The 144,179-nt window shown below is 41.6% G+C and overlaps 4 long non-coding RNA genes across 5 annotated transcripts; 1 reads left to right on the top strand and 3 right to left on the bottom strand.

The window, feature by feature from the left end:
- Window positions 1-42,504: 42,504 nt before the first annotated feature.
- LOC147340903 (uncharacterized) lies at window positions 42,505-46,318 on the bottom strand. The gene is made up of 2 exons (XR_015159031.1): window positions 46,211-46,318; window positions 42,505-43,424 (listed from the first exon to the last, which is right to left on the bottom strand). It is a non-coding gene; the product is annotated as an uncharacterized LOC147340903 (long non-coding RNA).
- A 1,236-nt stretch (window positions 46,319-47,554) lies between these two features.
- On the bottom strand, window positions 47,555-50,460 carry LOC147340902 (uncharacterized). The gene is made up of 2 exons (XR_015159030.1): window positions 50,267-50,460; window positions 47,555-47,820 (listed from the first exon to the last, which is right to left on the bottom strand). It is a non-coding gene; the product is annotated as an uncharacterized LOC147340902 (long non-coding RNA).
- An 8,691-nt stretch (window positions 50,461-59,151) lies between these two features.
- On the top strand, window positions 59,152-75,557 carry LOC147340901 (uncharacterized). Its single transcript, XR_015159027.1, has 4 exons — window positions 59,152-59,371; window positions 59,616-59,672; window positions 66,487-66,780; window positions 72,598-75,557. It is a non-coding gene; the product is annotated as an uncharacterized LOC147340901 (long non-coding RNA).
- LOC147340900 (uncharacterized) lies at window positions 61,774-117,555 on the bottom strand. 2 transcript variants are annotated; one of them, XR_015159029.1, is made up of 3 exons: window positions 117,157-117,555; window positions 74,691-74,805; window positions 61,774-62,924 (listed from the first exon to the last, which is right to left on the bottom strand). It is a non-coding gene; the product is annotated as an uncharacterized LOC147340900 (long non-coding RNA). The 2 variants fall into 2 exon arrangements; XR_015159028.1 differs by lacking the exon at window positions 117,157-117,555 and having other exon boundaries at window positions 74,691-74,913.
- Window positions 117,556-144,179: the final 26,624 nt, after the last annotated feature.

The following is a 144,179-nucleotide window of genomic DNA, read 5'->3' as shown; positions in this document are numbered from 1 at the left end:
AATACTTTGGCTACCAGATGCAAAGAGCCAACTCACTGGAAAAGACCCTGATCCTGGGAAAGACTGAGAGCAGCAGAAGAAGGTGATGACAGAGGATGAGATGTTTGGATGGTATCACCAATTCAATGGCCATGAGTTTGAGCAAACTCCAGGAAATGGTGAAGGACAGGGAAGCCTGGTGTGCCTCAGTTCATTGGGATCCCAAACAGTCAGACATGATTTAGCAACTGAACAACAGCAATACTCACAGTGGAGCGGGCACCCTACTGAGTCTACCAATTCAAATGCTAATTTCATCCAGAAACACCCTCAGACACACCCAGAATCATTTTTAATCTGGGCACCCCATGGCCAGTCAAGCTGACATGTAAAATTAACCATCACAATAAGCAATATTTAGGCCAGATGGAAGGAAGTGGTCTTCCATAGTAGAGAAACAAGGAATGTGAAGGCAACAAAAGAGCAGGAGAAAGAACTGTGTGATATGATCCAACTGCCATGGAAGGAGAGCCACTGGAAGTCTGTAGGAAGAGGCCATGGAGAAGAGTAGGAACCAAAATCCTGAAATTTGGGTAAACCAAGTTGATATTTTGTATCATATCAGATCAGATCAGTCGCTCAGTCATGTCCGACTCTTTGCGACCCCATGAATCGCAGCACGCCAGGCCTCCCTGTCCATCACCAACTCCCGGAGTTCACTCAGACTCACGTCCATCGAGTCAGTGATGCCATCCAGCCATCTCATTCTCTGTCGTCCCCTTCTCCTCCTGCCCCCAATCCCTCCCAGCATCACAGTCTTTTCCAATGAGTCAACTCTTCGCATGAGGTGGCCAAAGTGCTGGAGTTTCAGCTTTAGCATCATTCCTTCCAAAGAAATCCCAGGGCTGATCTCCTTCAGAATGGACTGGTTGGATCTCCTTGCAGTCCAAGGGACTCTCAAGAGTCTTCTCCAACACCACAGCTCAAAAGCATCAATTCTTTGGCACTCAGCCTTCTTCACAGTCCAACTCTCACATCCATACATGACCACAGGAAAAACCACAGCCTTGACTAGACGAACCTTTGTTGGCAAAGTAATGTCTCTGTTTTTGAATATGCTATCTAAGTTGGTCATAACTTTCCTTCCAAGGAGTAAGTGTCTTTTAATTTCATGGCTGCAGTCACCATCTGTAGTGATTTTGGAGCCCAGAAAAATAAAGTCTGACACTGTTTCCACTGTTTCCCCATCTATTTCCCATGAAGTGGTGGGACCGGATGCCATGATCTTCGTTTTCTGAATGTTGAGCTTTAAGCCAACCTTTTCATACTACACTTTCACTTTCATCAAGAGGCTTTTGAGTTCCTCTTCACTTTCTGCCATAAGGGTGGTGTCATCTGCATATCTGAGGTTATTGATATTTCTCCCGGCAATCTTGATTCCAGCTTGTGTTTCTTCCAGTCCAGCGTTTCCCATGATGTACTCTGCATATAAGTTAAATAAACAGGGTTACAATATACAGCCTTGACGAACTCCTTTTCCTATTTGGAACCAGTCTGTTGTTCCATGGCCAGTTCTAATTGTTGCTTCCTGACCTGCATACAGATTTCTCAAGAGGCAGATCAGGTGGTCTGGTATTCCCATCTCTTTCAGAATTTTCCACAGTTGATTGTGATCCACACAGTCAAAGGCTTTGGCATAGTCAATAAAGCAGAAATAGATGCTTTTCTGGAACTCTCTTGCTTTTTCTATGATCCAGCAGATGTTGGCAATTTGATCTCTGCTTCCTCTGCCTTTTCTAAAACCAGCTTGAACATCAGGAAGGTCACGGTTCACATATTGCTGAAGCCTGGCTTGGAGAATTTTGAGCATTACTTTACTAGCGTGTGAGATGAGTGCAATTGTGTGGTAGTTTGAGCATTCTTTGGCATTGCCTTTCTTTGGGATTGGAATGAAAACTGACCTTTTCCAGTCCTGTAGCCACTGCTGAGTTTTCCAAATTTGCTGGCATACTGAGTGCAGCACTTTCACAGCATCATCTTTCAGGGTTTGGAATAGCTCAACTGGAATTCCATCACCTCCACTAGCTTTGTTCGTAGTGATGCTTTCTAAGGCCCACTTGACTTCACATTCCAGGATGTCTGGCTCTAGGTCAGTGATCACACCATCGTGATTATCTGGGTCGTGAAGATCTTTTTTGTACAGTTCTCCTGTGTATTCTTGCCATCTCTTCTTAATATCTTCTGCTTCTGTTAGGTCCATACCATTTCTGTCTTTTATCGAGCTCATCTTTGCATGAAATGTTCCTTTGGTATCTCTGATTTTCTTGAAGAGATCCCTAGTCTTTCCCATTCTGTTGTTTTCCTCTATTTCTTTGCATTGATCACTGAAGAAGGCTTTCTTATCTTTTCTTGCTATTCTTTGGAACTCTGCATTCAGATGTTTATATCTTTCCTTTTCTCCTTTGCTTTTCGCTTCTCTTCTTTTCACAGCTATTTGTAAGGCCTCCCCAGACAGAGGTATTAATAGTTCCAGTAAGGAATCTGTACTCCTGAAGATTGTCCACTTCTCTGTCTTTGCCCTCTCACACCAAATTTTCTATTAAAAGTTCCTTTTGAAAAGGTCCAAACATGTTTCTGCTTAACTAAGGTAGAAGGCATTTTCTCCTAATTGTAGAAGATAGATAGGTAATGCTGATACTCTGTTTCAAAGTACAAAGCCATGGCCTTGTTCAGAGATCAGGAAACAATAAGTTTATTGTTCAACATTGGCAGATGGGCCACATCCTACATATATTCTGAAGCCTTCCTGCTCAAATGCTAGGTAAACATTGATCCCAAACTGATGATTAATGACTTGTGGCACCAAGCACCCCCCAACTCTCACTCTCAATATGTTTCTCTCAGCAGATGGTCTATTTCTTGGCCCAGAGAAAATAAAAACCACTAAGTATAAACTCCCCAACTCCCTGGACCCCTCCCTACGTACTTTTCTATATATGTACCTGCCTACCTGCTTGTCTCTTATAGAGAGAACGGGTTTTCCTCCTAACTCAGACCAAACCTCCAGCTGGGTTCTGAATCCCATCCCCTGTCTCCTTATGAATCATACTTCAGTGACTAGCCTTTTAAGTTTAATTTTTTTAATTATTAAAGTATGAAAACACATTTACTGGAGACTTGGAAAATATAGAACAAGGTCACATATAGTTCCACTACATATTACAATTATTTTCTTAAGTAGATAAATTAAGATTTTAGTTGAATTTCAATATTAAGCATTCAAAAATTAACAGAATGAATATACAGAGGTAGAAAGATATAGAAGATCTGAACAGCACTGTAAACCAATTGAACATAATTAGGATTTATATAATTTTCATATGACAGTAGCATACAAACTCTATTCAAGTTCCCATAGACTGTAAACTAGGAGACACTGGAACATATACCCAGGGACATACAACAAGGTACAAAAATTTCATGGTCTAAAAGGTATTGGAAACTTATAGAGTCTGTTCTCTTATCACTGTGGAATTACGCTAGAAATCAGTATCAAAAGATATTTGAAAATAACTCACATAGTTTCAAGTGCGATGTGACATTCATCAAGAGAAATCTTCAACTTAGCCATCAAAATCCTCAATAAACTTATACTGAAAAAAACACAGAGGATGATTGCAGAGAAGAATGCATTTAAATAAGAAATTAGTATCAAAATGAGACATTAATATGAATGATAAACAAAATCCCATGTATTTGGACATTAAATGTCCACTTTTAAATGATGGGTGTATCTAAGAACCTATAACAAGAAAAATTAGAAAATATTTGTAATAAAATAAAAATGAAAAGAGAATTCACCAGAATTTGTTGCATGCAGCTGAAGCTGCCCAATGCAATTAAATACAACAGAGAGTCTTGAATAAGATATGAAAACAAATAATGGACACTAGCATAAAATTTTGTGAAATTTGAACAAAAACTGTACTTTAGTTTATTCTGTATCACTTGTTAATTTCCTGTTAGGTTTTTTATGGATTAGAAATTTCAAGCTTCATTCAAATTTTTTTAAAAGCACTAAGATAATAAGTTTTCTAGACTTTTAGCAGTAATATTAGATGCCAAAATACATGGAATTATATCAAAGTTTTGAGTGAATATAAATTAGAAATCTAGCATGCTATTCATACTAAGTCAAACAAGTTGAATGAAAATGTCATAAATTTTTTTAGGTAGGCAGAAATTCATAAATTTTCTAAAATATACTATACATACTATATATATGTGTACAAAAGCTTTTCTACTATGCTTGATAAAGGCTTGAGAAAGAACAACAAAAAAAAGAGGAGGAGAAATAGGAAAACTCAATAAAATGGGAGCACTGAATATGAAATAGAAAACGTGAAGCAAACTACATAAAAGTAAAAGATCATCATATAGTCCAATTGTTTTTAAACATTGCTCATTAGAACCACAACTGGAGCTTTGGAGGAAAAAAAAAAAAAACTCTGATTCAAATTCTAGCTCTGACATTTATAAACACAAGCAAACAATTTGACTACTTAATGTCTCAGTTTCCTCCACCTGTAAAATAGGGATGATAATGGCACCTATCTGTGGGAAGTATCTCACCTGTGAGATATTGAACATGTTCATCACAGAAACTGACACAGAATAAGCATTCGGTAAATTCTTATAGTTGTTTTACTTACTATTATTACAGCCAACTCAATATAGCCAAAAATGAAAATATAATTTCCACTTATACATCTTGTTTCCTATTCCAAATTCCTTAAAATATGGTATATTTTACCATGGTATTACCATCCTCCCAATCCAAATGTAGGGACCCAAGAGTCACCCTAGTCTTTCTTTTCCTCTCCTTCTCTTCCTTTCCTTCCTCCTTTCCCTTTCCCTACTCTTTCTCCTTCTGCTTGTCCCCGACCCTCAATGGTCCTGAGACTTCCCTGGAGGTCTAGTGGTTAAGATTCCATGCTTCCAGTGCAGGTGGCGCAGGTTCAACCCCTGGTCAAGGAATTAAGATCTCACATGCCGTGTGGCCAAAACGTAAAAATTCTTTTTAAAAAGTCACCAAGTCCTGGTGTTCCTGACTCTTGACTGTCACTCACCTCTGCCCTCTCTTGTATATCCTCCTACCTGCTCCTACTTCTTAGGAACTCTATTCTTCATTTCTTGCTCACACTTTGCCAATGACTTCCTGATTGGTCTGCCTCTTCCTGTATCGCCTACTGCCAATCTGCCCTCTACTATGCTTCTAGAGTAATCTGTGCAAATCACAGATCTGATCATTTTACTTCCCTGCTCAAGACCCTTCAGTGAGATTTCATCAGCTACAGCATAAAATCTAAACTCGTGTGTGGTGTATTTACTAGACCCTTCAGCATCTGGTTCTTGCCTAATTGGCCCTTGACAAATCTCCCACCGCTTTTCACCTCTCCCATCTCACCCTCTTACTATATACTCTATCAGTTTTGTGTCATCAGTTTTTTGTTCTTAGAACATCCCCCTTTCTCACATACCCAATTGACAAACTCCTTTAAATCTTAAAGGTTTATTGCAAATACTTCTTCCTGCCATCATGGATCATAAAATCATGTGAAGGAGATAGGCACAAAGCAACAAAATAGATAAATGAGTTAATTTAAAACATGATGAGTCAAAACTAATACAATATTGTAAAGTTTAAAAATAAAATAAAATTAAAAAAAAAACATGATGAGTGACATGAAGAAAATAAAACATGGTGATGAGAAAGAGTAATTGACCAATACAGTAGCTAGAGTAGATTTCTTAAGAGGTAGAGCGTGAGCTGACATCTATATGACTTGAAGGAGCCAGGCATGAAAATACCTAAAAGAAGAGCAATACAAGATCCTGAAAGAGAAAACATTTCTGTTTATCAAAATAGCCAGTGAAGACAGAACAAAATAAGCAAGGTAGATCATGTTGAACATAGGCCAAATCTTGGAGGGTCCTTTAGTAAAGAGTTACTTTATTAGTAAAATTATTTTGTACATTTATTTATCATAAAAACTTTAAAAATTGTTTTTAATATAGATTTTTTAATATATGACAAAAAGACCTCTAGAAGAGAGACAAAAATATGATTTACATTTTTAAAAGATTACTCCAGAGGATGAATCATAAGAGAAAAGTGTGGAAGCAGGGGGATCAGTCCGGAAGTTATTGCAGTGGTCCAGGTGAGAGATGATGGATGGATGGACTAGGGTAATGGCAGTCAAGGTGGAAAAGTGATAGAGTTCATGACATATATTTAACATAGACAAGACTGTCATGTTTTGGAGGGTGAGAGACAGAAATCAAGGTTGGTGAGTTTTCTGCCTTGAGCAAGTAGGTGGATGGTGATGCCTTTTACTTAAGATGGAGACTACTGAGGAAGGAATAAATTTGGGATGAGAGGGTCAGAATCAAGGTATTTACACCTCTCTAGGTGATCTATCCAAATTATTTTAGACTTTGGAATTCCAGTCTATATCACACTTTCAGCCAAGCTTCTCTTCTACATTCAGTGTCAAAACCCATTTATCCACAAGTCTGTACAGTGGGGGAAAGAGAAAGAGGCAAATTGAGAGAGTAGTTTTGAAACATATACATTATCATGTGTAAAATAGATAGCCAGTGGGAATTTGCTGTAAGATGCAGGAAGCTCAAATCCAATGCTCTGCAACAACCTAGAGGGGTGGGATGGGGTGGGAAGTGGGAGGCAGGTTCAAGAGGGAGGGGGCATATGTATATCTATGGCTGATTCATGTTGAAACCAACATATGGCAGAAACCAACACAATATTGTAAAGCAATTATCCTCCAATTAAAAATAAATTTATTAATTTTTTAAAAACCCATTGTCTTCAGCACACTATCTTCAGGCCTTCTAAATGCTTCAGAAATGGAATGGCTTCTTTGGTGCTACTTTGTTCACCACTAAGATAGAGTGATTTTGTGTGCTGTATGCTTAGTTGCTCAGTCGTATCTGACTCTTTGTGACCCCATGGACTGTAGCCTGCCAGGCTCCTCTGTCTATGGAATTCTCTAGGCAAGAATACTAGAGTGGGTTGCCATTTCCTTCTCCAGGGGATCTTCCTGACCCAGGGATCGAACCCAGGTCTCCCGCATTGCAGGTGGACTCTTTACCATCTGAGCCACCAGGGAACTTCTATTACTGAACTTTGTGCCTCTTACTGATGTCGTAGATGCAGGTTAAAACCATAAGGGTCAGAGAAGATTCTAGAGCAACCGTCTTCAAGAATGTTTTCAAATTAGATGGGTTCAAGAGGGAGGAGACATATGTATATGGCTGATTCATGTTGATGTTTGGCAGAAACCAACACAATTCTGTAAAGCAATTATCCTTCAATTAAAAAATAAACTTAATTTTAAAAACTAGATGGATTATTCACTTGAATGCCTCAATAATTTCCAATCATTCATGGCATTGCTTATCCATTTTATAGGCCCCTGCTCAGTGCATAGTCTCTCAGTCATGTCTGACCCTTTGTGACCCTATGGATTGTAGCCCACCAGGCTCCTCAGTCCATGGTATTCTCCAGACTATTCTTGTCTGGATACTAGAGTGGGTTGTTATGCCCTCCTCCAGGGGATCTTCCCAACCCAGGGATCAAACCCACATCTCTTATGTCTCCTGCATTGACAGGTGTGTTCTTTACCACTAGTCCCACCTAGCAAGCACAGACCCCTGCTCTAGTGCCAAAACTGTTAGTCTGGTGGATCTACAAATTTCAGATTTACAGAGTACAAGTCTGTCTGGACTCCTGACCACTAAGGCTAAAGAACCTCTCTAATACCTTGTGAACTAGAAAGGGTATGGTGCCAAAACTTCTGTCTGCATCCATATTCTTATTAACAAAGCCTTTACACTGCAAAAAAAGAAAAACAAACCACTGAAGTTGATCCTTCTTCCAAAGCTTTCCTGGATGAAGGAGATGCTGTCCAGGCTTCAAAAGAACTTCTATCAACCTTAAAAGAGTAGCAATGACTTCTGAGTAAGAAGCGAATAGAGAGATACCAGATACAATAATAATAATCATATGGATGAGTAGAGACTATGTGCCAGATATTGTACAATGTGCTCCAACTGTTTTATAGCCTCAAAAAATCCCTATAGGATGAGTGTTATTCTCCTTTTAGCATTGAGGAAACTGAGAGGTTTTATAAAATTAAAGTGACTTAGCCAAGGTCACATAGCCACTAGGACTAGAACTCAGATCTACTGATCCTCAAATCCATGCTCTTAACTATTATATTATGCATAAATAGTTACCAACAGAAATGGTTACCATTTCATGAGCACATACTACTGTCAGTCATCATGTTCTAAGTACTTTACATTATCTCAGTACTCACAACAAACATATGAGATAGGGACATTCCACTTTTATACTATTCTTCAAATAGTCCAGACCCTTTAAGATTGGAAAAGACTTTCCTAACACCCCAGTCATCAGACTCCTCACAAAAATGGCACTTAACTGAGAATGTCCATTGACCCAATTCACCTTTCTAGAGGAAGTTTTTCCTGATGCACCTGACCTCAGTCCAACTCCAGGCTACACATCACAGCCCCTGACCTAAGCCCACATGGTTCTCTGACCTAAAATATCTACTGACACAGACTCACATGCCCTAGACCATTTGGGAGTATTCTCTAGACCCAAGCACTGCAGGCTATTTAAATTTAAATTAATTGAAACTAAACAAAAATTTAAATATAGTTCCTTAGTCACACACTCTTAATTACTAATAGTCACTACAATATGGGCTTCACAAGTGGCTCACATGGTAAAGAATCTGTCTGCAATGCAGGAGACCGGGATTGATCTTTGGGTTGGGAAGCTCCTGGAGAAAGGAATGTCTACCCACTCCAGCATTCTTGTCAGGTGAATCCCATGGACAGAGGAGCCTGGTGGGCTAGATTCCATGGGGTCACAAAGAGTTAGACATGACTGAGTGACTAACTCATTCACTTTCACTACAATATGGTAATAAGCATTTAAATTGGAAGGGAGTATAACAGCTACTGAGAAAGGAAGAAGATTCTACAAGACTGGATGACTGATTACTTAAGTCACAAGGGAGAACAGGAAGAGGCAGATGAAGAAGGAGAAAGAGGAAGAGAAAAAAGAAGAGGATGAATAAGAGAAAGGGAGGAGGGGAAGGAGAGGAAAGGGATGAGGAGAAATAACAATCATAACCATGATGACAACAACAATACCAACATAAGCTCCTTAGGAGACAGCCATAGAAAGCGGTTAAGGAGAAACATGCCTGCAAATAAAAAGGAGATGAAAGAAGAGAGGAAAGCCAGGCCAGTACGATGCCAGCAAAGACAAGGGGTCCAAACACTATGAAAAAATCTAGCTGGATGAGAACTTAAAGAAAGCCACTGGAATGGAAACTTGGTAACAGACAGAAAAGGCATTTTAGTTGAGTATTCATCCATAATTCATTCAACAAATATTTGCTGATGGCCTACCACGGACCAGGGACTGTGTCAAGTCCTGGGTAATATACTTATGAATTGAAATGCGTACTTATTCTCTTCATACCATTCATAGTCAGGTAGGGCAGATAGACAATAAACATAAACAAGCAAATAAATGTGTATCAAATCTAATTATTATGAAAGAACAAAATAGTATGCAGGGGTAGAGAATAATGGAGGGAATCCACTAAATAGTGTGCTCAAAGAAGGCCTCTCTGAGTTGGTGAGCTGCATTAAGTGAAGAAATCAGATTAAAGAGTGAAAGAGTAAGTGTGTTGTAAGGCAACCAAGGCAAACAGAAATGACTGCTATGTTTAAAAGTTGGCAATGAAAAAAGCACAGCGATAAAACAGTATCTTTGAATGACTGAGGGACTTTTGTTTCACCCGAGAGAGAGATTAGTAGAAGGTAATAAAGAGAGAAAGACTGATTATACTAGAGAAAGAGAAGAAATTTATGCTGTAGAGCCCCACATTTGGAAGAAAGGAAAAATTTAAGCTCAAGTGGAAGGATTAGCCTTATGAAGATGAGGAACACTTCTTTCACTGAGGTAGGAGGGGACATCAACAGGAAACTAAAGATACAGAGAAATTCTGAGTAAGTAAAGAAAGTATAAAATAGATATGGAAATCAAGAAATACCTGGTGTTCCACGATCTACAGCCTTTATCTTCTCACAAGGTACCTAAGAGTGTAGGGGAGTAGGCTTGAGAGTTTGTATCCAAAAATATCTGAAACATCCATTGTGGTGAATATAATAGGAAGACAACAAAGATGAATGCAGTAATCACTGATGGAGCAATAATGGTAGAGAGTAAACAAGGTATGAAGGCAAAAGAGCAGATAGCATTGTTCTGTAGGCCACTGAGTCAACAAAATGCCCATGCCTTTCTTCCTCAACTATCAGCATTTGGATGCTGAGAAAGCAGGCAACAGGGATAATCCAAAGTGTGGACAGGTCTTGTGAGCATGTGGTAAAGTCCAAGTATAGATTCAAGGATATTAGTTGCAATTGGCTAAAGTGGAGTAGAGAGGAATTGTATAGTTGGTGACAAAGTGGAGATGCTTACTGACCATCTGCCTAGACAACAGGAAATCAGATTTTTGGGAGACCTGTGCAGTATAGAATTCAGAGAATATATGAAAGGAAGTCAGACATGAATAGACAGAAAAAGCAGAAAAAACTTCTCACAGAGCATCTATTCCTACAGTTCCCAAATATCACCAAAACAATTATCTTTCCAAGCCCAAGGTGTAAAAAGTTATTTCTCATATAACTGATGAGGAAACTGAGGTCTAGAGAGTGTAAATAGAATTTCAAGTTCACAGACCAAAAACTGCGTCAGAAACTGGAACCTGTCACTAAAACATGGAGCTTCATGTGCCTACCAAGTCAGTAGATGTCTTTACACTCCTTTACTATTTTTGCCTACAAAGACCCTGGCCCCTGTGTCCCACCTATCCATTTCTGCCTCTGCTTTGCTGGAAAGGAGGTAAACATGGGTGATTAGGTTTCAGCATGGATGTAAAGACTATTTTCTTCTTGTTTTCTCAGATACTCTGTAGCAACTCTCCCTAGAAAGATAATATAGGAGAGACACAACTTCATACTTATTACTGTATTAAGCATGAATGTCATGAGAAAGAGCAAGTTTACTGGGATTTCTTAGGCTTCTTTAAAGCATTGAAAACATGTTGACACATCTATGCATCTCATACTCTATCTAGTACTTTGTATAAATACAGGTGTCACCAAGACAAAAGAAAGATAAGATGTAATGGAAATCAGAGGGAACTGACAGAAATTTTATAAGCGATAACAAGATCTGTGAAAAGTACATGATTTACAAGTTGACATTGCCTAAGGATAACACAAGCAGAGCCTGAAGACACATCATTCTATTTGTCTGGTAGCACTACTGCTGCTGTGGGAAGAAGAGTTTCTAAATGCCACCCAAATTATATCTGACTTAGTTTTCTTGAGCAACACCAAAGCTGACTACAGGACAGCACATCCTCTCCCACAAAAAAAAAAAAAAAAAAAAGCCGTCATTTCTGCAACACAAATCCTGGAGGGCTCTTAAATTCCTCAGTTTCTTACTTGTTTATTTGCAAATTGGCTCAAGAAATTTAAAAGAGCTACTTGGTTCAATTAAGTTGGGTGTTTGATGTGATGATACAAGATCAAAGATGCTCTAATACCTTTCAGCCAATGACTGGGATGATGATGGTAATTATAATAATGATGCTATCACTGCTGTTGCTGATGTTCACTAACAGGTAGTGGGTATGTATTACATGCTGTGCACTCGCCCTTCATTTTACCTAAACATATTCAACTGCCTAATTGACATCACTGCTTATATGTCTCATAGGTACCTAAACTTTACCATGTCTAAAATAAAACTTTTAAAGACATAAAGGATTTCATGGAGCTTATAATCTAACAGAGGATGAGATGGTTGGATGGCATCATTGACTCAATGAACATGAGTTTGAGCAAACTCCGGGAGATACAGGTACAGGGAAGTCTGGCGTGCTGCAGTCCATGGGGTCACAAAGAGTCAGACACGCTTGATCGACAGAGCAACAACAACAAATAATCTAATAGGGGGAGACAAATGATAAATAAACAAATCAATATGTAATATCAAACAGTGACTACCATTACAAAGAAAATAAATTACACCAATGGATAATGACTATGTATGAGAAGGTAGGTATAGCTACTTTAGACAAGATGATTAAGATCTTTGAGAAAAGATTACATTTAAACTTGAAACTTGAATAATGAGAATGAGCCAGCCATGAGGAAACCTGAGAGAAAGCATTTCAGGCAGAGGGAACAAAAGTACAAAAGTCCAATTACAGAAAGGAGTTTGATGTGCCTAAGGAAAGAGGCCATTCTAAAGGAGATCAGGCCTGGGTGTTCTTTGGAAGGAATGATGCTAAAGCTGAAACTCCAGCACTTTGGCCACCTCATGCGAAGAGTTGACTCATTGGAAAAGACTTTGATGCTGGGAGGGATTGCGGGCAGGAGGAAAAGGGGAGGACAGAGAATGAGATGGCTGGATGGCATCACCGACTTGATGGACATGAGTTTGAGTGAACTCCAGGAGATGGTGATGGACAGGGAGGCCTGGTGTGCTGCGATTCATGGGATCACAAAGAGTTGGACACGACTGAGTGACTGAACTGAACTGAACTGAAGGAAAGAGGCCAGTATAGGTGTCTGGGGTGAAGATGATGTAGTACAAGATGAAAGGATAGCAGTGGGCAGGGTCTAGATTATGCTGGTGATAATGCTGGTGATTAACTGACAGACCATGGTAAGAAATTTGAGGTTATTTCAAGTGTAATAGGAACTTACTGGATTTTAATTTAACATGGTTGTGGGGAGTGGGATATGATCTGATTTCAACCCTACTGTACAGAAAGAAAGAGGGCCAGAATGGAAGTGTGTATGCCAAATAATAAGTTATTGCAATAGTCGAGGCTGAAGATGACAATGACTTGGAGGAGGGTGTTAAAATGCTAGAATTTGTAAGAAGTGTTCAGATTCTGGATTTATTTTGGAGGCAAAAGAGACAGAACTTAGTGGTTGACCAGATGTGAGAGCTGAGAGAAGAAAGTGTAAAAATGATTTCCCATTTCTGGCTTAAATAATTGAGTAAATGGTATTGCAGTTATCTAAGATGGAAAGATTTGGGCAACATACAGGTTTGAAGGCGGCACAGAAGCAATCAAGAACTCCATTTGGGTTAGCTAAGGTTGAAAAACTAGTGAAACAGCCAAGTAGAGATGTCAAGTAGGCAAGTAAAACATATGAATCAAAAACAATCATACAGAAGAAAGATAAATAAGAAAGACAATAAACAGTTGTCAATTACATTTCCCCCAAATAATTAGTTATTTTTTGTCACCCCTGCTAAAATATAAGCTCTATGAGGGCAGCAATATTTTCAGTCTTATTCTCCTTGTCTTTCCTGTAGCAAACATAATGCCTGAGAAAATAGTAGAAACCCAATAAATATTTGTGGATGGAAGGAAGAAAGGGATGGAAAGAAATTTGTCCTCTGATTAGGTAAGGTTTTAAACAAAAAAAGCATTGGACTTCCCTGATGATCCAGTGGTTGAGAATCCATCTTACATCAGGAAACACAGGTTCAATCCCTGGTCAGGGAACTAAGATCCCACCTGCCTCGGGGGAACTAAGCTCGTGCACCACAACTACTGAGTCCATGTGCTCTGGATCCTGTGCATCACAACTAGAGTCCAGCCACTGCAGTGAAGGATCCCACATGACCCAGCTGAGACCCAACACAGCCAAATACATAGTTTTTAATGGAAAGGTATTGAATAGCTACTCTCTGCTCTTCCTCCAGAAGAACTACTGAGCTGGTTGGTCTGATTTAAAGACACTTTGCAGGATACAGGAAGCTTGGGGCTGGTGCACTGGGATGACCCAAAGGGATGGTATGGGGAGGGAGGTGGGAGGGGGGTTCAGGATGGGGAACATATGTACACCCGTGGCAGATGCATGTTGATGTATGGCAAAACCAATACAATATTGTAAAGTAAAAAATAATAATAATAATAAAATTGTAAAAAATAAACTAGGAAACGAGTTGCCAGTCCAGGTTCGATGCACGATGCTGGATGCTTGGGGCTGGTGCACTGGGACGGCCCAGAGGGATGGTATGGGGAGGGAGGAGGGAGGAGGGTTCGGGATGGGGAACACATGTATACCTGTGGTGGATTCATTTTGATATTTGGCAAAACTAATACAATTATGTAAAGTTTAAAAATAAAATAAAATTAGAAAAAAAAAAGAAAGAAAACTAGAAAAAAAATAAAGAAATAAACTACTTGAAAAATAAATAAATAAAGACACTTTGCAGGAGGCAGGGGAGGGGTGGTGTACATTTTGAAGAGGTAGAGCTTTCAAAGAGCCCAAAGACTGATTAAAGTCTCTCCCTCTTCTTCTCACACAGCAGGAATAAGGGCCAAAGTTAGCTTCCATATGGGAAAAGGCCAGCTGCCATCTTTCCTTGAACTAACCTTCCCAGATAGAGTTCTTCAGTCAAGCAAATGCAAGTACTTAGGCTCCTTGGTTAGATATTCCAATTTGCATGCATTATTTTGGGGATCAATAAGCACTTAGGTCAGATTTAGTTCCCACTTGTCTTTCTTAGCCTGAGAGCTAAGAATAGTTTTTACATTTTCAAATGTTGAAGATATCAAAGGAATAATAATATTTCAAAGAACATGAAAATCATATGAAATTCAAATTTCAGTGCCCACCAATAAAGTCTAATTAGAACACATCCATGCTCATTCCTTTTGGAGAAGGAAATGGCAACCCACTCCAGTGTTCTTGCCTGGGAAATTCCATGGAGAGAAGCCTGGTGGGCTACAATCCATGGGGTCACAAAGAGTTGGACACAACTTAGCAAGTGAACATGCTCATTCATTTACATGTCGTCTATGGCTATTTCAGTACTACAACAGCAGAGCTGCATAGTTAACAGACACCAGATGGGCTACAAAGCTGAAAAATTTGCCAACTGGCCCTTTATAGAAAAAGTTTATAGACTCCTGTGCTAGTTTATTTTGCCACAAAAAAATATATATATATAAATTACTTGAATGATACATCCATTTCCATGTTACAGAAGATAAAGGTAAGGCTTACAACATCCAGTAGATAGGAGAGCCTGGATTCGAACTCAAACAACGCAATAATAAAACTGTAACAGTGATATTTATTAATTTCAACTACTATTAACTGAATGTTCACCAAGTGCCAGAGTTAGTACAAAGGAGTTTTCATGATTTAATCCTTTAATCATGTAATCTTCATCACAATCCTATATGAAAGATACTACTATTTTGTGGGCCAAAAGTTTGTATTTGTTCTTATAAGATGTTATGATTTGTTCCATAAGATGTTACAGAAAAACCCAAACGAACATTTTGGTCAATGCAATATTATGATCTCTATTTCATAGATAAGGAAACTGAAACTCAGAGAGGATAAGTGGCTTGGCCAAAGTCTCATTTTAAGAGAACCAGGATTCATATCCAACTCTGAAGAAGCTGGATGTTAGGGGCCAATCTAACCACAAAGCATGAAGTTTCCATCAGGTCAAAGTTGACACAGAAAGGCAATGAAGACTATCTCTCTGATCTTCCACATGCTACAGGGTTGCTGTCCAGGTCTGAGCGTGGTGATCGACCATCTAAATGGCTATGTTGGAGATTTGCATCTGGAATTCAGGTGAGAGGCCCAAACTGAAGAGATTAGATTTGAGAGTCATGAGAGCGGAAGAACTCAGCCACAAAGAATGAAAAGAGAAGAGGATCAAGTATGGGAACTTGAAGAAACATCCACATTAAGACAGAGACCTAGAGAAATGAGTGGCTGCAGAAAGTTGAGGGAAATTGAGAGAATGACTCACAGAGGTCAAGCAAGGATAAATTCTCCAGACAGAAGTAATCCACAGGGACAAACATGGCAAAGGATGTCAAGACTATACAAGCACAGACGAATGCCCATGGAGTTCATCAGTAACCTTGTAAAGTGCCAATGCAGGCAAGTGAGTTGAGGAGGTGAAAGGGAGATAAGGAAGCAGAAGAGCAATGTAGACAATTTCCTTAAGAAGCTAGGCTATGTAAAGGAGAATTATAAGGCATTTGCCAGTAGTGGATCCCAGGTCAAAACTTTTTTAAAGATGGGAGAGATATGACCATGTTTTTATACAAGAAGGTAATAGTCTATAGCAAGGAAGAAATAATCCTAAATTCTACACAATTCTAAATCACTAAATCCAAATCTAGCTGAAAACTAATTCCATACCTTTCCTGTGGTGTAAATTGTACAATGTGGTGACTATTACTTTCCTCAATGTGCTGAGGTCTTTCTCACTTTTAGTCACAACTATTTCAGGTAACTCTGGTTTCTGGAAGCCTGACTGACTGCCATGCCATGTAAATGTGGTGCTGCCCACTTGCCTTGAGGTCAGTCTTCTATCAACTGAGGGATTTTTGGTTTCTTTCTTTTTTTTTAATTTTTAAAAAACTGAATCTACTGCAGACAATAACTACTGAAGAATGGGTGATGACAAAAGTAGCCCCAAAATTTCAATACTAAGATTATAGGCATCGCTAAGTAAAAGAAAAGTTCCCTGTTTAGTAGTATCAGTAGTAGTGTTAGTTGATCAATAGTGTCTGACTCTCTGCAACCCAGATGGACTGTAGCACACTAGGCTCCTCTGTCTATGGGATTCTCCAGGCAAGAATACTGGAGTGGATTGCCATTCCCTTTTCCAGAGGAGCTTCCTGACCCAGGGATTGAACCCAGGTCTCCTGCATTGCAGGCAGATTCTTTATCATCTGAGCTATAGGGATTATACAGTATAATTACTGTATAATCCATGTATTATTTGTTTAGCAATGACTTGGAAAAATCAAGTGATATGAAAACTTAATAATGACTTGGAAAAAAGCAAGTAATGACTTGGAAAAAGTAAGTGATATGAAAACTTAGAATAGAGAAGTAACAAGGAAAAAAGACAGAAAAAATAAAAAGAAACAGACCAAAGTTACAAAGATGAAAAGAAAAAAAGAAGGAAAAAGTGAGTCAAAGAAGGGCGGTGTACCTATGCAGCAAGAGCAGTGTAGTGCAGGATGGGTGGTGCACTGTGTAGTGATATTAACATATGCTTATGTACCTTCTTCCTGTGCTCATGTGCAGGAGTTGCTCTAGAGTATTTCCCTAGGAGTCAAATTCCTGGATCAAAGAGTATATGGAAGTTCTACTTTAACTTCACCCCATGTTTCAGCTTTAGTAACCATAAGTTTTATTTATAGATCTGTGAGTCTGTTTCCATTCTGTAAAAATGTTCATTTGTGTAATTTTTATTAGATTCCACCTATAAGTCAAATTATACAATATTTGTCTCTCTGACTTACTTCATTTAGTATGGTAAGCTCTAGACCATTCATGTTGCTGCAAATGACATTATTTCAGTTTTTTCTATGGCTGATTAATATTCCATTGTATATTACCACATCTTCTTTACCCATAAATCTGTCAATGGACATTTAGGTTGCTTCCATGTCTTAGCTGTTTTAATAGTGCTACAGTGAACATCGGGACACATGTATCTTTTTCATGTATGGTTTTCTCCAGATATATACCCTGGAGTGAGATTGCTGTATCATATGGTAACTCTATATTTAGTTTTTAAAGGAATCTCAACACTGTTCTCCATAATGGTTGTATCAGTTTACATTTCCACCAACCGTGTAAGAGGGTTCCCTTTTCTCCACACCCTCTCCAGCATTTATTGTTTGTAGATTATTTTTATGATGACCATTCTATTTGAGGTGATATCTCATTACAGTTTTGACTTGTATTTCTCTGATAATTAGTGACATTGAGAATCTCGGCCATCTGTCTGTCTTCTTTGGGAGAAATGTCTATTTAGATCTTCCCATTTTTTGATTGGGTTCTTTGGGTTTTTTGATATTCAGCTGCATGAGCTCCCTTTTCAGTTTTTAGTCTATTTTCTTTTTATTGAAGTATATTCGACATACAATATTTTATTAGTTTCATGGGTACAAAATAGTATTTTGGCATTTATGTACACTGCAAAATGAACACCACGATAAGTATACCATATGTCACCATACAAAGTTAATACAATATTATTGACTGTAATCCCCATGTTGTACATTACATCCCTATGGTTTATCTACTTTATAACTAGAAGTTTATACCTCTTGATTTACTTCATCCATTTTGCCCCACCAATCTCCCTTCCCTCTGGCAATGAACAATCTCTTCTCTCTATCAAGTGAGTCTGGATTTTATTTGTTCAGTTGTTTTGTTTCTTAGATTCTACATATAAGTGAAATCATGTCTTTCTCCATCTGACTTATTTCACTTAAAATAATACCCTCATGGTCCATCCATGCTATTGCAAAAGGCAAGATTTAATTCTTTTTAATGGATGAGTAGTGTTCCATTAGGGCTTCGCTGGTGGCTCAATGGTAAAGAATCTGCCTGCCAACATACAAAATGCAGGTTTGATCCCTGAATCAGGAAGATCCCCTGGAGAAGGGAATGTCTACCCACCCCAGTTTTCTTGCCTGGAGAATTCCATGGACAGAGGAGCCTGGTGGGCTATGGTCCAAGGGGTCACAAAAAGTCAGACACGACTGAGACAAAGAGTAGGACACAACTGAGCAATTAACACTTTCACTTTTCATAGGATTTGTACAGATTCCCTGTATCAGGTTACAGAAGTTTCTTTTTGTTTCTAGCTTGCAAAGCTTTTGTTTTTTTTTTAAAGCAATGGATTTTTGGATTTTGCCTGATGCTTTTTCACATTTATTGAGATCATCATATATTATTTTCTGTTAATGCAGTAAATTATATTAATTGATTTTCTAATGTTAAATTGACCTCGTATTTCTAGGATAACTCTTGCTTAGCTCTGAAGTATTATTTTTCTTCTACTTTGTTGGATATAAGTTTGTGATATTTTAAAAAGTTTACATCTGTGTTCATGAGTCAATTTGTCCTGTAATTGTACTTTCTTTAATCATCCTTATCAAATTTTGTTATTGAGGTTTGTACTGGCTCCATAGGGAAGAGAAATGAGGTGTTGTCCTTGTTTTACTTTCTCTAGAATAATTTGTATAAAATTTAATTTACCTCTTCATTAAGTGTTTGGCTACACACTAGATAATCTAAGCCTGATGTTTTCATTATGGGGCAATTTTAAGGTACTGATATTATTTCTTTAATAGTCATAGGATTAGTTAGTTAGCATTCACCATCACATTGAGGGTGTGTTCTTTAGATTCCTTGCTTTATGCAGGGATTTCCTGTAACAACCATCTGTTTGGTCTCAGAGTTTCATCTCCCACTCCCCACTTCTAATGCAACTTTTAAGGGGGTCCCCCAGGGTCTCTAGACATCAAGAGAAGCCCTGAGGGGAAAAACTAGTTTACAGACTACTTTACCTCTTGGGGTTCCTCCTGTTTTCAACTACTTTTTGGCCTCTGTAGAATCCCTCTTTTTATGCCAATTCAACAAAGTCTGCCTTATGCTGGAAGTGGAGGTTTCTGCAGATTTCTCAAAGACTAGAAACATACATTCTGTGAAATCTCAAAGTAGGGCTTTATTATAGAGTTTCCTAAATTTATTTGACCACAGAAACCTTTTCTCTCAGAGAACCTTGAGGAATAAATGCCCCATAGATCACAACTTAGGAAACCCTGTGATCAATGATACGTAAGTCCTCTTCCACCTCTATCATGCTATATTTCTGTTCTTTTGTACCCTTTGAGAAAAATCACAGGCTTACATGAGAGTAAATTTATTCAGTTATTCACTTTGAGGTAGTTGAGTTAATGTTATTCAAGACAGTTCTGAAGTTTTAAGCACCCAGGGGGGCCAAAACTCCTACAAGAGACATTCTTAAGCCTCTGACAGAAAACACACCAGGCAAATGGAAGCAACCATTTTTATACAGAGGTAATTCTTAAAATCAAATGTTCAAACTTCTGACTAAACATGGTTAACAAAACATATTTATCTCCATTTTCTCCTGAATCCCCACTAAAATGACAATAAATGAAAAGATATAAACCCATAAGTGCAAATAGAATGGGAGGGGAAAAAACAGCAAACAAGAGAAGTAACTACCTTAGAAAAATGGAAAGCCAATGGCTAAGTAGTAGCTGACTTAGCAGGTCAGGTAAAGTTGGAATATAAACCTGCAGTAAGAGTAGTCATCAAGAAGCGAGTGTATCTAGGCCTTAAAATTCTGGAAAGCCTCAAGAATTAGAGATATAAGACACTATTGAAACAAGGGGTATAGAATGGGACTGATAACACCCAGATCAATCTCTACTCCACCCAGATCAATATCTAGTAAGATTAAACCAGACAGGATCTGAATGTAGGGACACCAGGAACAGCCAAAGACACAAATGAAGGATCTTATTGAAGTGAAAGGCATTCAATGAATGTCCATATGCTAAATAGTAAAACCCTCAGCTCTTTTCCTTCATGCATCTCCCACAATGGACATGATCGTATTGCTCAGGCAGGAAGTTGAAGAGTACCTCAAAAGCGGTACTGAACAGCCCATGAGAAAAGGTCTACATATATTAATAGGGGATCCCCAATTAAAAAGTTGTGTCCTCACATAATTATCCATTGGGATTTTTACTAGTTGCTAAGTCCTGCCCATAGATACATTTACATTCATGTCCTTTCATATTTAATAATGTTTCATGCTTAAACATAAAAGGACAGCCAGGAATCACCAAACATTGTAAGAAAACCACTAACAGAAAAGAGTTTTAAAAAAAGGCAACAGACACAATACTGGGAGTAGAACACAAGGACTATGATTAATATCCCCAGAGAGATAAAAGATATTACATCCATGAAACAAGAACAGTATGCTACAAAAAGAAATAACCAGAGAATAAGAAGAGCTCTTAGAAATTAAATTAAAAATATGAAATAAAATATACAAGAGAGGATTTTAAAGGTAAAATGGAGGAAATCTCTCAAAAAGTATAAAAAAATGACAGAGCTATAAAATATGAAGCATAACAAGACTGACAATAAGAAAAAGTGAATAAAAGGCATATGAGAACTCTATGAAAAACTGAAGTTATTTCAAAGTAAAATGTCTTAAAACTAGTTATTTTTCTTAAATGCCTCAAAAGCTCTCCATCATCTATAACTGTGTTGTCCAATATGGTAGCCACTAGGTCATGTGGCTATTTAGCCATTCAAATGTGACTAGTCTAAAGCAAAATATGCTGCAAGTGTAAAATACACAATGGATTTTTCAACACATAATAAGAGAAACAAGAATATAAAATATATCACTTTTATATTAACTTCATGTTACAATGGTAATATTTTAGAGATATTGAGTTAAATATAATATATTATTAAAATTGAAAAAAAATGGACTCCCTTGGCAGTCCAGTGGTTGGGATTCTGTGCTTCCACTGCAGGGGGAACAGGTTCCATCCCTGGTTAGAGAACTAAGGTCCCACATGGTACAACCAAATTAAAAAAAGAAAAAACTAAGTGTTCACATAATGAGCTCTGCCAGTGCTGACCTGAAGCTGCCACTACTCATAGAAACCCATCCACACATAACTAGTCATCATCAGTCAGTAGCAAGTTTCCAATTAGGGGTTGGGATTGAGCCAGAGCACAGCTATGCTGTCCTGGGCACATGCTATCCTTGGCTACATTCTCTATGTCTCATTTTCATATTGCTTCCTCTGATGTATTTTCATACATGAACAAAAACCTTTACAATATATATTGAAAAGGCCCAACTTTTGGGTACTGTGTTCATGGGGAGCAAGCTTTCCCCATGCTCTTCTCACCTCAACCCAGCTCTACTTCTGACAGTATGGAGTCCAGTGGCTTACAGTGAATGGAATGGGGATCTGACCTCATTTTGTACATCATCAGAGGAAGACTTCTTAATAGATTCAAATTCTGAAGATGAGTACACCAGGCTAAAAGGCCAACAACCCAACACACAAAAAAATGGTCAAAGAATGAAACAGTTCACAAAAAAAATACATTATATGACTCTTAAACATGAAAATATGTGCAACCACATGAGTAATAAAATGATTGCAAAACAAAACAACTCAAATATACTTTTTAATCTATCAGATTGGCAAAAATAAAATATCTGATAACTTGCTATAGGGAAAGGTATGAGTATAATTGCTACACTTCTGTGGAGGGCAATTTGACAACATATATAACAAATTTATTACAAATGCATTTACCCTTTGATCAGCTATTCCATTTTAAGTAATTTATCCTACAGATATTTACAAACACAAGATGGCAAAGGATTAGAAAAATGCAATTCCACCAGTAGGGATTTAGTCAGGAAAAGAAGTAGGACATACTAATAGAATATTATACAGCTGTTAAAAAAAAATGGTGAAGTCCTCTCTATATTTACATGGAAATATTTCCAAGATATCCTGTTAAGTGAAAAAATTAAGTGCAGAATAATGTGTATACTATACTACTATCTGTGTAAAAAAAGGTATAGATAATCATATATTTATATTTGTTTTATATAATTTATATTTTGTATATGCAAAAAAAAAGTATAGAATGATACTTAAGAAACTAATAACAGTATATTGTAATATCCTTATAAAAATTCTTTCCCTTCCACTCAGGAACTCATGCTTTCCTATTAAATCCAGTCTCTTCCTAATTATCTTCATCCACCTACCTTTCAGAGAAAGTCAGCTACTCCATCACTCTACGACCCCTCTAACCACCTGCCTTCCCCTTCAGCATCCTATTCATCTCCCAAGCTTGTGTTAATAAACTATTTTGAGTTTACAAAAATATATTTATTTTTTCAGATCGGATCAGTCGCTCAGTCGTATCCAACACTTTGCGACCCCATGAATCGCAGCATGCCAGGCCTCCCTGTCCATCACCAACTCCCAGAGTTCACTCAGACTCACGTCCATCGAGTCAGTGATGCCATCCAGCCATCTCATCCTCTGTCGTCCCCTTCTCCTCTTGCCCCCAATCCCTCCCAGCATCACAGTCTTTTCCAATGAGTCAACTCTTCGCATGAGGTGGCCAAAGTACTGGAGTTTCAGCTTTAGCATCATTCCTTCCAAAGAAATCCCAGGGCTGATCTCCTTCAGAATGGACTGGTTGGATCTCCTTGCAGTCCAAGGGACTCTCAAGAGTCTTCTCCAACACCATAGTTCAAAAGCATCAATTCTGTGGCAGATTAATTTTGATATTTGGCAAAACTAATACAATTATGTAAAGTTTAAAAATAAAATTTAAAAAAATAAAATAGAAAAAAAAAAGGCATCAATTCTTCAGCACTCAGCCTTCTTCACAGTCCAACTCTCACATCCATACATAACCACAGGAAAAACCATAGCCTTGACTAGAGGAACCTTTGTTGACAAAGTAATGTCTCTGCTTTTGAATATGCTATCTAGGTTGGTCATAACTTTCCTTCCAAGGAGTAAGTGTCTTTTAATTTCATGGCTGCAATCACCATCTGCAGTGATTTTGGAGCCCAGAAAAATAAAGTCTGACACTGTTTCCACTGTTTCCCCATCTATTTCCCATGAAATGATGTGACCGGATGCCATGATCTTCGTTTTCTGAATGTTGGGCCTTACGCCAACTTTTTCACTCTCCACTTTCACTTTCATCAAGAGGCTTTTGAGTTCCTCTTCACTTTCTGCCATAAGGGTGGTGTCATCTGCATATCTGAGGTTATTGATATTTCTCCCGGCAATCTTGATTCCAGCTTGTGTTTCTTCCAGTCCAGCGTTTCTCATGATGTACTCTGCATAGAAGTTAAATAAACAGGGTGACAATATACAGCCTTGACGTACTCCTTTTCCTATTTGGAACCAGTCTGTTGTTCCATGGCCAGTTCTAATTGTTGCTTCCTGACCTGCATACAAATTTCTCAAGAGGCAGATCAGGTGGTCTGGTATTCCCATCTCTTTCAGAATTTTCCATAGTTTATTGTGATCCACACAGTCAAAGGCTTTGGCATAGTAAATAAAGCAGAAATAGATGTTTTTCTGGAACTCTCTTGCTTTTTCCATGATCCAGCGGAAGTTGGCAATTTGATCTCTGGTTCCGCTGTCTTTTCTAAAACCAGCTTGAACATCAGGAAGTTCATGGTTCACATATTGCTGAAGCCTGGCTTGGAGAATTTTGAGCATTACTTTAGTAGCGTGTGAGATGAGTGCAATTGTCTGGTAGTTTGAGCATTCTTTGGCACTGCCTTTCTTTGGGAAAGATTTATTTTTTGTTCAATGTATATTTTGAGTCCCATTTTGAGTCTGCCAGCCTAGGCAAAGTGGGAATCTAACACGTTGGAATATGTTTACTTCTTTCTCAGCAAAGGCTATCAAATGCTGCGGTGATTGTTTGTTTGTTTGTTTGTTTTGAAAGGGGGTGAAGAATAAAGATTATTTATTAAAAAAAACTGGAGCTCTGAAGGAGAAAAATATCTGCTAACAAACATGAAAACATACAAGTTCACAGACTTTCAATCATTCTCAGCACCTCCTATACATCCATCATGAGCCACGTTTCTTTTTTTTTTTTTTTTTAATCTCTGGGGACAAATGGCTGTCACCATATTTCCTCTGCAAGTTAGCTACCTCTCCAACCAATGTCATCCAGAAACACAAATCTCATATATGGTACACATATTAAATTGCTAGGCAACCAACACTTTTACCTCCCCCTCTGCTACCTGGCTTAGCCATTTCTACCTTTAAGACTTTGTATTTTCACATCAAATGTGATATGTGAACCATTGTTCTTAGCAAAGCATCACAATAGTTTGGCTAGTGCCCATCTAGGAATGTGCTTCCCAATCCTGAACTTGATAACATCTCACAGTATCTCTCATATCTCAAGATGATCTTACAAGTCTCAAGAGAAAATCTACCCTAAATTTTTGGAGAATTATAGCATCCTTGGGGCAACTGGACACGTGGTAAAAACTTCAACTAAAATATCAGTTTGCAGGCTCAAAAAAAAGCACCACAGCTACCAAAATATTGGGAAGCACATTGCTTATTCTTTCATTGTGTGTGCTCAGTTGCTCAGTCATGTCCAACTCTTTGTGACCCTGCCAGGCTCATCTGTCCATGGAATTTTCCAAGCAAGAATACTGGAGTGGGTTGCCATTTCCTCATCCAGGGTATCTTCCTGACCCATGGATCAAACTCCATCTCCTGCATTGGCAGGTGGATCTTTACAATTGAGTCATAAGAGAAGCCCAAATACTATTTCATTAGGACTTTGCCAACAAAGGTCCATCTAATCAAAGCTATGGTTTTTCCAGTAGTCATGTATGGATGTGAGAGCTGGACTATAAAGAAACTCGAGCGTCAAAGAATTGATAGTTTTGAACAGTGGTGTTGGAGAAGACTCTTGAGAGTCCCTTGGACTGCAGGGAGATGAAACCAGTCAATCCTAAAGGAAATCAGTCCTGAATGTTCATTGGAAGGATTCATGCTGAGGCAGAAGCTCTAATACTTTGGCCACTTGATGCAAAGAACAGACTCATTGGAAAAGACCCTGATGCTGGGAAAGATTGAAGCCAGGAAGAGAAGGGGACGACAGAGGATGAGATGGTTGGATGGCATCACTGACTTGATGGACATGAGTTTGAGTAAGGTCTGGGAGTTGGTGATGGACAGGGAAGCCTGGTGTGCTGCAGTCCATAGGGTTCACAAAAAGTCAGACACGACTGAGTGACTGAACTGACTGAAGAATACATATATTAGGCTCTTGCTGTCTAGCAAGTACACTGCCAAGTGCAGAATACACAAAATCAAATGCAGTCCTTGCCCTCAAGGAGATTAAAGCCTGGCAAAAGGAGATAAATATGTAAATGGATGAATACAATAGAGTGCAATGATGGCTGTATGCACAGGGTACAGTGGGGACTGAGGAAGCAGGAGGTGACCTTTAAGGAATAAATAGGTATTAACCAACCAGAGGTACAGTGAGGAGACATGAGTAGTAGGGTATATTTCAAGTAGAGAGAACAACACAAGCAAGGGCACAGAAACATGAAACAGCCTGACACATCCAAGGGAGAAGAATCAAGTCTATATGGCTAAGGAAGAAGCTTTAACAAATGAAGCATGAAATGTTATTAGGAAGCATGGTAGACTGTCTTAGTACTGGCTCTGAATTTGTCCACAGATCTGAGATGCACACTCCTCTGTAATTTTCCCACTCCTATCATCAAAAGGTAGACATTTTCTCCCTGCCTTTGATTCTGGGCTCAGCCACATAACTTCTTTTAGGCAATGTGACAATATCAGTTGTGAGACTTGAAAAGTGCTGGTGTATTGAGGCTGCCCTTTTTTTGCTGTTAGTGATCCTGCAACTACCACCATGTGAACAAGGAGTGGAACAGATATCCATGAATATTCTAAGTTAACCAGAAAATGCAACTCAGAAAACCCATTTTGTTATGATTATGGGTAATTGAAAATGGGTTCTTTATATAAGCAAGCTGTATTTCATGTAAGTAAACTGGTAAGCCCTGCTTGTTTCAGGAAAAGTCACCTCCCCATGGAAACAAGCAGCATGGCTTTGTGATTAAAGATGCAGGCTCCAGAATCTGACTGACCTGGCCTCCTACCTTGACTCATCACTTATACAGTGTGTGAATTGGGACAAGTTATCAAATTTCCCTAAGCCATGGTTTCCTCATCTGTCTAATGGACATAATAATGATATGTCCTGGGTTGTTTGAGAGCTAAGTGAGTTTTGTCATTATTTAGCTTTCTCCCTCTGAGACACCACAAGCAGCATTTACTATAAGCAAGGAATTCAGCTGTAACTCTTTTGGCTCGAATTTCACATTTCTCTAAACAGCTTTAATAAAGGAGACTAGTGCCCCACTCAACACACATGTGTTATGAACAGATCGCTGGGTAGTTAAAGACCCAGTGGCAATAGGAAGTCACCAGACAAGCTAGGTAAGGGACTGAGGGACACTTGCACTGTTTCTTCTTCCATTTAGCCACCTGGTCTCCCTGAAGTGAGAGAAGGAGAATGACTATTCAATTCCTCCAAGGCATTCAACTGCTTAAAGGAATCTATTACCAGAGTGTGTCACCTCAACTGAAATATTCCCAGCAGCATTTACAAATGTCATACTCATCTCCTTCCACTGAGAGCAAATTCAATCCCTGGGCTTAAATTTGACATCAACTTCTAGAATCTCTTTCTCTTTTCCCTACTGCCATGTCTTACCAAATCTGCTTTACTGTCATGCAGAGCACCTCTTCGATCTTCCCAAGGATTGATTTCCCTTCAAACAACTCTGAAGAACTTTCTGCTTTGATGCAATTCACTGGAGGAATGCCTTCAAGACATTCTAAGCAGCCAAGATCTCATCATCAAAACGGCCATATAATATTGCAAAACTGTCATACCACATCTCAGGAACAGTACTTCTTAATCAGTCAAGAAGACTAACAGGTTTCTACAATCTGGTGAAAATGATTAACATGTCTATAACTTCTCAAAAATTCCAAAATTCCTTACTAATTTTATCCCAACAAAGATGAAAAAGGGCAGCATAGATTGTACACTGCATAACTTTTATAGCCTAGAGGTCAACCATCCCATAAGCACCATGAGTGAGGTGAAAGTGATTTATAAAATATGTGTGACCAACAGGCTTCTTGCCTCCAGTTGCAAAGCTCCAAGACTCCACCTGCCTCCTGTTTCCTGATCAGCTGAATTATGATCCTTCATGGCCAAGGTTCCAAGCTACCACTGTCTCTGGTAACACTCAATCAATCCACCAGTTATGCTTCTTCTTCCAAGACTAAAGTTTAATTGGCTTCAATATTCCTTCTCGCTTTTTACTAAACCTCAGTGGAGCCATCCTAAAGAACCTCATTAAGTTAATTGGCAAAAAAGAAAGCATTACATTGGCTTCAGAGAAGTGCTCAAGGACAAGCATTCAGCAGTGATCCAATTCCCCCAGACCACCTATCAGAATCTGACCAAGTAAGCAGTTATAGCTAGAAAGCCATGTGGGTAGATCAGATGACTGCAAGAATGGATAAGATGGCTAAATACTTTTTATCCCTAGGAGAGGCAAAGGGATGACCAAAAGAAGAGGACTGATTTCTCCACTGGTGCACGTGTGAAAATATGGTTCTAAGTCAACTCTCAGCTCAGTAATCACAACTTTTTCACTCCATTTTATGAAAATTCTGACCTTATTTCAGTGGTAAGGGGAAAGGAAGACACATGACACATGCTACATTGTTCCATCTGATGAGAAAATTAGCTAGAAAGACCAGAACTTTGTGTAAGATAACCATAGGTATCTTTGCCCCACATGTCATATAAAGGCAAACTCACCTATAGATCCTTGTCTCCATCTAGTTGAAATCACCGCCTGATGGTCCCCCCTTCAGGTTATCCAATCCAGAAAGCAGAATGAAAACAAGATTAAATAAAAGACACTTATTCCAGGGAGTATTGGGTACCAGCTCTACATGTGTGTTGTTTCTGCTGACTTTCACTTCCTGGGTCTCTGATCCCAATTGCCTACTTAAATACACTGTAATAACTTTTCATTTCTCTTCAGTAACTGGTCACTTGGAATCTGGCCTCTTCCTTGATGGCCTGTAAAGTTACTATGTGTAAATTACTGAATTAAGTGTTTTAAAGATACCTCACGTAATTATCAGAACTCTGATTTTGATGTTACTACTCATATTCAAAAGCAGAGACATTACTTTGCCAACAAAGGTTCATCTAGTCAAGGCTATGGTTTTTCCTGTGGTCACGTATGGATGTGAGAGTTGGACTGTGAAGAAAGCTGTGTGCTGAAGAATTGATGCTTTTGAACTATGGTGTTGGAGAAGACTCTTGAGAGTCCCTTGGACTGCAAGGAGATCCAACCAGTCCATTCTGAAGGAGATCAGCCCTGGGATTTCTTTGGAAGGAATGATGCTAAAGCTGAAACTCCAGTACTTTGGCCACCTCATGCGAAGAGTTGACTCATTGGAAAAGACTGTGATGCTGGGAGGGATTGGGGGCAGGAGGAGAAGGGGACGACAGAGGATGAGATGGCTGGATGGCATCATTGACTCGATGGATGTGAGTCTGAGTGAACTCCGGGAGTTGTTAATGGACAGGGAGGCCTGGCGTGCTGCAATTCATGGGGTCGCAAAGAGTCGGACATGACTGAGCGACTGAACTGCACTGAACTCTCATTTTTTATAGATGAAGAAATTAAGGTCCACAATAGTTAGATACTTGCTCAAGACCTATGGTATCAGCTCATTCACCCTTGCTCTGCTAAACTCTTATTCTGTATTTTCTTTTGGGGGGAAAAAAATGCTTTATTGCTATTTAATTCACATGCCATTCACCCAACATGCACATACAGTAAAAACAACTGAATTGTACAAGCTGTGAAACTATCACCACAGTAAGTTTAGAAAATTTTCATCACCCCAAAAAGGAAATCCTACACATAGGGAATCACTCCTCACTTGCCCCCATTCCTGCCCTAAACATAGGCAACTAATTATTAGAGCAAATCTGAGGTAATTAAGGGCTTCTCTGGTGGCTCAGTAGTGAAGAATCTGCCTATAAATTCAAGAGACATAGATTTGATCCTTGGGTTGGGAAGATCCCCTAGATGAGGAAATGGCAACCATTCCAGTATCCTTGCCTAGAGAATCCCCATAGACAGAGGAGCCTGGTGGGCTACAGTCTGTGCGGTCACAAAGAGTAGGGCACAACTGAGCTACTAAGCATGCACAAAGTAAGTAATAGTCTACTCTTTGTCCCTGTAGATTTTCGTATCCTGGGTATTTCATAGAAATGAAATACAGCATATGGTCTATGACTCAACAGAGTGTTTTCAAGGTTCATCCAAATTTGTGGAGGTCCTTACATCACCACTGCAGAAGTTTTATCACTCTGTCCCTGTCCTTCATAGTCAGTATTATCAATCTTATCCAATTTTTTGCAACCCCATGGACTGTAGCATGCCAGGCTCCTCTGTCTATGGAATTTTCCAGGCAAGAATACTGGAGTGGGTTGCCATTTTCTACTCCTTATGGACACCTATACAATGGCATTATGGAGATCAAACAAGAATATTGATACTTAATTTGCATAGGATGAAATCTATTATAAAACCTACCTTAGAGATTAACCCTGTCTCATCAGGCTATTTCTACACAGAATCTGACATGAGCTTAATTATGTCCCTCCAAATATATCCAAATCCATCTGCTCTATTCTTTGAAGTAACCATTAATATTTCCCTCACTACTGCTGTTTACTTCAGAATATGGGTTTTCTCACTTTCAACTTATCTCCAAAGGCTATAAGCTCAATAATCTTCATATTTTCCTAACTGAATATGGAAACTATTTAAGGTCTCTAATCTTCAAAAAAGATGAAGTGATATAATAATGCAAGTTACATTTTTCTACTGAAAAATATTCCTACTTCAACAACTCAGAAAGTAAATTGTGTGTGTGTGTGTGTGTGTGTGTCTAATACTGAGTGGGAGTGTCTAGGAATGCTGACCACCAAGTTAGAGAATCTTACCATCCAAGAGTTTCCTGGGTACATTTTGTGCTTTAAAATTAGGTCTCTGCTTGAATGCTAAGCCCTTCCCTGGCTCTTTTTAGTTGTAAGGTCTCTTCTAATCAGTGAAGTGCTGACATACTGCTATTCACAAGGGAAACTCCAGGTTCTCCTGCAGCAGTGATAAAACTCAAGCAGGGTGCCTTTGTCAGGATAAATGTCCAGAGTGACCTAGGAGAATATGTGCAACTGAACAGCTGAAGAACACTGGGGGCTAAATGTTGAAAGGGCTTTATCAAATTTTCATGCCCTTTTCTTAACTTGTGCTTGTAGTTGTCAAATTGCCCCATCAGGTCAGATCATGAACCAACTAATATTCAACATGAAGATGCAAGTTTTACATGCAAGCTGCCTACTTTTGTCTACAAGGCATTTTCAAAATTGAATTCTAAAGACATACATTGTTTAAAAATTCAAATACATGGAGAACCATATAACATAACTGGGTGGTAAGTCCAAATATTATAAAGATATCAATTCCTCTATGATCTATGCTGCTGCTAAGTCGCTTCAGTCGTGTCTGACTCTGTGAGACCCCATAGACGGCAGCCCACGAGGCTCCCTCGTCCCTGGGATTCTCCAGGCAAGAACACTGGAGTGGGTTGCCATTGCCTTCTCCAATGCAGGAAAGTGAAAAGTGAAAGTGAAGTCGCTGAGTCTTGTCCGACTCTTAGCGACCCCATGGACTGCGGCCCACCAGGCTCCTCCATCCATGGGATTTTCCAGGCAAGAGTGCTGGAGTGGGGTGCCATTGCCTTCTCTGCTCTATGATCTATAAAATGTAACAATTCCAATTAAAATCACAATCGGATTTTTCTTTGGTAAAGATAATATTTTTTTTATTATTAAAAATTTTTTAAATAAGATTTTTGTACAGTCCTTATTAAACATATAAAAAACTAAAATAATTATAAAGGGCACTGGTGCCAGAATAGAGAGTTCAGAGCAAGAGTATAACAAGTCCAGAAAGAGATATGAGGGACTTCCCTGGTGGTCCAGTGGTTAAGAATCTAACTTCCAATGCAGGGGATGCGGGTTTGACCCCTGGATAGGGAACTAAGATCCCACATGCCGCAGGGCAACTCAGCCCAAGGAGCTGGCTCATTCTAGAGCCTATGTTCCACAATGAGAGAAGCCCTCATACTACAAGAGAAGTCCACAACTAGAGAAAGCCCACGTACCATAAAAAAAGACCTACACAGCCAAAATAAAAAAAGAGAGAGATGGATTTAAATGAATTTTCAATATATAATAAAGATGCTATGTCAGTATGGGGGATGAACATATCAATTATTCAATAAATAATGATGGACTAATTGGCTTACTGTTTAGAAAAAACAATCAGACCCCTTTCTCAAAATGTATATCAACTAAATTCCAAGGGAGTAGATAGTTAAATATTTTTCAAAAAAAAGAAAAGCATTATGGATGAATATTTGAACAAAGAGTGGGGAAATATTTTTATTCTAAGAATAAAAGTAAAAAGAAACCATAATGAAATGTTACAGATTTGACTATATGTGTGTGTGTGTGTGTGTGTGTGTGTGTGTGTATTCCATGAAAAAAAAGAGGAAAATAACTAGGGAAAATGTAATGTAAGAGACAGGTAAATGGAAATATATTGTTAGTATATAAACACTTTTAAAAACTGATAATAAGGAACAGAACAGCAATAAAAAATTCAGAAAGAACACACATAGGAAATTCATTAAAAAGATATGTATGACTTATAGGCATGTGAAAAGATGGTAAAGTTCACTAGTGATCAAATAAATTAGAGAAAATCAGAAACCACTTTTCCCTGTAAAATTTGCAGAAATATGGAGAAACAGCAGCATTTTATAAACAATTATAAGAAGTGGAAATAAAAATGGAGTAACACTTCTACAGAATAATTTAGCAAGGTCCATTAAAGTTTTTAAAAATATGCAGTCCCTTTTTTATAGCACAACCACCTCTAAGAATTCATCCAACAGAAAACAATAAGTACATAAATATTTATGTAGAAGCATGAGTATTATAATATAATAGTGAAATAGTATAATAGTGAAAAATGAATGTCTAATAATAGAGGAGAGTAAATAGCATTGTGTATATAAGTTGAATGAAATACTTATACGGCTATTAAAATTGTTTGTAGAAGAATAGTTTATAACCTGGAAAATGTTCACCATAGAAGGTAAAGTAAAAAAAAAAAAAAAAAAGCAGCTTACAAAACAATGTATTGAATATGATCCCAACTTTGTAAAATGCATACATATGTGTGAGTGTGAGTGTATATGTGTGTGTGTTGAAAAGATTTAGAGAAAAGGCTTCAAATATTAATAATACATTTTCTGAATATCAGGATTCTTGGTAATTTAAATGCTCTTTGCGTTTTTCTGTTTAAACTACATTTTAAAAGTGAACATGTGTTACTTTGAATCAGAGAAAAACACATAATAAAAGTTACTTTAAAATTGAGCTCTCTGGATTTTGACTCTTGCTTTTTTTAATTTTCATAATAAAAAAAAAAATACTTCACATGCCCATACAAACAGAAGCCTCAGGATGTACATGTTAGCTTTGGAAAATATAAAGAAAAAAAGAGCCATTTCAAGATAAAGTGTTGTTCAGCCCATCTCATCCTTCCAAACCTCAAAGAAAATAAATTACTCTTTTATAAAGGCTTCTATCCCTCATCACTCCATCCTACCTCATCTTCACCCCAAGTACAAATTCAAGGTGAAAGACTGCACTCCACACAGCAGTAGGGAAGTAGGCATTCCATAACCTGGCCCCAAGTCTTCCTCAAACTTTATCTCCCATCACATCTCACCTCACTCAAAATCCATAGTAACCCTGAAATCCTGATTAGGACATGTTTATTCACACCTCCCTGCCTGAGCTCACATACGTTCTCTCTTCCAGGAATGCCCTTAGCTTACCTCCTCACTCAAATAACTCCTATCCTTCATCCCAGACTTAACTCTAGGTATCATATCTTTGAGGATCTCTACCCCAAGGCTGGTTTGGGTGCCTCTACTGCGATTCAGAATTACCCAGGGTATATCTCAAAAACTGTACCACCACACTTTTTAAAACTTTAAGTACAAGTCTCTGCTGTAAGACTACAAATTCTCCAAGACTTAGGATGATGTCTTACACATCATTGTGTTCCAAGAACATAACACCATGCTCAGCATACAGTAGGTGCTCCAAACCTGTTTGTAAAATCAAAAGGAGTGTGTACCTACCACTCATTCAGGGGGTGGTCCCTTTGGACACAATCCCACAACATCAATCTCAGAAAGTTAGGTGGAGTATTGCTACTCTGAGAATTTTCTCTAAGATAAGCAAGATCCACAAAGTTATTGTCCAGCTGTGTGTAACATCAGTCAGTTCCTCTTAGAGAAGCCCAACCAGCCCGAGTTTCTGCACTGAAAGGAAAACTGGAGAGATACAGAAAAGTTATGGAAATGATCCATGAAGTTAAAAAAAAGTACCCTAAGGAAATATTAGAAAATTATAAAAGATATGGGGTCTTTAACTTGTAATCAATTGGCCAATCTCCCTTCCTATTAGAGAAGGAGGAAATCACAAGGTGTGCACATAAAATGACCTTGGGTAGAACACAGATGAATATGAAGTCTTGCCATTTGAAGAGTTGTTGGAGAAAGGTTTGTCCCTCTTGCTACTGTCATATATGGCCATAAACTCTCAGCATACAAAAAGCAAAAGTGCAATAGGAAAGGAGAGGAATTAAGAAATGAGTTGGAATTAGAAAATAAACCTGGTAAACACTGCAAGGTGCAAAATGTTGTCTTATAATTATTACAACAAATACTTGTAAAAACACTTTAACTTAATGTAAAGATTTTCTTCTTTGGAAAGAAAACAGCATGAAGTTAACACCTGGGTCTCATTAATATGCATGACAACCTGTTTCCAAGATGAACAACAGCATTTATGTAAACCATTTAATATAAAAGCCATCACACAGAGACATAAGCCATCTGATTCATGCTGAGTTTTTCAATTTAAATTTAGTCCATAATTTGGCTATTTAAACTAAGCATCAAAAAATTAAATATTTCAGTTTACATTAATTTTGGCTGCACCTTATGGAACTGTAAATAACATTCAGTTGTGAAATCGGGAAATGGCCTAAGTTTAGGGGTAGGGAAAAGCTTATGTCCTTAGCTAACGCCTAGTAGCCCAACTCAGAAACATAACATGTTGAACCTCAGAGTTCAAATATCCAGCCAATCTTTTGTGAGTTGGTAATATCATGACTAATGTAAATGGTGTTGAACATGACAAAATTTGGCTCTGATTCATCATTTAGCACATTTTCCCTTATGTAACAAACTGCCTTTAGCTGGTTAGCTCTGCCTTGTGTTAGTGAAGGCAATAATAGCAATAATATTTCTTGTTGATTAAGCAGCATGCCATTCCTCATTCTTCCCAGTTTCTGCTCTGAATCAAAGGGCCAGGAGCAACCTCAGTAGGCTGCTTTTCCCAGGTTCCCACGTGATCTGGTTTCCGGCTAGGTTTAGCCAATGGTAAATATTGGAGGGACACTGTTACACACTAGGCAAGGAGAAACCAGGGTTTCTCTCCCTCCCTCCCTACCTACGGTGGCATCTCCTATAGCAGCTGAATCTTCCCTATAGATTCAGCTCCTGACAGGCTCATTAAGTTTCAAGCTTACCTCAGATGACCAAGCCTCTGGGTTCTGTTAACACCATCTTTTCCCACTGTTCCTCCAAGCCCCAGGTTTCAGTTGTTAATCTATGGATTAATTTAGCATCCCCTGTTTGGCTTCTCAGCTGCTCCATCCACTTTATTACCAATTCTGCACATTAATTTCCTTTTATTGTCAATCCTTGAAGTGATCTCTATTTCTAAAATTTGACTGATGCAAAACTATCATTTCTTACACACTATACTAAATGTTTCACATGTATAATGTTATTGAATCCTCACAATTCACTCTATATTCAGATCAGATCAGTCACTCAGTCGTGTCCGACTCTTTGCTACCCCATGAATTGCAGCACTCCAGGCCTCCCTGTCCATCACCAACTCCCGGAGTTCACCCAGACTCACGTCCATCGAGTCAGTGATGCCATCCAGCCATCTCATCCTCTGTCGTCCCCTTCTCCTCCTGCCCCCAATCCCTCCCAGCATCACAGTCTTTTCCAATGAGTCAACTCTTCGAATGAGGTGGCCAAAGTACTGGAGTTTCAGCTTTAGCATCATTCCTTCCAAAGAAATCCCAGGGCTGATCTCCTTCAGAATGGACTGGCTGGATCTCCTTGCAGTCCAAGGGACTCTCAAGAGTCTTCTCCAACACCACAGCTCAAAAGCATCAATTCTTTGGCACTCAGCCTTCTTCACAGTCCAATTCTCACATCCATACATGACCACAGGAAAAACCATAGCCTTGACTAGATGAACCTTTGTTGGCAAAGTAATGTCTCTGCTTTTGAATATGCTATCTAGGTTAGTCATAACTTTCCTTCCAAGGAGTAAGTGTCTTTCAATTTCATGGCTGCAGTCACCATCTGTAGTGATTTTGGAGCCCCCAAAAATAAAGTCTGACACTGTTTCCACTGTTTCCCCATCTATTTCCCATGAAGTGGTGGGACGGATGCCATGATCTTCATTTTCTGAATGTTGAGCCTTAAGCCAACTTCTTCACTCTCCACTTTCACTTTCATCAAGAGGCTTTTGAGTTCCTCTTCACTTTCTGCCATAAGGGTGGTGTCATCTACATATCTGAGGTTATTGATATTTCTCCTGGCAATCTTGATTCCAGCTTGTGTTTCTTCCAGTCCAGCGTTTCTCATGATGTACTCTGCATATAAGTTAAATAAACAGGGTGACAATATACAGCCTTGACGAACTCCTTTTCCTATTTGGAACCAGTCTGTTAGGTGACTGTTATTGACTCAGTTTTAAATACGAGGAAACTGAGGCACAAAAACGTCAAATAATTTGCCACAAATCATAGCAAGTGACAGATTTGATCCAAGATCTATCTATGTGCCCCATACTAAATTTCTACGCTATGCTACAGCTATATAAAATAAAAGGATTGAACTAGATTATCCCAAAGTCTCCTTGCAGTTTTGACACTCTATTATACCATTCTAACTTGCATTTGTTCATTCAATACATATTTATTGAGCACGTACTATATACCAGTCAATGCTCCTAGGCTTCAGGAATACATCAGTGAATAAAGGAGCCCCAAATTCCTTCACTTATTGACCTCTGAACCTACTGTATAATGAAAGACAATAAACAACTAAATAGTGTATTTAATATATCAGATGGTGGTAAGTACGTTGGAGAAAAAAGTAAGTACAGAGGAAGAATAAAGAGTACCAAAAGGGGCAAGGGTTGAAATTTTAATTTTAATAATAAAACTGGTCATCCTATCTGCGTTTCCCCTTTCACAAACACAATGGATAAAATAGCAATAAAAATGGAGGGTGGCAAATCTTCATAAAGACTCAGTTAAATTCACTTAAACTCAACAAATATTTACTAGAACCTTCTGTAGTATATATTCTGTAAACAATCTCTCCATTTAGCCAACTCAACAGATTAACAAAACTTCTTCATACCCTCTGTAAAACATACTGACTGATGTCTGAGATTGACTGAGCTATTGCTTTTGGTAGGCTAATCCCTAGCTTTTCCATGTGCTTCTGCTCCCACCCATAGTGCTCTAGTCAAGTTTATTTACAAAACCTGTTTATTTACTTAACAATAGTCAAGTTTATTTACTTAACAATAGTCGTTTATTTACAAAACCTGTTTCTGCCAATCATACTTGTTTTTTTGATTATAAGTTTAATAAAATGTTATACAAATAAAGTATATGCAAGAAAGAGTATTTGCTTCTATGAAAAATTGTATTAAAACATTTAGAAAGACTAGTTAAAAGGGAATCACAAATTGCTGTCAAATTTGATGTGAAACACTATAAAAATTAAGAAAAATTGATGTAAGAAATAAAAAGAAAACATAAATAAATGGAAACACCCATGTTCATGGGTAGGAAGATTAATACTGTTAGCATGACAATACTACCAAAGTGATCTACAGAGTCAATGCAATCTCTATCAAAATCCCAATAACATTTGTTGCAGAAATAATAAAACCCATCTTAAAATTCATATGGAATCTCAAGGGACTCAAAATAGCCAAAATAATCATGAAAAAGAGGAACAAAGTTGAAGGGCTCACACTTGCTGATTTCAAAACTTACTACAAAACTATAGTAATCTAAAAAGTATCATTCTGACATACATGCAGACATACAAACCAATGAAACAGAACAGAGAACCCCAAAATAATCTATTACATGTATAGTCAAATGATTTTTTGACAAGAGTGCCAAAACCATTCAGAAGTGAAAGGACAGTATTTGCAACAAATTATACTGTGAAAACTAGGTATCCATGGGCAAAGGGATAAAGTTGGACCCTTATCTAACACCATATACAAAAATTAACGGAAAATGAATCAAAAACCAAAATGTAGGAATTACAATTACAAAGCCCTTAGATAAAAATACAGGGCACCACACTGGATTTAGCAATAATTTCTTGCACAAGCAACAAAAGAAAAAATAGACAAACTGGATATCATGAAATTTTTAAAAATTTGTGTTTCAAAGGACAATATCAACAGAATAAAAAGGCAACCCACAGAATGGGAGAAAATATTTGCAAATCATATATCTGATAATGAATTAATATCCAGAATATATAAAGAGCTCCTAAAAGCAACAACAGAAAACATTTCAATTAAGAAATAAACAAAGGCCTTGAATGTACATTTCTCCAAAGAAGATATACAAATGACCAATAAGCACATCATTAATCATTAGGGAAATGAAAATCAAAACTACAATGAGATATTTATTACCTCACACCCATTAGAATGACTATCAAAAAACAAACAAACAAACAAACAAAAAACAGAAATAACAAGTATTGGAGAGGATATAGAGAAACTAGAACCCTGCGTTGCAGCCCACGATGGAGGAGCTCTATAGAGTCAGCAAAAACAAGACCGGGAGCTGACTGTGGCTCAGATCATGAGCACCTTACTGCAAAATTCAGATATCAACTGAATAAACTGGTAAAACCACTAGGCCATTCAGGTGTGACCTAAATAAACTCTCTTATTACTATACAGTGGAAGTCACAAATAGATTCAAGGGATTAGATCTGATAGAGTGCCTGAAGAACAGTGACCAAAACCATTCCCAAGAAAAAGAAATGCAACAAGGCAATGGTTGTGTGAAGAGGTCTTAGACTACAAATAGCTAAGAAGAGAAGCAAAAGGCAAAGGAGAAAGGGAAAGATATACCTAACTGAATGCAGAGGTCCAAAGAATACCAAGGAGAGATAAGAAAGCCTTTCTAAGTGAACGATGCAAAGAAATAGAGGAAAACAATAGAATGGGAAACACTAGAGATCACTTCAAGAAAATGAGAGATACAAAGGGAACATTTCAGGCAAAGATAGGCACAATAAAGGACAGAAACGGTATGGACCTAACAGAAGCAGAAAATATTAAGAAGAGGTGGCAAGAATACACAGAAGAACTATACAAAAAAAGTCTTAATGACCCGGATAACTATGATAGTGTGGTCAGTCACTGAGAGCCAGAAATCCTGGAGTGTGAAGTCAAGGGGGCCTTAGAAAGTATTACCATGAACAAAGGTAGTGGAAGTGACAGATTTCCAGCTGAACTATTTCAAATCCTAAAAGATGATGCTGTTGAAGTGCTGCAATTAATATGCCAGCAAATTTGGAAAATTCAGCAGTGGCTACAGGACTGGAAAAGGTCAATTTTGACTCTAATCCGAAGGAAGGGAAATTCCAAAAAATGCTCAATCTACCATACAGTTGTGCACATTTCACATTTCACATGCTAGCAAGGTTATGCTCAAAATCCTTCACGCTAGGCTTCAAGCTAGTACATGAACCAAGAAATCCCAGTTGTACAATCTGGTTTTGAAAAGGCAGAGGAACCAGAGATCAAATTGCCAACATCCATTGGATCATAGAAAAAGCAAAGGAATTCCAGAAAAACATCCACTTCTCCTTCATTGACTATGCTAAAGCCTCTGACTGTGAGGATCACAACAAACTACTGAGAATTCTTAGAGAGATGAGAATTAACAAACCACTTTACCTGCCTCCTGAGAAACCTGTATGGAGGTCAAGAAGTAACCAGTTAGAACAAGACATGGAACAATGGCCTGGTTCAAAATTGGGAAAAGAGTATGTCAAGGCTAAATGTTATCACCCTGCTTCTTTAACTTATTTGCAGAGTACATCATGTGAAATGCTGCACTGGATGACTCACAAACTGTAATCAAGATTGCTGGGAGAAATATCAACAAGCTCAGATATGTAGATGACACCACTCTTACAACAGAAAGCGAACAGGAACTAAAGAGCCTCTTGATGATGGTGAGAGAGAAGAGTGAAAAAGCTGGCTTAGAATTCAACATTCAAAGAACAAAGAACACGGCATCTGGCCCCATCACTTCATGGCAAATAAATGGGGAAAAATGGAAACAGTGACAGACTTTATTTTCTTGGGCTTCCCAATACTGCAGATGGTGACTGCAGCCATGAAATTAAAAGATGCTTACTGCTTGGAAGAAAAGCTATGACAAACATAGTTGTTGTTCATTCACTCAGCCCCGTCTGACTCTTTGCGACCCCATGCAACACACCAGGCTTCCCTGTCCTTCACCATCTCCCATCTCTCATGTCCATTGAGTCAGTGATGCCATCCAACCATCTCGTCCTCTGTCATCTCCTTCTCCTGACTTCAGTCTTTCTCATCATCAGGGTCTTTTCTAATAAGGCGACTCTTCACATCAGGTGGTCAAAGTATTGGAGTTTCAGTTTCAGCATCAGTCCCTCCATCAGTCCCTGAATATTCAGAGTTGATTTCTTTTAGGATTGACTGGTTTGATCTTTCAGTCCAAGGGGCTCTCAAGAGTCTTATCCAATGCCACAGTTCAAAAGCATCAATTCTTCAGTGCTCAGCCTTCTTTATGGTCCAACTCTCACATCTGTACATGACTACTGGAAAAAACATAACATTGACTATATGGACCTTTGTCAGCAAAGTAACATCTCTGCTTTTTAATACACTGTCTGGATTTGTGAAAGAGCCAGCTTAAAACTAAACATTAAAAAACTAATATCATGGCATCTGGCCCCATTACTTCATGGCAAAGAGTTGGGGAAAGGTGGAAGTAGGGACAGATTTCCTCTTCTTGGGCAATCACTGTGGATGGTGACTGCAGCCATCAAATCAGAAAATGTCTGATTCTTGGCAAGAAAGTGATAACAAACCTAGACAGTGTGTTGAAAAGCAGAGACATTACTCTGCCAATAAAGATCCATACAGTCAAGGCTATGGTCTTCCCAGTGGTGACACATGGTTGTGAGAGCTAGACCTTAAAAATGCAGAGCATGGAAGAATTGATGGCTTCAAACTGTGGTGCTGGTGAAGACTCCTGAGAGGCCCTTGGACAACAAGGTGATCAAACCAATCAATCATAAGGGAAATCAACCCTGAATACTCCTTGGAAGGACTGATGCTGAAGCTGAAACTCCAGTATTTTCGTCATCTGATATGAACAGCTGACTCATTCGAAAAGCCCCTGTTGCTGGGGAAGATTGAGGGCAGAAGAAGAGGGAGTCAGAGGATGAGACAGTTGGATGGCATCATCAATGCAATGGACATGAACTTGGGGAAACTTAGGGAGATGGTGAGGGACAGATAGGACTGGTGTGCTGCAGTCTATGGTGTTGAAAAGAGTTGGACAGGACTGAGCAAATGAAAAACAACAACTACATTTGTCATAGCTTTTCCTCCAAGGAGCAAACATTTTTTAATTTCATGGCTGCAGTCACCATTTGCAGTGATTTTGGAACCCAAGAAAATAAAGTCTGTCACTGTTTGCATTGTTTCCCCATCTATTTGCCATGAAATGATGGGACTGGATGCCATGATCTTCATTTTTTGAATGTTAAACTTTAAAGCAGCTTTTTCTCTGAACTCTTTCACCCTCATCAAGAGGCTCTTTAGTTCCTCTTCACTTTCTGCCATAAGGGTGGTATCATCTGCATATCTGAGGTTAATGATATTTCTCCCAACAATCTTGGTTCCAACTTCTGAGTCATCTAGCCCAGCATTTTACATGATGTACTCTGCATATAAGTTAAAGATGCAGGGTGACAACAGTCACCTTTGATGTATTCCTTTCCCAATTTTGAACCAGTCCATTGTTCCATGTATGGTTCTAACTAGACATGGTTCTAACTAGACATTATCTAATGACAAACCTAGACATGTTCAGTTCTAACTAGACATTGTGTAATCATAGACCTAGACAGCATATTAAGAAGCAGAGACATGACTTTGCCAACAAAGGTTTCATAGTCAAAGCTATGGTCTTTCTAGTAGTCATGTATGGATGCAAGAGCTGGACTAAAAAGAAGGCTAACCACTGAAAAATTGATATTTCCAAACTGTGGTGCTGGAGAAGACTCTCAAAAGTCCCTTGGACAGCCAGAAGATCAAACCAGTCAATCCTAAAAGAAATCAACCCTTAATATTCATATGAAGGATTGATGGTGAAGATGAAGCTCTAATACTTTGGCCACGTGATGCAAAGAGTGGACTCATTGGAAAAGACCCTGATGCTGGGAAAGATTGAGGACATGAGGAGAAGAGGCTGACAGAGGATAAGATGGTTGGATGTCATAACCTACTCAATAGACATGAGTTTGAGCAAACTCCAGGAGATTGTGAAGAACAGGGAAGCCTGGTGTGCTGCAGTCCATGGGGTCGCAAAGAGTTGGACACAACTAAGCAAATGAACAACATACTCCTGATGTGAATGTAAAACAGTAGTCATTGTGGAAAACAGCACGGCTCAAAAAAAATCTTTAATATTAGAATTACCGTATGATCCAGCAATTTCACTTCTGTATATACATACCCAAAAGAACTAAAAGTAGTCTCAAAAAGGTATGTGTACACCATGTTCTTAACAGTATTATTCACAACAGCTAAAATGTGGAGGCTACTTGTGTCCATCAACAGATTGAATGCATAAGCAAATGTGGAATACACATACAGTGAAATATTATTCAGCCTTTAAAAGGAAGGAAATTCTGACATGCTACAACTGAGATGAAATTTGAAGATATTATGCTAGGTGAAACAAATAACTCGCAAAAAGGCAAATATGTACTGTATAATTCCATTTATAAGAGATACTTACAGTAATCAAAATTATGGAGATAGAAAGTAGAATGGTAGTTGCCAGAGCTGAGGGGAAGCGTGGCATAGGGCGTTACTGTTTAATGGGTATAGAGTTTCATTTTGCAAGTTATGAAGATAGATAGTGATGGCTACACAACATTATGAGGGTGTTTAATAACACTGAACTGTATATTTATTGGTTAAGTTATTAAATATTATATGATTATATGTTTTTTTAATTCGAAAAGTAAGGAGAGAACTATTACTTACTACTTTGCAAGTATCTTTAGAATGTATCTCTACTTCAAGGAAATTGCCTTGAAAATCAGAGCTGATACTTATAGGTGGAGTTTCTGAAAAAAAAAAAAACAGTTTATGGAACACTAGTCAATGAGTTCATCCTCAAACAACTTGAGAGGTCCTAGATGAAAACATAAGTGAATAACTGAACATTCATATGTTTTGAGAAAAAAGTATGCTTAAGTATATATCATGTTTACTTAATATTCTTTTTCATCTGACTTCTTCAATTAACTAAGTAGGTAGAATCATTTTAGATAAGAGGGCTTCTAGGACTTCCCTGGTGGTCCAATGGTTAAGACTCCACGCCCCCACTGCAGGGAGGTGTGAGTTCAATCCCTGGTCAGGGAACTAAGATCCCACATGCCACATGGTACAGTCAAAATATCTTTTTAAAAAGACGGCTCTAATGCACATTCAAAATACTGTGCTAAAAACTTCAGAAAAGAGAAAGATGCTGCCAAGGAGGTAACAAAATCCTTGGAAGTTTATGATATCCTTTGGTTACATTCACAAATGATAAGAAAGCCTTCCTCAGTGATCAATGCAAAGAAATAGAGGAAAACAATAGAATGGGAAAGAGTAGAGATCTCTTCCAGAAAATTAGAGATACCAAGGGAACATTTCATGCAAAGATGGGCTCAATAAAGGGCAGAAATGTTATGGACCTAACAGAAGCAGAAGATATTGAGAGGAGGTGGCAAGAATACACAGAAGAACTGTACAAAAAAGATCTTCACGACCCAAATAATCACGATGGCGTGAACACTCACCTAGAGCCAGACATCCTGGAATGTGAAGTCAAGTGGGCCTTAGGAAGCATCACAATGAACAAAGCTAGTAGAGGTGATGGAATTCCAGTTGAGCTATTTCAAATCCTAAAAGATAATACTGTGAAAGTGCTGTCCTCAATATGCCAGGAAATTTGGAAAACTCAACAGTGGCCACAGGACTGGAAAAGGTCAGTTTTCATTCCAATCCCAAAGAAAGGCAATCCCACAGAATGCTCAAACTACCCCACAATTGCACTCATCTCACATGCTAGTAAAGTAATACTCAAAATTCTGAAGCCAGGGTTCAACATTACACAAACCATGAACTTCCAGATGTTCAAGCTGGTTTTAGAAAAGGCAGAGGAACCAGAGATCAAATTGCCAACATTCGCTGGATCATCAGAAAAACAAGAGAGTTCCAGAAAAACATCTATTTCTGCTTTATTGACTACGCCAAAGCCTTTGACTGTGTGGACCACAACAAACTCTGGAAAATTCTGAAAGAGATGGGAATACAAGACCACCTGACCTGCCTCTTGAGAAACCTGTATGCAGGTCAGGAAGCAACAGTTAGAACTGGACATGGAACAACAGACTGGTTCCAAATAGGAAAAGGAGTACGTCAAGGCTGTATATTGTCACCCTGCTTATTTAACTTATATGCAGAGTACATCATGAGAAATGCTGGGCTGGATGAAGCACAAGCTGGAATCAACATTGCCAGGAGAAATATCAATAACCTCACATATGTAGATGACACCACCCTTATGGCAGAAAGTGAAAAAGAACTAAAGAGCCTCTTGATGAAAGTCAAAGAGGAGAATGAAAAGGTTGGCTTAAAGCTCAACATTCAGAAAACTAAGATCATGGCATCTGGTCCCATCACTTCATGGGAAATAGATGGGGAAACAGTGGAAACAGTGTCAGACTTTATTTTTGGGGGCTCCAAAATCACTGCAGATGGTGACTTCAGCCATGAAATTAAAAGATGCTTACTCCTTGGAAGCAAAGTTATGACCAACCTAGACAGCATATTGAAAAGCAGAGACATTACTGTGCCAACAAAGGTCTGTCTCGTCAAGGCTACGGTTTTTCCAGTAGTCATGTATGGATGTGAGAGTTGAACTGTGAAGAAAGCTGGGCACTGAAGAATTGATGCTTTTGAACTGTGGTGTGGGAGAAGACTCTTGAGAGTCCCTTGGACTGCAAGGAGATCCAACAAGTCCATTCTAAAGGAGATCAGTCCTGGGTGTTCTTTGGAAGGACTGATGTTGAAGCTGAAACTCCATTACTTTGGCCACCTGATGTGAAGAGCTGACTCATTTGAAAAGAACTTGATGATAGGAAAGATTGAAGGCAGGAGGAGGAGGGGGCAAGAGAAGGTGAGATGGTTGGATGGCATCACCGACTCCACTGAGATGAGTTTGAATAAACTCCAGGAGTTGGTGATGGACAGAGAGGCCTGGTGTGCTGCAGTCCATGGGGTCACGAAGAGTCAGACACAATTGAGCAACTGAACTGAACTGAACAATATGGATAAGATAAAGCATATACTATAATTAACATGTCCATAAGGATAGTTCCAGTTAGTGTCTATCATACTGATGTAACTATCAGTAGCACACTCTTTCACTTTGGAAAGTGTCCCCCTTCAAACAATAAATTATATGGTCACCCCCAATCATGAGAGAAGAAAAAAATAGGTGTTTGATAGCTTGGAGGGTAAAATCATGTACATCTCATGGGAGAGGCTAATCTGAAAAGTCTCCATGAAGATGTATTTGAGTAGCCATCACAAAAGATAACTCTAAATGGATCATAGATCTAGTCTCTTAGTAACTAGAAAGTTTATAATACAATAATATTGTCTATAATCACTATGTTATGTATTAATTCTCCAGAACTTATTTATCTACTAGATGCAAGTTTGTACCCTTAAACAACATCTCCCCAATTCCTCCACTCCCAGTCTCTGATAATCACCATTCTACTCTGCTTTAGATTTTTTTTAATATTCCACATACAAGTGATATTGTACAATATTTGTATTTCTCTGCCTGACGTACCTCTCGGTAATGCCCTCAAGGTCCATCAGTGTTGTCACAAATGGCAAGACTTCTTCTTTCTCATGACTGAAAAATACTGTTCTCACTACAAAAAAAAAAAAAAGATAATTATGTGATGTTATAGAGCTGTTAGCTAACTGGTGGTAATCATACTGTAATATATAAACAGACCAAAATGACATATTCTATACCTAAACTTACATAATATTATGTGTCAATTATATCTCAACAAAAATATATATTTTAAAAGGTAGTAGGAAGAAAATTATAAAAATCCTCTGCCATCCTGTTCTACCTCCTTCAGCACAATGATTCTCCAGCCACACCTGGGAAGAACTGCTCCTGGTGGACTATACTCTACATTCAGTAGTTTCCAAACTGCTCCTTCCTCTGTACTTAAGCTGTTGTCTTGCAGGAGAAATGGGCCTTTGAACACTTTCATGCTCGGAGAGAATAAAGGACTATTTTCCTAAAGTGGCAGACTGCAAGGGCCTAGCAGCCTTCAACACAGAGTAAAATGAAATCCATGTTTTCAGGGACCTATCAAAAGAGAGATGTTTTCTGGACTCAGGAATCAACTTTAAAAAATTCTTTTATCATTGCAATTGTAGAAAAAAATTAAGACAAGAATATTTCAAAATAGAAAACAAACAAAATAGATCATAGACCTAAATGTAAAATGCAAAACCATAAAACTCAGAAGATAATATAAGAAAACATAGATGACACTGAGTATGACAATGACTTTTTAAATAAAACACCAAAAATGAGATTCAAGAAAGAAATAATTAATAGGCTGAACTTCATTAAAATCAACAACTTCTGTTCTGAAAAAGACAGTATCAAGAGAATTAGAAGACAGGTCACAGACTGGGAGAAAATATTTGCAAAAGACACATTTGATACAGGACCATTATCCAAAAAATACAAAGAACACTTAAAAGTTAACAATAAAAAAACCGACAACCCAATTTTAAAATGGGCAAAAGATCTAAACAGACACCTCATGAAAGAAGATATACAGATGGCAAATAAGCAAATTAAAAGATTCCTCACATCATATGTCATCATGGAAATGGAAATTAAGATGACTGTAAGATATACTATATACCTATTGGAATGGCCAAAATGCAGAACACTGAAACACAGGGAAAGGTGTGTTTTTCCCTGGAATTTTTATTCATTGATGGTAGGAACGAAACATGGTACAGACACTTTGGAAGACAGTTTGGCGGTTTCTTACAAAACTAAACATACTTTTATCAAATGATTCAGCAATCACACACTTTGGCACTTACCCAAAGGAGCTGAAAACATATGTCTATGAAAGAACCAGTCCATGGATATTTATAGAAGTTTTATTCATACTTATCAAAGTTTGGGAGCAACAGAGGTGTCCTTCAGTAGGTGAATGGATAAATAAATTGTAATACATCCAGTTGTTATTGTTGTTGTTCAGTCACTAAGTCACATCCAACTCTGCAACTCCACGGAGTGCAGCACAACAGGCTCCCCTGTCCTTCACCGTCTCCCAAAGTTTGCTCAAATTGGTGTCCATTGAGACTGTGATGCTGACTATTTTATCCTCTGGCACCCTGCTCTCCCTTTGCCTGGTGTGAAGAGATGACTCATTTAGAAAAGACCCTGATGCTGGGAAAGACTGAAGGCAAAAGGTACATCCAGACAAAGGAATATTCACCCCTAAAAAACGAATGAGTTATCAAGAAACAAATACATAATTACTAAGTGAAAGAAGCCAAACTGAAAAGACTACACATTGTATAATCCTTGTGCATCCTCAGTTGTGTACAACTCTGCAACATCTCTGGGCTTCTCTGTCCACTCTTCTCCAAGAATACTGGAGTGGGTTGCCATTGCCTTCTCGAGGGGATCTTCCTGATGCAGGGATTGAATCCACATTTCCTGCTTGGCAGGCAGAGCCACCAGGGAATCCTCTGTACGCATACTGTATGATTCAAACCACACAACATTTTGCATAAGGCAAAATTAAAGACGATTTTAAAAAAATGTGTTGTTTCTAGGGGTGAGAAAGAGGAATAGACAAAGCATAGATTTTTAGGGCAGTGAATACACTATTTATGATTATTATAGTAACGGATATAGAGGTGTCCCAGGTGGCACAGTGGTAAAGAATCCAGCTGCCAATGCAGGAGACACAGGAGATGCAGGTTTGACCCCTGAGTCAGGAAGATTTGCTGGAGGAGGAAAAGGCAACCACCCGACCGGGTGGGCTACAGTCCATTGGGTCACAAAGAGTTGAACATGATTGACGGACTGAGCACACACACAATAATAGATATGTGTCGCTATACTTTTGTCCAAACCGATAAAAATTTACAACGCTGTAAACTAGGGCCTTTGGGTGATTATCATTTGTCAATGTAGGTTCATCAGTCCTTAAAAAAAATTGTATCATTCTGGGGTGTGATATTGATAATGGGGGAGGCTATGGAGGTGCAGAACAGAGGAAAATATGAGAAATCTCTATACTTTCCCGTCAATTATATTTTATACCGAAAACTATATGTAAAGTCCTTGGCAATATAATGTACAGTACGGAGACAGTTAATAATATTGCACTGCATATGAGAAAGATGCTGAGAGTAAGTCTTAAAAATTCTCATCACAAGAAAAAAATCGTGTAATTATGTATGGTGACAGATGTTAACTAGACTTATGGTGATCATTTTTCAACTAATACAAGTATCAAAAAATTGTGTTGTACACTTGAAATTAATGTTATATATCAATTATACATCAATGAAATAAAAATAAAGTTTTACATTTAAGATGGCATTTGAAAAGAATGTAGAAAGATATATATGATTTTGACCAGTAGGAATGACCTGTTGGAGAGATCAGGGGATACAAGGAGCAAAGGGAGGAATCAGGTAGACAGAAAAAATAGGGAGTCCAACATGATGGAACCAAGTGGTAGGCGGGGAGGTGGTGCAGGGGGGAAGGGCATTAAAAGGGGAAGTCAAGGACCTGAGGGAGAACCTCTAGTCTTGGTTGTACCCAATCAGCTACATGCTAGCACCATCCTATATTTGCATAGTGCCGAACCTGGGAAAACTCAGCTGGTAAAGAATCAGCCTACAATACAGGACACCCCGGTTGGATTCCTGGGTGGGGTATATCCCCTGGAGAACGGATAGGCTACCCAGGCCAGTATTCCTAGGCTTCCTTGGTGACTCAGACGGTAAAAAAAACCCGCCTGCAACGCAGGACACCTGGATTCGATCCCTGGGTTGGGAAGATCCCCTAGCGAAGGGAACTCCCACTCCAGTATTCTTGCCTGGAGAATTCCATGAACACAAGAGCCTGTCCGGCTATAATCCATGGGGTCCTAAAGACTTGGACGCAACTGCGCAACATTCAATCTCACTTTACCTAGGGAAAACACACCCCCTTCCCGGATTGGTCCTGGGTGTAACCAATCAGGCACATGCTGCCACCATCCCATATTCGCATAGGGCCAAAATGGGAAACCTCAGCGGGTAAACCATCAGCCTACAATGCATGACACCCTGGTTGGATTCCTGGGTCGGGCATATCCCCTGGAGAAGGGATAGGCTACCCAGGCCAGTATTCCTAGGCTTCCTGGTGGCTCAGATGGAAAGAAACTGCCTGAAATGGAGAGATCCTGGGTTCGTCCTCTGGGTTGGGAAGATCCCCTGGCGATCAACTCCAGTATTCTTGCCTGGAGAATTCCATGAACACAAGAGCCTGTCAGGCTATAATCCATGGGGTCCTAAAGACTTGGACACAACTGTGCAACGTTCAATCTCACTTTACCCAGGGAAAACACACCCCCTTCCCGGATTGGTCCTGGGTGTAACCAATCAGACACATGTTGCCACCATCCCATATTCGCATAGGGCCAAATGGGAAACCTCAGCGGGTAAACCATCAGCCTACAGTGCAGGACACCCGGGTGGGATTTCTGGGTCGGGCATATCCCCTGGAGAAGCGATAGGCTACCTATACCAGTATTCCTAGGCTTCCCTGGTGGCTCAGAAGGAGAGAACCCACCTGAAATGCAGGAGTCCTGGTCTCGACCTCTGGGTTGGGAAGATCTCCAGGTGATGGGAACTCCCACTCCAGTATTCTTGCCTGGAGAATTCCATGAACACAAGAGCCTGTCAGGGTATACCCATGGGTTCCTAAACAGTTGGACACAGCTGCGCAACATTCACACTCACTTCAACCAGGGAAAACACACCCCCTTCCCTGATTGGTCGTGGGTGTAACCAATGAGGTACATGCTAGCACCATCCATTATTTGCATACAGCCAAACCTGGAAACCTCAGCAGGCAGAGAATCAGCCTACAATGCAGGACACCCCGGTTGGATTCCTAGGTCGGGCATATCCCCTGAAGCGATAGGCTACATGTGCCAGTATTCCTAGGCTTCCCTAGTGCCTAAGACAGAAAGAAACCGCCTGAAATGCAGGAGTCCAGGGTTCAACCTCTGGGTTGGGAAAATCCCCTGGCGATGGGAGCTCCCACTCCAGTATTGTTGCCTGGAGAATTCCATGAACAGAAGACTGTCAGGGTATAACGCATGGAGTCCTAAAGAGTTGGACACAACTGAGCAACTTTCTCTTTCACCAGGGAAAACACACCGCCTTCCCTGATTGGTCCTGGGTGCCACCAATCAGGCACATGCTGGCACCATCCCATATACGCATAGGGCCAAAATGGGAAACCTCAGCGGGTAAACCATCAGCCTACAATGCATGACACCCTGGTTGGATTCCTGGGTCGGGCATATCCCCTGGAGAAGGGATAGGCTACCCAGGCCAGTATTCCTAGGCTTCCCTGGTGGCTCAGATGGAAAGAAACTGCCTGAAATGGAGAGATCCTGGGTTCGTCCTCTGGGTTGGGAAGATCCCCTGGCGATCAACTCCAGTATTCTTGCCTGGAGAATTCCATGAACACAAGAGCCTGTCAGGCTATAAACCATGGCGTCCTAAAGAGTTGGACACAACTGCACAAGGTTCACTCTCACTTTACCCAGGGAAAACACAGCCCCTTCCCTGATTGGTCCTGGGTGTAACCAATCAGGCACATGCTGGCACCATCCCATATTCACATAGGGCCAAACCTGGAAACCTCAGCAGGTAAAGCATTAAACTAAAATGCAGGACACCTGGGTGGGATTCCTGGGTCGGGTATATCCCCTGGAGAAGCGAAAGGCTACCCATGCCAGTATTCCTAGGCTTCCCTGTGGCTCAGATGGAGAGAACCCGCCTGAAATGTAGGAGTCCTGGGTTTGACCTCTGGGTTCGGAAGATCCCCTGGTGATGGGAACTCCCACTCCAGTATTCTTGCCTGGAGAATTACATCAACACAAGAGCCTGTCAGGGTATACCCATGGGCTCCTAAAGAGTTGGACACAACTGCGCAAGGTTCCCTCTCACTTTAACCAGAGAAAACACACCCCCTTCCCTGATTGGTCCTGGGTGCCACCAATCAGGCACATGCTGGCACCATCCCATATTTGCATAGGGCCAAACCTGGAAACCTCAGCAGGTAAAGCATCAGTGTACAATGCAGGACACCCCAGTTTGATTCCTGGGTCGGGCCTATCCTCTGGAGAAGCGATAGGCTACCTGTGCCAGTATTCTTAAGCTTCCCTGGTGGCTCAGATGGAAAGAAACCGCCTGAAATGGTGAGGTCCTGGGTTCGTCCTCTCGGTTGGGAAGATCCCCAGGCGATGGGAAGTCCCACTCCAGTATTCTTGCCTGGAGAATTCCATGAAAACAAGAGCCTGTCAGGGTATAACCCATGGGTTCCTAAAGAGTTGGACACAACTGAGCAACTTTCTCTTTCACCAAGGAACACACCCACTTCCCTGATTGGTCCTGGGTGTAACCAATCAGGCACATGCTGGCACCATCCCATATTTGCATAGGGCCGAAATGGGAAACCTCAGCAGGTAAAGCATCAGTCGACAATGCAAGACACCCCGGTTGGATTCCTGGGTCGGGCATATCCCCTGGAAAAGTGATAGGCTACCTATGCCAGTATTCCTAGGCTTCTCTGGTGGCTCAGACGGAAAGAAACCACCTGAAATGCAGGAGTCCTGGGTTCGACTTCTGGGTTGGGAAGATCCCCTGGCGATGTGAACTCCTACTCCAGTACTCTTGCCTGGAGCATTCCATGAACAGAAGAGCCTGTCAGGGTATAACGCATGGAGTCCTAAAGAGTTGGATGCAACTGCGCATTGTTCACTCTCATTTTAACAAGGGAAAACACACCCCCTATCCTGATTGGTCGTGGGTGTAACTAATCAGGCACATGCTAGCACCATCCCATATTTGCAAGGGCCAAACCTGGAAACCTCAGCAGGTAGAGCATCAGCCTACAATGCAGGACACCCCGGTTGGATTCCTGGGTCAGGCATATCCTCTGGAGAAGGGATAGACTACCTGTGCCAGTATTCCTAGCCTCCCTGGTGGCCCAGGGGGAAAGAAACCGCCTCAAATGGAGTGGTCCTGGGTTCGTCCTCTAGGTGGGAAGATCCCCTGGCGATGGGAACTCCCACTCCAGTATTCTTCCTGGAGAATTGCATGGACACAAGAGCCTGTCAGGCTATAATCCATGGGGTCCTAAAGAGTTGGACACAACTGCGCAATGTTCACTCTCACCGTACCCATGGAAAACACACCCCCTTCCCTGATTGGTATTGGGTGCAAGCAATCAGGCACATGGTGGCACCATGTCATATTCGCATAGGGCCAAATCTGGAAACCTCAGTAGGTAAAGCATCAGCCTACAATGCAGGACACCCCGGTTTGAATCCTGGGTCGGGCATATCCCCTAGAGAAGGGATAGGCTACCTATGCCAGGATTCCTAGGATTCTCTGGTGCCTCAGACGGAAAGAAACCGCCTGAAATGTAGGAGTCCTGGGTTCGACCTCTGGGTTGGGAAGATCCCCTGGTGATGGGAATTGCAACTCCATATTCTTGCCTGGAGAATTCCATGAACACAAGAGCCTCTCAGGGTATAACGCTAGCAGTCCTAAAGAGTTGGACACAACTGAGCAACTTTCTCTTTCACAGGGGAAAACACACCCCCTTCCCTGATTGGTCCTGGGTGCCACCAATCAGCCACATGCTAGAACCATCCCATATTTGCATACGGCCAAAATGGGAAACCTCAGTGGGTAAAGCATCAGCCTACAATGCAGGACACTCCGGTTTGATTTCTGGGTCGGGCATATCCCCTGGAGAAGGGATAGGCTACCTGTGCCAGTATCCCTAGGCTCCCCTGGTGGCTCAGAGGGAAAGAAACCGCCTGAAATGGAGAGTTCCGGGGTTCATCCTCTGGGTTGGGAAGATCCCCTGGCGATGGGATCTCCGCAACTCAAGTATTCTTGCCTGGAGAATTCCATGAATACAAGAGCCTGTCAGGCGATAATCCGTGGGATCCTAAAGAGTTTGACACAACTGCACAATGCTCACTCACTTAAACCAGGGAAAACACACCTCCTTCCCTGATTGGTCCTGGGTGTAACCAATCAGGCACATGCTGGCACCATCCCATATAGGCATAGGGCCGAAATGGGAAACCTCAGAGGGTAAACCATCAGCCTACAATGCAGGACACCCCGGTTGGATTCCTGGGTCGGGCATATCCCCTGGAGAAGGGATAGGCTACCCAGGCCAGTATTCCTAGGCTCCCCTTGTGGCTCAGACGGTAAAGAACCCGTCTAAAATGTAGGAGTCCTGGGTTCGGCCTCTGGGTTGGGAAGATACCCTGGCGATGGGAATTCCCACTCAGGTATCTTGCCTGGAGAATTCCATGAACAGAAGAGCCTCTCAGGGTATAACCCATGGAGTCCTAAAGAGTTGGACACAACAGACCAATTTCTCTTTCACCAGGGAAAATACACGCCCTTCCCTGATTGGTCCTGGATGTAACCAATCAGGCACATGCTGGCCTCAACCCATATTTACATAGGGCCAAAACTGGAAACCTCAACAGGTAAAGCATCAGTCTACAATGCAGGACACCCCAGTTGGATTCCTGGGTCAGGCATATCCCCTGGAGAAGGGATAGGCTAACCAGGCCAGTATTCCTAGGCTTCCGTGGTGGCTCAGACAGTTAAAGAACCCGCCTAAATTTTAGGAGACCGGGGTTCGATCCCTTGTTTGGGAAGATCCCCTGCGATGGGAACTCCCATTCCAGTATTCTTGCCTGGAGAATTTCATGAACACAAGAGCCTGTCAGGGTATAACACATGGAGTCCTAAAGAGTTGGACACAACTGAGCAACTTTCTCTTTCACCAGGGAAAACACACCCCCATCCCTTATTGGTCCTGGATTTAACCAATCAGGCACATGCTGGCCTCAACCCATATTTGCATAGGGCCAAACCTGGAAACCTCAGCAGGTAAAGCATCAGCCTACAGTGAAGGAAATCCCGGCTGGATTCCTGGGTCGGGCATATCCCCTGGAGAAGCGATAGGCTACCTATGCCAGTATTCCTAGGCTTCCCTGGTGGATCAGATGGAGAGACCCGCCAGAAAGGCAGGAGTTCTGAGTTCGACCTTTGGGTTGGGAAGATCCCCTGGCGATGGGAACTCCCACTCCAGTATTCTTGCCTGGAAAGTCCATGAACTCAAGACCCTTTCAGGGTATACCCATGGGTTCCTAAAGAGTTGTACACAACTGCTCAGCGTTCACTCTCACTTTAACCAGGGAGAACACCCTCTTCCCTGATTGATCCTGGGTGCAACCAATCAGGCACATGCTGTCACCATCCCATATTTGCATAGGGCTGAAATGGAAAACCTCAGTGGGTAAAGCATCAGCCTACAATGCGGGACACCCTGGTTGGATTCCTGGGTCGGGCATATCCCCTGGAGAAGGGATAGGCTACCTGTACCAGTATTCCTACGCTTCCGTGGTGGATCAGACAGACCATTCCAGTATTCTTGCCTGGAGAATTGCATGAACAGAAGAGCCTGTCAGGGTATAACCCATGGAGTCCTAAAGAGTTGGACACAACTGAACAACTTTCTCTTTCACCAGGGAAAACACACCCTCTTCCCTGATTGGTCCTCGGTGTAACCAGTCAGGCACAAGCTAGCACCATCCCATATTTGCATACGGCCAAACCTGGAAGCCTCAGCATGTAGAGCATCAGCCTACGATGCAGGACACCCCGGTTTGATTCCTGGGTCGGGCATATCCCCTGAAGAAGCGATATACTACCTATTCCAGTATTCCTAGGCTTGCCTTATGGCTCAGATGGAAAGAAACCACCTGAAATGCAGGAGTTCAGGGTTCAACCTCTGGGTTGGGAAGATCCCCTGGCAATGGGAACTCCCACTCCAGTATTTTTCCCTGGAGAAATCCATGAACACAAGAGCCTCTCAGGGTATAACGCATGGAGTCCTAAAGAGTTGGACACAACTGAACAACTTTCTCTTTCTTCAGGGAAAACACACCCTCTTCCCTGATTGGTCCTCGGTGTAACCAGTCAGGCACAAGCTAGCACCATCCCATATTTGCATACGGCCAAACCTGGAAACCTCAGCATGTAGAGCATCAGCCTACGATGCAGGACACCCCGGTTTGCTTCCTGGGTCGGGCATATCCCCTAAAGAAGCGATAGACTACCTATTCCAGTATTCCTAGGCTTGCCTTGTGGCTCAGATGGAAAGAAACAGCCTGAAATGCAGGAGTTCAGGGTTCAACCTCTGGGTTGGGAAGATCCCCTGGCAATGGGAACTCCCACTCCAGTATTTTTCCCTGGAGAAATCCATGAACACAAGAGCCTCTCAGAGTATAACGCATGGAGTCCTAAAGAGTTGGACACAACTGAGCAACTTTCTCTTTCACAGGGGAAAACACACCCCCATCCCTGATTGGTCCTGGGTGCCACCAATCAGGCACATGCTGGCACCATCCCATATTTGCATAGGGCCGGAAATGGGAAACCTCAGCGATTAAACCATCAGCCTACAATGCAGGACACCCCGGTTTGATTCCTGGGTTTGGCATATCCCCTGACAAGTGATAGGCTACCCAGGCCACTATTCCTAGGCTTCCTTGGTGGCTCAGACAGTAAAGACTCCGCCTGCAATGCAGGAGACCTGGGCTCGATCCCTCGGTTGTGAAGATCCCCTGGAGATGGGAACTCCCACTCCAGTATTCTTGCCTGGTAATTTCATGAACACAAGAGCCTGTCAGGCTATAATCCATGGGGTCCTAAACAGTTGCACACAAGTGCACAACCTTCACTGTCAATTTACCCAGGGAAAACACACCCCCATCTCTGATTGTTCCTGGGTGTAACCAATCAGGCACATGCTGGCACGACCCCATATTGGCATAGGGCCAAACCTGGAAACCTCAGCAGGTAAAGCATCAGCCTACAATGCAGGTTGGATTCCTGGTTTGGGCATATCCCCTGGAGAAGCGATAGGCTACCTATGCCAGTATTCCTAGGCTTCCCTGGTGGCGTAGATGGAAAGAAACCACCTGAAATGCAGGAGTCCTGAGTTCGACCTCTGGGTTGGGAATACACCCTGCGATGGGAACTCCCACTCCAGTATTCTTGCCTAGAGAATTTCATGAACAGAAGAGCCTCTCAGGGTATAACCCATGGAGTCCTAAAGAGTTGGACACAACTGTGCAACTTTCTATTTCACCAGGAAAAGCACACCCCCTTCCCTGATTGGTCCTGGGTGCCACCAATCAGGCACATCTGGCACCATCCCATATTTGCATAGGGTCGAAATGGGAAACCTCCGCAGGTAAAGCATCAGACTACAATGCAGGACACCCTGGTTAGGATTCCTGGGTCAGGCATATCCCCTGGAGAAGGGATAGGCTACCCAGGCCAGTATTCCTAGGCTTTCCTGGTGGCTCAGATGGAAAGAAACCACCTGAAAGGAGAGGTCCTGGGTTCATCCTCTGGGTTGGGAAGATCCCCTGGCTATGGGAACTCCACAACCCAAGTATTCTTGCCTGGAGAATTCCATGAACACAAGAGCCTGTCAGGCTATAATCCATGGTGTCCTAAAGAGTTGGACACAACTGCGCAATGCTCGCTCACTTTAACCAGGGAAAACACACCCCCATCCCTGGTTAGTCCTGGGTGTAACCAATCAGGCACATGCTGGCACCATCCCATATTCGCATAGGGCCAAACCTGGGAAAATTCAGCAGGTAAAGCATCAGCCTACAATGCAGGACACCCCGATTGAATTCCTAGGTGGGCATATCCCCTGGAGAAGGGATAGGCTACCCAGGCCAGTATTCCTATGCTTCCCTGGTGGCCCAGATGGTAAAGAACCTGCCTAAAATGCAGGAGACCTGGGTTCGATCCCTGGCTTGGGAAGATCCCCTGGTAATGGGAACTCCCACTCCAGTATTCTTGCCTGGAGAATTCCACGAACACAAGAGCCTCTCAGGGTATAACCCATGGAGTGCTAAAGATTTGGACACAACTGAGCAACTTTCTCTTTCTTCAGGGAAAACACACCCCCTTCCCTGATTGGTCCTGGGTGCCACCAATCAGGCACATGCTGGCACCATCCCATATTTGCATAGGGGCAAACCTGGAAACCTCAGCAGGTAAAGCATCAGCCTACAATGCAGGACACCCCGGTTGGATTCCTGGATTGGGTATATCCCCTGGAGAAGGGATAGGCTACATATGCCAGTATTCCTAGGCTTCCCTGGTGGCTCAGACAGAAAGAAACTGCCTGAAATGAAGGAGTCCTGGGTTGGGAAGATCCCCTGGTGATGGGAACTCCCACTCCAGTATTCTTGCCTGGAGAATTCCACGAACACAAGAGCCTCTCAGGGTATAACCCATGGAGTGCTAAAGATTTGGACACAACTGAGCAACTTTCTCTTTCTTCAGGGAAAACACACCCCCTTCCCTGATTGGTCCTGGGTGCCACCAATCAGGCACATGCTGGCACCATCCCATATTTGCATAGGGGCAAACCTGGAAACCTCAGCAGGTAAAGCATCAGCCTACAATGCAGGACACCCCGGTTGGATTCCTGGATTGGGTATATCCCCTGGAGAAGGGATAGGCTACATATGCCAGTATTCCTAGGCTTCCCTGGTGGCTCAGACAGAAAGAAACTGCCTGAAATGAAGGAGTCCTGGGTTGGGAAGATCCCCTGGTGATGGGAACTCCCACTCCAGTATTGTTGCCTGGAAAATTGGGTATAACGCATGGATTCCTAAAGAGTTAGACACAACTGAGCAACTTTCACTCTCACTGTAACCAGGGAAAACACACCTCCTTCCCCGATTGGCCCTGGGTGTAACCAATCAGGCACATGCTGGCCCCATCCCATATTTGCATAGGGCTGATCCTGTGAAAGAGCTGGTAAAGAATCAGCCTACAATGTAGGACACCCTGGTTGGATTCTTGGGTGGGGCATATCCACTGGAGAAGGGATAGGCTACCTGTGCTAGTATTCCTAGGCTTCCCTGGTGGCTCAGACAGTAAAAACCCGCCTGAAATCCAGGAGACCTGGGTTCGATCCCTGGGTTGGAAAGATCCCCTTGCGATGGGAACTCCCACTGCAGAATTCTTGCCTGGAGAATTCCATGAACAGAAGAGGCTGTCAGGCTATAATCCATGGGATCATAAAGAGTTGGATACAACTGAGCAACTTTCAGTTTCAGTTTCACCAGGGAAAACACACCCCCTTCCCTGATTGGTCCTGGTTGTAACCAATCAGGCACATGCTCGCACCATCCAATATTTGCATATGGCCTAACATGGGGAAACACACACACCCCTTGCTCGAATACTCCTGTGTTACCAATCAGAGGCATGCAAGAACTGTCACCTACTTTGCATAGGGCATAACCAATCAGGCTCCAGGGTGTGGAGACCAAAGGTATAAAGAAAGGAAGCCAAATAAACTTCGGTTTCCTTCGACGTTACAGCTGTTCCTGAATGTTAAGGGTTAGTTTTCTTTGGAGCTGCCCCTTGATGTGTTCATGATGTGAGCTGCCACTGGAGATCCCTTTCATGTGAGCTGTCACCGGAGGTGCCCATAGGTTGAGTTGTCACTAACTGGCACTTGTCTTTCCCTTAGGTCGAGTTGTTCGTAACTGGCACTGTTCTAGGTCAAGCTGCTCCTAAGGTGAGGTGTCAGTAATTAATTCTGTCCCTAGTTCAAGTTGTCACTGTGTAAACTTAACTGCCTGTGTTCAGTTGTGTCTTTGATTCTATGCAATCCTATAAATGGTAGCTCGCCACATTGCTCTATCCGTGGGATTCTCCAGGCAAGAATACTTGAGTGGGTGGTATGCTCTCCACTAGGGGTTCTTCTGGACCCAGAGCTAGAACCCACACCTCATTTTTGTGTGTGTGTGTGTGCATTGCAGGTGGATTGTTTATCACTGGCACTACCTGAGTACCCGGGAAGAAGTTATAACTGTGTTGTAAGTAGTTTTCACTAACAATATGACTTGTTGCATGCCTAATAAAATCTTGTTTGAGCTGCATGTTATCCTTGATTCCAAACTTTGTCTAGTCTGCAGTATATGAGAATGGTCTAAGAACAAATTGCGAAGTTACATTGTGTTCATCTTGTGGCCAGCCCTGAGTAACAAGGTAAAGAATCAGAACTTGATTCTCTAGACCGTAGGAAGGAACAAAAGTTTTTTCAGCAGAAAGTGTTTGGAGGGTTACCGGTGGTTTAGCGGTAAAGAATCTGCCTACAGTGTAGGAGACATAGGAGATAAGGGTTCGATCCCTGGGTTGGGAAGATCTGGAGGAGGAAATGGAAACCAGTATTCTTGCCTGGAGAATTCCTTGGACAGAGAAGACTGGGGGCTACAAAGGGTCAGACACAACTGAAGCAACCAAGCATACACACACTTTGAGCATAGATGTGGTGTAGAAAGGTGATTGCCTTACCCTTTCACCTCCACCATGCAACAAGTAATGATAGTTCTATTTTATGAATTAGCTCTGCAGACAGACAAACTTTGGGCCAGTTTCTTACTACTGTTGGGCACTTCTGAGGCATTTTCAGGTACTGGTTAAATGTTTGATTCCTCAAAGAAAACTGAAAAGAAAGTGAAGTCGCTCAGTAGTGTCTGACTCTTTGCGACCCCATGGACTATGTTTACCAGGTTCCTCCGTCCATAGGATTTTTCAGGCAAGAGTACAGGAGTGGCTTGCCGTTTCCTTCTCCAGGGTATCTTCCCCACCCAGGGATCAAACCCAGGTCTCCTCCATTGCAGGCAGATGCTTTACCATCTGAGCTACCAGCGAAGCCCTCCTCAAGGACGACTGAGCTTAATTTCCTATCTCTGCTATTACCTGTTTTCTTTTTGTTGGACTGAGTTACTTTAAGGGTACTCTATACTCAAAATTTTTAAACAGTATAGTAGTAAAGGGAGTGATTTGTGGACTAATGTAAAATCACTAGTCTACAGCTGTGTAACCTAGATCAAGAAATATAAGCACTCCAAGGCTATTTCCTCATCTGTAAAATAACACCATTAAGAGTGCATATGTGCTCAGTTGTGTCTGACCCTTTGGCCTGCCAGGGTCCTCTGTTTGTGGGATTCTCTATGCAAGAATACTGGAGAGAGTTGCCATTTCCTCCAAGAGATCTTGCTGACACAGCAATCAAATCTGCGTCTCCTGCATTGGCAGGCAGATTTACCACGGAGCTACCTAGGAAGCCCATCAGTAAGAGTACCCAACGTTACATAGTTCTCGCGGGTATTACATTAGCAAGGGCTTAAAACATAGTAAGTTCTAATAAGCAGTTCTTAAAATTTGTATACAGATTTTAGTGGATTTTTCAGAGTAGCAGATATAACATCATCTCTTGAGAATATTTTCAGCAGGGAGCAGGGGCCATCAGACAAAAGAACTTCTCATTGATTAACCTGTTGTAAATTCATTCATTCATTCAAAGTTGAAGCCTTTATAAAAATCTTTTACCCTGAAATTCTTCAGGGACAACAGAAAATGTATTTTGCTTCTCTGTCTTTGGCAAGCTAACCATGTCTGTGATTCATTAGAGTCACAGGAATGACTGAAATATTTTGGTTTCTGTCTGTTGAAAAATATATTTCATCTTTCCAGTGTAAAACATACATTTCTCTTCTATTAAAAATCCTGTTAGATTATACTTAACATAGTCATTAGTAACCATCAGAGGTGCCACACTTGGCTGAAACAAACATTCATAAACCACAAAATTCTACACTGAAGGTTTAATATGACTCTATCCTCGAATCCTATTCCAGGAAAGCATCTTACAGGTGTCTCAGCACTGCCAAGGACTCAGTAGGACTATTCCTTCACTCCCACAGGGCTCTCACATCTACTTAGTACCATTTAATATTGTCCCCCTTGGCCTGGCCCATGTGACATCCCGGTGAGAAAGCCCTGTAAACCTCTTAGGTTATGTAGTCCTCAAATCACATTAGACAATCCTGCTATGAATCGCTGGTGCAAATGCCCCAGGCATAGCTCGGGTTATGGAATCGTAACTGTATGTTTCCATATTCACACCTTCAATTTCAATAAGCCGATGTGCCACATTTATTCACATATCCAGAAACATGGGTAGAGAGGTTATGAAGGGAAAGGAAAATGGTGCTTGCCAGTGCACAGAACAATATATCTTAGTGGGAAAATACATAGCTCTTGGAGACCCTGTGTTTGATGACAATTCCATCACTTGCTATGTTATTTTGGGCAGTTAACATCACCTCCTGGAGCCCTTAATTTTCTCATCTGGAAAAGGATAATAATAGTACCTGCCTTACAAGCTTGTTAAAGGGATTAAAAGAGAAAAAGAAAATGAAAGCATAGCATATAATAGGCATTAAATAAATATATGATTATTTTTGTGATGTGCAGGTTTCTGCTGTCAAACAGCACTTCTCAGGCTACTTCCTGTGTATAAACTCTGTAGTATTGATACTAGGGACTGTAGAGTATAGAATGATTTTTTTTTTTTATGTTGCATGAGAAATGTGTGTGTTTTAAAGTACTGACCTTAAAAAGGTAAGACTGATCTTGGTCTCCTTTTGGAAAGGATTTTTGTCTCAATAGCTTCCCAGTCTTACACAACATGTCACTCTTCTAAACCAACTTGAAATTGCCGTGACAGAACTCTCATACTGATTGCCCATCCTGAAATTTTCTTTTGCCCTAATAAGAGGTTTCCTTCTCCAAAGGAAAAGTTAATTCATATGTTAATTTGTATGATGTTTAAAGGTTTGAAGAATAATTTATGTACAGAAAAGACTTCTTAATGGACTTTGTTCTCCTTTTTATTGTTTACCCTATTCCCCAATCCAGTCACCTTACCCACTCCACTTCCAAACTGTAGCAACAATGTGTCCTGGTTCTGCTGCTTCCAAATGATGGTCATCAACCATTCCTAAACATTTAGATGGCCGTTGATCACTTAATACGGATTCATAGTTGCCTATTATCTTTATTACCTACATTTTGTATGTGTACTCTAGCCATTTGTTGAGCTACTTAACTGATGGTGGTTGGTGGTCTACTCGCCAGGTCATATCCGACTCTTGTGACCCCATGGACTGTGTAGCATGCCATGTTCCTCTGTCCATTGAATTTTCCAGGCAAGATACTGGAGTGGGTTGCCATTTTCTTCTCCAGGGGATCTTCCTGACCCAGGGATCAAGCCCTTGTTCCTGCATTGCAAGAAGAGTTTTATGGGAAAACATCAGGGATAGGAAAATAAGGCCAAAGAGTATAATAATGAGCAATAAAACAAAACATCTAGGCATAAATCATTACTTCCAAGCTCCTTTACATTAGAGCATTCATAACTATTTACATAAGTCATGAACATTTTGAAGACATACCCACTAGAGAAACATTTTCTCTAATTGTATAGTATATGAAAGATTTTTAAGGGTGGTCTCAGAAAATGAACTCAATAGTACCTTTGTAAAAATGATTTGGGTTTCAGTTATATTATTTATCTATATCTAAACCTCCAAATCAGTTTGGAAAAAATACATGAATTCCAGAACTGTGTGTGTTAAAACTACTCATCTTTATGGTAATGATGACCCAATATGCAAGACAACAAGAGACAGATGAAAAGAACAGACTTTTGAACTATGTGTGGGAGAAGGTGAGGGTGGGATGATTTGAAAGAACAGCATTGAAACGTGTATTACCATATGTAGAATTGATGACCAGTGTAAGTTCAATGCATGAAGCAGGGCACTCAAACCTGGTGCTCTGGGACAACCCAGAGGGATGGGTTGGGGAGGGAGGGGGGGTTTTGGGGGTTCAGGATGGGGGGACACATGTATACCCATGGGTGATTCATGTCAATGTATGGCAAAAACCACAATATTGTAACTAGCCTCCAACTAAAACAAATTTTAAAAAACTTTGTCTTTAATCACTTTCCCCAAACCTAGTTTGATGTAGATTAGTCTTACGTTATAAATCCTATTACCTAGTACATGTTCCCACATTTTCTTAAATGGAAGCTACCAAATCATCTTTTCTAGATGTTCTGATGTCTTTAAAATTAGTGGGAATGACTGCATTACGCTATACAAACCATAATAGAAAATTATAATACAGTATAATACTAACAGTCCCAGTCAATGCTAAGTGACCCCAGTTCAGTCGCTCAGTCATGTCTAACTCTTCGTGACCCCTACAGCACACCAGGCCTCCCTGTCCATCACCAACTCCTGGAGTCACCCAAACCCATGTCCATTGAGTCGGTGATGCCATCCAACCATCTCATTCTCTGTCGTCCCCTTCTCCTGCCCTCAGTCTTTCCCAGCATCAGGGTCTTCTCAAATGAGTCAGCTCTTCAAATCAGGTAGCCAAAGTATTGGAGTTTCAGCTTCAACATTAGTCCTTCCAGTGAACACCCGGGACTGACCTCCTTTAGGATGGACTGGTTGGATCTCCTTGCAGTCCATGGGACTCAAGAGTCTAATCCAACAGCACAATTCAAAAGCATCAATTCTTCGGTGCTCAGCTTTCATTATAGTCCAACTCTCACATCCATACACAACTCCTGGAAAAACCATAGCCTTGATGAGATGGACCTTTGTTGGCAAAGTAACGTCTCTGCCTTTTAATATGCTGTCTAGGTTGGTATAATTTTCCTTCCAAGGAGTAAGTGTCTTTTAATTTCATGGCTGCAGTCACCATCTGCCGTGACTTTGGAGCCCCAAAAAATAGTCTGCCACTGTTTCCCCATCTATTTGCCATGAAGTGATGGGACCAAAGTGACCCCAGACTGGTACTTTTTGAGTTTTTTTTTTTTTTTAATGACTTCACTGTTTTCCTTCTTCACTTAAATACAAGTATAAGCTACCATTTCTTACTGTGGCCAGTTTCCCTTTAGGCAGATTTTCTAATTTGATTCAAGCATTTGTTCATTCACAAATGTTTGAGTGTCAATCACATGTCAGACACCATGGTGGACATGAGAGATGTGACAATAAAAGATACAATCCCTAACGGATACCTAGGAGCCCACAGAGCAATGGAACGACAGAGAAGTGAAGAGGCAAATATGATACCATGTGCTAGATGCTAAAATAAAACTAATCACAGGGTACTATAGGGACATACAATATAAATTATCTAATTTAGATGGGATGAGAGGGAACAAGCCAGAGTTGTTTGTGAAGTTTTCCTGAAGTTATCACTGAGCTGAGTTTTAAAGGATAATCAAGAGTTACCAAAAATGTAGTGGGTAAAGGATGATTGAAGATGAACTTTTCCTGGTGGCTCAGATGGTAAGGAGTATGCCTGCAATGCAGGAGACGGGTTCGATTTCTGGGTCAGGAAGATCCCCTGGAGAAAGGAATGGCAACTCAAGCCAGTATTTTTGCCTAGAGAATTCCATGGACAGAGGAGCCTGGTGAGCTACAGTCCATGGGGTCACAAAGTTGGACACGACTGAGTGACTTAAACTGTCAAAAAGATTGTACTGTAACATATGCTTATGTGGTAATCCAGACAAGAAGTAATGTGGTCTTGAATGGTAGTAGCAGTTCAGAAGGAGAGTAGGAGAGAGATGAGAGACATTTGGGAGGTATTACTCAACACAAAGTGATTCATTGGAATAAGGGAGGGGCAGAGTCTAGGAATAAGCTTGGATCAAAGGATGAATAAAAGAATCATCAAGTTGCATTAAAAATACAGAAGTAGTGTGAAGAGAAAGTTAGATTTAGCTTTGAACATGTTAGGTTGAGTGGATATTTTCAGCAGGGAATTACATATAGTATCAAGTGCTAGAAACACAAAGAGATGCCAAGCTTTTACTCTGCTGTGGGTGAAAGAAACAGCAGACCAAGTTCATTTAATCCGTGCATAAAATAAAAAATAATTCTGACAGAGGACCTGAGGAGCTTCTGTATGAAAAAGTTCTATAGTGATGACTTTTTGGTAACTGGAGAAGGAAATGGCAACCCACTCCAATATTGCCTGGAAAATTCCATGGATGGAGGAGCCCAGTAGGCTACAGGCCATGGGGTGGCAAAGAGTCAGACATGAGTGACTTCACTTTCTTTTCTTTTTTCTTGGTATCAGCTTTTGTGTGTCTAATTGGCATCTTTAACATGTACAAAACAGTAGTTTTGATTTCCACTGGCAGCCTAACAGTCATTCTATTAGCTGCTGCTGCTGCTAAGTCACTTCATTGTCTGACTCTGTGACCTCATAGATGGCAGCCCACCAGGCTCCCCCGTCCATGGGATTTTTCAGGCAAAGAGTACTGGAGTGGGGTGCCATTGCCTTCTCCGCACTTTTGAGTCCCATCTTATTTTCCTTATAGCATTTGTCTCCTAATGAGACTCATTTTGCAAGGTGCTTGAAGGAAAGTTGCATGGCTCAAGGTAGCCTGGAGTTAAAACTCTTCTCCAGGTCCTCCCCACCATTCTAGGCAAAACAAAGAACTCTCACCCAAAGAAAAATTAGACATTAGGTTGACTACGCCCAGCTCCAAGCCAGCCCAGCCTCTGGCTGATCTCCAGAACTCCTTGCTCCAGCCATTTAAGAGAGAACTACTCCAGCAACCTTGCAGAAGAACAGGCCCCCTTAAGACAGTAGCTTTCTCTTAGATAAGTGCAGCAGTTCGCTAATCTGACTGCTGCCCCTTCTCACCTCATTAAAGGTCATCTGTTCCTGTAGAATGCTAGTCTTGTTCTTTTTCTGAGCCTCACCTACTCTAACTCCGTACCTTTCATTTTTGGTGCCGAAACCCAGGAGGTTGAAGTTCTTCTCTACGGCCAGCTGTTGGGAGCGTGGAAGCCTGCTGAGCCCACTTTCCTGCCCGGGCTTTCAAGAACTCTTCGAGAGGATGCCCTGTGCCTTCGTGAGCGATACAAGTCCTATGTAAGAGCTTTATTGGTTTTCCACATACTCCGAGGACTAGTGGCCTGCCTCTCTCTGCTTTCTCTATACTCTTTTTTGCGAGACCAACCAACTCCAGGACAGAGGCCTTTTGCCATTCGACTGCTTTACATACAACACTCCATTCAAGCCGGCCCCTAAATTAAGGTAAGATCCAATTTGGACGGTTTTCTAGAGGCACCCTAAAACTTAGTCCTCTCTGGGTCCCAGGGACTCCCAGCCTAGGGCCACTCTAGGCGATGGTGGGGGATGCTCCACCTCAACACAGAGCTCTGTTCTCGTAACTATTGCGACTATGGGTTACGACTCGAGCTCCCAATAGGAGCTTCTGCTTGCCTTTCAATTATGGGGTCTGTCTGGCCAGTCTGTCCCAAAGGATTCCTCTCTGACCTGTGTTCTCAAAAGTCTCAAGCCACTCTCTCTCACTGAACTCAAGGCTAACCGCTTAAAACAACTCTGTACAGACCTGGCCTCAATATTAATTAAATAACCAAAATCACTGGCCTGAGTTCGGGACTTTTGATTACAGTATTTTATCAGATCTCACTAACTTCCTCAAACGGAATGGCAAAGGGTTAGAGATTCCATATGCCCGAGCCTTTTGGGCCCTTTGGAGCAGGCCTTCCCTATGCAAGAACTGCTCTACCCATGAGGTCCTTCTATGCACCTTGCCTCCCAAACAAAAGGGCTCTTCAACTAACCGCCAGTCATGACCTTCCGCACCCCTAGAGTTTGACCCAGTGGACGAGCCCCCTCCTTATCTGCCACCCTGCCAACCCTCTCCTTCCCCCTCATCCAATTTACCTACTGACCCCAAAATCTCTCCTGACTCCCCCTCAATCCCACTACCCCATCTCCCTGACTCCCCCTCCCCTCTTCCCTCCCCTCCTGCCACATGGTCACGTACCCAACATATGTTTCCCCTGAGAGGTAGCAGGGCCAGAGGGCCCCACCCAAGTCCCCATGCCATTTTCATTGTCAGATATTATGAGCCAGATAGCAGACACAGAAAAGAATTCCTGAGACTCTCCCAGGCCTATAACCTCACATGGAGTGACATATATCCTAAATGCCACTCTCACTCCAGATGAAGAAGACCGTATCTGGCAAGCAGCAAAAGCCTATGCCAATCACTTACATAACCAAGACTGAGATAGCCCAGTTGCTGATTAGGTGGTGCCTCAATTATATCCCCACTAGACTTACCAGCCCAATGACCCAGGTATCAAGAGACTCAATCATATGATTACTTGCCTTCTGGAAGGAATGCAGAAAAATAACTCATATCTATGTCAATTATGATAAAGTCAGAAATCACCCAAGGGGCAGACAAAAATCCAGTCTTATTCTTGGCATGCCTCATAGAGGCAGTCCAAAAGTATATCAACCTAGATATCACCACCCCTGCTGGGTTACTCTACCTTCATGTTCAATTCATCAGCCAGTCCACCCCTGACATTAGACGCAAGCTTCAACAACTAGAGAAGGGCCCTGAGACCCGCCCCCCCCCCAAAGAGACCTAGAAGTAGCCTTCAAGGTGTTCAATAATAGGAAGAAGCTAAGAGAGAAAGACGTGAGAGAAAACCTAAATATGCCCTTTTGGCGGTAGCAATTAAGGACGAGATCAGCCCAGCCCAAGTCATCCCAGACTGGAACTTAAGACCCCCTGCCCCCCCTGGCCTGGACCCTGTTTCCAATGCAACCAGTCAGAACGATGGGTAAAGGCATGCCCAACCTGTGGCCAGTGGGGACGCTGAAAGATGGACTGTCCCCAGGGACGTGCTGATGCCCCTGGAGAGGTCCCCACCTTCCAAACCTGGAGAATGGAATGTCCACAGAGATGCCCTGGCGCCCCTGGGGAGATCCCCAGTTCTCCCCAGAACCCCAGCCCAACACTACGAGAGTTATTCCAATGACGGAGCCCAGGTTCCAGCCCCCCAGCCCGTGTTCCACAAGCTTGGAACTTAGGGTAGACAGGGTAGTGGCTGGAAAAAGGACGACCTTTATAGTAGACACTGGAGCCGCTTTCTCAATTTCCTACTCTGGCCTAATTCAAGACTCAACTCAAAATCAAGGGAGTCTGTGGAGTTCCCTTAAGGCCAAAAATCAGCCCTCCATTACTCAACCCTCATACAATCATTCCTCATAATGCCTAAATGCCCAATGGCACTCCTAGGGAGAGATCTATTATCCAAGTTGGGAGTCTTTATTACCATACCCCCACCTCGATACAGTCTATATATTCTGCATGCAGATGGCACCTGGACAGTCCCTATCCCTCACCCCCGACTCTCCCTTGGATCTACCTGCCTTAGACCCCCAAGTCTGGGACACTGATCACCCATCCATAGCCAAACATCATCCCCCAGTCAACATTACCCTAAAAGACCCCTCGACTATAATCACCCAACAACAGTATTCTCACCCCAGAGGCCCACAAGGGAATTAAGCCTATCATAGTCTTCTTCAAGCCTCTATCTTAATTCCTACCCATTCACCGCACAACACCCCTATTCTGGCAGTAAGAAAGGGACCAAATTCTTGGGGACTGGTCCAGGACCTGAGAAAAATCAATGAGGCTATTACGCTGACATTTCCAGTAATCCCTAATCCTTAAACCCTTCTGTCTGCCATACCCTCAACTGCAACCCACTTCACAGTATTAGATCTCAAAGATGCCTTTTTCACCTTCCCCCTCCACCCCTTCTCCCAACCCCTTTTCGCCTTCACCTGGCAAGACTCTGAGACTCATATTTCACAACTAACATGGACAGTTTTCCCCCAGGGATTCAGAGACAGCCCCCACTTTTTTGGATAGGCTTTACAAAAGGATCTACAGACATTCGACCTAGCCCCAAGTCATCTGCTCCGCCCAACCCGAAAACTCTGTCTCCAACATACTGCCAAACTCCTTGGGGCCCTGTGATCCTGGGGTTATCGGGTGTCCCAATCCAAAGCCCAAGTAGTACAAACAAACGTCACCTACTTGGGGCTCTCCATATCCCACCACCAAAAAACTATTCCCCCAGACAGAATCCAGGCCTTAATTAACTGTCCACTTCCAAAAACAAAAAGGGAACTCCTGTCTATCCTTGGCCTCCTAAACTTCTTCCGTATCTGGATCCCTAACTTCTCCCTCATTACAAAGCTGATCTATGAGGCAACTAAAGGATGTCTGGATGAGCCCCTCTTTAACCCCTCCTCACTGGACAGTCCTCTTCGCCAGCTCACCCAGAGCCACCTCTACACCTGCCAGATCACACCAAACCATTCTTTCTCTTTGCCCATTCCAAACAAGGACAAGCCCTGGGACTTCTATGTCAGTGGGCCGGAGACACCTGGGCTCCCATAGCCTATCTGTCAAAACAGCTTGACATGGTGACCAAGGAGGTGGCCTCCCTGCATACATGCCATGGCTGCTATCGCAGCCCTTGTACCCGAAGCAAACTCTCTAGACATGCCCCTTTAACAGTCTGTTCTCCACATACCTTCCAAGACTTCCTGTCACATCGGGCTTTCCTCTCCCTTCCCCCTTCCAGGGTGCAAGTCCTACATACCTTTCTCCTCAAACCTCGGCTCTCATTCCCCCCACCCCGCTCTCCCCTCCCCGTCAGCTTATTACCCATGTCGTCTACAACAGACCATCTCCTACATAGCTGCAGCCTAACAGTAGATCCGACCCAAAACTCCTTTCAACATTTAACAGATCCGCCCATCCTAGACCCAGATGCCCCACACTGGTTCATTGATGGCACCTCTCAGAAATCCCCACCCTTCGCAGCAGGATATGCCATCATCCAGGGGGCCCTTTGCCATAATTACAAGACCCAGACAACTGAAGCTTCACTTCTGCCACCTCATACCACCTCCAAACAGGCAGAACTGATAGCTCTCACCAGAGCTTTGACTCTGGCTAAAAATCTAAGGGTTAACATCCACACAGACTCTACATATGCCTGTAACATACGTCACTCAAACATCCTAATATGGAGAGAGAGAGAGGTTTCCTAACCCAAAAGGGATCCCCCATTATTAATTCAGACCTGATCCACAAACTTCTAGAAGCAGCACTCTTACCAAACAAAGCCGCCATCCTCCACTATAGGGGAATTCAAAAGAGAAGTCTCATATCAGCCTACAACAATGCTGCAGACCAGAAGGCAAAAGAGACAGCCCTATCCCATCCCTCCCTCCAGTCCCCTGTCATTTTAGCTCTGACTCCATCCAACCCTCCCACCACCAGAAAAATCCTCTCTCATCTACACTCACTTTTTTTTTTACACTCACTCTCTAATCCCTCATCCAAGACACTCCCAACAGTTCCTCTGTAACCACTTCCCCATATCCACTGCTGACCAACAATATTTAGGTAACCTTACCCACTCCTATCAAACATGTCAATGTATTAATCCCAATTCCAACCTTAAACCTACCTCCTTTCCAATCCACCAAATGCGAGGCAGCCTCCCAGCACAGGATTGGCAGATACACTTTACTCATATGCCCCCAGTTCGGTGATTCAGATACCTCCTGGTCCTGTGGACACTTTCTCGGGATGCGTAGAAGCATTTCCCACTACAAACAGAAGAGCCCACACTCTGGCCCAAATCCTCACAGAAATTATCCTCAGGTTTGTGATAAGGGCCTGGAATTTACTTCCAAAGTCACCCAACAACGTGTCCAATTCTTACAGATAACCTGGAAATTTCACATTCCATATAGTCTCCAGTCCTCAGGAAAGGTAGAAAGGATGAACAGAATAATCAAAGAAACTCTTAGCAAATTAACCCTCAAGGTACATCTGGATTGGACTAAAATTCTGCCAATTGTTCTCAGAGTGTGGGCTTTGCCCAGAAAGCCCCTGGGGCTGAGCCCCTTTGAGGTGATGTACGGAAGGCCCATGCTCCCTCCTGGACTCCCCGCTGAACCTCCTCCCATACCAAGCTTCCTACACTCCCCTCTGCTGGTGGAACTCGGCAATGCCCTCTGGAAATTCATCAACCACAACCTGCCTACCCCGACCCCCAAGCCCCCTTGACAAACTGGGGACATGGTCTGTCTATCAGATAATCCCCAGGGTGACCTAAACCCAAAGTGGCAGGGACCATTCAAAATCATACTGCTTACCCCAACTGCAGCTAAACTCGTGGGTACACCTCTCTCACCTAAAACGGGTCACTTCTAATGCTGCACTGCCCTCCTTAACTGACCCGTATCAGGTCTCTTTCACGGGGCCTACCTCTTTAAAAATGACCCGGCGACAACCTCTGTCGACCATCCAAGAAGACACTGAATGATCTGGACACTCTTCAACCTACAGCTGTTCTGACCCAACAGCTCCAACCCTGATATAATAGAGACATGCCTAGGCAAAAGCTTGTAGTTAACTCTTATCATGTTATTGAAATATACAACCCACTTTGCCTGAGATGTCAGCCTTGGACAGATTAGTACAACTTAAAACAAAAAAAAAAGGGGGGGGGGGCAAAGAGACAATTCTTTTTTTTTTTTTCTTTTAAAGCAGAAAACTAAGATTTCTGTCTGTCTGGATATATATGTATGTCTCAGTATATGTCTTTGTCTCTGGATAATATTGCTGAAGTTAATTTATAAGTGAGCTAAACAACAGTTCATGGTTTCTGAAAGAAAGTAAGATGCATGTTTTCAGTAAAAAAGGTATAAGAGAATTGCATTTTATTAAGAGAAAAAGGAAATATGGCTTATAGATAGCTGTTCTATGAATGGACAAAGTGATGAATACAGAAAGTATAAAAAAGGTTTGTGGCAAGTAGAAGAGAGTTTTGTGCATGGTACAAGTGTCTTAAGACATTAAACTGCCTTTGCAAAAAAAATATGTTTCTATCCCATTACCCACTGAAGTCGTCACCTGGGTACACCTCTCTCACCTCACCTCTGATCCTGTGCTGCCCTCCTTAACTGACCCATATCAGGTCTCTCTCACAGGGCCTACCTCCTTAAAAATCACCCGGTGACAACCTCTGTCGACCATCCAAGAAGACACTGAATGACCTGGACACTCTTCAAACTACAGCTATTTCTGACCCAACTACTACAAGACCTCTGGACCAGCACCCTGTCAGGAACCTCCTTCGAAGACCTGGCCATGCTGGTGTCTCAACTGTGGCTTCAGGGAACCTTCTACAACCTGACTCCAGACGAAATTGGTTTCTTTACTCTCATTCTCTACATCATTCTACATCCTAATGAACACTGTTCCTCCTCAGATTCAAGCAACCTCCAACTTGGGGCCTTCTGCCCCTCACCCTGACTGGCCTCTTCTGTCTCTAACTATAACTGCACTCTTAATCTTAGTCCTTGCTATAGGCCTAGTAACTATCTCCCCTCAGGACTGGTCACTTATCCTTTGTCTTTCCATTGGTATCACCTAGGTTGTTAGCTGTGTTCTACTCCTAGGGTACTATTTCCTCTGCACTGCCTAACTAACAGAACCATGACTCCTCTGTTCCTTATCCTTGCTGTGCTCCCCAGCCTTCTGGCTAGTCCCTGCCCTTGCTCAGACATTTATTCCTATGTTCATTCCTCATGTTATAATACAGCTCCAAGACCATGCACCATGAACCTGGGGGAGAGGGGAAAGTCCAAACCCCTACTCACTGTTAAAGTACAAAAGAGAGGAAGTTTCATGAGCACCTGCCATAAGCCAAATGGAAAAAAAATATGTTTCTATCCCATTACCCACTGGGGGTACTCAGATGGGGGTGGGATACTAGATTAAAATCAGAAAAAAAGTTATAAAGAACTTAATTTCCCAGTTACAGGCGACCCCTGAGCCTTATAAACACCTAGACCTCCTTTCCCAATTACGACCTCTCATGAAACCTCCCTCTGATAACCAACACCTTACCTGCCTTCTCAACTCTTCTAATTCTTCCAGTACACGCAACACACATCCCAGTGTTGGATATGCATGTCACAGTCTCCTTCACCATACATAGCAATTCCCTTACCCTCAACATGGCTGTCACAGGACAACTATACCTTCCCTTCCCAACAAAAAACCACACAACTTATTGGGCCAGTGTCTGACAATGTCCTACTCTCAGCCTCTTCAAACCCAGCCTGTATCAACTACTCTAGTCCCAACTACACTGGTCTTAACAAACTCCGCTCCCTCCTCCTGTTCCACTTGGGTTCTCTGGAACAGTACAAATAATTGCACCAACCTGGGAATCTTCTCTTTGGGACCTATGCATATTCATGTCTCCCTCTTGACCCCCCTGGACCTTGATTTTGGTCTTCCTGACCCCAGGTCTAACATTCCTCAAAGAAGAGGTAGAACAAATAGTTACCCCCAAGGGAAAATTTCCCACAGAAAAAGATGAACTGTCATAGCCCCCTTCCTGATTGGGACTGGCATAGCAGCAGCCCCAGGCACTGGGACTGGGGGCATCTCAACCTCAGCCCATTTTTACTACAAGCTGTTCCAAGAACCTAATGAGGATATGGAGCAAGTAGCAGAGTCCTTCATTTCAATACAAAGACAAATTAACTCATTAGCTTCTGTGGCCCTACAAAATAGGCGAGCCCTGGACCTTCTCACGGAGACGGCAATGGCACCCCACTCCTGTATGCTTGCCTGGAAAACCCCATGGGCAGAGGAGCCTGGTAGGCTTCAGTCCATGGGGTCGTGAAGAGTCGGACATGACTGAGTAACTTCGCTTTTCATTTTCATGTATTGGAGAAGGAAATGGCAACCCACTCCAGTGTTCTTGCCTGGAGAATCCCATGGACGGGGGAGCCTGGTGGGCTGCCGTCTATGGGGTCGCACAGAGTCAGACGCGACTGAATTGACTTAGCAACAGCAGCAGCAGCAGGACCTTCTCATCGCAGAAAAGGGACGGACCTGCCTTTTTCTAGGGGAAGACTGCTGCTATTTTGTTAATGAAACAGGCATAGTCCAGGGTAGAGTCAAAGAACTTAGAGGCAGAATTGAATGCCACAAAAAAAAAGTTAGAAAACCTGTTCCAACACACCCTCCCTTGGTTACTCCCTTTCTTGGGACCATTGGTACTTACCATTTTATTCCTCTTATTCAGACCCTGTCTCTTCAATCTCTTTCAAAGGTTTTTCCAAGAATGGATTCAGGCCATCTCTTGAGACCAAGTCAAGGCTGTCCTTTTGCTTGAAACCCTGGCAGTGAGAATAAAAAATCAACACTATGGGCCTTAGACTTCCTTCCTCCCAGACTGCAAACCCCTGACCCTCATTTATCAGCACAAAGAAGCACTGAACATTAACAGCACCCACATCTCTTTCTCTTTTTATATATATTCCTTAAAGTCTGGAATGAAGTAAAGTTGCATGGCTCAAGGTAGCCTGGAGTTAAAACTCCCCTCCAGGTCCTCCCCACCATTCTAGACAAAACAAGGAACTCTCTCACCCAAAGTAAAAATAGGCATTAGTTTGATTACGCCCAGCTCCAAGCCGGCCCAGCCTCTGGCTGATCTCCAGAACTCCTTGCCCCAGCGATTAAGAGAGAATTACTCCCAGCAACCTTGGAGAAGAACAGGCCCCCTTAAGACAGTAGCTTTCTACATACATGCCTAAATATACTTACTCTTTTCTTAGATTAAGTGCAGCAGCTCGCTAATCTGACTGCTGCCCCTTCTCACCTCATTAAAGGTGATCTGTTCCTGTAGAGTGCCAGTCTCATTCTTTTTCTGAACCTCGCCTACTGTAACTCCACACCTTATAGTGCTTTATTACTCATCGCCTGTTTCACATGACCCTCAATACACATACTAGAAAACAAGAGGGCAGTGATATTATCTGTCTTACATTTGTATTCATATCTCTTACAGTTCTCATATAGTATTTCATGTATCATATAGTTGTTAGTATCTAATAACTGCTCAATAAATATTTGTTAAAAGCTGAATAAATGAAAACATTTTTATTATTCAGAGACCTTTTTGTCTCATACTGTCTGGTTCTGGATTGCATTGTGTTATTCTCTGTGTGTATGTCATGAGATTACAAAACCGTGAGATTGGTAAGTTTATGTGGTTCATAAACTGGCTGTGAATATATATATATGTATGTGTGCATATATATGTGTGTGTGTGTGTGTGTATATATATATATATGGCTTCCATGGTGGCTCAGAGGTTAAAGGGTCTGCCTGCAATGTGGGAGACCTGGGTTTGATCCCTGGGTTGGGAAGATCCCCTGGAGAAGGAAATGGCAACCCACTCCAGTATTCTTGCTTGGAGAATCCCATGGACTGAGGAGCCTGGTGGGCTACAGTCCACGGGGTTGCAAAGAGTCAGACACTACTGAGCTTTTTTGTTGTTGAAGCCCACCAGGCTTCTCCATCCATGGGATTCTTTATTTTTACAGAATGGACAGACATAAAATGCAGTCTGTAAAAAATAGATTTTCCAGAAACTAGTCATTAGCCCTATTAACATTCTGAGAATTCTAATCTGTTTAATGATAAAAGAATAAACTTCTGACTTTGTATACTTTTTACAGTACACTGAAACACAATAAAAGACAAGTTCTAAAAATACCACTGAAGACTTCTGCACTTATGTTTTGAAAATTTTACTCCAGGGGGCAGTCCCAAGATGGTGGAAGAATAGGATGGGGAGACCACTTTCTCCCACACAAATTCATCAAAAGATCATTTGAATGTTGAGCAACGTCCACAAAACAACTTGTAGACACTAGCAGAGGATGCTGGTGGAGGACACCTGGCACCCAGAAAGGCAGCCCAATCTCTTCAAAAGGAGGTGAAGTGAAAGTGAAGTTTCTCAGTCAAGTCTGACTCTCTGTGACCCCATGGACTGTAGCCTACCAGGATCCTCCATCCACGGGAATTTCCAGGCAAGAATACTGGAGTGGGTTGACATTTCCTTCTCCAAGAGGTCTTCCCCACCCAGAGATTGAACCTGGGTCTCCCGCATTGTAGGCAGATGCTTTACCATCTGAGCCACCAGGGAAGTCTCAAAAGGAGGTAGGACAAAATATAAGAGATGAAAACTGAGACAAAAGATTAGGGATGGAGACCCGTCCTGGTGAGGGAGTCATGAACAAGGAGACGTTTCCACACAATAGGAAACCCTCTCACAGGCGTGTCTGTGAGGATCTTTGGAATCTCAGAAGGCAACATAACTGGAGGGGGGGTGGCAGGGGAAGCACACAGAATACACACCAAACCGCAACTGCCAGTGGAGAAGTGGCCCAGATACTGTGCGTCTGCCCAGCAGCAAGTAGGGCTGGGCAAGGAGGTGCAGGCTGCATCGTCGGTCCCTAGGGTAAGGACTGGGCTTGAGGACAATCTAAGGGAGCTAAAGTGACATAGCAACCCCCAAACCATGGGATCGCCAAAAAGAAAAAAAAAAGGACCTTTCCCGCTAAAGACTCTAATCCTGCATGGTGACCCCTGGAGCCCTCAAAGAACAAAAGATTGTGCCCCTAACGAATACCAGAGGAGAGCAAGATGGCTGCCGTTTAGGGCCCTACCTCCCTGGAGGCAGAGAGGCATGTATATGACAGCCAGAGCTGGAAGTCAAGGAGTGGCTGCAATACTGGCCCCAGAGATCACATCCTCCAGCAAACTAAGCAGGCTGCCAGTTGCTTACCACATCTTCCTGGGATCTTGGGTGGTTCACATCTGCCAGTAGTGTCACAGCCTGAGGTAAGCTCCCCAGAGGAGATATACATCAAACCTGGGACTGTGCCCTCACAGCATATAGGGGAAACCAAGCAGCCTGGACCATGGAGGTGTATAATATGCATGGCCCACCTGGGACACTCCACTTGCCAAGCACCCAGTCAGTTGAGCAGCTTGGACCTGGGAAGGGCACAAAACGCACAGCCCATGTGAGTCTGTGACCTTGCAGAGCACCCAAGAATCTGAGAGGCTTAGACCTGGGAAGTGCTCAAAACGCAGGGCTCACCTAGGACAGTGCCCTTGCAGAGCACCCTGGAGGCTGAGCAGGGTGGACCTGGGAAGTACACATCACCGTGGGCTGTGGCCAGCCCAGTGTGGCCCATCCACTGCGAGCACTCCCCACACACGCCAGTGGTGTTTGTTTGCAGTGTCCCTCCCTCTCCACAGCACAATCGAACAAGTGAGCCTTGGCCCACTCTTGTCAAGACAGAAATTAGACACTGAAGAGACTTGCAAACAGGGAAAGGCAAAATAAACAAAGAAAGGGGAACCACCTCAGAAGTGACGGACAACAGAATAAAACCCTGCAATTATTGCTAAGACTGTGTATTTGAGGGGCAGCTATAGACCTTGAGAATAAGTACAAGCCAGAAGAAGGGACTGACACAGAACTGACCCCATACTGCCCACAACAGCTCCTGAAAAACTCCTAGCTATATTTTTACTATTATCACCTTTTAAAATTTTTAAAATTTTAGTTCTTTATGACTCTTACCTTTCACTTTTATAGCCTACTATTACCTTTCAAAAAAAAAAACCCTATTTTTAAAAACAAATTCCATATATATTTTTTTAATTTTTGTGATCGATTTTGTTTTACATTTTTTATATTGTATTTGTCAGAGCCTCTACTCTAGGTTTTTAATATTTGCTTTTTTATATTTGTAATCAATTTTGTACCTTTAAGAATCTAATCTTCAGTATCCATTTTCACGTAGGGATTTGATTACTGGCTTGATTGCTCTCTCCCCTCTTGACACTCCCTTTTCTCCTCCGAGTGACCTCTACCTCCTTCCTCCTTCTCTTCTTCATATAACTCTGTCAGTCTCTCTGGGTATGGAGAGTTGTTGGCTGTGGAGTTGGCTGTTGTTGGCTCCACAGTTCCTGGCTGTGGAGAGTTGTTTCACCATCAGCCTAAAGGTTTCATCTTCTGTGGTATATGGATAGAGAAGTATTTAGGCTACTGTAAGAGAAGGACTGAAATCTAGAGGCAGGAGTCTTAACTCCAGAACTTTAGAACATCATAGAACTCCTTATTCCAGGGAACATTAATAGACAAGAGCTAACCCAAAAGTCTCCATACCTACACTGAAACTAAGCTCCACTGAAGAGTCAAGTTCCAGTGCAAGATACACCACGCTAATTCTCCAGCAAAACAGGAACACAACCTTAAGCATTAAAAGATGGGCTGCCCAAAGCCATGTCAAGCCCATAGATACCCCAAAACTCACTACCAGACACCTCATTGCACTCTAGAGAGAAGATATCCAGCTCTACCCACCAGAACACAGACACAAGTTCCCCAAACCAGGAAACCTTGACAAGCCACTGGCCCAACCCCACCCACAGGGAGCAGAATCCACAATTAAGAGGAACAACAACCTGTTGGCCTGCAGAAACGGCACCTCAAACACAGCAATCTAAACAAAATGAAAAGGCAGAGAAATATTCAGCAGGTGAGGGAATGTGATTAAAAAACCCACCAAACCAAACAAAAGAAGAGGAGATAGGGAGTCTACCTGAAAAACACTTCAGAATAATAATAGTAAAGATGATCCAAAATTTTGAAAACAAAATGGAGTTACAGATAGACTAGAGACAAGGATTGAGAAGATGCAAGAAATATTTAACAAGGACCTGAAAAAATAAAGAAGAGTTGATCAATAATGAACAATGTAATAACTGAGATTAAAAGCACTCTGGAGGGAAACAACAGTAGAATGACTGAGGCAGAAGAGAGGATAAGTGAGGTGGAAGATAGAATGGTGGAAATAAATGAAACAGAAAGGAAAAAAGAAAAAAGAATTAAATGAGGACAACTTCAAAGACTCTGGGACAAGGTTAATCACCCCAACATTCGAATCATAGGTGTCCCATAAGAAGACAGAAAGAAAAGGAATTAGAAAATACTTGAGGAGATAATAGTTGCAAACTTCCCTAAAATGGGGAAGGAAATAGCCACTCAACTCCAAGAAAACCAGAGCATCCCAAAAAGGTTAACTCAAGGCAAAACACCCCAAGACACATATTAATCAAACTAAAAAAATATTAAAAACTTAGAGCAAACACTAAAAGCAGCAAGGGAAAAGCAACAAATAACACTCAGGGGGATCCCCATAAGGATAACAGCTGATCTTTCAATAGAAACCCTTCAGGCCAGAAGAATCAAATAAATAAAATTAGAAATGAAGATGGAGATTATTGCAACAGACAACATGGAAATACAAAAGATCATAAGAGACTACAATGAGCAATTATATGCCAATAAAATGGACAACTTGGAAGAAATGGACGAATTCTTAGAAAAGTATAACATTCCAAAACTGAAACAAGAAGAAATAGAATATCTTAACAGACACATCACAAGCACGGAAATTGAAAATGTAATAAAAAATCTTCCAACAAACAAAAGCCAAGGACCAGATGGCTTCACAGCTGAATTCTACCAAAAATTTAGAGAAGGGCCAGAATCTATCCTACTCAAACACTTCCAAAAAATTGCAGAGGAAGGTAAACTCCCAAACTCTTTCTATGAGGCTACCATCAACCTAATACCAAAACCAGACAAAGATGCCACAAAAAAGAAAACTACAGGCCAATACCACTGATGAACATAGATGCAAAAATCATTAACAAAATTCTAGCAAACAGAATCCAACAACATATGAAAAAGATCATACATTTGACCAAGTGGGCTTTATCCTAGGGATGCAAGGATTCTTCAAAAGTCACAAATCAATGTGTTACACCATATTAACAAGTTGAAAGACAAAAACCATATGATTATCTTAATAGATGCAGAGAAATCCTTTGACAAAATTCAACACCCATTTATGATAAAAAAAAAAAAACCTCCAGAAAGCAGGCACAGAAGGAATATAACTCAACACAATAAAAGCCATATTCAAAGAAACCCAAAGCAAATATTATCCTCAATGGTGACAAATAGAAAACATTTCCTCTAAAATCAGGAACAAGGCAAGGGTGCCCACTCTCACCACTAATATTCAACATAGTTTTGGAAGTTTTAGCCCACAGCAATCAAAGAAAAGAAATTTAAAAAAAAGGATTCCAGACTGGAAAAGAAGAAGTACAACTCGCACTGTTTGCAGATGATCCTCTACATAGAAAACCCTAAAGACACCACCAGAAAATTACTAGAGCTCCTCAATGAATGATAGGATATTGAAAGGGGAACTCCACGGGTCGGTAGATGCCCAATATGCTACTGGAGATCAGTGGAGAAATAACTCCAGAAAGAATGAAGGGATGGAGCCAACACAAAAACAATACCCAGTTGTGGATGTGACTGCTGATAGAACCAAGGTCTGTTGCTGTAAAGAGCAATATTGCATAGGAACCTGGGATGTCAGGTCCATGAATCAAGGCAAATTGGAAGTGGTCAAACAAGAGGTGGCAAGAGTGAATGTCGACATTCTAGAAATCAGCGAAATAAAATTGACTGGAATGGGTGAATTTAACTCAGATGACTACTACTGTGGGCAGGAATCCATTAGAAGAAATGGAGTTTCCATCATGGTCAACAAAAGAGTCCAAAATGTAGTACTTGGATGCCATCTCAAAAACGACAGAATGATCTCCGTTCATTTCCAAGGCAAACCATTCCATATCACGGTAATCCAAGCCTATGCCCCAGCCAATAACACTGAAGAAGCTGAAGTTGAATGGTTCTATGAAGACCTACAAGACCTTCTAGAACTAACACCCAAAAAAGATGTCCTTTTCATTATAGGGGACTGGAATGCAAAAGTAGGAAGTCAAGAAACACCTGGAGTAACAGGCAAATTTGGCCGTGGAATACAGAATGAAGCAGGGCAAAGGCTAATAGAGTTCTGCTAAGAGAATGCACTGGTCATAGCAAACACCCTCTTCCAACAACACAAGAGAAGACTCTACACATGGACATCACCAGATGGTCGACACCGAAATCAGATTGATTATATTCTTTGAAGCCAAAGATGGAGAAACTCTAGACAGTCAGCAAAAACAAGACAGGGAGCTGACTGTGGCTCAGATCATGAGCTTCTTATTGCCAAATTTAGACTTACATTGAAGAAAGTGGGGGAAACCACTAGACCACCCAAGTATGACCTAAATCAAATCCCTTATGATTATACAGTGGAAGTGAGAAACAGATTTAAGGGACTAGATCTGATAGATAAGAGTGCCTGATGAACTATGGACAGAGGTTCATGACACTGTACAGGAGACAGGGATCAAGACCATCCCCATGGAAAAGAAATGCAAAAAAGCAAAATGGCTGTCTGAGGAGGCCTTACAAATAGCTGTGAAAAGAAGAGAAGCGAAAAGCAAAGGGTAAAAAGGAAAGATATAAGCATCTGAATGTAGAGTTCCAAAGAATAGCAGGACAGATAAGAAAGCCTTCCTCAGTGATCAATGCAAAGAAATAGAGGAAAACAACAGAATGGAAAGACTAGAGATCGCTCCAAGAAAATTAGAGATAGCAAGGGAACATTTCATGCAAAGATGGGCTCAATAAAGGACAGAAAATGTATGGACCTAACAGAAGCAGACGGTATTAAGAAGAGGTGGCAAGAATACACAGAAGAACTGTACAAAAAAGATCTTCATGACCTAAATAATTACGATGGTGTGATCACTCACCTGGAGCCAGACATCCTGGAATGTGAAGTCAAGTGGGCCTTAGGAAGCATCACTACGAACAAAGCTAGTGGGGGTGATGGAATTCCAGTTGAGCTATTCCAAATCCTGAAAGATGATGCTATGAAAGTGCAGCACTCAATATGCCAGCAAATTTGGAAAACTCAGCAGTGGCCACAGGACTGGAAAAGGTCAGTTTTCATTCCAATCCCAAAGAAAGGCAATCCCAAAGAATGCTCAAACTACTGCACAATTGCACTCATCTCACACGCTAGTAAAGTAATGCTCAAAATTCTCCAAGCCAGGCTTCAGCAGTACGTGAACCGTGAACTTCCAGATGTTCAAGCTGGTTTTAGAAAAGGCAGAGGAACCAGAGATCAAATTGCCAACATCCACTGGATCACCGAAAAAGCAAGAGAGTTCCAGAAAAACATATATTTCTGCTTTATTGACTATGCCAAAAACTTTGACTGTGTGGACCATAACAAACTCTGGAAAATTCTGAAAGAGATGGGAATACCAGACCACCTGACCTGCCTCTTGAGAAACCTATATGCAGGTCAGGAAGCAACAGTTAGAACTGCACATGGAACAATAGACTGGTTCCAAATAGGAAAAGGAGTACGTCAAGGATGTATATTGTCACCCTGCTTATTTAACTTATATGCAGAGTACATCATGAGAAATATTGGGCTGGAAGAAGCACAAGCTGGAATCAAGATTGCCAGGAGAAATATCAGTAACCTCAGATATGCAGATGACACCACCCTATGTCAGAAAGTGAAGAGAAACTAAAAAGCCTCTTGATTAAAGTGAAAGAGGATAGTGTAAAAGTTGGCTTAAACATTCAGAAAACTAAGATCATGGCATCTGGTTCCATCACTTCATGGGAAATAGATGGGGAAAGAGTGGAAACAGTGTCAGACTTTAATTTTTGGGCTCCAAAATCACTGCAGATGGTTAACTTCAGCCATGAAATTAAAAGACGTTTATCCTTGGAAGAAAAGTTATGACCAACTTAGACAGCATACTGAAAAGCAGAGATATTACTTTGCCAACAAAGGTATGTCTACTCAAGGCTATGGTTTTTCCAGTGGTCATGTATGGATGTGAGAGTTGGACTGTGAAGAAAGCTGAGCACCGAAGAATTGATGCTTTTGAACCGTAGTGTTGGAGAAGACTCTTGAGAGTCCCTTGGACTGCAAGGAGATCCAACTAGTCCATTCTAAAGGAGATCATTCCTGGGTATTCATTGGAAGGACTGATGCTAAAGCTGAAACTCCAATACTTTGGCCACCTCATGTGAAGAGTTGACTAATTGGAAAAGTCCTTGATGCTGGAAGGGATTGGAGGCAGGAGGAGTAGGGGACAACAGAGGATAAGATGGCTGGATGGCATCACCAACTTGATGGACATGAGTTTGAGTGAACTCTGTGAGTTGGTGATGGACAGGGAGGCCTGGCGTGATGTGATTCTTGGGTTCACAAAGAGTCGGACACGACTGAGTGACTGAACTGAACTGAACTGAATCAATGAATAGAGTAAAGTCGCAGGATATAAAATTGATACACAGAAATCCGTTGCATTTCTATACACGAACAATGAGAAAATATAAAGAGAAATTAAGGAAACAATCACATTCACCATTACAATGAAAAGAATAAAATGCTTATGAATAAATTTACCTAAAGAAACAAAAGATCTATATATAGGAAACTCTAAAATACTGATGAAAGAAAATAAAAATGACACAAATAGATGGAGAAATATACCATCACTGTGGATTTGAAGAATCAATATATTGAAAATGAATATACTACCCAAAGCAATCTATAGATTCAGCACAACCCCTATCAAGCTACCAACAGTATTTTTCAGAACTAGAACAAATAATTTCACAATTTGCATGGAAATACACAAAAAAACTCCAATAGCCAAAGCAATCTTGAGAAAGAAGAATGGAACTGGAGGAATCAACCTGCCTGACTTCAGGCTCCACTACAAAGCCACAGTTATCAAGACAGTATAGTACTGGTACTAAGACAGAAATAGAAATCAATGGAACAGAATAGAAAGCCCAGAGATAAAGCCATTCATGTCTGGACACCTTATCTTTGACAAAGGAGGCAAAACTACACAATGGAGAAAAGACAATCCCTTTAACAAGTGTTGCTGGGAAAACTGGTCAACCACTTGTAAAAGAATGAAACTAGAACAGTTTCTAACACCATACACAAAAATAAACTCAAAGTGGATTAAATATCTAAATGTCAGAGCAGAAACTATAAAACTCCTAGAGGAAAACATAGGCAGAACACTCTCTGACATAAATCACAGAAGGATCCTCTGTGACCCACCTCCCAGAGTAATGGAAATGAAAACAAAAATAAACAAATTGGACCTTATTAAACTTAAAAGCTTTTGCAAAATGAAGGAAACTGTAAGCAAGGTGAAAAGGCAGCCTTCAGAATGGGAAAAAATAATAGCAACTGAAACAACTGACAAAGAATTCATCTCAAAAATGTACAAGCAGCTCATGTAGCTGAATACCAGAAAAATGACCAACCCAATCAAAAAGTGGGCCAAAGAACTAAACAGACATTTCTCCAAAGAAGACATACAGATGGCTAAGAAACACATGAAAAGATGCTCAACATCACTCATTATCAGAGAAATGCAAATCAAAACCACAATGAAGTACCATCTCAGGCCAGTCAGAATGGCTGCCATCAAAAAGTCTATAAACAATAAATGCTGGAGAGGGTGTGGGAAAAAGGAAATTTTCTTACACTGTTGGTGGGAATGCAAACTAGTACAGCCACTATGGAGAACAGTGTGTAGTTTCCTTAAAAAACTGGAAATAGAACTGCCATACAACCTAGCAATCCCACTGCTGGGCATACACACTGAGGAGACAAGAATTGAAAGAGACATGTACTCCCACATTCATTGAAGCACTGTTTACAATAGTTGGGACATGGAAGCAACCCAGATGTCCATCAGCAGACAAATGGATAAGGAAGTTGTACATATACACAATGGAATATTACTCAGCCATAAAAAAGAACACATTTGAGTCAGTTCTAATGAGGTGGATGAAACTGGAATCTATTATACAGAGTGAAATAAGTCAGAAAGAAAAACACAATACAGTATATTAATGCATATATCCACGCACCTATGGACACCTTATCTTTGACAAAAGAGGCAAGAATATACAATGGAGAAAAGACAATCTCTTTAACAAGTGGTGCTGGGAAAACTGGTCAACCACTTGTAAAAGAATGAAACTAGAACACTTTCTAACACCATACACAAAAATAAAATCAAAGTGGATTAAAGATCTAAATGTAAGACCAGAAACTATAAAACTCCTAGAGGAAAACATAGGCAAAACACTCTCTGACATAAATCACAGCAAGATCCTCTATGACCCACCTCCCAGACTAATGGAAATAAAAGGAAAAATAAACAAACAGGATCTAATTAAACTTAAAAGCTTTTGCACAACGAAGGAAACTATAAGCAAGGTGAAAAGACAGCCTTCAGAATGGGAGAAAATAATAGCAGATGAAGCAACTGACAAAGAATTCATCTCAAAAATATACAAGCAACTCCTGTAGCTCAATTCCAGAAAAATAAATGACCCAATCAAAAAATGGGCCAAAGAACTAAACAGACATTTCTTCAAAGAAGACATACAGATGGCTAACAAACACATGAAACGATGCTCAACATCACTCATTATCAGAGAAATGCAAATCAAAACCACAATGAGGTACCATTTCACACCAGTCAGAATGGTTGCGATCCAAAAGTCTACAAGCAATAAATGCTGGAGAGGGTGTGGAGAAAAGGGAACCCTCTTATACTGTTGGTGGGAATGCAGACTAGTACAGCCACTATGGAGAACAGTGTGGAGATTCCTTTAAAAACTGGAAATAGAACTGCCATATGACCCAGCAATCACACTACTGGGCATACACTCCAAGGAAACAAGAATTGAAAGATACACGTGTACCCCAGTGTTCATTGCAGCACTGTTTATAATAGCCAGGACATGGAAGCAACCTAGATGTACATTGGCAGACGAATGGATAAGAAAGCTGTGGTACATATACACAATGGAATATTATTCAGCCATTAAAAAGAATGCATTTGAATCAGTTCTAATGAGGTGGATGAAACTGGAGCCTATTATACAGAGTGAAGTAAGCCAGAAAGAAAAACACCAATACAGTATACTAACGCATATATATGGAATTTAGAAAGATGGTCAGAGAAGGCAATGGCAACCCCCTCCAGTACTCTTGCCTGGCAAATCCCATGGATGGAGGACCCTGGTAAGCTGCAGTCCATGGGGTTGCTAGGAGTCGGACATGACTGAGTGACTTCACTTTCACTTTTCACTTTCATGCATTGGAGAAGGAAATGGCAACCCACTCCAGTACTCTTGCCTGGCAAATACCATGGACAGAGGAGCCTGGTGGGCTGTCATCTCTGGGGTCACGCAGAGTCGGACATGACTGAAGCGACTTAGCAGCAGCAGCAGCAGCAGCAGCAGCAGCAGCAGCAGCAGAAAGATGGTAACGATAACCCTATATGCAAGACAGCAAAAGAAACACAGATGTATAGAACAGTCTTTTGGACTCTGTGGGAGAGGGCGAGGGTAGGATGATTTGGGAGAATGGCATTGAAACATGTATATTATCATATGTGTAATGAATCGCCAGTCCAGGTTTGATGCATGAGACAGGGTGCTTGGGGCTGGTGCACTGGGATGACCCAGAGGGATGGGATGGGGAGGGAGGTGGGAGGGGAGTTCAGGATGGGGAACAGATGTACACCTGTGGCAGACTGATGTCAGTGTATGGCAAAACCACTAAAATATTGTAAAGTAATTAACCTCCAATTAAAATAAATAAATTTATATTAAAAATAAAAATAAATAAAGCAAAAAAAATGCATATATGTAGAATTTAGAAAGATGGTAATAACGATCCTATACACAAGACAGCAAGAGACACAGATATAAAGAACAGACTTTTGGACCATTAGGAAGAAGGGGAGGGTGGAATGATTTGAGAGAATAGCATTGAAACATATATATTACCCTATGTAAAATAGATGACCTGTGCAAGTTTGATGCATGAAGCAGGGCACTCAAAGCCAGTGCTCTAGGACAACCCAGAGGGATGGGTTGGGGAGGGAGGTGAGAGGAGGTTCAGGATGGGGAGACACATGTGCACCCATGGGTGATTCATGTCGATGTATGGCAAAAACCACCACAATATTGTAAAGAAATTACCCTCCAATTAAAATAATTAATTTTTTAAAAAAGAAAAATTTACTCCTGCCCAGAGAGGAATCCATCAAAATGGAATTTCACTTGAGTTTTCAGATGAAGCAGGATATCACTGATTCATTTACAGGCACCCTCGTGTCTGCCAGCTCATCCTCTGGCTGCTAACCTGTGGATAGGCACACTAACAGAAGTCACAAGGACTTTTCCAGCCCTCACCTCTAAGAAAATGTCAATGGATCAAATACCATCTCTGCAAAGGAGGGATTTAAAAAACTACCCCAAACCATTGGCATCTGCCTGCTGTTCCAGGTGACTTCCACAGATACACAGGACTCCTGGAGATTGATCTTAGATGCCACCACAGACCTAGGAATGAAGGTTGATTGTGTTTTTCAATCTCAGTTCAGCTCAATCATGAGACTGTATATCTTTGGAGGGATTCACGTTCCCTTGCCAACACTTCTCTTGCTGCTTGTATACCTAGTTATGTCAAATTGGTAGGGGATGGGGCACTATTCTGAGAGGTGCTAATGAATCAAGGAGGTTAATTCCCCTCTGAGTGACATAACTACTGCTACTGCTAAGTCGCTTCAGTCGTGTCTGACTCTGTGCGACCCCATAGACAGCAGCCCACCAGGCTCCCCCGTCCCTGGGATTCTCCAGGCAAGAACACTGGAGTGGGTTGCCATTTCCTTCTCCAATGCATGAAAGTGAAAAAATAAAGTGAAGTCGCTCCGTCATGTCCAACTCCAAGCGACCCCATGGACTGCAGCCCACCAGGCCCCTCCATCCATGGGATTTTCCAGGCAAGAGTACTGGAGTGGGATGCCATTGCCTTCTCTGTGAGTGACATAAGGATACACTATTCAGAAGTTTCCCTATTCCCACTTACCCTCACAGAGCAGTTGTTATATGAGCCAAAAAAAAATCATCTAAGTAATCAAAAGAAGAATTTCAATAATGAAAATTTTATTCAGGGATTAGAATATCCATTGTTACTCTAACCAAGACTTTGTCTTCTCATATCAGGGCCAGAGAGACTTGCAGACTTACATGAAGCTGAGTGTGTGTACACAGGTGGATAGATGGGGTTCATGAACCCTTATCTGGTCAAATTGTTTTCATAGTGTATTTATCTCACTGGATAAAAACTTTCCCTGTAAGAAATACATCCTAAAAGAATTCTATTTCCCATACAAAGAATGACAGATCTACAGTCAGAAATGCTCCCAAGTGAGATAAAATTGTACACACTGCTCCATTTGCTACAGATTCAATCAGCAGGAAAAGAGGTAATGTAAATACTACTCTGCTAAAGCTCCTTATAGAAGACAGCTAGAAAATGTGGACTTGAAAGCCTCATGTCAGCTGTTGGAAACATACCAAATCCAAGGTTACTTCTTGGATTTGTAAAGCAAGTAAAGCAAGAAAGTTTTGCTTTACTGGAAAATTAGCTCTGCTTAACCCAGTAATATCAACTTCTATTTGATAGTTTATAGACATTATAGTGTTTCATTTTGTTTTGTCGGGCACAGATGAAAGAGGTCCAGCATTATCCATCATGAAATGTTGACAACTCTGTCTCCAGCATACATGCTGAATCTGACCATGTCTCACAATCTGCACTGCATCCATCTTGTCCTAAGCCACTCTCATCGCCAGCCTGGATTACTGTCATAGCCGCTTTACCAATGTTCCCCATGCTGGCATTGACCTCCCACCTCATTCTACCCCCAGCACTACAACCAGAGGGATCCTGTCAAAATAAAAGTCACATCAAGTTATTTTTTAACTCAAACACCCCATCCCAAATTTATCACTGTCTTACTTGAAGTAAAAGCACAATTCTAGCAGAAAGTAGCAAGGCTGGAATTTTAGCCCATCCTGTCTCCAGAGCTCACCCCCTTAGACACAGCTTCCACAAAGCTTTGAACTTTGAAGCTGGCCTCCAATTAGTTTTTATCTTGTCTACTTTTCCCACAATAGACTTACATCATCCTGTTGCTGGGCTTCCCAGGTGGCGCTAGTGGTAAAGAACCCACTTGACAAAGCAGGAGACATAAGAGACACATGTTAGATTCCTGGATCAGGAAGATCCCCTGGAGGAGGGCATGGCAACCCACTCCAGTATTCTTGCCTGGAGAATTCCATGGACAGAGGACCCTGGAAGGCTATGGTCCATAGGGTTGCAAAGACTCGGACACAACTGAAGCAACTTAGCATGCACACATCCTGTCATTCTCTGGTACTCCAGACCCATGCTTGAGCCCTTCCACTTAGGCTTCCCTTTTCCTGTTTGTGCCACATATGGGGAGCTTTTCCTTGCAAACCTCCCACCCTCTATCTTCAAGTATCATGTACTCACCAGGCATTTATTCATCCATTCAAGACATATATATGGACCAACTACTACAATGTCAGGCACAGGGAATATAGAGGTGAATTCTGACCTCAGTCTAAGAGCTCACAGTTTAGTGAAAACAGAAATGAGTATCTGCCTACGTTTAACAGAACGGTATCAGTAGAGAGGAATCTCAGAGACCAGAGCCATGATCTCTCTGAGGTGACAGCTAGTTAATGTGCTAAACATCTGCCCTCTCAGATTAAAAATGTGCATTTTTAACAGAAACCTTCTAGAGAAAATGATTGAACCTTGACCCAAAAGAGTGATGCTAATGGCAGCAACTTCAAGTTCTGTAATAAGCTGATAGGTTTGATAATATTAAGACAGGGGTTCTTTATGAAGACTCTCAATTAATGTCAGATAAGTCATTGCTCATACACAAAGAGCATCTCCTTAAAGACTGATCATTATAAAGTCAACGTTTTTCAGTGGCTAGTAAACAGAGCCAGTCCCTGGCTTCAAGACTGAACATTTTGTCCCCATGTACACCTGTTTCAGGGTTGATTCTAATCCATGTAACAACCAAAATATAACATTTTATATCACTGTGGCAATTATAAGACAGAAATTCTAGGAGAACAAAAATGCAATCAGTTTGACCAAAATCAGAAGATTCTGACAGTAAATGGTAATGGCAATGTAAAGCTGATGTAAAGTTATGAAACTACACTGAAATGGTACAGTATTAATATGGTAGTTACCAAAATATAGTACTGAATACATATGATTTCCTTTTTATTTTCTGGATATTTGAATAAATACATTTTTAAAGTACTTACCCTGATGCTAGGTAACCACCCAAGAGAAGTGAAAATTTATGTTCACCCAAAAACCTATACATAAATGCTTAAAGCTATTATTACAATGCTTTATTCATAAGAGCCAAAAGGCAGAAACAATCTAAATACCTTTCAATGTGTTAATGGTTAAAATTCCATTTTATATGACACTCTGAAAAAAAGAAAACCATATGAACAAAAACAAGTCAATGGTTACCAAGGGTTAGGGATGTGACAAAGGTCTGTCCAATACCATCTACAATAGGGTCTCAAAGAGTCGAACACAACTGAAGCGACTTAGCATATACACACGCACATGTATTTCCTATCTGTACCCACCAAAAGGACCCAGAAGCAGTGATACCTCAATAGCAAGTACATGTAAGGCACAGATCATGGATTTGAAATGCCATTCCTCATTAAACAAAAAGTTGGCTGATTCCAGGGCTGGAGTAGGGAAAAGAGAAGATGAACCTGGTGTGTCTTGTGATGATGAAAATAAGGAAATATTTTTGAAAAAGATAAAAGGCATGCTCAGCACAGAAGCCAATCTAAAAGAGATTACAATAATTTGCTGCTCAAAGCTGGAATACTTTGAGCAGCAAACTAAAAAATATAGGAATATAACCAAAAGAATAAAATAAATATCTATTAGTTTGTGCTGGTAAAATAAATAAAAAGTAGAGATGATTCTTATTAACATAAGAATTCCAGTTTTCCAATTATTAACTATACAAGGAATGTGGGAAATAGAAAATCACCATTAGTACTTCATTGTAATAATTGCTGCAAACAAGATCAACTGATGAATGTTAATATTAGAGGGTAAATCATAAGCATAAACAGAATATTTTCATACTTTCTAATATCTCCATGCAAATATTCTTAAATACAAAGGGGAAAATAGTAAGTTTACAGTGGAGAACCCTGACAGACACCACCTTAACCAAGTGAAGATTATCACCCATAATGTATAGCAATATTCTGTCCCCTCGATAGACTGCACAAAGGGCACACAACTGTGTTAACCTCTCCAATAATGTGTAACCTCAGTCTAATCATGAGAAAACATTGGAAAAGCCCCAGTAGAGTGATCTTCTACAAAATAACTAGCCAGTATTCTTCAAAAGTCTCAAAGTCATGAAAAATAAGGAAAGACTGAAGAACTGTCACAGACTGGAGATTAAGAAGACACGACAACTAACTTCAGTATGAGGTCCTGAACTGGATTCTGGACCAGAAAAAGGGACATTAGTAGAAAAACTGGTAAAATCTTTACTGATACTTTACAATGGTTATTTTCTTAGTTTTTGTAATGGTTTGTTGTTATCGTTTAGTTGCTAAATCATGCTTGACTCTGCGACCCCATGGACTGTAGCCTGCCAGGCTCCTTCTGTCCATGGGATTTCCCGGCCAAGAATACTGGGCTGGGTTGCAATTTCCTTCTCCAGGGGGTCTTCCTGTCCCAAGGATCAAACCTGTGTCTCCTGCATTGGAAGGAGGATTTTTTACCACTGAGCTACCAGGGAAATCCTTTTATAATGATACCATGGTTACATAATATGCAAACCTAATACCTAGGAAAGCTAGGTGATATGTACGTGGAAATACTCTGTACTATTTTTACAATTCATGCAAAATTACCTAAAAATTATAAATTTCAAAAAATGAATTACCTTTTCCAAGAAAACAAAAGTAGGAAGTCTACAGAAAGTACAAGATGTATGCTCCTATTAGCCAAGAGAATAGTTACCCCTCAAAACAATCACTGCAAAGGAACATCATAACTTAAGAGTGAGAAATAAGAAAAGGGCATACATATCAACTCTTTCTCTGGACAATATCTCTCCAAGTCATTTATGTCAAATTTTGTCACTGTTTTTAAGTCATTTTCTTACCACGTAAGTGGATATACAAGGGAGATCACTATCATTCCCTAGGTGATTATCGGGATGCTGAAAGCAATGTATCTTGAGATTCATATATGAAGAAAAGTAGAATTTCCTGTTTCTTTCCCTCACACATTGGTGTGGTTGTCAGTCACCATGGCCACTAATCCAAAGACTTAGAACAAGCAACCAAGAGACCAGAACTACTTCATCTTACTCAAAGTAGAAAACATTTAAGTTCTCTCCATATGTCTTTAAACTGTTCTACCCAGGTCTCTGGAGGCACAGGAGTAGAAATTAGGATGATAAGGTAAATACAGTAGGCTATGTGGCAGCCTAAAGCATTCCTAGAGTTCAGTTCAGTTCAGTAGCTCAGTCGTGCCCGACTCTTTGCGACCCCATGAATCGAAGCATGCCAGGCCTCCCTGTCCATCACCAACTCCCAGAGTTCACTGAGACTCATGTCCATCGAGTCAGTGATGCCATCCAGCCATCTCATCCTCTGTTGTCCCCTTCTCCTCCTGCTCCCAAGCCCTCCCAGCATCAGAGTCTTTTCCAATGAGTCAATTCTTCTCATGAGGTGGCCAAAATACTGGAGTTTCAGCTTTAGCATCATTCCTTCCAAAGAAATCCCAGGGCTGATCTCCTTCAGAATGGACTGGTTGGATCTCCTTGCAGTCCAAAGGACTCTCAAGAGTCTTCTCCAACACCACAGTTCAAAAGCATCAATTCTTCGGTGCTCAGCTTTCTTCACAGTCCAACTCTTACATCCATAGAGTAGACATATTTAAATCTAGATGAAGAACTTCATGAACGTGGCACCAAATGGTAGCCAATACCTTGGGTCTCCATAAGAACTATCAGAACCATGACAAATAATAGTAGCTAACATTTACTAAATGCTTGGTACATTGCCCCATTTTTCACTGTTAATCCTCACAGTGCTGTATAAAAGAGGTGCATGTACTATTTTTATCATTAACAGATGAGGAAATTACTCTTATTTGAGGTTAAATAAGGAACCAGAGATCAAATTGCCAACATCCGCTGGATCATGGAAAAAGCAAGAGAGTTCCAGAAAAACATCTATTTCTGCTTTATTGACTATGCCAAAGCCTTTGACTGTGTGGATCACAATAAACTGTGGAAAATTCTGAAAGAGACGGGAATACCAGACCACCTGATCTGCCTCTTGAGAAATCTGTATGCAGGTCAGGAAGCAACAGTTAGAACTGGCCATGGAACAACAGACTGGTTCCAAATAGGAAAAGGAGTTCGTCAAGGCTGTATATTATCACCCTGTTTATTTAACTTATATGCAGAGTACATCATGAGAAACGCTGGACTGGAAGAAACACAAGCTGGAATCAAGATTGCTGGGAGAAATATCAATAACCTCAGATATGCAGATGACACAACCCTTATGGCAGAAAGTGAAGAGGAACTAAAAAGCCTCTTGATGAAAGTGAAAGTGGAGAGTGAAAAAGTTGGCTTAAAGCTCAACATTCAGAAAACTAAGATCATGGCATCCGGTCCCACCACTTCATGGGAAATAGACGGGGAAACAGTGGAAACAGTGTCAGACTTTATTTTTCTGGGCTCCAAAATCACTACAGATGGTGATTGCAGCCATGAAATTAAAAGAGGCTTAATCCTTGGAAGGAAAGTTATGACCAACCTAGATAGCATATTCAAAAGCAGAAACATTACTTTGCCAACAAAGGTTCGTCTAGTCAAGGCTATGGTTTTTCCTGTGGTCATGTATGGATGTGAGAGTTGGACTGTGAAGAAAGCTGAGCGCCGAAGAATTGATGCTTTTGAACTGTGGTGTTGGAGAAGACTCTTGAGAGTCCCTTGGACTGTAAGGAGATCCAACCAGTCCATTCTGAAGGAGATCAGCCCTGGGATTTCTTTGGAAGGAATGATGCTAAAGCTGAAACTCCAGTACTTTGGCCACCTCATACGAAGAGTTGACTCATTGGAAAAGACTCTGATGCTGGGAGGGATTGGGGGCAAGAGGAGAAGGGGACGACAGAGGATGAGATGGCTGGATGGCATCACTGACTCGATGGACGTGAGTCTCAGTGAACTCCGGGAGTTGGTGATGGACACGGAGGCCTGGCGTGCTTCGATTCATGGGGTCGCAAAGAGTCGGACACGACTGAGCGACTGATCTGATCTCTGAAGGGCTTCTCTGGTGGCTCAGCAGGAAAGAATCTGCCTGTGATGCAGGAGATGCAGGTTCAGTCCCTGGGTGGGGAAGATTGCCTGGAGGAGGGCATGGCAACCCACTCCAGTATTCTTGCCTGTGAAATCCCATGGACAGAGGAGCCTGGTGGGCTACAGTCCATAGGGTCGCAAAGAGTCGGACATGACTTAAGTGACAGCACATATTCACGAGGTTAAATAAATAGCCCCAATTCCACAGCCAACAAGTGGTAGAGGCAGGCTTTAGACCTAGATAGTCAAGGTCCAGTACCCATGGTCTCAATTACTATGTATGGTGCCTCACCACGAAGGCTGCTGTCAGAGAACTCTCATTCTCAAATACCTAAGAATTAGGAACCATACTGAGGAATGTGGAGTTATACCATACTGATCTGCTATTTTGGCCATGAGTATTGCCATGACTGTGCCTTCTGTTTAGGCATATAGCATATCTAGTTTGAAATTTTATAAAAAATATCACTTGTCTGGCAGTTGATGAATGTTCCTGGTACAGTCTCATTTTCTAAGCATGAGGCAGAGCGAGGGGCTGTCCATTCAGATCATTCACACACTTGGGTTTAAAAAATGATCCCTGTGTAATTGTGAGAACAGTTGACCAAGAAGTCACCTAAGCAAACCCAGGGAATTCCAGAAAGCCAAATCAACCCCTGGATTTAGCTGTCACGAACAATGTGGGTGTTTCTAATACTCTACAAAGAAACTGTTTGGTGATTTGCTTATATTAAAAAGTTATTCTGGAATGATTTAGAATGTCTTAGAAAACTGTACTCAGACACCACCAGTCTGTTAAACCAGAGACTTGGAATAGTCAAGAAGAATAGATTTCAATCCTTAATCAAGAACACTTAACTTAGATTATTTGCCCTACAAAGAGTCCACTCATAATGACTGAGATGATCTTATTGCAGTCTCCACTATTTTGAGGTAGCATAAGCTTCCATTTTAGAAAGTAGCATGAATACATAAAAGGTTTACTTATCAACTTTGCCAATGAACCAAAGCAGGAAAAGATTAACTAATTCACTGGAGGGCAAAATTCCAATTCAAAATATTTTCAATAGGCTAAAACCAACAAAAATTCAATTACATAAATACTAAGATGGGGAAGCCTGACTTGACAGCCACAGTTCATGTGCAAAGAACTTGCGAACTTCAGCTGATCACAAATGCACTTGAGTCAGTAGTGTGCCACGGCCTCTAAAATGACTAATTTTAGAGATTATAATTTTCATTAACAAAAAGTGAGCCTAGTTGTTCTTTCTAAATACTCATTGACCAGTCCACATCTGGAACACTCTTGTCCAGTTCTTGGCACATTTTAAAAGGCAGTGGCAGCTTCAGAATTTCTATATAGAAAGGGCTTATGATACTGAGGTATAGGAATAGGATGTCTCAATGTCTGTAATTTACTTGAAGATATTTCAGTAAAAGAATAAAATAAATGAAACAAGGACGACATATGTTAACAACTGTTAAATCTAGGTCACGGGGTATATGGGAGCTCATTATGTGAATCTACTTTTATGTGTGATTGAAATTTTGATTGCTATTTTTCTGGTTTAGTTGCTAAGTCGTGTCTGACTTTTTGTGACCCCATGGACTATAGCCTACCAGGCTCCTCTGTCTATGGGATTTTCCAGGCAAGAATACTGGAGTGGGTTGCCATTTCCTTCTCCAGGGAGTCTTTCCAACCAGGAATCAAACCCTTGTCTCTTGCATTGGCAGGTGGATTCTTTACCACTGAGCCACCTAGAAAGTGAAAATCACTGTATGTCCAACTCTTTGCAACCCCATGGACTATACAGTCCATGGAATTCTCCAGGCCAGAATACTGGAGTGGGTAGCCTATCCCTTTTCCAGCAGATCTTCCTGACCCAGGAATTGAACTGGGGTCTCCTGCATTGCAGGCAGATTCCTTATCAACTGAGCTATCAGGGAAGCCTGAGCCACCTGGAAAGAAAGGGGTTTTAGTATAGCAATCTGGTAGGAAGGTGCTTAGGGCCGGCTAGGGTATTTGTCTTTAAACTGCATTACATATCAATCACACATTTTTTCTTAGATCATGTATTTATTTGAAGTGGCCTTGACAGGAACCAATGGAGACTTGGAGTTCATAACTTAAAGATCCCAAGGTACTATCATTGTTGAAAAGTCTTAATAAATCTCTTACTCCAGGCTTGAAAAGGACCAGAGAAAATGTTAAGGGAGGCCAGGGAGTATTAAGTGGTCCTGGTGTAAGCTCCTCTCCCCCAGCTCACCAATACAAAGTGGCCAAGAGACCAGCCCCAGAAAGAGACTCTAATTAATGCCGATCATCCACTTCCTCCTAAGAATCCAACAGGACTAATCCCAACATATCTTCCATCTCTGTTTATGTCAGTCACCTCTACAAGTCTCAGCTTCCCAACGTGAATCATTATCTGGATTCCTAACCTGTTAAACCTCCCTGATCTGACTCAATACCCTGCTTATTGATGAACTCTCAAACCCTCCTGCCATGGTCTCTGAAACGCAAAACCAGTCATCAGCAAATTCCTCTATATTCTCAATGTTTAATTCGGTTCCTTGTTCTAAAAAAGTCTGGCTTTCCTGAAGTCTCTCCTTCCATTCAGCCCTCTCAGATGGTGGATGTTTTCTTTCCCACACCCTTCTTATCACTCACAGGACCTGGAGATAGAAGAATGTTCTCCTACCACCTTTTTGCCACTTCCAGGCCATTTCTCCTCCCTCTCTCCTCAAAAACCCCAACCCAAATTAAGTGTCCACCATCAGACTATGCCAATCATCCTTATGGCTGCCCTCAATCAACTTCTTAGTCACTCTCTTTCATTCATTCACTGGAAATGTTAGCATCTGGCTCACAGTTTTCTTCTCCCACCAGTTTTTCCTGTGATTTTAATATCTACTGGGGGATACAGCCAATCCCTTGAAGTCACTTCATACAACCTTTTATTTCCCGTCATCCAAGCCCAGCCAAATACTAAAAGGGTCATACTCTAGATGTTGTCCTGCCCAATAATAACTGTATCACCTCCATCATTTCAGCTTCAAAGCCTATCTCTGCCACATAACCTCTACCTGCCAGCCATGGATCCTACTATCCTCACTGTCCATCTGTCCTTTCATAACTTGACTTCCTACACTACCCAGCTAAATCCCAGGTTCCATCATTACATCCACTGCCTTGTATATATCTGCAAGTGCAGGTGTCCTTGTACTCCCTCCATCTTCGTCCTAGTTAAGAACAACTCCACCGATGCAGCAGAATAGTTCCACTTTAAATTTAATTTGACCAGAAATCTTAAGTGAGCCTTCAGCAATGTCTGACAATTCTAAATGTTCCTAGTCAGTTCACTGCCTTCTCTCCAAGGCAACTATTTCATCTGTTTCATGCTTCTCTTCCCCCATGAAACCTCCAAACAACTCCCCTTCATAATTCTCAGCTGATTATTTCACAGAGAAAATATAAACAATCAGAATAGAACTGCCTCATCTTCACCAAGTCTATCAACTCATCTGCATCACTATCCATATACCCTGACTTCTTCCCTATTACTAAGGAGGAATTTTACACATTTCCATAAGGCCAGTCCTTTCAATTTTTCACAGAACCTCTTTCACAGTCAGCTATTCAAACATTCTGCTCCAGCAGTGAACCCCTCTCTCTGATGTCACCAATTTCTCTTTCCATCAGTACACTAACGGATCATTCCCACCAGCATATTAAAATGCTACAAAATCTCCCTCCTTAAACAAACAAGAAACCCCTTTGACCATATATCCACCTCCAGTTACCTCACAATTTCTATTCTCCTCTTTATAGGAAAATTCCTCACCATAGTTGTCTATAGGGTTGTCTCTACGTCCTCAACTCTCATTCTCTCTTCTCTCCTCAACCCACTCTAAAAAGGCTTGTGTCTCCATGCCACTGACAGCACTCTAATCAAGGTCACCAGAGACCTTCATCTTGCCAAAGCCAAAAGTAAGCTCCTCATCTTATTAAATTTATCAGCATCATTTGCCTCAATTGATCACTCCATTCTTTCTGAAACATACCTTGGCTTCTATGAGCACACGATCTCCTGTTTGTTTGTTTGTTTGTTTTTTTCTCCTATGTCTCAGCCACTTTTTTTTTCAGACTCACATGCTGGTACTTTCCCATATTCCCAACCACCAACCACTGGAGTGCTCTAGGGCTAAATTTTGAATGTTATCTCTTGTCAATTTACAGACTGAGAACTCCCAAATGGCAATCTTCAGCCCAGACTCTCCCCTGAGCTCCAGATTACTCACTCCATATTTCCATAGGAATGTCTAATAGGCAACTCAAATTTAACATATAACCCAAATATTACTCTTGATCCTATCTCTCCACCTTGTTCCTCACTCAGTGTTCCACATTTTAGTAAATGGCACTACCTCTCATCTCAGTATCCAGGCCAAAACTCTAGGGTAATATCCCTGATCTCTCCTTGCTCCTCACATAACTCAATCCATCAGCAAACCCTGCTGGCTCTGCCTTCTACCCCAGCTTAACTTCTCACCACCACCAAGGCACCATCACCTCTGGTCTGGATTATTTTAAGAATTGCTTAACTATTCTCTCTACTTCTATTCTTTTCCCCTAGTCTATTCTCCACACAATGACATAACTGATCTTTTTAAAATATAATTCATTTTCCTACTTAAAATCTTCCAATAGATTCCAATCAGGATTAGAATAAAATTCAACTTTCGGACAAACTTTTTCCTCATCCTGATTTGCCCTCCTTCTTTATTCAGATCTCTACAATTACCCCATCACTTGCTATTCCCTACCTTGCTTTGTTTTCCATCGTAGGACCTATTGCATCTGTTATTTACTTGCCTACTATATGTGGTCTGTCTCCAACACTTAGAATATAAGCCTCAAGAAAACAAAAGGATTGTCGATTTATTTTTTCACTACTGGTGAAAAAAATGGAGCACAGCATTTAGGTGCTCCATAAATATTTGTTGTATAAGCCTCTGCATCCAGAGACAAAGTGATAAGGATAATCTGACGACCATAACGTAGCTTATAAGAAAGAAGAACTAAAGGTGCCACAACTGTTTTTATCTAAAACTCAAGTGCTTTGCCTTATTCTATACAAAGGAATAAGCACTTGAGCTATTGGGTAGAAATCACAGAGAGGTAGGAGGAGGAAATGTCCAAAATCCAGAGCCTGAATAAGCTGCCTAACAAGGCAGTGAACTACGTGATATTTATTTCAGTGACAGGAGGACTGACATTCACTGAGAGCCTGATATATGCTAGGTTTTGTACAAGGCCCTTAATAGAAGTTAGGTGCATTGCTTCATTTTGTTTAAACCTCACAACTATATAAGGTAGATTTAATTATTATCATATTATCATCTCCAGTTTCATAGGTGGGAAATTAATGTCATCTGTCCCAACGTGGCAGAGAGGCAATGGCACCCCACTCCAGCACTCTTGCCTGGAAAATCCCATGGACAGAGGAGCCTGGTGGGCTGCAGTCCATGGGGTCGCTAAGAGCCAGGCACGACTGAGCGACTTCACTTTCACTTTTCACTTTCATTCATTGGAGAAGGAAATGGCAACCCACTCCAGTATTCTTGCCTGGAGAATCCCAGGGACAGAGGAGCCTAGTGGGCTGCCGTCTCTGGGGTCACACAGACTCGGACACGACTGAAGTGACTTAGCAGCAGCAGCAGCAGTCCCAACGTGGAGCCTTTTCACTATACCATACTGCCTCCAAATTTTTCAGTTGAGCAACTCCTCTCTGACAGGGGGGCTTTCCAGATAGCTCAGTTGGTAAAGAAGCCGCCCACAATGCAGGAGACCCTGGTTCAATTCCTGGGTTGGGAAGATCTGCTGGAGAAGGGATAGGCTACCCACTCCAGTATTCTTGGGCTTCCCTTGTGGTTCAGCTGGTAAAGAATCTGCCTGCAATGCGGGAGACCTGGGTTTGATCCCTGGGTTGGGAAGATACCATGGAGAATGGAAAGGCTATCCACTCCAGTATTCTGGTCTAGAGAATTCCATGGACTGTATAGCCCATGGGGTCGCAAAGAGTCAGACTCGACTGAGCGACTTTCACTTTCACGTTCTCTGACAGGAAGACTGTAGAGCAACAATTTGCAAAGTATGGTCCAGGGACCCTCTGGGAGTCCCTGAAACTCTTTCAGATGTTTAGTAAAGTCAAAACCATTTTTATAATAACTCTAAGCCATTATTTTTTTCACTCTCATTCTAAGTGTATAGTGCAATTTTCCAGAAGCTATGTGATATATGATGAATCGTTGTTTTGCCAAGTAACTTAACATATGCTGTATATGCTTGTATTTTTTAAATTCTTCTTAGCTTAAATTTTTCATATGATAAGTATTGACAGATATAAAACACAGAAATAAAAGCACTTTGGGGTCCTCAATAATTTTAAGACTATAAAGTAGCCCTAAGATCAAAATATTTGAGAACTACTGAGGAGGAACAGACAGTCTACAATGCAAAGGTCTCTGAAGTCCCTTCTAACTCAAAGATTCAAGGATCTCAATGTAACTGTTTGGAAAACAGAGTTAATCCCAAAACCTGTTTAGTTCAACTTCCAAGTGTAGAAATTCTTTGTTAAATGTCTATGCCCTCTTCACTGCCTTGGTCACTATAATGATTTTTTTTTTCCTTTGAAGACCCAATATCCTGTATGCGCTCAGAGTCATAGACCCTATGGTTAGGGGTGGAGAAAGTACAATAATAAAGTTTTCTCAGTACCCAAATCCTGTCACTTTGGGTCTGGGAATTTATTTTTCATTTCGTGTTTTGTTGTGGATATTTGTTTAATTTAGAAAAACTCAATTAAATTTAAAATCATTCATGTGGGTTTGTTTGCCGTTTTTTTTTTTTTTTTTTTTTTTTTTTTTGGTTTTGTGGGGTTTTTTGGATCATAGTTTTCTTCTAATAGCCAAGTAATGAGGGAAGAAGAGTGGACATAAAAGAAAACTTTCCTTAACTACATACATGATGTATGTCAGGTACAATATAATACATTTTAGCTGTCATTTGCTGAGTATCTAGTATACCAGTCATTTCACTCAGTCCTTGGTGTGCATTATGTCCAATTCTCACAAAGATCCTAGAAAACAGGTATTACCAAGTCTATGACAGATTGTCTGTGGAAAAATGGCTGCAATAATCAATCCCTTTCCCTGCATCCGTGTCCTTGGTCAGTGCCTTCCCACACCTACTCTGGGCTTGGTTACATGACTTACTTTGACCAATGGGACAATTGCAAATGTAAGTCAAGACTTGAAAAGTATTTGCACATTGAGTCTGCTCTCTTGATGCTCTTAGCCACCATCACTCTCCAGGTGAATGGGCTAGACTAGTGTCTGCCAGGTAATGAATGACACTCAGCCCACTTACTTCCATCACCCCTGTCGACAACCAGCCAGCTACCAGACATACACGTGAGGTCAGTTGACATAAATGGATGAATGAACCCAGAGGACAAACATGAAACAGAGACAGTCCCAGCTGAGTGTAGTCCAAACCACCAACCCACAGAATCATGAGCAAATATATGGTTGTTTTAAACCACTACTTTTTGGGATCTGGAGATTTGGAAACTGTGCCAGATTACCCAAGTGGGCCCTTGTGTAAGTGCAAGAACAAGCAGCTTTATTAGAGGCAGTTTAAGGATATCTGAGAGAGAAGAAGAGTAGGCTGTGTGACCACAGAGGCAGAAATTGGAGTGATGTGACCACAAGCCAGGGAATGCCAGTCACCACCAGAAGCTGGAAAAAGCAACAAGAGACTATCTGGTAGAGCCTCTTGGAAGGAGCATAACCCTGCAGACACCTTGATTGTGGCACAGTGAAACTAATTTCATGCTTCTTGCCTCCAGAACTCAGAGAAAATAAATTTCTGTTGTGTTAAGCCAAAAAAACAAAACAAAACAAAATCTACCTTTTAAGGTGGTATATTATGCAGCAAATGCCAACTGGTAGCAATGCCCATTTTACAGAGAAGAAAACTGAAGCTCAGAGAAGTTAAATAACTTTACTGAGATTATTATATAGTCAGTATGTGACATAATGAGGATTTTTAAACCTAGGTATACATATTATTTCATTTAATCTTTACATCTTCTCTATGAGACAGGCATACTATTATAGCTATCTTTTAAAGATATGGAAACACTCAGAGGTCAAGTGATCTGTCCAAGGTCACACAATTCAGTAGTAAAATGTTAATTGTACTTACTATGATGATTATTTTGCAATATATACAAATATTAAATCATTACCTTGTACATCTGAAACTAATATAATGCTATGTTAATAACATAAAAACTATGTCAGTTAGAAAAAAGAGTAAGGGGAGATCAATCAACAGGATAGATAGGCAGATAGATGGATAGACAGTAAAGCCAGGATTTAAAAGCAACTCGGCCTGATTTTAGAGACTATGCTACTTGCTACTTCCACAACTTCACACTGTAGGGTCTGGTTAGTTAAGGTTTCCAGTTAGCTTATTCTTCCCTATAGAAAAACTGATTGCTCTAGCACTACATTAGCAAGCAACAAGATTGCATTTTAAAATGCACTGCACAACTCCAAGCACACAAACATTAAAAGTATAAAAGAAAAAGAGCAATGGAAACGGAACAAGACTTGGGAATGTGAGTTATTAAAAAACAATAACAACAAAACATCAGAAAATAGGTCTGGTTTTATAAATAGGAGATAAGAAAAACTCATTAAAATAACCAAAGCACTAAGAGGAACATAATGTAGACAGGAGCTCATGAAAAGTGTATTTTGAACTGGAACCAAAGTAGCTAGCAGGCACCTGCTCAAACCAAGGAGGAAAGTGTTCATTAACACTAAAAAGCACTGCATCGGCTGCCCATCACATTCACAATGTGTCCTTCTACTGACATTCTGCCATCTACAAGCTGGCTAATACTGGAATTATTTAGGTTAAAAAGAGAATGTAGAAGGAGGGAGAGAGCATTAACACCTATTGAAGAGTACCAGACTGCAACTAACTAGCCAAGTGACCTTGGATATGTTACTTAACCTCTATGGGTCTTAATTTCCTGATCTCTAAGGTCCCTTACAGCTCTAAAATTTCATGATTCTATGATTATATTAAAGAGAAAGTAGTGACCAGCAGTAAGGCATCACTGTTCGGGACCCCCCACCAAAACAAAAAGAACAGAAGAGCTCATATAACAGCATTCCTTCTTTCACTCAATAAGCATTTCTTGAACACCTTCTATGTGTTCTAAGCTTTGTTATTTTCATTGAAATCATAATCTAATGGAGAAAGAGACAGATCAACAAATAATTACAATTTAATGTGATAAGCCTAAACTAGATTTGCAGAGCAAGATGAGGCATGGTTAATTACAAGAATGCTGCTGCATAGGCTCCTAGAATTTGGTGCACCTGGATTCATTCCCAGTGTAGCTACTGTATGATCTTAGGCAAGTCATTTAACGTGACCCTTAGTTTCCTCATGTGTTTGCACTATAATAGACTCTGAAGCTACACTCTGAGCTGCCCATAGGCTTGATTCTCAAACCTACATGGAAGCAAAATATAGTCAGTTGGAGACTGAGGCCAGGTTGGAGAAGGTTTGAGGGGGAATAAGATGTGAGGGGCAAAGGCTAACTGAATTCTGCCAAGGGAATGCACTAGTCATAGAAAATACTCTTTTTCAACAACACAGGAGATGGCTTTACACATGAACATCACCAAATGCTCAATACCGAAATCAAATCAATTACATTCTTTGTAGCCGAAGATGGAGTGAGAAGCTGTATACAGTCAGCAAAAACAAGACCTGGAGCTGACTGTGGCTCAGATCATCAGCTTCTTATAGCAAAATTCAGGCTTAAACTAAAGAAAACCAGGAAAAACAGTAGGCCAGACAGTTATGAATTAATACAAATCCTGTATGAATTCGCAGTAGAGGTAATGAATAGATTTAAGGGACAAGATCTAGATAACAGTGTGCCTGAAGAACTATGGACAGACGTCCATAATATTGTACAGTAGGCGGTGAACAAAACCACCCGAAAAAAAAAAAAGAAAAGCAAGAAGGCAAAGTAGTTATCTGAGGTGGCATCATGAATAGGGGAAGAATGAAGAGAAGAAAAAAGCAAGGGAGAAAGGGAAAGGTACATCCAATTAAACACAGAGTTTCAAAGAATAGCTAGAAGAGAAAAGAAGGCCTTCTTCAATGAACAGTGTTTAATAATAGAAGAAGACAACAAAAGGGGAAAGACTAGAGATCGCTTCAGGAAAATTGGAAACATCAAGGGAGCATTTCCCAAAGATGGGCACAATAAAGGATAAAAATGGTACAGACCTAGTAGATGCTGAAGCAATCAAGAAGAGATGGAAACAATGCATAGAAGAACTGTATAAAAAAGATCTTAATGAACCAGATTAGTACGATGGTGTGGTTAGTCACCCAGAGCCAGACATTCTGGAGTGCAAAGTCAAGTGGGCCTTAAGAAGCATTGCTGTTAATAAAGCTAGTGGATGTGATTAAATTCCAGCAGAATTATTCAAACCTCTAAAGGAGGATGCTATCAAGGTTTTGCATTCATTATGTCAGCAAATCTGGAAGACCCAGCAGTGGCCACAGGACTGGAAAAGGTCAATCCTCATCCCAATTCCCAAGAAGGACAGTACTAAAGAATGTGCTAACCATCTGAAAATCGCACTTATCTCCCATGCTAGTAAGGTCATGCTTAAAATTTTGCATTCTAGGCTTCAGCATTATGCAAACCAAGAACTTCCAGATGTCCAAGCTGGATTTAGAAAAGGAGGAAGAACCAGAGATCATATTGCCAACATTCGTCAGATTATAGAAAAAGAAAGGGAATTTCAGAAAAAAATCTCTCTCTGTTTCATCAACTATGCTAAAGCCTTTGACTGTGTAGATCATGACAAACTGTGGAAAGCTCTTAGAGAGATGGGAATACAAGACCATCCTACCTGTCTCCTGAGAAACCTGTATGCAGGTCAAGAAGCAACAGTCAGAATCCTGTATGTAACAACTGATTGGTTCAAGATTGAGAAAGGAGTAGGACAGGGCTGTCTGCTGTCACCCTGTTTGTTTAACCCATAGGATGAGCACATCAAGAGACATGTTGGGCTGGATGAGTTACAAACCAGATTCAAGACAGGCAGAAGAAACATCAACAACCTCAGATATGCAGATAATACCACTGTGTGGCAGAAAGCAAAGAGGAACTGAATAAGCTCTTGATGAAGGTTAAGGAGGAGAGTGAAAGAGCTGGCTCAAGACTAAATATTAAAATAAATAAAATCATGGCATCCAGCCCCATTACTGCATGGCAAATAGAAGGGGAAAAGGGTAAGTAGTGACAAATTTCCTCTTCCTGGGGTCCAAAATCACTGTGGATGGTGACTGCAGCCATGAAATCAGAAGACGATTGCTTCTTGGCAGGAAAGCAATGACAAACTTAGACAGTGTGTTGAAAAGCAGAGACATTACTCTGCCGATAAACATCCATATAATCAAGGCTATGGTCTTCCCAATGGTCACATGTGGTTGTGAGAGCTGGACTGTAAAGAAGGCACAACGCCAAAGAATCGATGCTTTCAAACTCTGGTGCTGGAGAAGACTACTGAAAGTCCCCTGGACAACAAGGATATCAAACCAGTCAATCTTAAGGGAGATCAACCCTGAATACTCACTGGAAGGACTGATGCTGGAGCTGAAGCTCCAGCATTTTGGTCATCTGATGCAAACAGACGACTCATTGAAAAAGTCCCTGATGCTAGGAAAGGTCGAGGGCAGAAGCAGAAGAGGGTGTCAGAGGATGAGATGGCTGAACGGCATCACCAATGCAATGGACATGAACTTGGGCAAACTTCAAGAGATGGTTAGGGACAGGGAGCCCTGGCATGCTGCAGTCCATGGAGTTGAAAATAGTTGGACATGACTAGGCAACTGGACAACAACAAAGATGTGAGTAAGAAGAGCTTGGACAGACAAATCTTTCAAGAAACTAGGCTGTGAAGAGAAATAGGGAAATGGGATGGTAGCTAGAGGAGGATGTGAAGGGAAAGGTTATTGTTTAGTTTTTATTTTGACTACAGGTTGTATAATATGGTTGATTGTGCAAAAGACCGGAAGAGAGGGAGATATCAATAATGCAGGAAAGAGAGGAAGAAGCCACGTCCTCATTGGAAGCAAGATTAGAGACAATCTAGAAGGCATTGGAGAAGGCAATGGCACCCCACTCCAGTACTCTTGCCTGGAAAATCCCATGGACGGAGGAACCTGGTAGGCTGCAGTCCATGGGGTCACTAGGAGTCGGCACGACTGAGCAGCTTCACTTTCACGCATTGGAGAAGGAAATGGCAACCCACTCCAGTGTTCTTGCCTAGAGAATCCCAGGGACGGGGGAGCCTGGTGGGCTGCCATCTATGGGGTTGCACAGAGTCGGACACGACTGAAGTGACTTAGCAGCAGCAGCAGCAGGATATGACAGCTTAGTTAAACTAAAAGAAAGGGGAAAGGAATGCAATAATAACGATACTACAAATGGACTCTAAGCTGGGGAAGGAGGTAAATATAAACAATGAGGGGCTGACAGAGAAAATGTAGTGGGAATCAATGGATTAGATGTCTAACCTGATAAGGTTGAAGACCTGCAGCAGTGGAGGTCAAGATTTATAAAATAATGCAGTTTCTGGCAGTGAAAAAGATGTATGACAAAGCAGGTGGGTGGGTCAAAGGTGATAGAGGAAAAGATAATTGAAGTGAAGGGATCAAGGAAGTGAAAGGCCATGATGAGGGATGGATCGTCCATGTGAATACTGAGGTCACCAAGAACAATGGCCAGGGATTTTCCTGGCGGTCCAGTGGTTAAGACTCTGTGTTTACAATGTACGGTGTGTGGGTTCAGTCTATGGTCAGGGAACTAAGATCCTGCAAGCCAGATGATGCAGCCTAGATGGGTGGAAAGAACAACAAAGCCTAGAGGTAACCCCAGCCCCACCAAAGTGACTGTCTACCACATCCCTTGGGCTGCTGGGAGGTAGAAGAATCAAGGCACAGATCCCAGACACACTGGGTCACTGCCTCCCTCCCCGTCCTGTGTCCAGTACACAACACAGCTGGTCCACTCTCTTCTCCTCCCACTCTCAAAGTCCTTCACTCTTGGACAATTCATCTGGAAATTTCCAACAACTTAGACTTTTCTATAACAAAAGCTCCCTGAGGCATGTAATGCTCTGACATATTTGACACAACAATCTGGAAGTCCTCAATGATGAGAAGAAGGAGAGGAAGAGAATAAGTCACAATCCAGGTCTGCCATAAATTAGGGGGTGTAATCAGAAGGTTGGTAGGCGACAACAATGAAGAGAGTTGGGGAATGCACTTTGGCGGGAGGAAGAGAGAACAATAATCCTAAAGGGATGTGGGGGAGCCATGAAAGCCCCAACCTCACCTCCTGGGACACATGGTTTTGAGGCAGCTAAGGTTCCAGTTTATGGCAGGAGGTAGAGGACATGCCCTGATAAGAAGTTAAAGATATAAGTACTTTGGCCTTCACAGAGAGGCATTTCTAGAAGGCACAGTAAAAGCAACCTACTCCAGTATTCTTGTCTGGAGAATTCCATGGACAGAGGAGCCTGGTGGGCTAAATTCCATGGGGTCACAAAGAGTCAGACACAACTGAGCGACTAACACTTTCACTTTCACAGTAAGGGCACAGGAGGAGATGGAAGGAAGTGACTTGTGCCTGACTAGAAAATGAACAGGGCAGTATGAGGGTGAGCAGTGGCCAGAGAGCCTTGGGAAGTAAGGCACAATGGGATTAGTTCTGACAGTCTTTTGAGGATGACAATCAATTCACGTCAGGTTGGGGCCCAGAATATTTCATTCAGTGCTAGTCTTCATCTCTGGGATAGCCATATCTTTGGCCCCCATGAAGCAGTGTGAGGACTTATTATTATTAATCAGAATTAATGTGATGAAAGGGCCACAGCTTCTGAGGCAGCAGTTCCCTTGAGGCTGCCACAGCAGACAGGGGCTGGCAACTTGTACAAAGCCACTACTCAGGCCTCAGCCACTGAAATGTCTGACAGAGGCTCAGGCCTTCATCTCTTATAGTGTAACCTGAAACAGATTCTTTCTATCCATAACACACCTGTCAGAAATACTGGTATGGACTCTCCTCTCTCAGCTCCCTAGCATACACTAGACCAGTTTTGTAAGGATAGAGCCAAGTAGGAAATAAATACAGTAGAAGAATTTTTTTTAAAAAGTGACTCATTTCACAGGATCTCTAGCCTCACCTCCACAGAGAGGTTCTCACCTGAAGGAGGCCCAATATCATGCTTCCCTCTCTGAAGAGCTGGACTTTGTCAGTGTATTCCATTCAGGTGGCACCAACGTGGGGCAACTCTCATCTGACTGACAGATAGGTGAGTACCAAGTCCCTACAGTTCAGAATACTACCTAAGCTTAAGGCTAGGCTCAAAGCAAAGGACAGCAAGGCTACATCTAGGCCATTCTCCCATCACCAATCGTGTGTGTGTGTGGGGGCATGTGCGTACATGCACAATTAGTGTCTCAGTCATGTCTGACTCTTTTTGATCCCATGGACTATAGCCCACCAAGGTCCTCTGTCCATGGAAGTCTCCAGGCAAGGATACTAGAGTGGGTTGTCATTTCCTTCTCCAGGGGATCTTCCCAACTCAGAGATCAAATCTGGGTCTCTTGCATTGCAGGTAGATTCTTTATGAGCTCAGCCACCACAGAAGCCCTGCACCACCAATAGGTGATGCCATTTATCCATCAGTGGGCAGGGAGCACCTCTGTCTCAACTTATGTAGGTTCATTCCCAGCCTCCAACTGCACCCTTTGCTAATCAACTCAACTTCCCAGGTCAAATGTGATTCACTGAAAGTAACCAAGCCCTAAATTGTTCTAGGAGAGATATAGCCCCTAAATCTGAGCCCTTCTCTCAACTTCTCAGCTCTGCCAATGGCACATTTTTTCCAATTGCTCAGGCTTGAAATCTCTCTCTTTCTCAGATCCTATCTCTATTGTCGGTGATCAAGTCCTTCAAAACTTCCTTTAAAATATGCTTCATGCCTTTCCTCCCTGTCCCCAATTCCAGCATCCTGTGTCCAGGCTTTTATCACCTCATGCTACCCTGGGCCCTGATTCTAGTGTCTCTCCCTTCAACTCATCTAGTATACCATCATTGGGCTAATCTTCTGACTTCCAAGTCTTCTTTTATCTTATTATTTTTGAAGTATAACTGATTTACAACTTTATATTAGTTTCAAGTGTAAGTATTCTTGCAGATTATAAATTACTACCAGATAATGGCTATAATTCTCCATGCTATATAATATATCCTTGTTGCTTATATATTTTATACATATTGATTTGTATCTCTTTCATGCCCTACCTCTAGTTTGTCCTTCCGCTCTCCCTACTCCTCTTTAGTAACCATTAGTTTGTTTTCCTTGTCTGTGAGTGAGTGCTTTTGTTTTGCAGACACATTTGCTAGTATTGGTTTTTTTTTAGATTCCACATATTAGTGATATCACATAGCATCTGTCTTTCTCTGTCTGATGTATTTCACCAAACATAATATTCTCTAGGTCCATCCACATTGCTGCAAATGGCAGAATTTCAACAAGACTTCTTTTAGTTCAAAGTTCAATACTCCTTTCAACATGTCACCTAATTAATTTTAAAAAAGGGTTAGTCACTCAGTTGTGTCTGACTCTTTGTGACATCATGGACTGCAACCCACCAGCTTCCTCTGTCCATGGGGATTCTCCAGGAAAGAATACTGGAGTGGGTTGCCATTCCCTTCTCCAGGGGATCCTCCCAACCCAGGGATCGAACCCACATCTTCTGAATTGCAGGCAGATTCTTGACCATCTCAGCCACCAGACAAGCCCCAATTGATCCAAAAGCCTTCCAGAAATCCTGCTCCACTGGTCCAATACCCCCTTAGCAATCACTGGTCCTCCAACATTTTCTCTGCCTCTCCAAAGGCTTACTCCACTTCCCGGCTGGTAGTTCTGGAAATGTAATTCCAAAGAACACCTGCATCAGAAACATCTAGGGTGTATGATATAGATGCATATTCCTAAGACTCACCTCAGATCAAATGAATTGAAAGCTTCTAAGGGTATAGCCTAGGAATCTGCATTTTATTGTTACCCAAGGAAATTCAATGTATGCTGAAGTTGGGGAATCACTTCTTAATCTCCTACTGTAAACAGAATTCCTCATCATCCCCTCTGTAAGTTCTCTATTGCTGTATAACAAATAATTCCAAAACTTAGTAGCTTAAAACAGCAGACATTTATAATTTCACCATGGGTCAGAAACCTAAGCATGGCTTAGGCAGTTCCTTTGGCTCAAGGTAGGCCGTTCCTTTGACTCAAGGTCTCTTAAAAGGCTGCAGCCAAGGTGTTGGTTAGGGCTGCAATCAGTACATAGGCTTTTGTACCGAAGGCCTCAGTTCCTCATTGGGAACTCATCTCATTTTTTTTGTCATATGGACTTCCCCTAGATTAGCAACTTGTTACATCAGAGCAAGCAACAGAGCCAAAGAGAAAGAGCCAGCAAGATGGAGGTTACAACCTTCCGTAACTTAATCATAGAAGGGAAATCCTATTGCTTCTGCTGTATAATATTTGTTAGAAAGAAGTCACCAGGTCTAGCCTCCATAAAAGAGGAGAATATCCTTGGGAGCCATTTCAGAAGCTACTACTACCTGCCACACCCTCTTCAATATCAAATACATACCTTTTAGCCCATGTTCTTGCCTTTTCACACAGCCACTACAGAAGAACTAGACAGAACAGTAGTCTGGCTTACAAAAAAAAAAAAAAATACATAAAGATATGATGACCCTCATCTGACTCTTTACCTTACAAAACTCTCCTATTTTAGTGAAGGAGAAAGCAGTCTATCAAGTCCCAGAGTGGACATTTGGGACCTTTTGACAAACATATTCATCAGTTGGATCAGTTTTCAACACTGGCTGCAGATTAGAATAACAGGGGAGCTTTTATTAAAAACTACTGATGCCCAGGGTCCCACTACAGACCATTCAAATCAGAATTTGAGTCTGGAACTCTAGAATCAGCATTATTAAAAGATCTCTAGGTGACTAATATCCAGCCAGGATTGGAAACCTCCAGGCCACCTTCACTTGCTGTTTTTTTTTGTTTTGAGAAATATTTTATGGAAACAGCTTCTGCAGAGGATAGATCAGAGCCCCTTCCAATTCATTTGTAAATGCCCTACGAATAAGAAAAACTGGGTGCCAGCTCAGAAAAACAGCAAGGAAATTCTCTTAGTGGAGATTGACAGACATGGCCTGAGAGAGGTCATCAGGTTTGAGACAAGCACAAGAACACACAAGAGCAATATGTCTTTAGTTAGTGCCTACTATAAACCCAGTAATAGGCTAGGAACTGCAGACAGGGGAAAAAAGGATGCATTCCCTAACTCAGAGGTTGGGATCTGGCAGCCCACTGATCAGATGTGGCTGACAGATGTGTTGTACAGGCGCATCCCCGTGTGTGTGGCATAATATGTGTGTTTTGTTCACTGCAATCAAAGTTTACATAAATGTATATTTATTTCTACATACAACTATCCACATTTGGGGAAAAGATAAGAGAATTTAACATTCGTCCTTGGTGTATTAAACTCTGTGTGCCTACATTTTTCTTCCAACAATCTTACAGCATTGCTAAGGAATTAAACTCTAAAATATAAATAAACCATCATTTAAACTGATTTGCTACCAGTGAAATCAGGGAGGGAGTCAATTTTTTAATCAACACTGAGAATTAACAGAGAAAACAGAAAGTCCTTACACTGAACAATAGTATCTAGAATTAGCAGTGTTCATATGTTGTTGTTGTTTAGTCACTAAGTGGTGTCCAACTCTTTTGTGACCCAGTGGACTGTAGACCGCCAGGCTCCTCTGACCATGGAACTCTCCAGGCAAGGATACTGGAGTGGGTTGCCATTTCCTTTTCCAGGTGATCTTCCTGACCCAGGGATTGAACTTGACCTGAGTCTCCTTTATTGGCAGGCGGATTCTTTACAGCTGAGCCACAAGAGTGTTTATAAGAAGCACTCAAATATTTTCTAAGTCTGTGAATTAAATATCCTTATCTATAATTTAAGGTTTCTTATCAACAGATTTTCCTGTAATCTAGAATGCTGCTTTTTAAAAATTGGAATTTGTTGCCAATATTTAAAATACAGAAATTTCATGTAAAGTTCCAGATTTGGGGCTTCTCTTTTAAAAACTGGCAGCTCTGAGGACACTGTGCTTACATTCCCGCATGTAACAGTTAGCAGAAAGTGCATAGTGGCTCCCACTACCTCCCCATTCTCTCTCCATTCTCTCCCCAGATGGACATACCTCACTCTTTGACATCCCCTGCCTTGGCCCAGTATAGTATACTAGAAGGTAGTGTGGGTGTTAGTCACTCAGGTGTGTATGACTCTGCAATGCCATGGACTATAGCCTGCTAGACTCCTCTGTCCCTGGAATTCTCCAGGCAAAAATACTGGAGTGGGTTGCCATTCCCTTCTCCAGGGGATCTTCCTGACCTGGAGATTGAACCTGGGTCTCCTGCATTGCAGGCAGATTCTTTACCATCTGAACCACCAGGGAAGCCCAGAAGGTAATATAAGAGAGTGATTAAGAATGCAGTCAGATCACTCTGTGACCAAAGACTGCTTCTGTCTATAATCATTTAATGGTGTGAATTGTTAAGTTATTCAACATCTCTGTGCCCCAGTTTCTTTCCCTGAAAATTGGGGATAATAATAAAATCTAGTTTACAGAATTTTAAGAGGATTAGTGAGTTAATACATATGAAAAACTTAGCACATGTTTGGTCAAAAGGTAAGCAAGCACTCAGTAATTGTAAGCTATTATTATTTGAGTTGAGTGTGGTATAACACAGTAATTGAGAGCCTGTGCCCTAGAATCACAGCCAAAATCCTAGCTCCAGAACATACTAGTCATGTGGCCTTGAGCAAGTTACTATTCTTTAGATTCCTCATCTAGAAATTGGGGATAAAAATAGTACATACCTTGAAGGGTTGCTGTGAGAGGACTAAATATGATAGCATCTGCAAGGTACCAGGCACAGAGTACGGGGAAGGCAATGGTACCCCACTCCTGTACTCTTGCCTGGCAAATCCCCTGGACAGAGGAGCCTGGTGGGCTGCAGTCCATGGGGTCGCTAGGAGTCAGACATGACTGAGCGACTTCACTTTCACTTTTCACTTTCATTCATTGGAGAAGGAAATGGCAACCCACTCCAGTATTCTTGCCTGGAGAATCCCAGGGACAGGGGAGCCTGGTGGGCTGCCGTCTCTAGGGTCGCACAGAGTCGGACATGACTGAAGCAACTTAGCAGCAGCAGCAGCAGCAGGCACAGAGTAAAGTGAAGTGAAATTTGCTCAGTCGTGTCCAACTGTTTGTGACCCCATGGACTATACAATCCATGGAATTCTCTAGGCCAGAATACTGGAGTGGGTAGCCTCTCCCTTCTCCAGATCTTCCAAACCCAGGTCTCCAGCATTGCAGGCGGATTATTTATCAGCTGAGCCACAAGCGAAGCCCAAGAATACTGGAGTGGGTAGCCTATCCCTTCTGCAGGGGATCTTCCTGACCCAGCAATCAAACTGGGGTCTCCTGCACTGCAGGCAGATTCTTTACCAACTGAGCTATTGGGGAAGCCAGAGTAAACACTCCATAAAAGTTACTCATTATTGTTTTCCAATCCATCAGGAAGATGAGATTAGCACATGAATCACTGTTAGGGAAGATGGAGAGTCAAGTTGGGTGGTGTGTAGACTAAAAAGATTGAGGAGCAGGATATGACGAAAAAGTCTTATTAGCATTTTGAAGACCAAAGTAAATATACGGGATTTATTTCAGAGGCTGACCCTCCAGAGGCCAAGACCCAAGGGAATTTACCTAGTTACTCTGCCACATGCACAAGCACTTTGGAAACCCACTCCCTAAGCCCACATTTCTTGCAAGGCCACCTACTGTCTTTGTAACGCATCAATGTGACCAACATGATACATTAATTGTGTCCTTGAGCATCCAAGATAATTAAAGTACTAAAATTAAGGGCTCCATATATATGAATGTTCCTGAAACTGACAGATGTGACAAGTAATGTAAGCAGAAATAACAGAGCGCAGGAGCAGGACTGCTGTTCCTACCTCTCCTTGCCTGGCCTCTGACAAGTTAATCAAAACACACACAGAAGAGCTGCATTTTCATTGGGGTGGTGACATTCATGCATTAACGGAAATCAAACTTTAACGACTGCAAGATTTAGAAAGAAGAGAAAAGCAGGAGTCTGTCTCCCGTTTCCACAAAACTGGGGTTCTGGGAATCTCAGGCAGGAACCACTGATAATTAGTGATGAGACTGTTGGTATACAACTCACCAAGGAAGACTGAGAAAGAGTGTGATGGTAAAGGGCCCAAGGCAGGCAAAACACATCTTAATTATCGATACACTGTCACCTCATGAGGCTGTTCCACATCATTGCAGGGATTATCTACAAGAAAATTTTAGTGTCAGGGAGACTTTCCCCCACACCTCTGAGCTCCCTATGCCCACAGATGTGAGCTCATGATATGCACATATTTTAATATTAGTCTAGGGAAAAAAACCCACAATTTTTTAAAAAGCCTGCCAAACAAAAACTAATACAGTACCTAAAAACTATGTGCAGTTGAAAAAAATTCTGCCAGTTTTGTGATATTTGCTCCAGCAAATGTTAGTGGTCCATGCATTGTATTACTGAATTTGCTAATACTGTGGGGATTAGCCACAACAAAATTTTAATTCCAGGCTATTCTGACATTATTTCCAAGAATGCCCCCAAGGCATCTCTTCCCTAATACTCAGCTGCTGCTCAACTCAGAAAGTGGGAATGTTAACATTGAAAGAAGTAAGCCAGAATATAGAAAGTAAAAACATCAAATGACTCATTCTAAGGTCAAGTGCTAATGATTGTGGATTAGTATGGCTAATGGAATGCTGGCTGTAACTCACATTATTAAGTGCTGCCCCACTCAGGAAAGGGCGACAGCAGAAATCGGGTAGGAAGGTCAATGTTGAGATAGCAATGAATGGAAGTGAGGAAAGAAAACTGCTAACTGATGTTAGCATCTGCTCTTCCCTCCCCAGTGTCCAGAAATGAGAAGCCAGCTCTGTGTTTCTAAACTGCTTCTCACAAAACTTTAATGTGCCTCACCAGAGATCTTATTAAAACTCTGATTCCTATTGGGTGGGTCTGTAGTGAGGCCTGAAGTTCTGCATTTCTAACAAGTTCACAGATGATGCTAACACTGCTGGTCCATGCACCCACACTTCGAGTTGCAAAAGTCTAAAACAGATCAGAAATCTACATCTCAACTCAAAACCAGGCCCACTGACTGTTTTTGTATAGCCTGTGAACTAAGAATGTTTTTTAATTCTTTTTTAAACAATGGTTGGGGGGAAGAAAATAAAAAAGAATATTTCGTGACATGAAAATTACATTAAATTCAAATTTGGTGCTCATAACTGAAGTTTCATTGGAAGAGCACACCCACTCATTTACAAATTGCATGTGACTGCTCTCTAGCTGAGGTGTTTGCAACCTCAGCTGGGTTATATGGGAGACCATATAACCCACAAACCAACATATCTGAACCTTTACACAAAAAGTTCTTCGACTCCTGGTCTAAAGGATGAATGAAGGCAATTCTGCTGTATCATTCCATACAGAGAAGAGCTCTGAGCTGGGAAGGGGAAGCCACTGAGCCCAAGACAGAGTTGCATTCCTTCCCACTGAGACTGAAAGAGGTCAGAGAACTGAGTGACAAAGACAGTGCTCTGCATGCAAACACAGTGAACCACACAGGTCAGCAGTCAAAAGGAAAGACCTTGTGAGCAGCATCTTTGGGTCCACTCAGAGAAGCAGTGCCCAAAACCAATCAACAGGAGCCTGCTAATGGCAACCTCTGGGATCCCAAGGAGCAAGCAAAGCTGGAACCACTTAGCACTAAGGACCTGGCCCTCACCTGATTTTCTGGCCTAACAAAAGCCCAGGACTCACCAATTATCTCATGTAGGAACATAGGAAACCCCCTAAATAACTGAGATTGAATTTCCTGCCCATAAAAACATGTTGGGAGCTCTAAGATTACATTTAATCTATAAAATAGAGGAAAACGACAGATCTTGCCTGTATTAACTTACTCTGTTGTTGTTTAGTCGCTCAGCCATGTCCCACTCTGCAACCCCATGGACTGTAGTCCGCCAGGCTCCTCTGTCTGTGGAATTCTCCAGGCAAGAATACTGGAATGGGTTGCCACTGCTGTCTCCAGTTCTTCCTGGCTCAGGGATCAAACCTGTGTTTCCTGCATTGCAGGCAGATTCTTTATCACTGAGCCACCAGGGAAGACTTGCTAGGTCTGCTCTAGCAAAATATCACAGACTGCGTGTTTTAAACAACAGAAATACATTTCTCAAAGTTCTGGAGACTAAGAAGTTCAAAATCAAGGCGCTGGAAAGGTTGGCTTCATTCTGAGGCCTCTTCTCTTGGCTTGTAGACCAACCTCCATCTTGCTATGTGTTCGCATGACCTCTTCTTTGTGCGCATGCGTGGAAAGCAAGGGAGAGGAAAGGTGGAAAGAGAAGGGAGGAAGGAGGAGAGAAAGAAAATACACACACACACACAAGCATAATAGCACTCAAGATGTCTCTTGTAAGAATACTAGTCCCAACCAATCAGGGTCCCAGCCTTAGGACTTCACTTACCCTTAATTAGTTTCTCCTAAACTGTATCTCCGAATACAGCCACATTGCGCGATTGAAAAGTGAAAGTAAAAGTCGCTCATTCGTTGACTCTTTGCGACCCCATGGACTATAAAGTCCATGGAATTCTCCAGACCAGAGCGCTGGAGTGGGTAACCATTCCCTTCTCCAGGGGATCGTCCCAACCCAGAGATCGAACCCAGGTCTCCTGCATTGCAGGTGAATTCTTTAGCAGCCGAGCCACCAGGGAAGCCCACATTGCAGGGTTACGGCTTCAACATATGGATTACCCTTAGTGATATGGACTAAAGCTCCTATCTGCCAAACCCATTTATATCCCTGATCTTATGAGTAGACAGAAGATGACTAACTTCTGGTCTTTGATTTAACAACATAGAGTGGTAACTACCATTGCAGGGAAAAACCAATTCTGACTTCAGGACAGAAATGTTTCTTGGACTTGCTTTTCATTGCTTTTGTTATTATAATCATACATAAATGGGCTGCCTCAGGGAACCTTGCACCCCTCTCCTCTGTTAACTAAAGTGCCTTTGTTCAGGACCCTGTCCACTTGTGGATGGCAGGAAGGAAGAAGTTAAACCTCCCCTGCCTGAGGCTTGCCATTCTAAAAGATATTTGCAAGATTAATGGCCTTTTTACTTTGTGTCCTCACTTCCCCCCATCTCTGCTCTATAAAAGAACCTGACATCCAGATCCCCATTAGATGGTTATTTTGAGACAATATTCTCGGTCTGCCAGCTTTCCAAATAAAGTCATATTCCTTGCCTCTACACCTTGTCTCTTGGATACTTTGGACTTGGTTACATTATCTCAAGCTATCTCCTCCACTGACCTGCAACATGCTCCCCCAACCCAATATCAGAATTATTCCTTTAAGTGAAGGTTACCTCATTCAAAGGTTCAGGCCAAGCTATATACATCCATTTAACAGAACAGCTGCACTTTACACTAAGGACAGAGAAATCTCCTTAGGTCTGGAGGGTATAGTCCAATCTGTCCTTGTCAGCAAATACAAGATTGTAGCTAAGAGCATGGATTTTCAGCCAGACTACCACTTACCCAGATCTTTGATCTTGAACAAGTCATTTAATCACCCCAAGCCTTAGTTTTCTCATTCATGTAATTGGGTTCCCTGGTGGCTCAGATAGTAAAGAATCCACCTGCAATAAAGGACACCTGGGTTCGATTCCTGGGTTGGGACAATGCCCTGGAGCAGGGCATAGCAACTCACTCCAGTATTCTTGCCTGGAGAATCCCCATGGACAGAGGAGCCTGGTGGGCTACAGTCCATAGGGTGGCAAAGAGTTGAAAATGACTGAGCGACTAAGCACAGCACAGAGCATAATTGGGTTAAATATAGTAACCTACTTCTTCAAGTTGCTGTGAGGATGAGCCTCATTAATACATACCAAGCACTTAGAGCCTTGTATACAGTAAGTACTCAATGGGCATTACTTAATTATTTTATCTTAAAGATTTGAGAGAATTTTGCATTCTATTCCGGAATATATTCAAATGAATTGCCACCAAGAAAAAGTGACAGTCCAGAGGAGGCTATATATACCCCCTGCCACACTGTCATGTACACCCAGGCTTTGCTAAATCCAGTTTGAAAAGCATGAAGCCAAGGACAATCTTGGGAAACAGAGGAAAAGACACTGTGGATCAGAGATTCAGGCAAAGGACGTAGACCTGGAAAAAAAAAAATCTGGCTCTTAGAGTGTTGTCCAGAAAGGGTCAGTCTAGGTGAAACAACGCGGGCACAGTGGAGGCAGCATAAGGACTCTGAGCACCTGGGAAGAGAGGATTTCTTGAAGGGTGCAAAAGACTTTTCTTGTGAGTCTCAGTATCTTAGTTTCTCAGATGCCAAAAGATCTTTCAGCAGTCCCAACCCAGACCTGCTCTACCCCAAACAGGGCCATGATGAACTTTGCCTAAAATATCCAGAATATTGGGAAGTTTGCAAGAAAAATAGAAAGGCCATTTTCTCTTCTCAGAAAAAAAGCAGTGTGATGCAGCTTTAGCAGCCAAGACACTGTCACCCTTCATTGAGAAACAACAAAGGAAATTATCCTTAGGAGACGCAAGCTCATGTACAAAAAACTAAAGGACAAAGTGGTCGCCAGGTTGTAGGCCCTTTACAGTATGCAAATGAGTGGAATGGAAGGCAAGAAAGAATCAAAAACAGCTGTTTTCTTCCTCCTGTGTTGACCAAGAGGAAGTGTTTTTTCAAGTGGTTAAATAAATAAATGACTCTACAACTATATTGCTCCTGCTGCAGAAGCAGCTTCTACACTTAGATTTCTTATTGTTCCATCATCCTGAATGCATGTCATTATTTTAGGCCTGGTATTATCTGTTCCACACAAACAGCAGAGTATCTTTCTGAACTTGTGTCCTGTACCACAAGGACCCACCAAAAATAAACTCCTCAGAATAGCAGGAAGTGAAAGGATGCTTCCATGTCTAGTGCAAAATTTTCAGAGAGGTGGGGGCAACCTCTGTCCCCCAACCTCTGTCTGCCCCCAGTATGTACATGGGCACGCAAATGTGCCTCCACAAGCAAACACACACACGTCCACATACATGCACACCCCTCAAGATTCATATATTTCTCTCAGGACTTGAGAAAGGAACATAATTACAGATCCTCAAAGTCCTTCCACTACATCCTGCTTGGGCTGTACTGTAGGGATGCAGTGGCAGCCCACACACAGCCTGGAAAGCAACCGGCCTGCCTTAGAACTGCCTCGAGAGCCATATGTGCATTGGTTGCAAAGCCAACTATGATTTCTTCCTGGGCACATGGTTCAATATATGTTTTTGCACAGGCAGGCATGGACGTGAAAGTCATTTTTCAAGAACTCAGATCTTCAGATATACATATTTATAACACATAGCCCTGCTAGAGAACTTTCTTTTGAGAGGGGGACATCTTGTGGATTATCTCAGAACTGAGCCCTTTTAGAAGGTGAGCCGGCTGACAGGAGCCATATTTTCTAAGCACCTCCTATACCCTCAGGCAGGGTTCTAGGAACTTTCCATTTATTATCTCATTTAATCCTCAAGAATAAACCTGGGAGGTAGGGATTATTTGGGGGTCTTGCCTGGTGGCTCAGCAGTAAATAATCCGCCTGCAATGCAGGAGCAGCAGGAGATGAGGGTTTGATCCCTGGGCTGGGAAAATCCCCTGCAGAAGGGAATGGCTACCCACCCCATTATTCTTGCCTGGAGAATCCCATGGACAAAAGAGCCTGGTGGGCTGTAGTCCATGTGGTCACAAAGAGTGGGACACAACTGAAGCGACGCCACTTGTACCCACACAGGTATTATTTTTATCACTGTGCAATTAGGGAAACAGGCTTAGAGAGATTAAATAACTTACCTCACATGTGGTAAGTGGAGGAGCCAGGATTCAAATTCAGACTGTACTGGCTGGAAAGTTATCTTGCTTTCCCTACATATAAAACCACCACTATATTTAGCAGAAATATAGGAATTGACAGGGCTTCTCCGGTGGCTCAGCGGTAAAAAGAATCCACCTGCCATACAGGAAATGCAGGAGACCCAGGTTTGACCCCTAGATAGGGACGATCCCCTGGAGGAGGGTATGGCAATCCACTCCGGTATTCTTTCCTGGAGAATCCCTTGGACTGAGGAGCTTGGCGGGCTACAGTCCACAAGGTCGCAAAGAATCAGACATGACTGAAGTGAGTGAGCACCTCACATAAGAATTGACAGTTCACTGGTTAAGAGTGAGGGCTCTGGCACCACACTGCCTGTGTTTGATTCCAACTCTGCTGGCTGTCCTAGTTAAGAGACATATCCAGATGACACTGGTGGCTCATTTCCTCCACCTTTTGGTAATATGACCAAGAGTCTGCTCAGCTGCACTGAACTTGACTGCAAAGAGATTAGGCTTTCGGCTACTGTCACCACGCTGGGTATGCAAGTCTGTTCCTATCAACTTTAGTATGTGGATCCTGATGCCCTAGATGCCTGTTCCTTGGTGTGGCCCCAGGGCTGAGAGATCCTTTGACATATTTCTTGTCACTTAAAAAACTAGGTGGCCCCTAGCTCCTCTTGGTGGTAGTTTAGTTACCAAGTCATGTCTGACTCTTGTAGCCCAATAGGCTCCTCTGTCCACGGGATTCTCCAGGCAAGAATACTGGAGTGGGTTGCCATTTCCTCCTCCAGGGGATCTTCCCCACCCATGATCAAACCTGGGTCTCCTGCATTGCACATGGATTCTTTACCATCTGAGCCACCAGAGAAGTCCAGCTCCTCTTAGATTAACCTATAAATGTAATCTGAATCTGGGATAGGGCTCACTCTCACACTTGGACTGCTCTCTGCCCCAAGTCCAGTGTACTGGCCCAGAGTCCAACCATGCCAGAACCTTGGCCACACAGAACACGCATGCATGTAGAACATCTACGGCTGGTCTGTGCTGTGGCATGATGAGAGTTCAGGGGACCACATGTGTTCTGCTACTTCTTTGTAAATCTCCTCCATACAGAAACTAACTATATCACATGGTACTAGTGATACAGGTTCATGACCCTCTTGCATGACAAACCTTGAGTATTTTACATAACCTTCCTGAACCTTTGTTCCCTCCTCTATAAAACAGGTGATACAAGAGTATTCCATCACAAGGGTTGTTAGTAAATTGATAAGTATACAGTGCCAGGCCCAGAGACATTAGCAATGCACATGGCTGTCTTCAGAGTAGGAATGGATCTTAGAAGTTATTAAGTTCAGCCCTCTCACTTTATAGTGAGGAAACAGAAGCCTAAAAAATAGAAGGAAATTTGAACACGTGAACACAAATACTTAGTGTGAGGATGAAGCAAGACCCCAAATCTTTCTGTCCCAGTCCAGCACGATCCAAAATGTTTGCATGAGTAAGCAGAACTTTTTGTAAATCGAGTCCTGAAATTCTGTGAGTGTCAAGTACTTAAAAGAATCCCTAATTATTCCTTAAGCATTGTGATAAGCACCTCTTATTTACCCTTCCCCTTCTCCCAGCCAGATCTTCCCCATCCTGAAAAGCCCAGCTCAAAACAATAACTCCAAGAAGCCTTTCCTCTCTCTGGCCTCCTTCCCCTCCCCCTTCTCTGGATTCTTGCAGCACTTACCAACTCTGCTACACCATTTAGCACTTAATACTCTCGTGTACAAATTGCCAACATCTGATGGTTCATGGAAAAAGCAAGAGAGTTCCAGAAAAACATCTACTTCTGCTTTACTGACTATGCCAAAGCCTTTGACTGTGTGGATCACAAGAAACTGTGGAAAATTCTGAAAGAGATGGGAATACCAGACCACCTGACCTGCCTCTTGAGAAACCTATATACAGGTCAGGAAGCAACAGTTAGAACTGGACATGGAACAACAGACTGGTTCCAGATAGGAAAAGGAGTACGTCAAGCCTATATATTGTCACCCTGCTTATTTAACTTATATGCAGAGAACATCATGAGAATCACTGGGCTGGAAGAAGCACAAGCTGGAATCAAGATTGCTGGGAGAAATATCAATAACCTCAGATATGCAGATGACACCACCCTTATGGCAGAAAGTGAAGAAGAACTAAAGAGCCTCTTGATGCAAGTGAAAGAGGAGAGTGAAAAAGTTGGCTTAAAGCTCAACATTCAGAAAACTAAGATTATAGCATCCGATCCCATCACTTCATGGCAAATAGATGGGGAAACAGTGGAAACAGTGGCTGACTTTATTTTTCTGGGCTCCAAAATCACTGCAGATGGTGATTGCAGCCCTGAAATTAAAAGACGCTTGCTCCTTGGAAGGAAAGTTACGACCAACCTAGATAGCATATTGAAAAGCAGAGATATTACTTTGCCAACAATGGTCCATCTAATCAAAGCTATTGTTTTTCCAGTGGTCATGTATGGATGTGAGAGTTGGACTATAAAGAAAACTGAGCACCAAAGAATTGACGCTTTTGAACTGTGGTGTTGGAGAAGACTCTTGAGAGTCCCTCGGACTGCAAGGAGAGCCAACCAGTCCATCTTAAAAGAGATCAGTCCTGGGTGTTCATTGGAAGGACTGATGTTGAAGCTGAAACTCCAATACTTTGGCTACCTGATGTGAAGAGCTGACTCATTTGAGAAGACGCTGATGCTGGGAAAGATTGAGGGCAGGAGGAGAAGGGGACAACAGAGGATGAGATGGCTGGATGGCATCACCAACTCGATGGACATGAGTTTGAGTGAACTCTGGGAGTCGGTGATGGACAGGGAGGCCTGGCGTGCTACGGTTCATGGGGTCGCAAAGAGTCGGACACAACTGAGTGACTGAACTTAACTGAACTTTCTCATAATGTTTCAATGCTGTTAATCTCATCTGTACAGCCAACACTGTAGGTTCCCCAAGGACAGAGAACATTTCCTCTTCTTCATATGTATTTCCACAGGCCCTAGCATTAAGCTGAGAGTCTTGTGGTAGAGGTTCATTATTTCTTTACTAGTTTGTTCATACATTTTATCAAAGCAAAGTACACCTGGACCACAGTAAGGTGTACTTTGGTAAGTAAGCTGGATGTACACACTGCCAAAAAAACAAGTGTGATTCATTCAGGTGCTCACTCAGGATGGTCCTTTGATACTGGGGCTGAGTTTCAGGCTGTGTTTATACAAATGCCCCCCACTCCCACAAAATTCCCTTCTTCTATTAATTCTGTCCATTCAATGCTTTTTAACATTACCAACATGAAACGTCAGGTTCTGTGTCAAATGCTATATATGTGTTTGTGTGTATATATATACATATGTGAGTACATATATCCATTCATTTAATCCCTATCTCCCTACATAAAAAACAGGTACTACTATTATCTCCATTTTAAAATTGGAAAACTAAGGTTCAGAGTAGTAAATAAGTTGTACAGGATCACATAGCTAATAAATGATAGAATCAGGATTCAAATCCAAGCAAATCTGGTTCTAGACCCCACAGTTTCAATCCCTCTGCTAGAGTGCCTCTGAACCTTCATACTGATCCTCAGTGGTGTATTGCCACCTGTCTTCTCTGAAGGAGAAGACAAAACATTTTCAGTGGTAAAACAAATGAGAAAAACCAAATACTCAAAGTTACCATATGCCTATACAATGTCATGACAACAGAAAATAGGGGGAAATCAGGCCAATAATAATGAGTCTTGCCATTATGGAGCACTCCTTAAATGGCAGGTACTGAGCACTTTATGTGCATTATCTGTTTTAGTCCTTTTAACAACGCTGTGAGATTATGTTGTTATCTCCATTTTTAGATGAGGAAATAGAGGTTTACAGAGACCAAGATACAGAGCTACTGTAGAGAGTGAATATTAACCCAGATACGCCTGCTCCCAAAGGTTGGGCTCTTAAGCACCATGCTGTACTTGTGATTTGAGTGTGTGCAGGCATAGATGATTTGAGCTCATGTTTGTACACTAACTGGTTTTACTGGCATCAGGCAAGGGAGTCTGAGTGTTATTGACAATTCTGGACAGCCACAAAACCAGGGTCATCAGACATGGAGCCAGAAGAAACAAAAGTTATGCAGTCACCAAAAATCAGAGCTTGCAGTACATGAGGATTCTGGAACAAACAAACTGATGGGAGTGTCAAGGCATTGCCTGAGCCAGCAGAGCACCTCAGAGCAGTGGTTCTCAAACTTGAGTGGGCCCCACAGTCCTCTGGAAGGTGTGTCACAGCACAGGTTGCTGGATCTCCATCCCAGAGTTTCTGATTGACTAGGCTTTAGGTAGCACCTGGTGAATTTGCATTTCCATCCAGTTCCCAAGTGCTGCTGATGCTGAAGGTCCTGGAACTACCCTTTGAGAACCACTGTCATAGGAGATTCAAGGTGCAAGGCAAAGCTTTGACCTATCCATGAACATGTGAGATAACTGTCAAATGCTAGTTAAAAGCGAAGAAGGCAATGGCACCCCACTCCAGTAGTCTTGCCTGGAAAATCCCATGGACTGAGGAGCCTGGTGGGCTGCAGTCCATGCAGTCACTAAGAGTCAGACACGACTGAAGCGACTTAGCAGCAGCAGCAGCTAATTAGAAGAGGTAGGGTGTGTGTGTGTGTGTGTGTGTGTGTGTGTGCTCAGTTATGTCCGACTCTTTGTGACTCCATGGACTGTAGCCCACCAGGCTCCTCTGTCCATGGGATTCTACAGGCAAGAATACTGGAGTTGGTTGTTATTTCCTTCTCCAGGGGATCTTCCCAACCCAGGGATCGAACCCAGGTCTCCTGCATTGGCAGGCAGATTCTTTACCACTGCACCACCTGGAAAACCTAGTTAAAAGAAATGGAGATGGTACCAAAAAAACAAACAAACAAACAGCATGCTTTGGTTAGAAGCCCTACTTCCTGCTTCGTGGTTGGTCTCTACTTTTTACCTGCAGGTTCAGCCCCACTCCTATTTGAAGGACACACCTTTACTATAAGCAAGAAAAAATTAGAGCTTCCCTTAACCGTATCCTGGGCATTAGCACCAAGTTACACTGAAAAATCAGTTTCTGTCTCAGTCTCAATTCCCTTTCCTTGCAATGTAATATCCCAACCATCTATAAAGGAAGTCCTGTTTTGCTAATGTCAAACCCACCCAAGGTCTAGGGCTTCTTCCTCTGGTTCCCAGCTCAGTAACTGATGTGTTGCTATATGCTGTCTAGCCCAGCCAGTGCTGACTGTAGATCAAACACTTTAACTGCTAAGGGCACTTGAGTTTATATTTTCCCCCACCAAAAAGAAGAATCCCTCGTAGGATAAAGGTGTTCTCAGTAACATAAAAATCTACTTTAGCAGGATTGTCAAATGCAAAGATCTCTGGTGAGAAGAGTGAAGGGGATTATTCATCTTTTAAGTCTCATAGGATTGGTATGGGGGTTCCTGGGTGGCTCAGCTGTAAAGAATCCACCTGCAATGCAGGAGCCACAGGAGATGCCAGTTCGATCCCTGAGTCAGGAAGATCCTCTGGAGGAGGAAAGGCAACCCACTCCAATATTCTTGCCTGGAAAACCCCCTGGACAGAGGAACCTGGTGGGCTACAGTCCATAGTGTTGCAGAGAGCTGGACAAGACTGAAGCAACTTAGCATACATGCATGCATGATTGGTATAGGAAGACTGGACCTACACAGCCCTCCTGCTGGGAGGCCTTTGGAAGGCCAAGAGGAAGAGGGTAGGGTCTCAGAGACAGGAAGAAAAGCATAAGCAGCTAACATTTGCTCTGCTCTTAATCTTCAGGAAAATCTCTCTCTCATTCTCTTTCTTCCCTCCCCCTATCTTGGAATGGTAGAAACCAGAAGGTTAAATGGATGAAACGAGAAGGACATTGGAGGAAAAAGAGGGGCCACATGTAGCCTGTCTCCAATGGGGACTTCATGCTAAAGTGAGAGAAGAGACATCAAGCCTTGTGAATGGTTAAGTCCATCTCTCCTAGAGTCATACAGTACAGGAATTGGGGGAACAAAACCCCAACAACTAGTGAAGAACATACATTTGCCTGTGGTGTCCCCTCCATGTTTTATATAACTAAAGCTCTAGCAGAACAAAAGCAATAAATGACAGGGAGTGACTTGAAAACCAGCTAGATTCATGATAACATAGTAAAAGCAGCACTGACTACCTGAGTAACACCTCTGAGCTTCAGTTCCCTCACCTCTAAACTGAACACAGTAATATTCCCGACCTCACAAAATTGTTGAGAGGATTATATAATACGTGCAAAGGCTTTAGCTGAGAGGTATCCCTGGTGATCCACTGGTGAAGACTTCACACTCCCAATGCCGGGGTGCCCAGGTTTGATCCCTGGTCAGGGAACTAGATCACACACGCCACAATTAAGAGTTCGCATGCCACAACTAAAGGCCCACATGCTGCAACCAGGACCAAGTGCAGTCAAAATAAATAAATAAATATCTTTAAAAATAAATTTCAAAAAGAAAAGGCTTTAGCTGAGAACAGTGTCTAGCACATAGTAAGGACTTTTAAGTATCTGTTACTAACGTTATTTATCACTATTATGTCACAGTGCTTTTGGACTGAGAAGAGACCCTAACTTTATATGTGACATTCATCTTGGGTTTCAGTTGCTTTATCTATAGGCAAGGAATACAAATATCTACATTACCCACCTCACTAGTATGTGATGAGAACAAAACTAACTGCATATGCTTCAGTGAAAAAGATAAGAGCCCAAAATGAATGTCAGGTAGTAAGGACTGTTGTTACCTGACTTCTAGAAATCATTATTCTCGTGACAAATAATTTAATGAAACACTCAACCCAGCATCAGTCAGTATTATCAACCTGTTATCTCAATCAATCATCTCAAGATGACAGATTTCTGTGTTGACTGAAAATACATCTTATAGTGCATTTTGCAGACTTCTTAATTAAAAATCTAATTGACAGATCTCCAGCCTCATTTCCTGAAAACTGGGCAGAAAATTTTGTACCAGTTCTGAGTGAGGGAGAAGTGGTATGAAACATGGCTAAAGATGTAGGCAGGGGCCAGAGCAGACCATTCAGGCCCTTGCAGACTGAGGGAATGACTGTCTTTATCCTAAAGGCAATGGGAGCTATTGCAGGGTCTTCTTAATCTGAAATGGGTGAGGTATGGTGAAGACATAGTTTGGTTTACTTTGGCTGCTCTAAGGAAAAATGGATGGAAAGAAGGCAAGAGTAGAGGTGGAGGGGTTAGTTAGCAAGTTCGTCCAATCTTCCAAGTGAAGGATGCTGGTGTTTTGGTTTAGAGTGACATTAGGGAGGATGGAAAGGAAGGGAAGGGAAATATGTGAGACATCATCTAGCAGATAAAATTTGACAGAAACTAGTGAGGAGTTTAATGAAGGTGGGAGGGGAGAGAGATCAAAAATAACCCCATTAGGGGGAACTTCCCTGGCGGTCCAGAAGTTAAGACTTCACCTTCCAGTGCAAGGGTTGTGGGTTCAATCCCTGGTCTGAAAGCTAAGATCCCACATGCCTCAAGGCCAAAAAACCAAAACATAAAACAGAAGCATTATTGTAACAAATTCAGTGAAGACTTTAAAAATGGGCCCCATAAAAAAAATTTTAACAACCCCATTAAAATGTTAATTGATGCAGCCATTATGGAAAATACGTGATATATGGAGGTTTCTCAAAAAACTAAAAATAGCTCACATATGACCCAGAAATTCCATTCCTGCATATATATCCAAAAAATCAAAAACACTAATTTTAAAAGACACATGCATACCTGTGGTGGATTCATTTTGATATATGGCAAAACCAATACAATATTGTAAAGTTAAAAAATAAAATAAAATAAAAATTAAAAAAAGACACATGCACACTAATGTTCATACCAGCATTATTTACAATTGCCAAAATATAGATGCAACCTAAGTGTCCACCAACAAATGAATGGATAAAGAAGATGTGGTACATATACACAATGGAATATTAGTCATAAAAAAGAATGAAACTTTGCCATTTACAGCAACATGGATGGAACTGGCAGGCATTATGCTAAATGAAATAAGTCAGAAAAAGACAAATACTATATGATATCACTTATATGTGGAACATAAAAAACACAACAAACTAGTGAATATAACCAAAAAAAAAGAAAGAAGCAGACTCAGAGATATAGAGAAGAAATTAGTGGTTACCATTGAGGAAAGGGAAGGAGGGAGAGGAAATACAGGGGTATGGGAATAAGAGGTACAAACTATTAGGTATAAAATAAACTAGAAGGATATATTGTACAACACAGGGAATATAGCCAATATTTTATAATAACTACAAATAGAGTATAACCTTTAAAAGTTGTGATTCGCTATATTATATACCCGTAACTAATATAATATTATATATCAACTATAATTCAATAAAAACTCCCACCAGAGCCATTAGGTTTCTGGTTGGAGCAACTAGATAGATCATGAGGTCTTTCACTGATACAGAGGACACTGGAAAAGAAACTGGCCGGGGAAGATATACAATTTGTTGTTGACTTTGAGGTGACTATGGGACTCCAAGTAGATAGGTGACTATACAGCGGTGGAACTCAGAAAAGAGAAAAGCTTGAACTGAAGGTACATTTGAGAAACATTTAGTCCAAAGTTATACTTATTATCTCCACCACAAAAGAAACTTGCTCCTCTCACTCTGCTGCCTGTCTCAAGCACATACCACCACCCTAACCCAATGAATTGTGTCAGAAACCTAGGAGTCATCTTAGAATGTTCCCTCTCCTTTACTTATCATTCCCAAGCAGTCATTAAAGTCCTGTCAAGTCTGCCTTCTAATGACCAACAGGCACATGAAAAGGTGTTCATCATCGCAAATCATCTGGGAAATGCAAATCAAAACCACAACAAGATATCACTTCACACCTGTCAGAATGACTATCATCGAGAAGAACACAAGTAACAAGTGTCAGCAAGGATGTAGAGAAAAGGGAACACTTGTGCACTATTGGTTGCAATGTAAATTGGTGCAGTCAGTGTGGAAAATAGGATGGAGGTTTATCAAAAAACACCTAAAAACAGAACTACCATATGACCCAGCAATTCCACCCCTGGGTATATATATGAGGGTTACAAACTATAGGGTATAAGATAGGTTCAAGGATATATTGTACAACATGGGGAAATAGCTAATATTTTGTAAAGGGAAAGGGAAAGTGAAAGTGAAGTCGCTCAGTCGTGCCCGACTCTTAGCGACCCCATGGACTGCAGCCCACCAGACTCCTCGGTCCATGGGATTTTCCAGGCAAGAGTACTGGAGTGGGTTGCTATTTCCTTCTCCAGTGAAAAATGGAAAGTGACCTTTAAAATTGTATACAATGTAAAAATTAAATACAAATAAAAATAAATAAACTTTAAAAAACTCTGCCTTCTAAATCTCCTCTCTCTATATATATCTCATAATCGTTCTCAAAATTAATTATGTACCAGAATCACTTGGGAGGAGATCTTATAATGGTAATGCTTAGATTCCACTCCAGTTCACTCCAGTCCTACTGACTGAGACTTTGGAGGGACAGGATCTGAAACCTATATTTTTATAAGTTCCTTAGGTGATTAGAAGGCTTATGGTCCAAGGATCAAGATTCGAAAATCACTGTCCTAATTCATCCCCTCTTCTCCAGTCCTCCTTCCATTGCTTTAGTTCAAGAATTCCTCATCTCTCCTCTACAGACTTTAAGGTTCATGATAGTAGGAATCATGGCTGTTTTGATAACTATTTTACCCCCAGTGCTGGCCTAGCATGGTACCTGGCACATTGAAAGCCCTCAAAACATTTTTGTGGAATGAACAAATGAACTAGGGTGAAGCGGTAGCACTAAAATACTCAGGAAAGAATTGTAAACACCTTGTTGCTATTCAGTTAAAAAGTTCATCTTAGCCTAGGGTACAGTTTATCTAATTATAGTCCTATAAAGCACTTTTTACCCAAGAATCTCAAAATTCCATGTATGCTAGTTAGGATAATGCTAGCTGTTGTAACAATACAGTGTAAACCTAGTGGCTTAACACAATAGAAATGGACTTCTTGTTCACCTAACAGTACAATATGGATGCTCCTGGTCAGCAGAGGACTTTTCAGGGCTTCCCTGGTGGCTCAGGCAGTAAAGGATCTGCCTGAAATGTGGGTCAGGATTTCTGCCTGAAATGTGGGTCGGATCTTCCCGACCCAGGTCAATCCCTGGGTCGGGAAGATCCCCTGGAGAAGGGAATGGCTACCCACTCCAGTATTCTTGCCTGGAGAATTCCATAGAGGAGCCTGGGAGGCTACAGTCCCTGGGGTCGCAAATACTGTTAATACTATAACAGTCCAATATGCATGCTCCTGGTCAGCAGATGACTTTTCAGATGAAAACCTAGGTACCCAGGCTCCTTACATCTTATGACTCTTCTATCTTCATCACACTTAATTCCAAGGTCATTATGGTTGTCTGTATGAATAAATGATATAGAATGAACACCTGCTTCTAAAAGTGACACAAATCACTTCTTCTCACACTTAATCAGCAATTATTAGTCATATGGCACCACTTAGATGCAGGCAACTCAGAATGTAATCCATAGAGGTGGGAATATTAATTCCTCAATGATTAATTAGCCATCTTTTGCTACACCATATTAGCTGGTAAGCTGACTCTGCAAATCTAATTAGCCAGTATACTTAACTGAACTTTAACCTTAAGAGATAACTTACAAAATAATTTTCATTTCAGAGACTGGCAGCAGTGTTCCACTGTACCAGAAGGAAAAGAAAGTTGTTTTGAGCACAGAACATCCCTGAGGAGTTTAGCTAGGAATGGAACCAAGAGCCAGATGAGTTAAAGGTGCCAACTGGCTCCATTTGCCTTGCTTGCTCTGCATCTCCTTGCTGACAAACTAGACGAAAATACAAAGTGCAGTTATTTCCAAATGTGGGCTTTTGACCTCAGAGCTCCAAATCTCTCCTCTGCGGGGGCGGGATTTAAAGCCCAAAAGGCAGCTCAGCTAAGACAAAGAGTCTGTATCTGAAAAATATACCCAGAAAGTCGCAATGACACAAATTCATCCCCATCAAGATTTTACTGCCTGAACACACAGGCCAAAACAAATAAATAAAAATGACTGTTTGGTATATTTGTGCCAATCTACTAAACTATCATAGAAAACCTCTTGGGGCAGAGACATTTAATCATTTTGGAATAGAATGGCTTTTGGGGACAGCATGTCTTTGGGTCTATTTCTATTCAAAGTCTTGAAGTGCCTCAAGTGCCTGGCTGGCCTGATGCATTAGGTACTACACCCTGAGGCTCTTGAAGTCAATGATTTATGGCAGCTGAAAGCTGTGAAATGTCTTTCTGCTGGGAGGACCATACAGCTTTCAGTCGATAGAATTAGCAGACACTTGAACACGTATTTTAGCACCACCTGCTAGGCCTTCTAGAGATATTCAACAAATCCAGATCTAAGCTTCCCTGGAAGGACCAGCAGAGCCTCAAAAGCAGCCAGAGCTGAGGCTAGCCTAGCTACATGTGACATATGCGAGTTGTTGCAGGAAGTAAGGCAACCAATGGACATTTTCTTATAGACCCACACGGATCCAAGTCCAGTGAATGAACAATATTTGAAGATGAGGGAAGAAATAGAAATGTATTAGCAACCCAGATTCAATAACCACACCCAAGCATCTCCAAGTCATTGAATGAAGAGCCCAGTTCCATTTCCCAACCTTCCTGGCCCAAGTGAATCTAGCTCCTCCGCACAAGCTTGAGTCAGAAATGGAAGAACCTTGCTCCTGGTATGTGTCACTGTCATCTGCCCCACATCTGTGGGAGGAATCTGGGCTATTTCACATCACCTCTTGCTGGGCTACTGTGTCCATCATACTACTGTTCCTGGTCCTTTAGCTTGGCCTTCAGATTCACCTTCCTTAGGCTCCTTCATGTAACAATCTGTTCTGAATTTACCTTTTTGTCTCAATAGCACTCCCTCTCCCTTTATTCCCTCCAGCCCCAACCACAGTTCTTCACTTGGCTTTGAGCATCACACACCACACTTTGGAGTTACTGGCCCTGATACTGTGGGATCAGCCTGCATCACTTCCTCACAAAGGGAAATAGACATCTCTCAAAGTACCTACTGAACAACATCTCATTGAGCACCTTACATCCAGGATTGTCAGTGCCTGCCCCATCTCAGCCCCATTCCAGATTTTTGGAATAAGCATTCAACCACCTGTATACTGCTCCATCCCATCTTGTCTTTTCCCCAGCACTAGGTCAAACTGCCAGATACTTTCACAGTATAATCAGGTACTGTGCTGTGTGCTCAGTAGCTCAGTAGTATCCAACTGTTTGTGACCCCCTGGACTGTAGCACACCAGGCTCCTCTGTCTATGGGATTCTCCAGGCAAGAATACTGGAGTGGGCAGCCATTTACTTCTCCAGGGCATTTCCCAACCCAGGAATCAAACCCAGATCTCCTGTATTGCAGGCATATTCTTTACCAGTTGAGCCACCAGGGAAGCCCCCTTAACTTAGCCTAAGAGTCCCCTGCTTTTACCTGATCTACAGCTATAGTTTTGCTGTATTTGCCCTGCACTTCTAAAATAGAAAGAATACGACATCCCCAAGTCATAATTCCCTTCCCTCTGCCAGACTGGCCGGGGTTGGCCAGGCCTCTGTCTAGACTCCATTTCTAAGTGTGCGGCTCTGCTTGGAGCCAGTTCTGCTACCTTTGCTCTTCCCCCAGCAACTCCTGCCAAACTTCTCACTAAATTGGTCTCCTGATTCCCAGCTTGTGATGACAAGATGCAAAATTGGATCCTTTCCAGATGGAAGCCAACAGGTACTTCTGGAAAACAGAAGAACTGCAAGCCCTCATGGGAAAAAGTCAGAGGGCAGATCCACTTGTAGCCCATTCAGAGATATTCTTGAGACCCCTTCCTAAGCCCAAAGTACAAAAGGGACAATCAGGGAAGCAACTCCCTTAAACCTGAAAAAAAAAATGTGTTTTCTTTGATTTATTATTTTTGATTATGATTTTAAATACTCTGTCTCAAAACCCTAATAATACTATATTTAGGGACTTCCCTGGTGGCCATCCTGTATATTATCACCCTGCTTTTTTAACTTCTATGCAGAGTACATCATGTGAAATGCCAGGCTGGATGAAGCACAAGCTGGAATCAAGATTGCCAGGAGAAATATAAATAACCTCAGATATGCAGATGACACCACTCTTATGGCAGAAAGTGAAGACGAACTAAAGAGCCTCTTAATGAGAGTGAAAGAGGAGAGTGAAAAAGCTGGCTTAGAACTCAACATTCAAAAAACGAAGATCATGGCATCTGGTCCCATCATTTCATGGCAAATAGATGGGGAAATAATGGAAACAGTGACAAACTTTATCTTCTTGGGCTCCAATATCACTTCGGATCGTAGACACTTTCTTCTTGGCAGAAAAGCTATGACAAACCTAGAGAGCATATCAAAAACCAGAGACATTACTTTGCTGACCAAGGTCTGTATAGTCAAAGCTATGGTTTTTCCATTAGTCATGTATGGAAGTGAGAGTTGGACAATAAGGAAGGATGAATGTTGAAGAATTGATGCTTTTGAACTGTGATGTTGGAGAAGACTCTTGAGTGTCCCTTGGACTGCAAGGAAATCAAATTAGTCAATCCTAAAGGAAATTAACCCTGAATATTCTTTGGAAGGACTGATGCTGAAGCTGATGCTCCGATACATTGGCCACCTGATGCAAAGATCTGACTCATTGGAAAAGACCCTGATGCTGGGAAAGATTGAAGGCAGGAGGAGAAGGGGATGACAGAGGATGAGATGGTTGGATGGCATCACCAATTCAATGGACTCTTGGAGCAAACTCCAGGAGATGGTAAAGGACAGAGAAGCCTGACATGTTGCAGTCCATGGAGTCAAAAAGAATCAGACATGAATGAGCAACTGAACAACAACTGGTGGTCCAGTGGCTAAGACTCCACACTCTGAATTCAGGGGGCCCAGGTTGGATCCCTGGTCAGGGAACTAGATCCCACATGCCACAGCTAAAGTTTGTGCATGCTGAAACGAAAAGAAAAAAAAAAGATCCTGCATACCAAAACTAAAAGATCCTACATGCTGCATCTAAGACCTGGATCAGCCAAATAAATAAATAAAAATAAATAATTATTTTTTATTTTTTTAATAATTATTTTTTAAATACTACATTTAGCTACAGATATCAATCCATATTATATCCCCAATAATGTCATATGTATTCAGATATTATCACATATTTATAAGTATATACCTGTATTTTTATCTTGTATTTTTCATTTAATATTACTTCAGATACAAATGTGCATATATCAATATAGTCACCATGTTTGTCATTTTTAATAGTCCTAAGGCATTCCATATCACTGACATACATGATTTTGTTCAACCATTTACCTCTTACTAATTAATTGTTTCCAGTTTTTGATGGTTATCATAGAACTCCCATGAACAACTGTTCAAATTACTTTCCTTTGTTTTAAGTTTACAAATTGATTTCTTTTGTCTTAAGATTATTTCAGTTGAGATGTTTTGAGTATACTTCAGATTTTTAAGTCTAATTTATACCTTGCTGCTGCTGCTGCTGCTAAGTTGCTTCAGTCATGTCCGACTCTATGCGACCCCATAGAGGGCAGCCCACCAGGCTCCCCTGTCCCTGGGATTCTCCAGGCAAGAACACTGGAGTGGGTTGCCATTTCCTTCTCCAATGCGTGAAAGTGAAAAGTGAAAGTGAAGTCACTCAGTCGTGCCCGACTCTTATCGACCCCATGGACTGCAGCCTACCAGGCTCCTCCATCCATGAGATTTTCCAGGCAAGAGTACTGGAGTAGGGTGCCATTGCCTTCTCCGAATTTATACCCTACCTACATCTAAAGAGGTTCTAGACGGTTTACAATAAAAGCACATATACAATTCAAGGAAATAAGTACATGGACACTGATAGGACAATTAAAATAGAGATAAAAAGATAGTTAAACTCAAAAAGATACACACGCCCAAATGTCCCTATTATAACAGCCAGATGTAGAAGCAACCTAAATATCCATCAACAGGGGAATGGATAACTAATATGTGGTACATATATGCAATGGAATACTAGCCATAGAAAAAGAACAAAATAGTGTCATTTGCAGCCACATAGATGGACCCAGAGATCGTCCTACTGAGTGAAGTAAGTCAGACACAGAGAGAGAAATAGCATATGGTATTGCTTGTATGTGGAGTCTCAAAAAAGGTGTGCAAATGAACTTATTTATAAAACAGGAGTCACAGTCATAGAAAAATGGATTTATGGTTACCAAAAGGGAAAGGAGGGGAAGGAAAAATTAGTAGTTTGGGATTAATATATACACACTGCTATGTCTAAAATAGATAACGAACAAGGACCTACTCCACAGGGAATTCTGTTCAATATCTCATAATAACCTATGATAGAAATGAATCTGAAAAAGAATATACATACATATATAAGAATGTATATATTCTTGTGTGCTCAGTCATTCAGTTGTGTCCGACTCTTTGCAGCCCTGTGAACTGTAGCCTTCCAGGCTCCTCTGTCCATGCAATATTTCAGGCAAAAATACTGGAGTAGATTGCCATTTCCTTCTCCAGGGGATCTTTCTAACCCAGGGATAGAATCCAGGGCTTCTGCTGCATCTCCTGCATTGCAGGTGGATCCTTTACCATTAGTGCTACCTGGGAAGCCCCAGGATATGTTTTTATATATAATATAGGGCTTCCCTGGTGGCTCAGATGGTAAAGTGTCTGTCTGCAATGCAGGAGACCCGGGTTCGATCCTTGTTGGGAAGATCCCCTGGAGAAGGAAATGGCAGCCCACTCCAGTATTCTTGCCTGGAAAATCCCATGGACGGCGGAGCCTGGTGGGCTACTATTCATGGGGTCGCAAAGAGTCGGACATGACTGAGCGACTTCACTGCACTTCATATATAATATAAATAAATATATATGTATAAATGAATCACTATGCTGTATACCTGAAACTAACACAACATTGTAAGTCAATTATACTTCAATTTAAAAAAAAAAATAACTAAAAGGGTTTATAGGACTTACCAGGTAGACCTAGTGGTAAAGAATCTGCCGGCTAATGCAGGAGATGCTGGCTCCATCCCTGGGTCGGGAAGATGCCCAGGAAGAGGAAATGGCACCCCACTCGAGTATCCCCGCTGGGAGAATCCCATGGACAGAGAAGCCCGGTGGGCTACAGTCCATGGGGTCACAAAGAGTCAGCGTCAGTCAAGACTGAGCGTCTAAGCAAAAGGGTTTATGTGAGGGCAACAGACTCTAAACCACATAATTCATGTTTTAAGATGGAATAATGATGCCCATGACTTTAGACTTCAGTTTCTTCTTCCTTTGGTGGTATTCGTTTCTGCCCTACAGAAAACTTTCCATGCCAAAAAACAATCCTTCTCTACTCTGTCATTTAAGGTAACAGAATATGACAGTGACTTGCTACCTGTGTATCTTTGAACAAGTCACTGAACTTCTCAGTGTTCCTCAGTTTTCTCATATGTAAAATGAGGATAATAGCTTCACCTATATCATAGGGCTGTTATGAGAAATAAATGGAGTATAACCTTTAAAAATTGAGAATTGCTATATTGTACACCTGTAACCTATAAAAAAAAAGATTTTTATACATAGTCTTGGCTAGTTAGCCCCATTATTGAGAGGATTCTATTAATTGCCTAGTATAATCATATTCTCTGTACTTTCCAAGGGCCTTTTAGAGAAAACTATAATAAAAGTTTAGCACCAATATTTTTTTATAAAAGAAGTAAATGAGTTAATATTTTTAAACCACTTAAAGTGGTGCCTCAGTTCAGTTCAGTTCAGTCGCTCAGTTGTGTCCGACTCTTTGTGACCCCATGAATTGCAGCACACCAGGCCTCCCTGTCCATCACCAACTCCCGGAGTTCACTCAAACTCACATCCATCCAGTCGGTGATGCCATCCAACCATCTCATCCTCTGTCGTCCCCTTCTCCTCCTGCCCCCAATCCCTCCCAGCATCAGAGTCTTTTCCAATGAGTCAACTCTTTGCATGAGGTGGCCAAAGTACTGGAGTTTCAGCTTTAGCATCATTCCTTCCAAAGAACACCCAGGACTGATCTCCTTTAGAATGAACTTGTTGGATCTCTTTGCAGTCCATGGGACTCTCAAGAGTCTTCTCCAACACCACAGTTCAAAAGCATCAATTTTTTGGTGCTCAGCTTTCTTCATAGTCCAGCTCTCACATTCATATATGAGTACTGAAAAAACCATAGCCTTGACTAGATGGACCTTTGTTGGCAAAGTAATGTCTCTCCTTTTTAATATGCTATCTAGGTCGGTCATAACTTTCCTTCCAAGGAGTAAGCGTCTTTTAATTTCATGGCTGCAATCACCATCTGCAGTGATTTTGGAGCCCAAAAGAATAAAGTCTGACACTGTTTCCACTGTTTCCCCATCTATTTCCCATGAAGTGATGGGACCAGATGCCATGATCTTCGTTTTCTGAATGTTGAGCTTTAAGCCAACTTTTTCACTCTCCACTTTCACCTTCATCAAGAGGCTTTTTAGTTCCTCTTAACTTTCTGCCATAAGGGTGGTGTCATCTGCATATCTGAGGTTGTTGATATTTCTCCCAGCAATCTTGGTTCCAGCTTGTGCTTCTTCCAGCCCAGCATTTCTCTTGATGTACTCTGCATATAAGTACTCTGCATATAAGCAGGATGACAATATACAGCCTTGACGTACTTCTTTTCCTATTTGGAACCAGTCTGTTGTTCCATGTCCAGTTCTAACTGGTGCCTGCTGCTGCTGCTGCTGCTAAGTCACTTCAGTTGTGTCCAACTCTGTATGACCCCATAGACGGCAGCCCACCAGGCTCCCCCATCCCTGGGATTCTCCAGGCAAGAACACTGGGGTGGGTTGCCATTTCCTCCTCCAATGCATGAAAGTGAAAAATGAAAGTGAAGTCGCTCAGTCGTGCCCGACTCTTAGCGACCCCATGGACTGCAGCCTACCAGGCTCCTCCATCCATGGGATTTTCCAGACAAGAGTACTGGAGTGGGGTGCAATCGCCTTCTCCAAACTGGTGCCTAGTACATAGTAAATATTTTTAAGTGTTTGTGAAGTAAATAAAACAATGAGACCTCTATATTTACAAGACAAAGAACAAAGAGAAATGAGGGAGAAACATTTAAAGACAGAAACACAATTCTACTCGGAAATGCATGCCTCAAATGGATACAAGACAAAAGACCAAAAGGTGACATAAACAAAAAGTCATTTTTGTAGAGTTCCTCTTGATGTAATAATCAGGCTTGAAGCTTTGTAGTAGTAGCTGTTTCGAGGTAGAAGTGGTTTGGTAATATCAACTTTGAAATGGGGGAGTGATTTAAAAATAAACATATACAATAATTCTGTTCTTAAAATAAGTAAACTTAATTGGTTTTGGAACATCTCAAATGCTTGCAACTCATCCAAAAACGATTCTTCTTCCAGAAACAGTGTTTGGGATTTCTAGTGAAAGAATTCCCAATTTTCCTAGGAGATATTTCTTCTTCTCCTCTAAAAAGAGATTTCCTCTTTTTAAAAAAATCTGTTAAATCTCTATCTCATGCCACTACCAAAATAAATACCAGATGGATTAAAGATTAAAATATAAAGAAAACTAGTTTCAAACCAGTAAAAAATATATGTTCATGTTATATAATCTTAGTATGGAGAAAATATTTCTAAGCATAACCCCAAGGACAGAAAATCCAAAGAAAAAATCTGTTTTACTATCTAAATACTGTTCATAATGTTCACGGGGTTCTCAAGGCAAGAATACTGAAGTGGTTTGCCATTCCCTTCTCCAGTGGACCACATTCTGTCAGACCTGTCCACCATGACCCGCCCATCTTGGGTGGCCCCACAGGGCATGGCTTCGTTTTACTGAGTTAGACAAGGCTGTGGTCCATATGATGAGATTGGCTAGTTGTCTGTGACTGTGCTTTCAGTCTGTCTGCCCTCTGATGCCCTCTCTCAGTGCCTACCTCTTACTTGGTTTTCTTTTACCTTGGATGTGGGTATCTCTTCACGGCTGCTCCAGATAGGACATTGAAAGATGAACTCCCCAGGTCGGTAGGTGCCCAATATACTACTGGAGATCAGCGGAGAAATAACTCCAGAAAGAATGAAGGGATGGAGCCAAAGCAAAAACAACACCCAGTTGTGGATGGGACTGGTGATAGAAGCAAGGTTTGATGTTGTAAAGAGCAATATTGCATAGGAACCTGGAATGTTAGGCCCATGAATCAAGGCAAATTGGAAATGGTCAAACAGGAGATGGCAAGAATGAACATCGACATTCTAGGAATCAGCAAACTAAGATGGACTGGAATGGGTGAATTTAACTCAGAAGAACATTATATCTACTAGTGTGGGCAGGAATCCCTTAGAAGAAATAGAGTAGCCATCATAGTCAACAAAAGAGCCCAAAATGCAGTACTTGGATGCAATCTTAAAAACAACAGTATGATCTCTGTTCATTTCCAAGGCAAACCATTCAATATCACAGTAATCCAAGTCTATGCCCCGACCAGTAATGCTGAAGAAGCTGAAGTTGAACAGTTCTATGAAGACCTACAAGACCTTCTAGAACTAACACCCAAAAAAGATGTCCTTTTCATTACAGGAGACTAGAATGCAAAAGTAGCAAGTCAAGAAACGCCTGGAATAACGCAAATTTGGCCTTGGAGTACAAAATGAAGCAGGGCAAAGGCTAATAGAGTTCTGCTAAGAGAATGCACTGGTCATAGCAAACACTATCTTCCAACAACACAAGAGAAGACTCTACACATGGACATCACCAGATGGTCAACACTGAAATCAGATTGATTATATTCTTTGAAGCCAAAGATGGAGAAGCTCTATACAGTCAGCAAAAACAAGACTGGGATCTGACTGTGGCTCAGATCATGAACTCCTTATTGCCAAATTCAGACTTAAATTGAAGAAAGTGGGGAAAACCACTAGACCATTCAGGTATGACCTAAATCAAATCCTTTATGACTATGCAGTGGAAGTGAGAAATAGATTTAAGGGACTAGATCTGATAGAGTGCCTGATGAACTATGGGCGGAGGTTCGTGACATTGTACAGGAGGCAGTGATCAAGACCATCCCCAAGAAAAAAAAGTGCAAATAAGCAAAATGGCTGTCTGAGGAGGCCTTACAAATAGCTGTGAAAAGAAGGGAAGTGAAAAGCAAAGGGGAAAAGGAAAGATATACCCATTTGAATGCAGAGTTCCAAAGAATAGCAAGGAGAGAAAAGAAAGCCTTCCTCGGTGATCAGTGCAAAGAAATAGAGGAAAACAATGGAATGGGAAAGACTAGAGATCTCTTCAATAAAATTAGAGATAGCAAGGGAACATTTCATGCAAAGATGGGCTCAATAAAGGACAGAAATGGTAGGGACCTAACAGAAGCAGAAGATATTAAGAAGAGGTGGCAAGAATACACAGAAGAACTGTACAAAAAAGATCTTCATGACCCAGATAATCACGATGGTGTGATCACTCACCTAGAGCCAGACATCCTGGACTGTGAAGTCAAGTGGGCCTTAGGAAGCATCACTACAAATAAAACTAGTGGAGGTCATAGAATTCCAATTGAGCTATTTCAAATCCTAAAAGATGATGCTGTGAAAGTGCTGAACTCAATATGCCAGCAAATTTGGAAAACTCAGCAGTGGCCACAGGACTAGAAAACGTCAGTTTTCATTCCAATCCCCAAAGAAAGGCAATGCCAAAGAATGCTCAAACTACTGCACAATTGCACTCATCTCAGACACTAGTGAAGTAATGCTTAAAATTCTCCAAGCCAGCCTTCAGCAATATGTAAACCGTAAGCTTCCAGATGTTCAAGCTGGTTTTAGAAAAGGCAGAGGAACCAGAGATCAAATTGTCAACATCTGCTGGATCATCGAAAAAGCAAGAGAGTTCCAGAAAAACATCTATTTCTGCTTTATTGACTATGTGGATCATAGTCAATATGATCACAAAAGCCTTTGACTATGTGGATCACAATAAACTGTGGAAAATTCTTAAAGAGATGGGAATTCCAGACCATCTTATCTGCCTCCTGAGAAATCTGTATGCAGGTCAAGAAACAACAGTTAGAACTGGACATGGAACAATGGACTGGTTAAAAATTGAGAAAGGAGTACATCAAGGCTGTATATTGTTACCCTGCTTATTTAAATTATATGCAGAGTACATCATGTGAAATGCCAGACTGGATGAAATTCAAGCTGGAATCAAGATTGCCAGGAGAAATATCAATAACCTCAGATACACTGATGACACCACCCTTATGGCAGAAAGGGAAGAGGAATTGAAGAGCCGCTTGATGAAAGTGAAAGAGGTAAGTGAAAAAGCTGGCTTAAAAATCAACATTCAGAAAACGAAGATCATGTCATCTGGTCCCATCACTTCATGGCAAATAGATGGGGAAACAATGGACACAGTGACAGACTTTATTTTGGGGGGGGATCCAAAATCACTGCAGATCGTGACTGCAGCCATGAAGTCAAAAGACACTTGCTCCTTGGAAGAAAAGCTATGACCAACCTAGACAGCATATTAAAAAGCAGAGACATTACCTTGCTGACCAGGTTCCATCTAGTCAAAGCTATGGTTTTTCCAGTGGTCATGTATGGATGGGAGAGTTGGACTATAAAGAAAGCTGAGCACTGAAGAATTGATGCTTTTGAACTGTGGTGTTGGAGAAGATGCTTGAGAGTCCCATGGACTGCAAGGAGATCCAACAAGTAAATCCTAAAGGAAATCAGCCCTGAATATTCATTGGAAGGACTGATGCTGAAGCTGAAGCTCCAATACCTTGACCACCTGATGTAAAGAACTGACTCATTGGGAAACACCCTCATTCTGGGAAAGATTGAAGGCAGAAGAAGGGGATGACAAATAATGAGATGATTGGATGGCATCACCAATTTGATGGGCATGAGTTTCAGCGAGCTCCAGGAGTTGGTGATGGACAGGGAAGCCTGGCGTGCTGAAGTCCATGAGTTGGTTGCCAAGAGTTGGACACAGCTGAGCAACTGAATTGAACCAAACTGAATTAAATGTTTCAGTAGAGTAGTGGAACTAGGTACTCTCACAACCTGCTGGTGATAGTAAACATCACATTTATTTTTTTTAACCACTGAATTGTACACTTTATTTTATATACTTTAGTTTTTGGCCAAGCCTCGGGGCATGTGAGATCTTAGTTCCCCAACCAGGGATCCAACTCACGCCCCCTGCTTTGGAAGGGTGGAGTCAACCACTGTACCTCCAGGGAAGTCCTGTAAACATCACTTCTGGATGAACGGAAATACAGGATAAGCAAGAGTCATATAAAATGCATATATCCATTGACCTAAAAGTTCTACTTCTACAAAACTGTCATAAGGAAATTAGCAATAATATGCACAAGATGTTCACTGCTGAGTACATATAATTTCAACAGCTATATGACCACAGAAGAGTAGTGTGTGTTCAGTCGCTCAGTCCTGTCTGACTCTTTGCTTCCCCATGGACTATAGCCCACCAGGATCCTCTGTCCATGGAATTTTCCAGGAAAGAATACTAGAGTGGGTTGCTATTTCCTATGCCTGGGGATCTTCCCAACCTAGGATTGAATCTTGTAACTCCTGCACTGGCGGATGGATTCTTTACTGATAGCATCACCTGGGAAGCCCCACACAAGAGTGTTGTTCAGTCGTTCAGTCGTCCCGTTATTCTCCTTCCTTCAATCTTTCCCAGCATAAGGGTCTTTTCCAATGAGTTAGCTTTTTGCACCAGGTGGCCAGAGTATTGGAACTT

Source organism: Bos grunniens, chromosome X, assembly GCF_055505025.1.
Source record: "Bos grunniens cultivar Pamir isolate PY7600 chromosome X, Bosgru_T2T1.0, whole genome shotgun sequence".
Lineage (NCBI taxonomy): Eukaryota > Metazoa > Chordata > Mammalia > Artiodactyla > Bovidae > Bos > Bos grunniens.
Note: the sequence above shows the minus strand (reverse complement) of the source record. Positions and strands in the feature narration are given on the sequence as shown.